This window comes from Sarcophilus harrisii, chromosome 4, assembly GCF_902635505.1.
Source record: "Sarcophilus harrisii chromosome 4, mSarHar1.11, whole genome shotgun sequence".
Lineage (NCBI taxonomy): Eukaryota > Metazoa > Chordata > Mammalia > Dasyuromorphia > Dasyuridae > Sarcophilus > Sarcophilus harrisii.
Window position 1 is genome coordinate 272553367 of NC_045429.1, and position 144179 is coordinate 272697545.

At 38.4% G+C, this 144179-nt stretch overlaps 1 protein-coding gene and 2 long non-coding RNA genes across 4 annotated transcripts; 2 read left to right on the forward strand and 1 right to left on the reverse strand.

Annotated features, from left to right (window-relative positions):
• Window positions 1-23668: 23668 nt before the first annotated feature.
• Window positions 23669-25850, reverse strand: LOC116423196. Its single transcript, XR_004233696.1, has 3 exons — window positions 25655-25850; window positions 24778-24889; window positions 23669-24217 (listed from the first exon to the last, which is right to left on the reverse strand). It is a non-coding gene; the product is annotated as an uncharacterized LOC116423196 (long non-coding RNA).
• Window positions 25851-25954: 104 nt separating this feature from the next.
• LOC116423197 lies at window positions 25955-115961 on the forward strand. 2 transcript variants are annotated; one of them, XR_004233697.1, is made up of 3 exons: window positions 25955-25989; window positions 38237-38318; window positions 115869-115961. It is a non-coding gene; the product is annotated as an uncharacterized LOC116423197 (long non-coding RNA). The 2 variants fall into 2 exon arrangements; XR_004233698.1 differs by lacking the exon at window positions 115869-115961 and adding an exon at window positions 50447-50940.
• Window positions 115962-129673: 13712 nt separating this feature from the next.
• On the forward strand, window positions 129674-132302 carry LOC100915099 (the record flags this gene model as incomplete). The annotated part of the gene is made up of 5 exons (XM_031968623.1): window positions 129674-129793; window positions 130928-130961; window positions 131105-131202; window positions 131558-131643; window positions 131844-132302. Coding segments are annotated over 5 exons (765 nt in total), but the record flags the coding sequence as incomplete, so codon positions are not given.
• Window positions 132303-144179: the final 11877 nt, after the last annotated feature.

Genomic DNA, 144179 nt, shown 5'->3' on the forward strand with positions numbered 1-144179 from the left:
CCACTCCAGTCTCCAATCCTCAGCCCAGACCTCTCCAGCGATAGTTACTTGCTGATAAGAACCCAGTTTTACCTGAGGCCTGGAACATTAACTTTGACACTGAAAAGGGGATATTTTATTACCCAGGAATATTTCTGCATCTCTTTAGATGGCTTCTCTCTCAACCTCCCCGCCTCTACCCCCAATCCCTTTTTGACAATTAAAACCAGTTCCTTTGTTAACCCTTCTAATCCTGCTCTTCCACAAGCTCTAAAGAAGAGATTGATTTTGGGACTAAGAGAGATCATTATCAGAGAAATATCCTGGTGTCTGGAGTCAGAAAAAATAGGTTCAAAACATAGATCTCACATTTGTTGACTATGTTCCTCTAGAAAATGCATACCTCTAAAATCTATGATTCTTTATCCAGTGGTTATGAGAAGGCAGGTAGGCAGGCCATAGCTAGGCATTGGAAGGTGATAAGATATATTAGATTGGGATGATTTTTCTGAAAACAGAGCTTGGGAAACTAATCCTAGAAAGTTAGAGCTCCCTTAGCTTAACACTTTCATTTTACAGAGGAGAAATTAAGGCCCAGTAGGCACAATGTCCAAGGTCATATATCACCAAGAGAAAAAATGCTTTCCTTTGAATTTTGCAAGTGTAAAAAAAAAACTTTGTACCTGTTAAATGAATACATGAACGAATCAAAAAGTATTTATTAAGCACTCTTCTGAAAAGTTTCAGCTTCAGTGATGATACTCAACTCCTAATCTCTGCAGGCTATCCTGCTCTGGGTTGTGGGTTTATTAGCTACACCTCCTGCACGTTAAGTTATTGAGAAAACTCCATCCTCCAGAAGCTGGAGCCTGGTGGGCTCTCCTTGAGACTTCTGCTGCTGGGAGGCCTCTCCTCTAGCCAACCCAGCTCCTGTTCGGCTGTAATCCTGTGCAGGGGTACTGATGGTACAATGCTTGTGGTTTATTCTGTTTCCAGAAACCCTTAGTGAAATTACAGCCTTAATTAAGTACAGCTGGATGTACGTTATACTCCGTATAATTATCGTGTTATTATTATTATCACTTAGACAAAAGTTCAAACAAAGTTTATTGTAAATACCACTTGTCGGAAATAACCAGGCAAACTGAGGGCTGTCAGCCCTCGGCTGAGTGATGGAGAAGTGGGGAAAGCTGTAGTCGGAACTGGTGAGGGACAGTGGATTTTGGGGGTATGTTGGAAGTATAGATGGAGGCCAAAGGCATCTGGGCAGGATCCAGCTTGGGCACGGAGAAGGAAGAGATCCCAGGTAGGGAGCTCAGAACCTCTGCCCACTGCCCCATGGGTAAGTGCCTAAGAAGGAACTCCTAATGCAAATTCTAGCCTTTTCTTGAGGGAACAGGTCAGAGACAAGAGCTCTGCTTGCTCAGTTCTCTAGGAGACACTGGAACTCTTAAGAAGAAATGCTGATTCTGTGAATCAGCCACTTTCCTAGTCCCCTGCCCAACCCATACACCCTCCTTCCCTAACACTAGTAGGCTCATTTGATTTGATGAAATGTTCTACACTTGTAAGGAGTCATTTGGACTTGTGATGGGAGAAGTTTACTGTCCTTGCTACTGTTGTTTGTTGCAAGTGCTCACAAACATGCAGAGAGGCTCACTAGAAAAATTATCTCCATATACAATTATCTACAATAGGGACATGGGTATCTGTCTATGTAGTCCTCCCCCCCCTCTTTTTCCTCTTCCTTTTCTCTCCTCTTCTACACTCCCTTTCTTTTCATTCCTTCCTTCCTTCTCCCTTCTTTCATTTCCCCTTCCTTCCTTCCCTCCCTCCTTCCCCTTCCTTCCTTCCTTCCTTTCCTTCCTTCCTTCCTTCCTTCATTAGGCCATGGTGCTTCCATTACTGAGGTGAGGACAGCTTCCAAAATCCATTTGTCCACTAATATGGTGAATGCTCAGCTCACTCTAACACTGAATACTTTGATAGGTGAAGGAAGAGGGTGAGGGCTGGGATAGATCTAGGCAAAAAGCCTATGGCCAAGAACCTTGGCATAAAGATTATGGATACATTGGGATTACCCAAGGGAAGGGTGTCAGGCAACAATTTGGTCCTCTCCCTGGATTTAGAAGCAGCATGCTGCCATGGAAAAGAACACGGACTGAAGAGTCTTTCTTTATCACTTGCTTACTAGACTTCTTAATTTTAGTGAGTCCCAGGCTCATCATCTGTAAAATGAGGATAAACATTTTTGCCTTTCTTGCCTCTCGAGGCTGTTTCAAGGATCAAATTTTTTCCTCATTAAAATGAGTTGGGTGTATTAACTGGCCTCTGAGGTGCCTTCCAGTTTCACAGCTGCAATCCTATTATATTTGTAAGGGTCACCATTATCATCATGATCTCCTTTTCTCTTTTTTTGATGTTCAAATAGAAATGATCCTGAGATAAATCACTATCCTGCTAGTATTCTTTTGGATTTAATGTTACTTATTAATAAATTATATATTGTAGTTACTATTTTGGGTAAGGGCAAAGACTGAAAACAAACTAAAAATCCTCCCAGTCTCTGGATGTGAAAGCTATCATGGAGAAGGTTGGCTAGACCAGCTGATCTTGGTGACCCTGGTAAGAAACAGGAACTCCCTGTATGCCAAGTTAATGGGTGCCTGGCAAGGTCGGGGAGGATGGGGAAGTACCATGAGTCTTTTTTGCCCAATCTATTTCTTTTTGCCTAAGGAAGGGGTGGGACACTGGGGCTTTCCTTTCCTCTGGGGAAACCAGCCCCTTGTTTCCGCTGCTCCGGGAGGGAGGCTGAGGAGGGAGAGTGGGGGTGATGGAGGTGACAGTCCTCTCCCCAGAGTCTGTACGCCACAGTTCCGCTTGAGACTTTTCTCCCACTCCCTCGGCCCGCAGCTTCACGGGGTGTCGGTCTCAGCCTATCACCTGGCTCCCCCAGCAGAGCAGATTGTTAACTTATGCTGACACTGGCGGGGGGAGCTGCTCCCAGGCTGATACCTCATGGCAGCAACACTTGCACAAATCTTTAATTGTTTAGTTTAAAGACTTGTGTTTTGACCGCGAGGGGATTTTGGCTGGAGCTCAAGAAGTGATAATGATATTTCGCTGCCAAGACGTCTCCTTGGCTCTCTGTGTGTTAATGTGCACTTTCAAGAAGCTCCAATTAACTGCATCAGCTCTCACAGAGAGAGAGAGAGAGAGAGAGAGAGAGAGAGAGAGAGAGAGGAGAGAGAGACAGAGAGATACAGACACACAAAGACAGAGGCAGAGACACAGAGACACAGGGACACAGACACACAGACACAGGGACACACAGACAGAGGCTGTCTTTCCTTTCCCTCCCCTTTTCACTTTTCCATCTTTCTTCTCTCTCCTCCCTTCCTTCCTTTTTTTTCTTTCCCTCCTTTTTTCTTTGCTCCCTCCTTTCTTTTTTTCCTCTCTCCCTCCCTTCCACCCTCCTTTCCTTCCGAAGACAGAACAATTCTGAAAGATAATTATTGACTCGGTCAACTTCCTGCTTTTCGAATAAGGAGACCCAGGGACCAAGATTCTTAAGGAGAGGGTTTGGAATCTCTCCTGAAGCATTAAAGCCCGTTGTCTGATAGGAAAACTAATTCAGAAGACTTCCTATATATGCCCTTTGATGCTCTTAGTGAATGAATCCCCTCCCTTTAACCACACTTGCCCACCAGCAATCCTAGTAGGAAGATGGACAGCCAGTAAGTACAGCTTTAGATTAACCTTCACCTTCACTCTGACTACATTTATCCCAAATCCATATTTTTACTTTTACCTTAGAATGTGAACTTCTTGAGGATTGGAATTGTATCACTTGCTTCTTTGTATCCCCAGGACTTAACAAACACAGTGCTTGTCTTCTATCAGGTCCTTACATGTTTGTTGATTAGTCACAGTTCTCAATTCCTTCCCTAACCTAAATTATCCTCACCCCCATCTCTAACTTTACCCGACTCTTAACCTCTCACATTTCTTTCACCCCTAACTGTCCTGGTACTATCACATAAAAGACCTTTAATTTTTACCCCAATTATGAATCTATTATAACTCATCCAAGCCTATTCCCACTTTTTCTCACCCTAATTCTATGTTTACCCTCATTTCCAATCCTAAATCTATATTCACACTCCCAGTCGTTAACCTTATCCCTGATTCAGTCCCGAACTTAAATCTATTCCCTATCTCTATCTTCATCTCCCAATCCTAATATTTCTTGCTTCATTCAGAAATATCTGTGACTCTTGTGAATTTGGTCCCTTTCAATCAAGTCCCTTGTAAAAGGAATGAATTTCTGAACCTGTCTGATTACCCCGTCCCCCATACCTATATACACCCAGGATGACAGGTACCTATAAATGCACACGTGTTACCACACATACATCTCGGTACAGGATAAACCCCGATTCCTTCACCCTAGTGGCCAAATTGGTGGCAAAAGTTGGCTTCCTTGGGGACGGAATGAAACAAAAAGTCCTTCCAACGGGTGGGTGGAAGATGTGGAGGGAAGGGGACAGCTGCATAATAGTAGGACTGCAAAGACTGGAGAGTTGAGGACTGGGCACTAAGAATCTATTTTTCCCCACCCCCTCTTTTCTCTCTCCCCTGCCTTGTCCCCTTCAGCCCTGGGAGAGAGGGTCAGCTCCCCAATGGCTCATGTTACAAGAACTTGAAGACAGGAAGATTTAGAGAGGGAGATGCCATACCAGTACAGTGCGCTGTTTGTCTGCCTTTGAAACCAAAGGCTGTGAGGGGTGGGGGGTGGGGAGAAGGCAGAAGGCAGCAAGACACTTCTGTGAATTATCGCTTCTCTTGGGTTCAGGCTTTCAAGATTTGGAGCGACCACCCTCCCCAGTTCTTCCCCCACCCCCAGCTCCTGTTTCTCCAGGTGCTGCGGTGTTTTCCTAGGAGTAAATTCCTTCCCCCTCCCGGTTTTTTTTTATGCTTCCGTCCTTGGCAATCTGCCCTCACCAGGGTACCTCTGCCACCCTCGGTGCTGGTCTCTTGGTCTGAGGCAACTCTCCATCATTCCCAGGGGTAATAGGGGAGGGGGAGAAGAGGGGAGGAGGGAGATCCGTAGTAATGAGACAGGAGCTGTGGAAGCTAGGGGAACTGGGGTGTATTAGCAGGTGGAGCAAAGACCACACAGTATTACCTCCGGACTTAACCTCCTCCTCACCCTCCCTTCACCCCAGAGCCCCCAGGGAACTGCCTATAGAGTGTGTACTCATAGTGACCTCTGCTGGCCCCATGCTGCCTGATTAGCTAAGTACCTAGCGACTCCAGGGAGTTGGCTGGGACTTCGTATTCCCCTGAAAAAGTAGGTGGGATAGGGAAATGAGGTAAATTTCGGGGGGGGGGGGTTACGGAGGGGGGAGGAAGACACTTAAGTCAATTTTCAATGCTTTGGAAATAGCAAAGTCCCTTTGCCAAATGTCCCTTGATCTCTCCCTGACCAGACTAAAGAGGTGATGGAGCTGGGCAAAGTAGCTCGAGGCCTGAGCCAGGTGACCCTCGGTTAGGGGAACCCCGCGCCTTCTCTCTCCCCCTGGACATTGCTCTGGGGTCTGCGGGGGAGGGGAATCCCTTTCAGCGGCCGGAGCCGGAGGTGGGCGGATTAGAGAGAGGCCAGTTCCGGCTGAAGAATCGCCGGGCACAAAGGATCTCCCTGAGGACGCGGCCCCTCCCGGGCCAACTTGGATGGCTCAGGCTGGAGGGGAGGAGCAAGCCTCAAGTCTGCTCCCGCACACCACCCCGGGAAATCCTTGTATACGCCGCTCGCCCTGTGTGCCTCTGTCTCTCTCTCATTTCCTCAGATTTCCCTAATTCCTATGCACTCCCCCTCGATGTTCTCTTCCGTAATGCACCCCGCATCCTTATCCGCATCCTAAATCATCATATTCTACTTTTTCTTTCTCAGTTTCTTCTCTCCTCCTTCCCATCTCCCCTCCTTCATAAACTCCCTCCGTGAGGCATATCTACTGGGGTGTTTCCACTCCTTAACAGACCCTTCCTCTTTTTTGACCTTATCCCAAGCATGGGCTCCACTTCTGCCGGGCGCTGGACTCCCTTTTACCTCCAGCTAACCAACTTCCAACTCCACTTCGACTCCACTGCCTCCTTTCTCTACACCCCTACTCCCCAGTCCACTTAAATTCTTTTGTTTTAAGTTTAATGCTAGGTTGGAGGAGAGAGGGGGAAGTGGGGGAGAGGGGGGGAAGAAGGTGAAGGGACAAAAGTCATAAGGTCAGGCTACTTCGGCCTCTGAATTTATGTCTTCTTCCCTACCCTGAAAGCCCAGGTCAGAGGTTAAAAGGCATGTATGTGTTTGTGTGTGTGGGTCTGTGTGTGTGTGTGTATACGAGCTAGAGACTAGGGGGAGGAGACTGAGAATTCAGCTAGAGATAAATCTTCCTAGCACATGTGTGAACCAGACTAAGAACTCCTGCCCCACTCCAAGGCTGGGGGAGGGAGGAGGTGCTCAGTAAGAGGGAAGAGTCTCCTTCCTCTGAAATTGTCCATCCTTTACACTTCTTGGCTCTTCAGCCCTTCTCATTAACTCTAGAAGGCCTTGCCTCAACATTTAGTGACGCTAACCATAGAAAGATGTCTAACATCCCTGCAGGCAAAGCTGACTCTAGTGGAACAGGGAAAGTGGATTGCATTTGGGAAATCACTGGATGTCTGGTTTGGTATATTAGTTCTTAGGTTCTTTGGCTATGTAGATGGGAGAATGTCTGTCCCTCTAGGGATAAGGAATTTCTATTGGTGGAGGGAGGTATCCATCTTCCCAGAGAATTAGGGAAGCCCCTGAAGGCCCTAAAAAAGGACCAGCTATTCAATGTCTGCCCCTCATACCCCTACCCAAGATCTGCTCTAACAGATAGACTCCCCCTGGTGGATAAAATGGCAATACTTGAATTGTTTGGAGAGTCTCCAGAATGGAGGAAATCCAGTAGGAATTCGGTGGTGGTGGTGGTGGTGGTGGTGGGGGTTGGGTCGGTAGCTACCTAAGTTAATGACTGTGTTCGTTGGGTTTAGAAGAATGTTGTTATTGGTTTGAGATAGGGGATTTTTCAGGGATATGAAGAGTGAATGTGAGCAGCCTTATATGGTACCCATGTTGGGAAGGAACTATGTCCAAGGATACCCTGGGTATAATGAAAGTAGGTTAGTCTGTGAATATAAAGAAATGAGGATTGTGATGCTGGCTATCCTTAATACCCTTTCTTAATTTTTATTCAATCACAGATTGAATTTCTTAATTGTTATTCAATCTGTGAATCTCTGGATATGTCTGAGCCCTGGCAGCTTTCACACTCTTGGTTTGAGGCAAATTAAACCTTCTTGAATTCCTCCAAGGTTGAAGTCATCCCTCCCTCCTCTATCTTTCATTGTTCTTGTTTTGACCTGTTCTGGGAATTTATTCCATTCTAACTTGTATTCAAATAGATCTTTGAGGTCAGCAATCTCTAATATGCCCTTCAATGAGGCAGATTATAATCCATCCAAAAGAAAAGAATGTCCATCTTGGAATTAGGAAGACCTGACTACTGATTTCTCTGGTTTCCTTCAAGTCCCAATCAAAATTTCACTTCTACAGGAAGTCTTTCTCACCCTTTAGTTCTAGTTGTATATAGCCTGTTTGTAGATAGTTATTTGCATGTTTTCTCTCCCATTAGATTATGATTTATTTAAGGGCAAGGCCTATATTTTACTTCTTTTTGTATCCCCAGTCTGCAGTTCTTAGTTCCATGCCTGATAGATAGGAAGTAGTGTTTGATTATTTATTTACTGTCTGAAAACATCCTTGATTTGAATTATTTTGTGTAATTCCTTATTTATCATAATTATAATTCACTTACAGATAAAATAGGCATTCTTTTTGAAAAAAATTAATTTCTAATTTTCCCATTACATGTAAAACAATTTTAAGTTTTAAAATTTGAATTTAAAATTCACTCTTTTACCTCTTTTCTCATTGAGAAGATAAGCAATTTGATATAGATTATATATATATATATGTTTAGTCATATAAAATATATCTCCATATTAGTCATGTTGAGAAAGATTCTTCTTCCTCCATAAAAACACTGAGGCAAAAAAGTATGCTTTAATCTGCACTCAGATTCCATTAGTTTTTCCTCTGGAGGTGAATAACAATTTTCTTTTTTTTTTTTTCTGGTTATACAGGTACATTGATTTTTTTTTTTACACATTTCCTTATGGATCGTGTTGGGAGAAAAATCAAAATAAAAGGGGAACACCATGAGAGAAAAAGAAAAGAAAAAAAATGAACATAGCAGGTGTTGATTTACATTGTTTCCATAGTTCTCTCTCTAGATGCAGATGGTGTTTTCCATCCAAAGTTTATTGGGATTGCCTCTGATCACTGAACTGCTGAGAAGTACCAAGTCTTTCATAGTTGATCGTTGAACAAACTTGCTGCTATTGTGTCCAATGTATTCTTGGTTCTGTTTGTTTTGTTCGGCATCAGTTCATGTAAATCTTTCCAGGCCTTTCTAAAATCAATTTGTTAACCATTTTTTATAAAACAATAATATTCCATTACTTTCATATACCAAAACTTATTCAACCACTCCCCAATTGATGGGCATCCACTCAATTTCCAATTCTTTGCCACCACATAAAGAGCTGCTATGAACATTTTTGCACATGTGGTTCCTTTTCCCTCCTTTATGATTTCCTTGGGATATAGAGCCAATAGTGGCCCTCCTGGATCAAAGGAAAATATAGGCTTTTGGGAACAGTTCCAAATTTCTGTCCAGAATGGCTGCATAATTTCACAAACTCCACCAACAATGCTTTAGTGTCCCAGTTTTCCCACACTCCCTCCAACATTTATCATTATCTTTTCCTGTCAATCTGAGAGGTGTGAAGTGGTATTGTTTTGATTTTCATTTCTCTAATCAATAGTGATCTAGAGCATTTTTTCCATTGACTATAGATGATTTTATTTTCTTCATCTGAAAGTTGTCTGTTCATGTCCTTTGACCCACAGATAGCATTTTTCACCAAGAATCTTAAGGAAACAATTCTTAGATTATTATATTGCTGAGAATTGTTAAAACATTCACAGTTTGATGATCATATGTTATTGTTGTTATTATATATGATATTCTTCTGGTTCTGCCTTATTTTGCATTGGTTCCTATAAGTCTTTCCAGGATTTTCTGAAAGCTTTCTGCTCATCTAAATAGGTATTTTTCATTCACTTGATTTTTCTTGGATGGTGTAGATGATTAAGCCAAACTCTTCTAAACAAGTGAAAAAGTATGTATTAAGTGCTTATTTTGTGGCAAGCATTATACTAAATATTGAGGATACAGATATGTTAGCAAAGAGTGCCCCTGTACTTCCCCTGAACTTTCATTCTAATAGGGGCATTTTGGTCTAGACATTGACAGAGTGGTTGAATATCCTTGGATTTCATGTTACGACAACTGTGTACATTGTTTAAACTTTTCAGTGAAATTAAAATTGGTGGCAGTGATAAAGAAGTACTATGAAGAACTAAACAAAATGCTATAATTGAATAACTTCAAACCAAAGGTGGAAATAGGTAAAAATAGTGAAAAACACATTGTGAATTATGGATTAGGAATAAGGAATAAAAAGGCCAAAGACCCTGTGGACTAACTATATTTGTAGACTAGAAGCTCATGCCTATCTGTCATGAATACTTTGTTAAAAGAAGCAGATTACTAGACATGGAAAACACCACAGATGAAATTTATTATTAAATAGCCGGTAGTAGATCATGTTTTATATCCCTTCCAGCCATTTAACATAAAACCAAGGCTTACTTGAGCATCTTTGAAATTTGCCTTATCCACAGGAATATAGTCTCTACCCCTATTCTCCTTCTTCCTCTCTCTCCACTTCACATTTTCTATTTCTTGTTCTGGTTCAAATTAATCCTACCATTGCTACTAGAAAAGATGGGGAAATAATCTGTCCTGTGGCTCTGCTCACAAGCTGGGAAGCTCTTTAGACTAAAACTCTCTTCCTTAGCCAACACTTCTTACCCCTACCCAATATATGTTGTTAAAATGTGAACTTCTTGAAGGCAGGAGTTGCTTCAATATTGTATTGTATGAGCAGCCTCAATATTGTGTTATATGAACAGCACCTAGCAAAATGCACGACACAAATTAATTTTTTATTCTTTTATTAACTAATTCATTCATTCAATAATTCATTCCATCATTCTATTTTAAGGTAGGGAACAATTCATTACTGAGTCATTCTTAAAACAGCTTTCTATGTAAGTCAGATCCCTGACTTGTAAGAACAAAGATAAAAATTAGTAGAAAACTATAAGATAGAATAAGAATGAGAAAAAGAAATTGTATGCTATTAAAATAATTCTAGCATGGCCTATTTAAACAAGTTATTGGTGCTGAAAATGGGATATGGACAGAAGAAATGACATAGAAATTCTAACTCTCATATTTATTTGTGTACATGCCTTCCTCTTACTGGATTATAAAATTAAAGCTGAAAGAGACCTCAGAGGGCATCTACTCTAACCCCCTCATTTTACAGATGAGGAAACTGAGGTCCAGGGAGATTAAGGGTTTAATTTGTCCGTGGTTGCAAAGGTAGTATCACCAGTAGAATTTAAATATAGATTTCTCTGACTCCAGAGCTAGTCTTCTTTCCCCAATACATCATGTTGTTTTTGTAGTTATCTTTGGCTCTCCCAGTATCAGGGGACTATTTATTTCTATTAACTGCCAACCAACTGCCATATAGGGCAGGCAAACCAGCCTAGCAATGAATTGTGAAGAAATATAGGAGGTAGAAAGTTCCAGACAAGTCAGACCATCACCACCACCTTTGCCCATATCTTCCATCAGATCCTTGAGGATCTCTCAGCTGGAGACAGGCTAGGACCCTAAAACTTAAGAGCCCTAGGAAGGGCAATGCTTCTAGCCCAACCCCCTCATCCATCATCATGGGAAGCAGCCCCTGTGAAGATGCAGTATAGCCACTGCTCTTACAGGAGCTGCAGTCATAGCTACCGAAGACCCAGGGAAAAAAGCTCTTGTCACCAAAATCTTTGGCACTGTCAAATGGTTCACTCTCAGAAACTGAATTTTTATCAGTGGACATAATAAATTCCCTCTCTCCCTCCCTTCTTTCCTTCCTTCCTTCCTTCCTTCCTTCCTTCCTTCCTTCCTTCCTTCCTTCCTTCCTTCCTTCCTTCCTTCCTTCCTTCCTTCCTTCCCTTTCCCCTTCTTTCCTTCTTTCCTTCCTTCTTCCCAGAAGTAATTGCAACTGCTTCCTGAACAAGATTAAAATATAGCTTAGAAATAGCAAAATAAAAAAATAGCATATTTTCTATAGCATTGCTATGTGCCGGGCACTGTACTCTACATATAGTATTTCACTTCTCCCAACAACTTTGGGATGTGGGTGCTGATATCACCCCCATTTTAGAGATGAAGAAACTGAGGAAAATAAATGTGAAGTGACTTGCTCAGGATCACACGTCTAGTAATTGTCTGAGGCTAAATTTGAACTGAACCCAGGCCTAGGACTCTATCCACTGCCCTAAGGAGCTGTAATAACAAAACACATCATCATGTGCAGCCTAATGACCCTAAGAATCTTTCCATCTGCCTTGCAGCTAAAACCTTTAGGTGTTAAACCCCATTAGAAAATGGATTCCTTGAGAGCAGGAACTACCTTAAAATTTTCTCATTGTATCTTCAGCCTTAATACAGTGCTTTGAAAATTAAAAGTGTTTAATAATTTTTTTCACTCAATTACTACCTAAGTTCAAGTGTACCTCTCATAGTAAGTTCTTGATACATCTTAAACAGAATTGGGGTGTGTTTGGGAAAGTGTTTCAGGTTATAAACTGATTTGAACCTAAGTTAGCTAACCTAATCCTCTACAGGAATCCAATTTGATGTTTTGTTGTTTTGGCAGAGGATGGAGTTTCTAGCTACCCAGGTGAAATTCATCTTTGTCCAAATCCCCAAGGGGTCCAGATTCAAGGAGGGAAAGGCCACTGTAGGAGAACTTTAAACCATTTTTTCGATATTCCCAGATTTTTTTTTTTTGATACATTGACTATTGGTCCACATTTCCCCAAAATTGAAGGTATTCACTCAGTCAACAAATATTAAGGACTGTGGCAGGTAGGATCAAGAAAATTGACAGTGCCTCCCTCTCTCTCTCCCTCCCTTCCTCCCTCCCTTCGTTCGTTCGTTCGTTCCTTCCCTCCCTCCTTCTTTCCCTCCTTCCCTCCTTCCTTCCCTCCTTCCCTCCCTCCCTCCTTCCTTCTCTCCTCACCTTCCTTCCTTCCTTCCTTCCTTCCTTCCTTCCTTCCTTCCTTCCTTCCTTCCTTCCTTCCTTCCTCTTCCCTCCTTCCTTCTCTCCCTTTTTTCTTCTTCCTTCTTCCCAGCAATAATTGCAACTGCTTCCTGAACAAGATTAAAATATATCTTGGAAATAGTTAGCAAAATAAATGAAAATATAATAGAACATAAATAATGTAATTATGGGATGTTCTAAATCAGGATGCAGCTGCAGGGATTCTCATGTACCATTCAGTGACCCTGATTCTATTTGAATTTGATGCCCCTGATCTAGTCCAACCTCCACAATTTGCAGATGAAACAACTGAGGGCTAGCGGGGTGTAATGAGTAGCTCCAGGGCACAAAGAGAGAAAGGTAGAAGATCTGCACCCAGGTTCTCTGATTCCAAACTCAGTTTTCATTGTGTACAGATTATTCAGTGCAGATTTATTTCCTTTTTTGTCTAAATATATAATTAGATGAACAAGTCGTCATGAAAAGAAACAAAAATTTAGATAGCAGCCAAATAAATCAGTGATATAAACACAAACGCAGTTGAATGTAGACTGAGAAAATTCCACAACGTACTGTAGAAAGAGATCTGAGTTTGGAATAGGGAGTGCTAGTTTTGACTGCTGGCTTTGGTGCTCATTAGATGTGTGATTGGCAGCAAAGGTGGAGAAAGGAAATCCCATTCCCTCCATGGATCTCAGTTTTCCTATATGTAAAGTGAGAATACACATACGTCTCTGTACATAAGTATGTGTGTATATATTTGTATCCATTGGTATCTATGTGTATATATTATCTACCTATTCATCCTCTGTCTGTCATGCATATATCTCATCTATCCTTCCATTTTCATTCAGCTATATACATGCATATACACTTTTCCATTCCTGAACCCTGTTGTATATTATGATTTAAGACCACTGGATGAGTCAGAAGGACTGGATTCTCCTCTAGCTCTGGCATTTATGTGATTTTGAATGCTCATCATTTACTGTCTTTTAATGACAGTTTCTTCATCAGTAAAATGAAGTAAATGAAGATAACGACATCTGTTTCCCTAGTGCTGCTGGGATGAATTAGCAGCTACCAAAACAGAGTTCCTGTGACAGGTCCTTCTGATTTTGGTCTTGAAGCTGAATAAGGCCAAGTGTTCCTGGGAAGCTCTCCTTGCCAATGAAACTGGGAATGTAAGGAGTGGGGATCTGGAGGGGAAAAGGGAGGGAGTCATGGATTTGGTCAAGGAAGGGATATTGGGAGGAGAGCAAGTCCGGGGGAACCCATACTTTTTTTGTCTGCAAAAGTCTTGCTGTTGGACTCAGTCTTGGAGAACAATGAAGAAAATGAAACCCTGAAAGAGAAAGGGAGGGAGAAGAAGTATTTCTTAAGTACCTACTATGTGCCAAGCACTGTACTAAGTGCTTTGAAAATATTAGTAAGTCGCCCAAGGCTGGAATAGACACTGCCCAGGACATCAACTTAAGAGTTCTTTTCACCATAGTAAGCCTCTTCTTAGATTCACCTGTGGTGTCTCTCCTCCCCTCTTCTTCCCCCTTTGTGTCATTTTTGTTGGACTAATTGATTTTTAGATTCAGATATAATTGAATGAAAAGAATTCTAGGTTTGGAATTGGAGTACCTGAATTTGATCCCAATTCTGCCCTGCCACAGACTGTGTATAACTTTGGGCACAGTCAACTAATCTCCCTCTGCCTCAGTTTCCTCAACTGTAAAATGGGGATAATAACAGTACACAGAGTTGTAAGGATTTAATGAGAGAATATTTGTTACGCACTTAGCATAGTGCTTGGCATATAGTAGATATTATAAATGCTCTATATGTTATTGCTATTATCATCTTTTACTGTTATTGTGGGTTTCAAATTAGATAGTGGACATTTAATTTGTAAAGTATAAAGCTGTGTACTATATATGGTGGCTTCTAAGATCTTTTCTCACTCTGACATTCTATTTTCTAAGATTTGATATCCTATATTCTAAGGTACAATTGAGTTTTGGCAGTCTATGTCATGTATCCTAACATTCTGTGTTTTGAGGTCTCCTTTGAACTCTAGAATTCTATGACTTATGACCCCATGGTTCTATGATCATCTCATTCTGCCAGAGTGAGATATAGGAAATAGATAAGAAGTTGCAAATTAGTGATTATTCCAGACACATCAAGGCAGGGAGCACTTAGAAGGTGACAGAAGACTTAAAAGTTCTGGGTTAGTGCAAAGTGAGTGACTGGGCAATGTAGGCTGTCAAAATGTAAATGGAGGAGTGTCAGGGTTGGACACAAACCCATTTCTTCACTTGTAACTTTCACTGCTCTTTATCTGTCCTCTCATTTGATATATATTTGTAGTTCTTCTATAACCTTCTACTAAGCAAACTTAGAAAAAATGTCCACACTTGATTCACAGATTTATAACCATCATAAACTTTAATATTTTTATTGTCTTTTAGTTATTTCTTCTTCCTCCCATACCACAAATAAGAAATTAATGCCAAATAATATTAAATGCCTTGTCTAAGTTCTTACAAACAGTAACAAAACTCCTGGGATTGATCCATGGAAAGACTAGATTGGGGGTAAAATGAAGGTGAGATTGATGAGGATGGAAGGGAAATTGTTGCTTTTGTTGTTTTCGTTAACTCTGAGGGATTTTTGGGGGGGAGCAAAGATACCGGAGCAATCTATCATTTCCTTCTCCAACTCATTTTACAGATGAGAAAACTGAGGGCAAATAGGGTTAAATGATTTGCTCAAAATCACACAGATGGTAAATTTCTGAGGCTGGATTTGAATTCAGGTCTTCTTGACGCCAAATCTTGCACACTACCCAATTAGGGAGCACCCAGAATCACTTTATGTCTTATGGGAGACACAGTTCTTAGAGTCTTTCAAGTACTTACCATCTAGATAAGATCATAGATTAGAAATGGAATCTTTAGATTTAGAATCATTCGGACAGAATTTTTAGAATTTGTAATGATTTAGAAACAGAACAACATATCTCCTCTCTTCAAGCTCATTTCTTTCATTTAGCTCAGTGAATAGAATAAACACTTAGTAAATGTTAATTGACTAGTTGGCTGAGTGACAAAGGTGGAAATTGAGGCTCAAAACAAGATTAAGTTTGACCTGTCACTTACTTGCCTTTACTTGCTCCTAACTTTGAATTTTAAATCTTTGACTATTTGAACCTCAGTTTTCCTCATCCGTAAAATAGTAATATTGGTGCTCAAGCCCCATGTAGCTCATAGTAGCTATCTCATTGTCCTTGTGAGGTCACATAGTTGACAAACAGATGACAGGGGCAAGGTGAACCCCAACTCCTCTGATTCCAAATGCAGTATGCTGTTTTTTGCTGCCCCCCCCCAATAGGTGGCTTAAGTATATCCATTTCCCTAGAAGCAGCATCTGATCAGTACTGAGTGAGTAGTACAGACTATTCTGATGTGGGAGTTGAGAGGAGGGCTCATTGGTGAGGGATGGCTTTAGGGAAAAGATAATAACTCATTCAAGCCAAGCCTGGAAGGATGAGTGGGGTTTGGGGCACAGGTCTTCTCTTCTGTCTGGTTCCTTCCCTCCCCTTTGTCCATAACTAACTGATTCTTAAGAAGCTAAAGTAATTGATGGTCCCTGGAATCTTTCTGAGACAAATGGAAAGGGTAATTCCCTATCTCCAAGACTACTGGTCTCAGGAAAGTCTTTAAGGAGAAATATATACCTCCTTTTCACTCCAATCCAAGAGATCTAAGAGAGACCAAGAGGTAGAAACAGAGACTGAGGCACAAAAGGAAAGGCAAATTAAATTAAGAGAATAAACATTGTGCCTATTCTGTACCAAGCACTGTGCTAAATGCCTTATAAATATTATCTCATTTGGAATAGAGAAATGTAAAGAGGCAGGAAATAAACAAATGTTAATGCAAGACACAGATGAATAAAAGAATCTAGAAATAGATTATAGATCAATTATAGAAATAGATTATAGATATATTATAATTACAACATAATAGATCTAATTATAGAAATAGATCTAGGAGAAATGGTCTGAAAAGGGGAAAGGGAGAGGAAATCCTTGTGGGAAAAAAGATTATGAAATTCAGCATGTACTATATGTAAGTGTCCAAGCACTAGGAATACAGATAGAAAACTGGGGCTGTTCCTGGTCTTAAAATTGAGTTTTAATTTTCACTTCCTGTCTCCTGATTATTTCCACTAGTCCTGTATTACAGATGAGGAAACTAATACTAACTAAAGTCAAATGATTTATCCAAGGTGACACAAACATCAATAAGCACTCCACAAAAATGTTAGGTGAGAGAGAGTTGGAGGTGGGTCTAATAAGGATGGGAGGGAAGTTAACATAAAAAAATTTTATAGTTTAGCACTGCTTTAGGCTTTGTGAGAGATAAATAAAAATGAGATATAGTCCTTAGACAATACTTGTAGGCTGCAGGGTGGATTTCAAGGCCCAGGAATCCTCTGGTTGCATCAGCAGGTCAGATGGCAATAGCCTGAGGGAGTCTGGATGGTGCCCAAAGCAAGGCAGATGGTGAGGCCGAGTGGCCCTCAGTCTTACCAAATGGATTGTAGTTGATGACTCCTTGCTCATCAAAGTGGTGTGAGTGGTAATAGCTGTGTATCAGAGCAGGGGGAAAAAGAGGAGAGGGATGAAGAACTTGGCTTAAGACTGTTAGGAAGAGGGGAGTGCAGTGGAGGGTTTGAATAGTGCAGAGGTCCCTAAATTCCTTACCTTAGTGGTGGGACTGGTAGGAGGAGGTCACCCTCAAATCTGGAGGGAGAAAATGGAAGGAAGAATCGACAGAAACATCAGAGGAAAGAGTTCCTGAAGATACTTATTTCATTGAGCCCTGTGGTACCCATTGGTAATTGGGGGGTGGGTGGACTAAGACAAGAGATAAAAGAGTAAGGAATTAGCATTCCTCCTCCCTAAAGTTATGAGAGCAAATCGCTATGCTTGCTTCTTCCCCACAAAAACAAAACAAACAACTTCACTGATTTTATCTTTATGTACTCAGCCAGTGCCTGGCACAGAGTAGGCACTTAAAATGTTATTAGAAGGAAGGGAAAAAATAATTGTCAAGTGTCCATATTATATATATTATATAGAGGACATCAATTTATAGATAACAACAGAAGGAAGGAAGGAAGGAAAGAAAGAAAGAAAGAAAGAAAGAAAGAAAGAAAGAAAGAAAGAAAGAAAGAAAGAAAGAAAGAAAAGATGAAGGAAGGAAGGAAGGAAGGAAAAAGGAAATGGAGAAATGAAGGAAAGAAAGGAAAGAAAGAGGGGAGGGAGGGGAGAGGAAGGATGGAGAGAGAAAAGAAGGGAAGGAAAGAAGAAAGAAGGGAGGGAGGAAAGAACTATTTTGACTGCTGGTTTTGGATAACTGTCAAAATGTTTCATTACCTGTCCCCTTTCTTCTCCAATTGACACCACCATTCTGGGCCTGTTTCTGGCACTCAATTCTCTTTTTTCTATCCAATCTAAAAAAGTATGTTTTTTAAATGGTTATTTTGCAAGGGAAAAGAGGACATACAAATTCAGAAATAATACACAAGAGTATATCCTACTTACAAGTCTGGAAAAAAGAATACTACTTAGCCTCATACTCAATGGCATTTATAGTCCCTGTTTATTCTATCGAGGGACACTTATTCAGACTTAAATTGACCCATGAGCTTTCTGTTTGTGGTCCCACCTGAGACTGGAGTCTGTTAAGTACCTTTTCTGTTTCAGGCTCTGTGCTTTGTCTCTGGGGGAAACAAATACATTCAAGAAAACAATTCGTGCTTTTCAAAGAACTTAACATTTTATTGGAGAAGACAATATACATCTCAATGAGTTTATGAAGAATTAATACAAATAATCAGAAAGAAATGGCATTAGCAGTTTGGGGGGGGGGGAATCAGGAAAGCCACTGCTTTGAAGGCAGCACTTTAGCTGTGTGTCAAAGAAAGAGAAAGAAGGGAAGAAGAAGGGGGTTTCAGGTACGAGGGACCACTGTACAAAGACTAAAGAAAGTAACACAATTCCAGGAAGAAGTCCAGTTTCTATGGATTGTAGAATGGGGAAGAATTAGATATAATGAAATTGTAAAGATATGTTGGGGGTGAGATGATAAGGAATATAAGCTTCATGGGGACAAGAGCTGTTATATTTTTGTCTTTATGTACTCATTGTCAAGTACAGTGGCTGGCACAGAGTAGGCACTTAAAATGTAATTTTGTTAAATATTTAAAAGGAATAGCAAGTTGTATCTAATAGATTTGTAGTTTCATGTGTACAGTTCATCACTCTTTTTAAAATTATACTATATTATGGAAATGCTTGTTTTATTCCATAAATTAAATAAAATGTTTACTGAAAATGGGATGCTGAGGGATCTGTCTATATTATTAAATAATTAGATAAGACTTATTAAATATTAGGGGCAGCTAGATGATACAATGATAGGGTGCTGTTTCTGGAGTCAGAAACTTTTCTTGAATTAAAATCTGGCCTTACAATTTAGGCCATTCGACCCTGAGCAAGTCATTTAACCCTGTTTGTCTTAGTTTCTTCATCTGTAAAAAGAGCTGGAGAAGGAAATGGCAAACCACTCCAGTCTCTTTGTCAAAAAAACCCTAAAGGAAGTAATAAAGAGTCTGAAATGACTGAATAACAATAATTACGATCCTATGGTGCAGCTACTATAAATTTTGTTGTCCACATTTTTCAGATGAGGAAACCAACTCATGGTAATGCATTTAGGATCAGAGAAAAGATTTGAACCTAGGACTTCTTTCAACAGAACATGTGCTACAATTAAATTTCATCTTATTAGCAATTTTCATCCTATCAGAGACAACCATGCGTGAAGATTCCTCTATGCACAGTTCCTTTCCTTCACCCCAATTTATCATTCCTCTTTATTCCATTATAATGGAGTGCCTACCCAGTGCCTGGCACACAGCAGGCACTTAATAAAGACTTGTTTCCTTTCTCCTCCCTCCCTTTATGATCATCACTGTCTATTAGTAGTTCTCTAGTCCTTTCCTCTGCCCTCTTTTATTTTTTTAATTTATTTTTTATTAAGCTTTTTATTTACAAAATATATGCATGGATAATTTTTCAGCATTGACAATTGCAAATCCTTTTGTTCCAATTTTTCCCCTCCTTCCCCCCCCCACCCCCTTCCCCAGATGGCAGGTTGACCAATACATGTGAAATGTGTTAAAGTATAAATTAAATACAATATATGTATACATGTCCATACAGTTATTTTGCTGTACAAAAAGAATCGGACTTTGAAATAATGTACAATTAACCTGTGAAGGAAATCAAACATGCAGGGGGACAAAAATAGAGGGATTGGGAATTCATAGTCATCTCCCAGAGTTCTTTCCCTGGGTGTAACTGGTTCAGTTCATTACTGCTCTATTCTCTGACCTCTTTTAAAACCATCACTGACTGGTTCAATAATCACATCTACTTTCTTATATTAGGGTGGGGTTCATTTAAGTATGGTGACTTGAGGTTACCTACAGCAGCTAGGTTATTTTCTTATTAGCTCTTTGCATACTTGAGACTTCAGCTCCCTATTATCCTTGTGGGGAAAAAAGATTATGAAATTGCGTTCTAGCCTTCCCAGTCCAAAGATCATTCTTACTGAGAGGTAGAAATAAAATGAGAGTTGAGCAGCTGTGCCTTCTTTTAGTGACTGTTACTATCTCCCCACACCCCGTCTAGCACCAGAAGCAGCCCTATCCTTTCTTTGATCGTACTCTCTTCTCCAATCTGTTTGTCTTCTAGATAGATAACACAGCACTTGATAGATATTTGACCTGGAGTCAGGAAGATATAAATTAAAATACAGTTCGGCTTTATGATAAATGTAAATTGTATGTTAAAGTAAACTCAATTGTAAAGTGGGCATGGTAAGAGTACCAGTTACCTTACAGGATTTCTTGTGAACTATTTATAAAGTACTTAGCACAGTACCTAGCACATAGTAGGTGCTTAATAAATGCTTGTTGGTCTTCTCTTTCTCTATTTTTTTTTCACTGTTAATTATTCTTAGTTTTCCTCTTGAGTCAAGAGTCGAGCACACTTTATGCTCTTCTTAAGAGGGCTATGTGCCATGCTTTTGTATTCATCTATCATTATTTATGCTTGCTGCTGTCTTCCATATATATGTCTTTTAAACATGAGTTTCTTATATATCCACATTGGTCTCTTAAGCCAATTCCTCTTTCTTTTCATCATCAGAATTGTTTCTTTTCTTGTAAAATTTTTATCCCTTTTGGGAACCCACTAATCTTTTTTTTTTTTTTCTGAATCCTTTGAAATTGACTCCCTCAAAATCTGAAGGACATGGCAGGCTATATTTTGGACTTTCCTTCTCTATCAGAAATTCTAAGATGAAGTGGTCACTCCCTTCCAAGGCTTTCATTAATTTTTTCCCCCTAGTCACAAATTCTTTCTTTTGAGTAAAAGTCATATCTAGATTAGTTTCCCCTCCTCCTCATTTGCATCTTTTGAAGGGTGAAATAATTCAGGTAATTCAAGAATTATTTAGTGGTTGTGCTTGAGCAGAAAGCAGAGGCTTTTGCAATTGGAATCCCCTCTTACTATGTGCCAGATTGTGATTTATTTCCTGAATTCCTCATCTATTTCCTTGTTCTGTCCAGGTGGTCTGGAGTTTATTCTGATGACAATCTCATTTCTATTTATGTCTCCATTAATTTTCACACAAGTGCATTCATTGGTTCCAGCATTTCCTCATGTGTCCATATCTTCTTAATAAAAGCAGTACTATTACTACTATTCTCTCCACGTCTCATTTTCTTTATCTATATTGTTCTTTTTCATTTTGTTATATATTACAGGACAATATTCTTGTGTCTCAGTGATACTGATAATTATGAGATCAAATTTACCTCCTTGCACTAAAAACTCTAGTTCAACTTGCTTATTAAACATATTTTGTGCATTTGTGTATAGATATCTGAGGTCATGAGCAACTAAATGGCTCAGTGGATAGAATGCAGTACTGGAATCTGGAAGATTCATATTTTTGAGTCCAAATCAGATGTCAGACACTAACTAGCTTTATGTCCTAGGAAAGTCACTTAACTTTGTTTACCTCAGTTTTCTCATCTGTTAAAATGAGCTGGAAAAGGACATGGCAAACTGTTCTAGTATCTTCATCAAGAAAACTCCAAAGTGTGGTCAACAGAGTTGGACACAATTGAAAAATAACTAAACAACCACAAAAATCTGTGGTATTTTTCTTGGTAGCTGCATGGCTATATCTTTGAATTGTAATTTAGCAACTGTCCATGATTATATAGCTTGATGGATAGACACACATGGAGTTTTCTCCTTTCTTTTCAGATTAAATCCCTTTTGAATAGATTTGCAAAATAACTAGTCAGACAAATACTCTCTTTACCAGCCCTTGGTAAAGGCACTCCATCTCAGATTGGGGGTTTCTTAGTCCGATATAAACTGTATTCCTTGCACACCTTTATTTTAACTAGATGTTCACACTTTTCAAAACTGCCTTTTTTTCTAAAATCTTTGCCATTGACTTGTAGAAATGATTAAAATACTGCCTCCGTAAGATTTTCAGGTTTTTTTTTTACATAAAATGTTATAATCTTTAGCAATATTATCTAGATTCCTTCTGACAATATTATTTATAGTTATAAAATCACTGTGAGTGGGGAGTAGGCATCTGCTGTAGTGTCCTAGGAGCTTCTCCGTCATATTTTGGATATATGTCCTCGAAAGAGCAGCCTTTTGTTGTTATCAGACCAACAAATAACTATATTAGTATCTCTATCAGTAGGGTTACCAATTACCACTGTTTACTCTGTCTTTTCCTGACCCTAACTGAATGATCTCTTATCTAACATTGCTCTGAGAGCTAGCATCATCATTGACTGAAGTGGAAACAGCTGCTTGTTCCTTATGGGGTCTAGCTTCATCTTCAGGAAGAGCCTCTTATTTGCTGCTAAGCTGCAATTTCAATGGCCTTCATTCTTCCCTTCTCTTCTCTACGATTTCTTTCTCCCTCCCTCCCCCACCTCCTATCTGTCTGTCTGATTCTCTTTTCCTCTCTCTTTCTCACCTGCCCCTTTCCTCCCACCACCTTCTTTAAAATAATTCTTTTTTCTTTCTGATAATCTGAGAATCCCTAACCCTTTTCTTTAACTTCTTTTCTAGGAAGAAGACCAGTTTATACTTTGTACAAAGATCAATTACTTGATTTTGACAGAAATATGAAATTTGCATTCAAATCACTGCAAATTCTAGTTGGAGGGCTAAGATTGAGGTTCCTCTGTTACTTATCACTCATGGTAGCCCCATCTATATTTTATTTACCTTACCAACTCCCTTTCTCTTTTTTTCCTTTTTCAGCTCTGCCTTTTTCTTCCTTTTCCTCTGAGTTTTTCTCTTTGAAGTCTTTTTCTCTGAAAAATGAAAGATGGGCTAGACCAGGGTTTCTTAAATTTGTAACACTCATCATTCCTTTTCACCTGAGAAATTTTTTGCTTTTCCCTGATTTGTTATATAAAATAGGTGTACAAATCAAACATTTTCTAATAAATAATTTTGGGACTCTCACATTCAGGTGCAGAATCCCATATGGGGTTGCCACCCATAATTTAAGAAGCTGGGGGCTAGACTACCACTTCACTCTTTTTGAGCTATCAATTTAGGATCCTTTATCTATGGTCCTTCAGTGCTAGATCCTACTTTTTCAACTTTGAAGAATCCTCCCAACCCTTGCTTCAATTTTTCCTCAAGTCCTGCCATAGTTTATCCTCTCCAAATTCAAACTCTGGCTTTCTTTGCAATTCTCAAACCTTTACTTTCTTCACAATTTCCTTTTCTTCAGCTCAAAGTCTTTTCCTGCTCCTTCTTCAGTCTAATCTTTTCCTCATCTAAATGGGAAGCAGAATATTTTCTTAGTTTCCACATCTGTAAAATAAGAGGACTTGATAATTTAAAACTTTTAATTATCACCCAATTTGAAATTCTGGGATTCTCAACTATGTGACCTTGCCAAAGTCACAACATCTCTCAATGTTTTCATTTGCAAATAACCTTAAATGCAAGCCACATGTAATACTTGGATGAAATGCTTATTCTATTGAACCACCTATGATGATCAAATAATATAATAATCACCAAGTATTAGACGCACATAAAGTGTTATTTTTTTAAATCATTTCTATACATGATGAATTCAATTATGCTCTTCTCAGTCACAAAAGAAAGACAACATTGTTGCATCAAATACTACACTTTATTTTAAGGGGATTGAAGATAGGAGAAGGAGAAGGCAAAGAGGACTGTTTTTTCTTTCTCCACCTCGGAAAGCTGGAACCTAGACATTCAATAGGAGGGTTGTGAACCCTTGGAGGATTGGTCTTAGGGATGGTAAAATGAAAGGGTTGGGGCCAAACAGGCAGTGGGACTAATTGTCGTATGGGTGGAGGGTTTCTCGGAGCTTGAGATCTCCTCCCAGAAGGAGGAGCTGGAGATCCAGTCTGGGTTGTTGTGTGAAAACCCGATGGAGTTGCAAACCTAGTTGGTGGTTGGACCATGGTAGGTCCTGATTCGGGGGTGGTGGCTCGGGAAGTGGCTGAAGAGGGGCGGGAGTTCAGCACAGACTTTGATCTCAGGACACATCCACAAAAACAGGGAGCAAAAATAGGTGGTAGAAAAGAGTCGACATCACGTCTTTGCCCACTTGGATCCAGTCCTGGTGGGTTACCTAAGGGAATGCCTAGTTCTGTGAGCTCTTGCTCCAAGTCTTCAAGTATCCATCCCCTCCTATGAAATATGAAATGGGGGAGCAGGGAGGAAGAAAGGTGAGATTTGTATCTTAGACACAGGGAGAGAGGTAAGAAAAAGATTAGATGATAAGGACTAGATCTGTGATTTTATTAGTATAGTTATCCCTTCCACATGGTGACTTTTCCTATATATCATGGGTTGGCATAATAAATTAAATGAGAATTTGGAGGGGTTGTAGAAGCTGAAATTGGCACAAAAGCCAGCAGATGACAGGAAAAAAGTTTAGAAACTCAGAAATGCATAATATATATGTATAATATTATATAATATCAATCCAAATTTTATAATAAGGTACTGTACTATAAACACCTCATAAAAGAAAAAAAAATTCAGACTTCTCTGGTACAAAGAGAGGGCCAAAAAATTTATGTGTTTTTTCCAGATGGTGGGGTGCTGTGCCCCTAACCCCCATGATATGGAAAGGAATAACTATATATGTAACTACATGTGGAAACTCTTTCTACCAGCAGACAGAAGGAAAGGAAGTTAGCTGGAGAATGAGCTGTCCATACCTACCTTGAACTGTTCATACATACCTTGAGCTCTTCCGGGATAGCGGGGCTTCTTCCTCCAGCAGTAGCCCATAGTCAAAAGGAGGCTGGTATCTTGCATGGTCCCCACTCATTTTCTTTTAAAGAGAGAAGTGAACTAAGAGAGGAATTCTAAAGGTTAGAAGAATGGAAGTGGAAAATAGAACTAAATAGGAGCTTCTGATCTACATTTCATCTCCCATTTCTGAACTTTGTTCAGGTTTCTCCATACTCTTCCTTCAAAATTTATCTCATTTTACAACCTTTTACATAAGGGAATTGCGCTTTTTTGTGTCATGAATCTCTTTGGAGACTTGTGAAATTCCTGTAATATCTTTATGGTTTTAAAACGCATAAAATAAAAAACACAGGATTACAAAGGAGTAAAATTTAAATATAGATGCATTTTTTCATCCAAGTTTATGCACCTAGTGACATCTGGGGGACTAGGGGGTTGTTCATAGACCTTAGGTTAAGAATTCAGTTTTACATGAAATTTTCCTGGATACTCCCACAATTGCTAGTGCCCTCCCTCTATAATTAATTACTTTGTTTTATAAATCATTTATTTATTTATTTATTATTTATATTTTCCACACATTGCACATATTTATATATATGTTCTTGTTAGAAAGTAAAGACTAGGTATTATTCCATCATTTATATTTGTATCCCTAGTGTCTAGCACATAATAAGTATTCAATAAATGCTTGTTGATTTATTAATTTTGAACTCTGGGAAAATAAGGAAAGGAGGACTCTTGATGGTCCAAAATCCTCTCCATCTTTCTAGCATAAGCATTTCACCACCCCCTTCCCCCTGAACCCACCATCTACCCTATGGCTTCTTGACCTTTATTCTCATATTCCATGGAACTACTCACCAAATGGATTAACTTTGTTCTTTTCTGGCTCAGTGTTTCTATTCATGCTGTCTTGAAGGCTTTTCTTCTACTTCTCTCTTTGTGAGAAGCTCTTTTAGGGCCTAGATCATACTACCCCCATGAAACCTTTCTGAATAGCCCATCAGAAAGGTTCTTCCTGACCCCTTGCATTCAGATAGTATTTATGTGTATCTTCCTTAGAGATCATATTTATGGTTTGCAAAATGATTGCCTCACAACAGCCCTATGAGGTAGGCACTGCAATGATTGTTATCCCAGCAGAGCAGACAGGGAGGACCACTGAGGCTGAGAGAAGTGAAGTGAAAGGGTTCAAGGTAAGTAAGTAAGTAAGTCTGGGGGTTTTTAACCATATATCCGACCAAATCCAACTCAGTATAATTCAATCCAACCCAACAAACATTTATTAGGTGCAGAACTACATGTGCCCATTTTATGTAAGATCTTGTTCTTGGTGCTGGGGATACAAAGACAATGAAAACCTTGCCACTGCTAGATATATTCACCTTTAAGGAAATCAGAGACTTCAAGGGTCTCATATATACCAAAATATTCATAATGGCACATTTTGTTGGACAAAGTACTTGGAAACAAAATAGATGCCTATCAGACGAGAAACGGATAAGCAAATTGTGGTACATAGATATAATGGAATGTTCTAAGATATATTATGATGTAAGAAAAGATGAACATAAAAAAAAAAAGAAAAAGAAAAGATGAACATGCTGGGGGCAGCTAGATGGCTCGATAGATAGAGAACTGTGTGACTCTGGGCACTAGAACCTAAATTGTTGTTGAATGTGATGATTCATCATAAATATGATGAAGGCAGAGAAGCATGGGAAGATTTTATGAACTAAAAAAAAATAAGTAGAATCAGGAAAATACCATATAAAATTACAATTAAAATTTGAATGAGATATTCTTAAACTGGGCAACTGAACTTTAAAAAAATTTTTTTTAATTATTTGATTTTTATATGATTGTTTTCCTTTGTGATTCTATATATTTTATTTTAGGCATTTAGAAACAATATTCTGGGCAAGAGGTTCAGAGGTTTCACAAATCTACCAAAGTGCAAGATATAAAAAAATGTTAGGAACCCCAGATGTAAATGGAGACCACAGCAACAACAAAGAAAATGAGCCCTGTGTAATTAGAGTGGCTAAGTCTGACTCTGGAAAAGAATTGAGAAAATTCACCTGCCTCCTTTCTTTCGAAGGTAGAAGGACTATGGGTGTGGAATATTTCTTATACATTCAGATTTCATGGATATGGACATATATAAATATAGATAGAAAGAAGCATATATAGGTACTGCTATTTACTTTCCTCTTTAAGTATGTGTGTGTGTGTGTGTGTGTGTGTGTGTGTATATATATATATATATATATGTAAAGAAAAAAAATATGTCTCCATTCCTTCCATACACACATATACATATGCAGCCAGGTGGCCCAGTGGATAGAGTTCTGGACCCGAAGTCAGGAAAACTCATCTTCCTGAGATAAAATCTGGCTTCAGACACAATAGTTGTATGACCCTATTTGGCTCAGGTTCTTCTTTTGTAAAATGAGCTAGGGAAGAAAATGGCAAAGTACTCCAGTATCTTTGTTTAAAAAAAAAAAAAAAGCCCAGGTGGGATCACAAAGATGTGGGCATGACTAAAATGATAGAACAAGAAAAATTATTTATATCTATATATACATACACCAAAATGACAAAACAAGAAAAAATGTTTACATATATCTATATACCTATCTTTCTATTTCTATATATCTATGTAGAAATGAAAGTGATGTAAAAACAAAAGATATCAATAAAAAACAGTCCTTACCTTCGAAGGAATCTATACAAACGTAGATGTGACATGTGAATAAATATATACCTGACAATTTAAGGAAGGAGATCACTAACAACCAGAGGATGAGAATAGGCTTCTAAAGCACTAGAGCTGTCTTTTCACCTAGATTGAAAACTTTCTCAGAACAGTGGAGACCTTTTTATTATACATCTCTGAATTTTCTACAGAGCTTAGCACTTATTATTGAGTCCACAGCAGATGTTTCTGCTGAGGCTGAATGAATGAATAGCAGATCCAGTCAACCCCATCCTACACATCTTTGGGGATGGGATGGGATGAAGGAGATCAAAGGGAGAAGGAAGCAAGAGGAGAGTAGGTACAGTAGAAAGGCGATGCATTTGGAATCATAGGATCCCTGTTCAAACTTCCTTGACTTCTTAATACATGTTCAAGAGCTTGAGAAAATCACCTAACTCAGTTCCAGTTTCTTCACTTATAGAATGAGGAGTTGGACAAGACATCTTTGAAGGTTTCTTCCAATTCAAAATCCATGAGACACACACACACACACACACACACACACACACACAGAGAAATAATTAATAAATGTTCCTTGAATTTCACTTAACTAGATTATTGATGACTCCCACACCACTTCCCTTTGTATAGATAACACAGAATACATATGGGGCAGCTAGGGGGCGCAGTGAATATAGAGCACTAGCCCTGAAGTCAGGAAGACCTGAGTTCAAATCCGACTTAATACTTCCTAGCTGTGTGAGTCTGGGCAAGTTACTTGACCCCAATTGCCTCAGGAAAAAAAAAATATATATAGGACCATAGATTTGGAGTTGAAGACAACCTAGTGTGAGCTAGGGTGGAAGCCAATTTACTTCTCATAGCCTCAGTTTCCTCCTGTGTAAATGGGACAATAATAGTACCTGCTTCACAGATTTGTTAAATGAGATGCAAAGCACTTCACAAGCTTTACTTAGGCTATCATCAAAATGAGAGAAATGGGCTAGAGCTCTTAAATATTCCCTTCCAGCTGAAAAATTCTATGAATCCTGCTACAGCTTTTCCTGCAAGCTCATCTTTCAGAAGTGTCTGGGTCTCACTAGCTTAAGCTTCCCATTATTGACCTGAGATCAACTGTTGTGTGGTGGAGAACAAAGAATTAATTTCTTTTTGCTCAGGATTTCCCACATCCCCCAGGATTGTCAGACATGTTAACTTAACCCTCCAGGCCTCTGAAGTCTTTTAGGAATGGGGCTATAATAAGGGGTGGAGGTAAGGATGAAGTTACAAACTTCTCAGTGTCCAGGCTTAATACTTGTAATGCCCCAACTCAATGAACAGAAGTCCTCTGCCTTTTCCATCACAAGCCCTACTGGAAATGGTTTGCCAAGATGAGCTCAGCACCACCCCATTACTTCTGCTGTGAGAAGTCAAATCAGCCGAAAGAAAAGAAATAGAAGAGTAGAGATGGGGGTGGGGGTTCAACCAGGATTGAACCTGAGAGGCAATTTGTTTTTAATGCTGTCCAAAGATCCTGGGTCTTTGAGTAGTCCATTAATTGCTACCCAGATTAAGTGGGCCCGGACAGGTCTATCGACCTCTCCCTTCAGTTTTCTTTATTGGTAAAATGGATGTGGGTAGTTTGCACTATATATACCTCACAAGGCTGTCTTGAGAACAGCGCCTTGTAAATTTTGAAGCGCTATAGAAATGGGAACTATTATCAAGAGTAATTCCAGCCGTGGTTGTATAGGTAATTGCAGCCCAGCAGACCAGTCTGCTTGTCTCATTGCCACTGTTAACACGCTCTTTCCCTCTCCCCTTCGCTCGTAGCTCTGTGTCCCAGCCCTTGGCCCCCTCCCGGGGACGCTTAACCCTGTTTACAGGAATGGGAATTTGCATGATGAAAATAACCCGGGCTCGGGCCGCTATTTTACTGCCTTTGGCACGGGGCTCGGAAAAAGCGGCTGCATAGTCAATTACTGGAATTTTTAAACACAAATAATATTTTATGGGATCAGCGGGCTGGCGCAGCTCCTCCGCCCACGAACAAGCCTCATTGTGCTCGCAGGCTCCGACGGCCGCCAAAGCTGGGCCCGGCCTGGGCAGGTGCAGCGGCGGGGCCTTAGCAGGGATCTGGGCGCCACCCACCCTTCATTGCAACCCCTGCCTAGGGAAGGGGCGAGGATTCAGTGGAAAAGCTAGGAGGTCCAGTAACAACTTACTGCTGTGGAGCGGACCTAAGATGGGTCTAGTGGCTAGAAAAGAATGGCTTTTTAAGACCAAGATTCTGCATCTTTCAGCGCTCCCCTCTATTCCTCCCCTCCCCATCTCTTGGGCTCACCTGCAGTAACTGGGCCCCAGCTCAGCCTGGAAGCTGTTAGCTGGTAAAGCGGGAACGCCCAGTCCGGCCTCTCCCTGACTCCCTCCCCACCGCTCCCCCTTTTCCCCCCGCCCGACTCTGGCGGGCTCCCCACCTCTCTGGCACTGGGGCCAGCCGCGCCGCGCCGCCTCCGGAAGGCCGGCTTCCCGGAACGGCCCGAGGGCGTCGGGGAATCCGCGCTGGGGCGCAAAGCCCAGGACTCTACCCTTCCCTCCCACTCCACCCCCTCTCTGGTGCCCTAGGGGACAGGATGCTGTCCCCCTTCTCGGGGAGATTGCTTTAGAGGTGAAAGGGAGGCCAGATTGGTCCACAAACTGGGGAGAAATTCCTACAAGGAGCTCAAGGCGCCCAGACAATCCTGGAGACTGGCCAAGGGAACCCCAGAAGCGACTTAATTAGGTGCTTACGCTTCCAATATTCAGGTTGACTGGACACTTGAGTTTTTGTCCTTTAGAATCACTGAATGTTAGGGCCTGAAGCGACCTTGGAACGAGTAAAGTCCCCAAACAATCTGTAAATTGTCGAAGCTGGAAGGAATTTTTAGAACATAGAATGTTGGAACACAGAAAATAGATATTATTGTCTACTACACGAAACTTTGGGATCTTAGGACATGGAACGTTGAAATTCGAAAGACACAATTTCAAGATCCGAAGGGACCTTAAAATATAAACCAGTTGGAGGACTTAGAACAAAAAATATCTCTGGTGGAAGGGGCCTCAGACCTTGCGAGTCACTGGCCTCGAGTTTTTTTTTTTTTTTTTTTTTTTTTTTCATTTGGAAAATGACGGTGTGAGACACTAGAATCCCTTCTCCTTCGAAATTCTGTAATTCCACGAAATGTCGAAACGTGGAATTTAGAAGCACGGAACAAGACCGTCAGAGCTCATTTTGCAAAAGAGGAACCTGAGGGGTAGAGTGAAGGAGGAGCCCAGGGTCATCCATCGAATTAGTAGCAGATCCTGGCAGGACCTAGTCCAAATATCTTTCCATCACAGAGTGCCTAAGACTCCGTTTCTCATTCTATCACCCACAACCCAGTTCCAGCGCCAAGATTCCTCTCGCACCCTCCCACTACTTCACTACCACCTCTCCCCCTTCCCCCCACCCTGCAAAACTCAGGGTTAAGCAGGAGCAGGTGTTCAGCCAGATGCCGATGACCACCCTCCTCCCACCACCTCCCAGTCTTGTCCGCCAGCCCGCCTCCTCCCCCGCCCACCAGCTCTATACCAAACAGACCCAAATAAAAGTGCTATTGTTGCTTGGGCTTTCCCCCACCCCCTTCTCTCCTCCACCACCTGGAGCAAAGCCTGTTTGCCTCTTCACCTGCCCCGGGGTGGGGCGGGGGTTAGGGGGAAGTGAAGCTGCCGGCTCTAGGAGTCACCCGGGAGGGGGACATCCGCTCGGCTCCTCCTCCCCTCTCCCACTCTAGTATATTAGGCTCCGTTCTAGGGACCAGAGAGAAACTCTTCACTCTCTCTGTCCCGCGGTGCAAGAGACTAGGACGAGAAGTTCTTCGTTATGTACACTGATCATTGAACTTCCCGGGCACCCGGCAGTACACTGTATAACTTCTCTCCCTCTGCTATTTGTCTTCGACTCCCTTCTCTTCTCCCCAAGCTAGTCGAGTTCATCCTCCGATATGCAGCTAATATGCAGCCAGGCAACAAAGTAATAGAACCCATAAGTGTAACTGTAAATCTCTTCCACCCGTACCCCACCTCGGTCCAAGTTTCCACCTTGTGCAATTCGTGTTTTGAAAGAGAGAAGATCCCTTAATCTTCTTTTGCTTCTCCCCAGTTCCACTAGTTCCCTTTCCTCTCCTCCACCGTCTTCCACCACCATCACTCCACCCCCCTTCCCCAAGCCGGCGGCTAAGCTGCAAGGTTAAATAAATATCTGACTGCAGCTTAAGGAAACGAGTCAAAAAGAGTTGCAAGAGAAGAAATCCAGATCTCCTTTGGGACCCTTTCCCTGCCCGCCCGCCCGCCCGCCTGCTTACCCACCCGCCACCGCTCCTCCCAGCCTCTGATTTACGAAGAGAGACGTCCCCACCCTAAATTCTGACAACCACTACTGCCCATTGCCTCGAGATTTCTCTACACTCCCGGCTCTAAGACCTTGAGGACTTGGAAAGACTGCTCTGCCTTAGATTTGGGACTACTTCCCTAACCACAGTTTGATGACCTTATTTCCCTCTTATTCATCTCTTATTTACTGCACAAGAGTAAACGTCTGTAAACTAGTGGAGGGATTCCACTGTACTCCTGAACTCTAGCCCTCCTAGTTCTACCTTTATTGGGGCGTGAAGGGGAAGGTGGGGAAAGAAGGGAGAAAGGAGCGGTGTGTGTTTCCCGAGTGTGGAGCATATACATGCAGATGAGCAACTTGGTGCAATAGAAACTACTAGTATTAAGCTCCTGTTATGTGCCAGGCACCGTGTTAAGTACTGAGGATACAAAGAGAGGCAAAGCAGTCACTACCTTCGAAGAGCTCACGATTTCAAGTGGGAGACAACAAAGATGTATCTATCCCCCATTCCCCCCAAATATATTCAGAATAAATAGAAAATAACAGAGAAGGAACCAGAGTTAAGACGGGTTGGAAAAAACTTCTTGTAGAAGATGGGATTTTAGTTGGGAAGGCAGGGAAGAGGAAGAACATCGGAGACAGGTAAAGAAAATACTCAAGCCCCCAGAGATGGAGTGTTTTGTGTATGAAACAGCAATGAAGCCAGTTTAATTGAATCACAGAAGCGGGGTAAGGCCAGGAAAGGCAGGAATTAGATTATGAAGGGTTTCAAAGGCCAAACAGAAGATTTTATATTTTATTCTGGAGATAGGGAACTATTGGAATTCATCGAATGGCATGGGAAAGGGGGTGTGTGTGACATGGTCAAATTTTCAAAGAGGAAAATCCCTTTTAATAGCTAAATGGAGGATGGATTGGAGAGGGGAGAGACTTGACCCAGATATATGAACCAGCAGGCTATTGTATTAGTCCAAACTTGAGGTGATAAGTGCCTGTATCAGAAAGGTGGCAGTATCAGAAGATAGAACAGGGCACATTAGAGAAATATTGCAAAAGTGAAATCTATAGACCTTAACAGATTGGATGTGGGGTGTGAGAGATAGTGGGGACTTGAGAAGGGTATATAGATTGCTAGTCTGGTGGTACCTTCAACAGTAATAGGGAAATTGAAAAAGGTGAGGATATAAGAAGACAGTGAGTTCAGTTTTAGACATATTGAATTTAACACAGAACATCCAGTTGAAGATGTATGAAAGACAACTGGAGATGTAAGACCAGAGGTCTGCAGGGAGTGGATATGTAGTTTTGAGATTGATCAGTATTGAGATGGTAATTAAATCTATGAGATTATCAAGTGAAGGGTAGTGTAAAAGAGGACCCCAAGACAAAGTAGGTGAAATACCCAAAGTCAGTGGGCTTGACTTGGATGAGTACCTACCTAGCAGAGGAGATTGAGAAATCAGGAGAGATGGGTATTCTGAAAACCTAGAAAAAAGAGATATCAAGGAGGAAATAGTGATCAGCATTGTGAAAAGCTGCAGAGAGGTCAAGCAAGAATAGCAAGGATTGAGAAAAGCCTGTTAGATTCAGAAATCAATAGATCATTAGTAACCGGAGAGAGAAATTTTGCTGAAATGATGAGGTTAAAAACAGGATTGCTGAAAAGAGAGTAAAAAGAAAAGACAAGGCACCTATTTTAGACAGCCTCCTCTCTTGAAGAGATATAGACCAATAGGGAAGATCAGAAGTTCAAGTTAGAGGTATCATTTTTTGCTTATTTTTGTTTTCATTGGTTTGGTGTAGGTTGTGTGTTTGTGTATGTGTTGTGGATAAAGGAGATAGGCATGTTTGTAAGGGAGTAGAGAGAAATTGAAGATAAGAGAGTGAGAATGACAAAGAGGACAGTTTATTGGAAGAGATGGAATAGAATGGGATTATTTGTATGGAAAATAATTTGCCTTGGCAAGGAGAAGAGCCACATCTTTGCATGAGACTAGAATGAAGGAGGAAATAGTGGCTAGCAGCAGAAGGCATTTGGGTGATATTAGATAAGGAGCAAGAGAGAAGAACTCATGGTGAAAGGCCTGGATTTTAAGGCAAGTTTCTCATCTCAGAGGGTGGAAGAGAGGGAGTCATGGGATATTTGAGGAGGAATGAAAAAATTTGGAAGAGCCACTGTGGTGTAGGCGTTAATGAGTTGATAAGGGAGCATCACTGAAGTTGTCTAACATAAATTTGTAAAAGACCTAATCAGAACAATTTCTTGACTAGCATGTCTCAAGAGACAAATGTCTTCATTGAAGTAATGTTGCTAACTAGCTATGGAATCTTGATCAGGTGACTTCCTATTTTGGAGCCTCAGTTGCCTTTTCTGTAGCATGATGAGGTTAGACTCATTATTTCTTCAGTCCCTCCCAGCTGTGACATTCTAGGTGTTCTACCATTTTCCATTCTAAGGTTCCTTTCAACCCTGTTATTCTTTGCTTCTCTTCTGTGATTCTAAGTATGGAATTGGATTGGAGGGCAAGGTGTCAGATTATGCCTTGAGTTGAATCCTGAGTAGTCCCTTCCTCTTGTCTTCTTTTCAAACCAAGGGCTAAGGGAGAACACCTTGTCACCTGAATCATAAACACCTGTGACTATTAAAGGCACTGGCCTGAAGGGAGATATTGAGGACAAAGTTCCTAAGGACAAACAACTGTTCTTTATAGAACTGAGTAATCCTGAGCAAATCATTGATCTCTTCCCAGGCTTCAGCCTTGACTATAAAATGAAAAGGTGGGATTTAATGACTTCTAAGTCTTGATCTATGGGGGTCCTTCCAACTTTGGAGCTATGGTCCATATCTGTGGAGCTTGGGATGGGAGCAAAAGATGATAGATGTCAATCAACAAAAATATATTAAGTTGGAGCAGCTAGATGGCACAGGGATAGAGCACTGGCCCTGTAGTCAGGAGGACCTGAGTTCAAATCTGGTCTCAAACACTTAATACTTTCTAGCTGTGTGACCCTGGGCAAGTCACTTACCCCCAATTGCCACAGCAAAAAAAATTATGTGTGTGTGTGTGTATATATATATATATATATATATATACACACACACACAAGTAGTTATTGTATGCTAGGCATTGTGCTAAGTGCGAGGAATAAGGAAAATTGATGAGGCAGGGGGTGAGACCACTGGGCAGTGGCTCAGACTCTGTAACCCCAGTAAAGGATTAAGTCTGATATTTTGGCTGTTTTTTGCCTGATGCCCTTAACTCTCCTTTATTGGGTAGTTCATGAAAAAGAGAGATATGAGCTGTTCCTGGATTTACTTTGAAATTCAAGAAGGGATTAGAACCAGAAGGAAATTCAGAGATCATTTAGTCTGGTCTCCTTTTCAAATGAGAAAGAAGTTGAGGTAGAAAGAATCAGGAATGTCCAAAGGCTTGTTCAAATCCACATACAGAATAAATCTTAAGAGGTAGAATTTTAGCATGTCTTCTACCTCCATAGGCTTTCTCTCTGTATGTGATGCACACATATATAATAACATTTTAAAATATAGCTTTATTTCATTAAATATTTAGCCAATACATACTTTGAAAAATATTTTTAAAAGTTGAATTCTAAATTCTCTCCCTCTCTTTTGCCTTTCCCCCACCCTTTGAGAAGGAAAAGAATATATTAATTATATGTATGAAATCATGCACAACATATTTCTATATTACTGTGTACAATGTCCTCTTGATTCTGCTCACTTAATTTTGCATTAATTTCTATAAGAATTCCCAAGTTTTCTAAAACAATTCTGCTCATAATTTCTTATAACAATAGTATTCCATCACAATCATATACCACAACGTGTTCAGCCATTACCCAATTGATAGGCATTCCCTTGATTTCCAATTCTTTGTCACCACAAACAGAACTGAATAGCTAACATTTGTTTCCATTTATTAAGGGGCAGCACTTTACTAAATACTTTACAATTATTTCATTTGATCATTACAATAACCCTGGAATTATAGTATCATTATTCCTTTTTTACAGTCGAGCAAACTGAAACAAATGGAAGTTAAGTAACAGGATCATACAGCTAGAAAATATATGAGGTCACATTTGTGTGTAGGTGTATATTGGTGTCTATCTATGTGTCTATATGTGTGCCTTAGTATCTAATGGGTTCATACATTTATTCAACTATTTCTCAAACTTTTATTTTGTGCTTAGCAAGCTACAAAGATAAGATGTTGCCTTGCCTCCTGGAGCATGTAATCTTAAAGAAGGGATGTGCCACCTGTATATTATGCAATACCAAGTAATAAATGCACAAAGACTACAATGCAAAATATAATAACATAAGACAAACAAAACAAGAAAAAAGGAATTGTCAACTTAGGAAACAGTTCATTTCTTTTCTGTGGATCTCAATTTCTTTTCTGAAAATGAGATAATTACACAAGGTGGTTTTTACTGCTCTTCCCAGCCCTAAATCCTCTGTTTCTTTATTAAAGAGAACTTCTAAGAAGAAAACATTTAAGGTAGGTCTTGAAAACTGAGTAAAATTTCCTGAAGTGGAGATGGAGATGGGGTACATCCTAAGCAAAGACAAGAGTAGTGTCTCTCTTTCTCTGAAAGGGTGTTGATGCCTTTCTCTCTTTGTGTCTCTGTCTATAAGTATGTTGTATTGGTGTCTAGTTGTGGCAGTGGATCTATTGTGTGTATAGCATTGGGTTATGATTTTGTGTATTCTGAATGCCCCATCTTTGTGTCTCTGGAAGTATGCTTCAGAATAGTTGTTTATATTTCTATGGGTAGAACAATGTTAATATAAGACTGTGCTGCTCTGTGTCTTTCTCTTCTTTTTCCTTCTCTACTGATTCTAAATCAGTTACTTAACATAGGGATCATGAATTTGTTTTTGTTTTTATTTTTGTTTTTTATGAATTTGTTTTTAAAAATATTTTCAACATAACCAATATGGACACATTTTCAATAGAACTGATTTCCTTTTTAATCTTATATATTTAACTTTGTGCATTTAAAAACAATATTGTGACAAGGAGCTCTTAAGTTGTTCCAAACTTTCAAAAGGAACCATGACTCAAAAAAATTTAAGAATTTATTTTATTTTTGCATGCAATAGGGATTAGATGACTTGCCCAAAGTCACACAACTAGTAAGTGTCTGAGGTCACATCTGAACTCAGGTCTTTCTGCCTTCAGGGCCAGTTCTCTATCCACTAGGCTTCCTAGGTGCCCCAGGAGTCTAAAAAAAACTGAAACCCAAATCACCCCAACTTCTCTTGCCCCATTTGACCTTCATCCCTTCTTAAATTTCTGAACTGTAGTTTCCCTGCCTACATGAAGCTTCTGCCTCTCTCCACTTATGATCTTTTTTGCAGACCTAGGATTGTTTTATTTGTGTTTGGTGGGTGAGGTGAAGGGAGGCAAACCCCAGAGTTCTCCACCTCTTCCCCCATATTTCTTTCAAACTCAGAAAGAACTTTAGGCAGAGGCATATCTGCTCCCCCTAGTGGTCCTGACCAGAAGAGTAGACCTTTCCATCTTGAGGACCATAACTAAGTAACAGAAGGTAAGAAAAGAACAGAAGGAAATAGGGAGGGATATAAGGAAGATGTATATGGCTTTAGACAACATGGTGAATTAGGCAAATCCTAGAATGATATATCATAACTAGATCTCTAGTTTAATGCACATATTTTTGTAGCTTAATAAACTAAGTCTCAGAGAAAGAAAATATTTTGCTCAAGATTGAGTGGCTGAGCTGGATCTGGAACCCATTTTCTATCTCCATTCCAGGGCTATGTAAGTGTTGCTATTTGAACTATTTTGAAAAAAAAACTTAATCTGTCGTATAATCCAATAAAAATTTGGTGATTACCTGTGTGATCTTGGGCAAGACTCTCAACCTGTTCAGTTAAGTGATTATAGTTTCCTGATGTGCAAAATGAGGGACCTGAAATAGATGTCCCTTCTGGCTCCATGGACAATCTAGGACAATCTGGCTATAAATTGAAGATGATCAGATTGGGGAAAAGGAGGTCAACTCTGTCAATCACACCCCCTCCTCCAACTCTCTAGCTGATCTCATTATTTAGTAATAATATGAAAAACTACGTTGGGTAAAGTCAAGCCAACAGATAATTATTAAGTACTTACAATATGCCAGAAACTATGCTACTCCCTGGGGATACAAATGCAAGGAAAATGAACTCATATTGCATAGGAGTGGTGTGAGAGTCATGGGAGAATCATGAGCAGAACTAAGAAAGTAATGAAAGAGTAAGCATAACTGGTTGGTTACTTCCTTAATATCACAGTTCTAGGAGGAACTCTCCACTTGGAGGAGAACTTTCCAGGATGAGAAGACTATATGGAATAGAGAAGTGAAAAGGGGAGTTGGTAAGGATTCATTCTTTTCCTTTTAGTATTAAAGAGTATATATAGAGTGGATAAAGTACTGAGCTTGGAATCAAAAAGATTTGGGTTTGAAATCTTAACTTGGATTACTTACTATCTAAATATTAAATCCTAATACCTACTAACTAGAGGATGGATTGTGGGTAAGTCATTTAAGCCTTACTTTTCTTATCTGTAAAAATGGGAATGAGGGAATGATAAAAACTACATTTTCCGGTCCTAAAAGAACAAGAAGATATGATTGTTGAGCTCTAGTCTATGATATTTGAAAGATTATGGAAAATAGAAAGGTTACTCAAAATTGGAGGACAAATGTTTAAATTTTCAAAAATGTAAAAACAAAATCTCCAAGCTGCAAGCCAATGAGTTTGTCTTCAGTTCTTTGGAAGATCCTAGGATGGGTCATTAATGAGTTGGTTGGTGAATGGGAAAGGGAAGCAGTGATGTTAAATTATCAACATGGAACTTTATCAAGGCCAGATTATTCCACACTAACTTTATTTCTTTTCTTGAGAGTGTAATAGGCTTTGTACATGCCCAAATCATCTAGCATGGAGGCACCCTAGTGTAAAATGTCAGGGAACTAATTTTGGGAGAAGACAATGCATTCCTCTGTGGGTGGGAGCCATCTTTTCTGTTGATTGGGTAACTAAAAAAGGCTGTATCTTTAAAATTATCATTTCTTTTCCAGTGGGTAACATGGTCAGGAGATCTTGATAGGCTAGAGAACTGAACTCAATCTCATAAGATGAAATATTCAGTAAGGATAAATGTAAAATCTTATAATTGAGTATTTAAAAATCAATTTAACAAGCATAATATGGAAGAAAGGCATGGTTACATAGCAATTTTCTGAAAAAGTTCTGGGGATTTTGGTAGACTATAAACTCAATATGAATTAGCAATGAGATGTGGTAGTTAAAAATCTTGCATTTAGAGGGGTACAGCTTTCAGGACAGAGAGCAAGTAATACCTACTTGCTATATATTGTCTTCATTAGAGTTCATCCTAGAGCATTGTGTTTAGTTTTAGTCATCATAACTTGAAAAGGACTGTTAAAATGGAGAACATCTGGAGGAAGATAATTAGGGCAATGAAAGTGCTTGAGTCTAGGAAATATGAAGATCCACTGAAGGGACTGAGAACTTTGGGATTGGAGAAAATTCAAAGTCAAGGAACAAGGATGGGAATGATAGCTGGCTTCACATATTTAAAGGATTGTCAAAGGAAGAAGGAAGGAGACTTGCTTTGTTTTGTCCCAGGGAGCAGAACCAGGAAATATGGATAGAAGTTTCAAAGAGGCCAATTTAAATTTGATATCAGGAAAAACTCGTCATAATTTAGGAGTCCAAAAGTGAAATGAAGGACATCTAGAAGTGGTTCCTTCCCCAACTTGAAAATTTTCCACCAGAGACTGAATGATGACTTGCATAGGTTATAGATGGATTCCATCTGTGTGTGGCTTGGATTAACTAATCCTGGCTCCCTTCCAACTCTCAGATTGTGTGAATCTAATAGCACAAATCTCACAGGGTAAATGAGATAATATATGTAAAGTATTTTGAAGGCTTGAATGCTATGTAGGATCAGCTATTATTATTATAAACTCATGATGAACTGGAAGAGACTAGTATTCATTATGCCATAATATAGATATAGATATAGAAATGACCCCAGTAAGCAAAGTTACTGGAATGGTTTGCCATTTCCTTCTCCATCGAATTTTACAGATTAAGCAACTGAGGCAACAGGGTTAAGTGACTTGTCTAGATTCACATGGCTAGTAAATGTCTGAAACTGAATTTGAACTCAAATCCTTCTGACTCCAGGGCTGATACTCTATCCAGTGTGCCACCTAACTGCCCTCATTAGCTAAATACTTCCTACCTAAAGTAATCTGTGGTCAGCTAGGTAATACAATGTAGAATGCCAGCTCTAGGGTCAGAAAGACTCATCTCCTTGAGTTCAAATTATCTGTAAAATGAACTGGAGAAGGAAATGGCAAGCTACTCCAGTATCTTTGCCAAGAAAAACCCAAAGGATCACAGACTCAGACATGACTGAAATGACATACAATAATGACAAACAACAAAGTGCCTTGAATTGAAAGATAAACGGCTTAAAGATTGACTAGGGTTCCTTATTTTAGAGATGAGAAGACATAAGTTCGGAAAGTTTATACAACTCACCTAAATTCACATACCTAAGTTCAGATGCAGCACAACTGTGATGCAAATCCAGGTCTTTTGACTCCAAATTAAATTACTTTTTCCACTATATAATGCCATCTCTCAATGAGGGGTGCCAATTTTGAAGGCAAGTGAGAAAAACCTGGGTTAAGGAAGTGTGTTGTAGTGGAAAGAATACTACACTTGGAAACTGAAGACCTATTTTTAAACCCTGACTATAACCAATTAGCTTTGTGATCTTGGCTGAAATACTTTTCTTTCTAGGACTGAGTTTCTTCATCTGTAATGTGAGGGAGGCTCTTATGGAATGCTCTAGTTCCTAAAGAATTGAATTTGAGGATCACTCAAAGATCAGTCAATGGATGTTTGTTGGATATTTTAAGTGCAAAACATTACAACTAAGAAATTAGACAAGAGAAACATTGTGAGAAATGTTGTCACTGAAACGGATGACTAGGAGAAAAATTTGGGCCAATCACATAGTAAAAGCTAGTAAGATGTCATGTCCCATTGGTATCACTGCAATGTATAAAGAACAAGACAAGGATGGGTGGTGATCTGCATTGTTGAGGGAGTTAACTGTCATCACTGAGACATTATAAAGAGCATACATTTATTGGAGCATAAAATGAGTGTTGGATTAAATGGTTTCTGAGATGCTGTTTTAACTCTAACATTGCATCATTCTGGTTCTATGCTAGGGGAAATCACTAGCTGCAACCCTTTTTACTGGGAGAACTAGAGCTGGCATATAAGGAGAGTTGTTTAGTCATTTTCAATCATATATGACTCTTCATGACCCATTTGGGCAAAGATATTGAAGTGGTTTGCTGTTTCTTTCTATAAGGAGAATAGATAATACTAATAGATGGAAGCAGGAATGGAATGGAGTAGGAGCCAAGTTAAACCCATAAGCTGATCCTGCCTCTGACTAGTTATATTAGGAAAAGAGAGAGTATTCTAATACTCAATTCTAGGTGATTTCAACTTTTCTCCTTGGTTGTTTTAGTAGCAGAATTTTGAAACTGATGACTCTACATGTAGGCTATGTGAAGTATGGATATCCTATTAGTTGACAACTACATCAAACCTCCATCCCCTCAATCTGATACTTGACAACCTTCTTATCCAGGTTCTAAGAAAGCCAAATTATATGTTCTGATATCACCTCACAAATTAATAAATATAGAATTAACTTCCTTCTCAGTTTATTAAATAAACTGAAAAGCTCTCTTTTCCATAAACTTTTAGTAATCTTTTTTCTTAAACCACTTAGACTCATAAACTTAATGATTATCTTTGTTACCAGATAGACAACTTATTAACAGTAACAAAAAATAAAACAGACATAAGTAATTATGTATCATATCTCGATACACTTCTAAACGTCTACTGCTTACTTCTCCTCAACTGTTGGAAATATAGTCCCACCACCGTTTTATTCTCTCAGAATGGCAGTCAAAAATCTCCCAAGAATTCTAGTTAGTATGGCTTCTCCACAGCATATTCAGTTCTCAGGAAATGCTGCTTCAAGTCTTTCTCGAAAATGACAGTTAACTCCCTTCTGTCAGTCTCTCAGGAAAGAAGTTGTTTTAGTTCTTTCTCTTTCTAACTCTCAGTTTCTTTCTAGTCATGACAGTTAATTCTCAAGATAACAATTAAGCTATCTTTCTCCCAAGATTCTATTCCCTCTTAAAGATACAGTAATAGTATCCACAGTATGTGTGGGAAGATGATATTGAAGCTGGCATTATACTAGTAAAATTATTAAAAAAAAATCTCAACAGGTGTCTTAATGGCTTGTGGCCACAGTCCAAACATAATATGGGAAGATTTAGTATCTTCAAAAATTGGAAATAGAATCGTAACTGTGAAAAGGAAAGATCTATCATTTTAGCAACTGTGGGATAAATTACTGAATGAAGTATCTGTAGGTGGGTGTTAGTGTCTGGTTGTATGTGTGGGGTGTATTGTTATTTGTGTCTTTCTATAACTATAGGCATGTGCTGATATTTGGTTATGTCTCTTTAACTGTTTCTGTTTGTATGTGTTAGTGTCTGGTTATATTTGTCTGGCAGTATTTGTTTTTGGATCGAGTTGTGTCTGTGTCTCTGTAAGGGATATATAAATGCCTAGTTGTATCTTTGTTACTAGAGATGCATTAGTATCTGGTTGTCTTTTTTTCTCAATCTACTTTCCTTTGTATTCCTACCTTTTAAAACAATTTTCCCCTTTTGCTCTCTCAAAAGTAATTGTGGTATTGATCTTTTCTAGGATGATAGTTTTTCACTTCTCTGGGCTTTTATCCTAGCCTGGAGATTGTCCCACTCTCTGTGGGACAAGTAGGACTGAGTCTGAGTTGGATATCAAATGCTATCCCTATTCTTGTTCATGGGTCTTTACAGAATATGCTCGTTAATGCCACTAAGTATTGTGTGGGTATGGTAAGAGTAGTAATACTTTTAGAGTTAGTATTAGGTGCGAAAGGAGTAAATATTTCTTTTTTTATTATAGTTTTTTATTTACAAGATATATGCATGGGTAATTTTACAGCATTGACCCTTGCAAAACCTTCTGTTCCAACTTTTCCCCTCCTTGCCCCCACCCTTCCCCCAGATGGCAGGTAGACCAATACATGTTAAATATGCTGAAGTATGTGTTAAATACAATATATGTATACGTGTCCATAAAGTTACTTTGCTGCACAAAAAGAATCAGACTTTGAAATAGTGTACAATTAGTCTGAAGGAAATAAAAATTCAGGAGGACAAAAATAGAGGGATTGGGAATTCTATGTAGTGGTTCACACTCATTTCCTAGAGTTCTTTCTCTGGGTGTAACTGGTTCAATTCATTACTGTTCTATTGGAGCTGATTTGTTTCATCTCATTGTTGAAGAGGGCCACGTCCATCAGAATTGATCATCATATAGTATTGTTGTTGAAGTATATAATGATCTCCTGGTCCTGCTTAGTAAATGTTTCTTTATGATTTGACTTTGTACACTTGGTAGTAAAGATCTAAGAATGGGATGGGAGGCAGAGGAAAGAGGAGAAAATTTTTCCTTTGTCCATTTTCCCCTTAATGAATGCCCTTGTCAGAGATCAAATAGTTAAGTATCATAACCAGGCTTCTGAAAAGTCAGGTCTTCCCACTTGACTCTTCCTACCCTATATCATGTCTATCTAATGGAAACAGATGTTTTATAGCTTGGTCAAGATAAGTAAAGCAAATAGCTATCTACCTACATGGTAAAAGCTAAATAGTACCATTAGTTTTAACCAACCTCCAAATTCGTCTGGAGATGTTACCTCTCTTTTTCCTTTCCTTGAAACTCTTATCTTTAGAGTCACCCAGGAAATTTGACAACAAAGACTTTACTTCAGTCTCCCAAATTCCCTTATGAAAATAAACTATGATAAGTGGGAAGGGGAAGAGGAATTTACAAATGCATCATGTAGAAGATTGATCACTGAATGGATCACTTATCCTAGTTTGGTAATATTATCATACCTTCTGAATAAAGTGCTGGACCTTGAAGCAGAAAAACCTGTGTGTAAATCCTTCCTTTGAAACATTCTAATTGTGTAACCATGCTGGGAGGTGGATGGCTCAGTGTAGAGAGCTCTGGAACTGGATTTAAGAAGATCTGAATTCAAATCTAGCCACAGATATTATCTGTGTGATCCTAGGCACTTTATTTATTTATTTTTTGTTTAATCTACTGGAGAAGAAAATAGCAAACCTTTGCCCCACAAAACCCATATGGGGTTTTGAAAGAATCAGATATAACTAAACAATAATGAACAAACCACGATCAAGTCATATAAACTCTTTAGTCTCAGTTTCCCTGTCTGTAAAATGAAGATAGTAATATTTATCTTTTCAAGGTCAAATGAGAGGGAAGGAACAAACATTTATTAAGTACCTATTATGTGCCAGGCAGTTTTACAATTATTATCTCATTTGACCCTCAGAACAATCTGTGAAGTAGATGCTATCATTATCTCCATCTTTCGGTTAAGGAAATGGAGGCAGAATAAGGTAAAGTGACTTGCCCATGGATACACACCATTGAAGAAAATATAAAGTATTGTAAGAGGAAAGTATGACAGGATGGTTAGGGGGATGATCTTGAGGTTCACACCTAGATTCAAGCTTTCCCTTTGACATATAATAGCTTCTCTGGTTCTTTTTACAGATGAGGAACTGAGGCAAATACTGTTAGTTTGCCCAGGGTCACCAAAGTCAACTGGTAAGTGTCTGGGACTAGATTTGAACTTAGAATCATGAATCTTCCTAACTCCCAAGTCCATCTATCGACTTTGCTACCAACCTGTCCATCTACTGGTATATCATCTGGTAATTTTGTTTTCATCCTTCCTTTAGTTACAAAGTGTCCTAGACTGTTTTCATAGTTACCAGAGGCCACAAAAAACTCTTTCCTTGTAATTTGGGGGCAATTAGCAGGATTTCTCCAGAGAGATTGGATTTTAATAGGGTCAAGTATTTAAGGATAGATTTTAAATACAACTCTTACTATCTGGGTTAGATTCATAGAATCACAGAGCTAAAAGGGGCCTCAGGGATTATCTAGTGCAAACCCTACCCAAAGTATCCATTTTATAAAAAAAGAAAAGTTATAAATATCATGATTATAGTAACTGTAGGACAGATTCTCCCATCTCACTTAAGGAGTCTTTGGAAAGAGGCTGGTGTATTCTTCGGGACTAATGGAAATGAAAAACTCACACATGCAATGTGGTACATTGGAAAGAGCACTAGTTTGGTGTCAGGGGATATAGGTTTAAATCTGTTAGAACCTAACAGATTTCCTGGACATAGGTTTAAATCTGTTAGAACCTAACAGATTTCCTATGTGATCTTAGGCAGTTCTGACTTTTTAAATTATTCTCTAGACCTAGGGGTTGTTTCTCTTGTGTAAAATGAGATTGCTTTCAGGTTCCTCCATCTCTAGATCCCATGTTCCTTCTATATGACTTCACATTAACCCAGGAAACACAATTTCTTCTTAGATATTCCTATAGGCAGGAGAGATATCTATTCTGAAGAAAGGTTGGTGTCAGGAAAGACATCTCTGGGTAATGGTATGTGAAGGTTAAAGGTAGAGGCAGGGCAAGGAGAAAGTTAAATGATGGCTCCCTAAGAGACCAATCTGGTTCTACTGAATAAAATTTCCTAGTCTCATTGTGGTATTATAGAAAGAAACCTAGATTAGCTATTGGATTCCTTGGTTTTTTCTTTTGTTCTTGAAGAGAACCAAAATGACATCACTATGTTAGAGTAAAATCACAGTGTATCCAACTATGGCTGATCAGACCAATACAAGCTTGGAATGCTCTGCCACCGGTTGGCCACAAATAGTCCTTATAAAGACTTAGGGTGAATTCTCTAGCTTTGCATATCTCAAGTTTCTTCTGAGCTAATTCAATTCTGCTTTGCTCATAGAGCACTGTATCTTCTCTGATGAAGGCACACTATGCTGGTTGGTCTGTGCCAGTGTCTCCCAAGTCATACAATCAGTTCTAAAGTTCTTAAGGGAGACCTTGAGAGTATCCTTGTATCAGTTTCCTGACCACCTTGTGAATGCTTGCCCTATGTGAGTTCTCTATAAAATAATCTCTTTGGTAAGCATACATTTGGCATTTGAACAATGTGACCAGCCCAACAGAGTTGTGTTCTCTGCAGGAGAATTGGAATGTATGACAATTTAGTTTGAGAAAGGACCTCAGTATCTGGTATCTTAACCTGCCAGGTATTCTTCAGAATCTTCCTAAGACAATTCAAAGGAAAGTGATTCAGTTTCCTGGTATGTTGTGAGGACTTATGGAAAATTATGTCAACATTTGATTACCCAAAGAAGTTCACTAATATACTGCATCAGTTACATGATGACATGCTTACCAGGGTATTCTGGACAGTGGACAATGCCCTGGAGCTTTCCCTGTCACCAATGGAACGAAACAAAGCTGTGTGTTTGCTCCCGTGCTTTTTAGTATCATGTTATCAGTCATGTTGTCAAATGCCTTTAGAGAAGATAGACATAGAATCAAAGTCAGTTATCATCCTGATGCTAAATTCTTCAACTCAAAAAGGGTTACAAGCCAAAACAAGTGGAAGGGGGTGTTAGTGCATAATTTTTAGTTTGTTTGTTTGCAGTCAATATTGTGCAGTCAATAAAGTTTAAATGCTCTTACCTTGGCAGTATACTTTCCAGGAATGTCCACAATGATGATGAGATTGCCACAAGCATTGCTAGAGCTAGCTCAGTGTTTGAGAGTCTCCAAAGGAAAATGTGGGAGAGTAGAGATATTAGACTGATTACCAAACTGAAGGTCTACAGAGCCATTAGACTGACCTCATTGTTGTATGCTTGTGAAATCTGAACAGTATGGGATTCCTAGCCCAATGCCTGGTGCATCATTAATACTTAGTAGGAGCTTGTTGATTGATTGGTATTGGAGAACAGATTTTAGGCTAAGTTCTGCCAAAAATAATAACAGATTTACATAATGCATTACAGTTTATAACTTTCCTCTGACAGCCTTGTAAAGTGCATTCTGTTGTTTTGTATTTATTGTATTTATATATATACGTATATATATATATTCTTTTATATATATATAAATTCTTAGGGCCATTTTCATTTTAAAAATCATTAATTTATTTATCCATTTATTTATTTGTTAATTTGTCTATGTGTCTATTTATCCATTCATTTATTCATGGGTATGGAGGAAAGTATGGATTTTATTGTGTGCTGTAACAGGTCTCCTTAAAGAAATTTCATTTCTAGGGTTTGTTTTTTTTTTCTTTACAGGTTAAAGTGCACTAAGAAATGCATCACAGTTTTAATATGTTCCTATAAGCTCAACTGAGGCAGAGTGGGAAAAAATGATCCCCAAATAAAAGAAAAAGATATAAATCTCCAAATGAAAAAATAATACAAATTCGTTTAAAATATATTATACAAAAATTAAACCAAAATTAAGAATTTTGGGACATATTATATATGTCTTTTTTTCCCTCTTCCCTGTTAGAATATAAGATTCTTGTGTGTATGGGTTGTTTCATTTATTGTCTTTGTATTCCCAGTGGATGACACTTAATAAATGCTTGCCGGTTGATCATTGATATTTCCATATTTAAAAATGGAGAAATTGAGGCTTAGAACTTGCCTAAGGACACACATCCAATAAGTATATTAGGTATCTTCCCAAACATGGCTCTTCTAAAAGGAAATTCCTTGCCCCCTTCCTTCCCCTTTGTCATTGCACCTTTAAGCAATAAGTTTTTATGACTTTGGGAACCTTACTTCCCCTCTCTCTTCAGTTTCTTCATCTGCAAAATGGGAACTCTGCACAGCCTTCCTCTTGGGTTGTTGTGAGGATGAAAAGCACTTGGGGAATTGTAAAACTGATACAAATGGGAGAAATCATTATCTAATGTACCCCATCTTTTGGAGGAATGGACTGCACTGCAAAAGATGGAGTATGACTGAGAAAGAGGAAGGAAGATAGGGAAAACTCCTTGCCCACCGTATTTACTGAACTGCGCTGAATTATGACTAAAAGCCAAGATCTGGCTTCAGGCAATTGCCTAAATCATTTATGGCCTGACAAGATGGGGAGGGGGGGAGAGGGTGGCAAGGCGATGGGGGGGAATGTTCTTGTAATTCTTCAGTCTGAGGTACATTAAGGAGCCATAAGCCATGTCGAGAGCTTGAATTACATTAGAGAGATTATCCTGTTACAGTTCATAATCCTGGATAATATACCGTCCTACAGCACACCTGCCCATGATAAATCTCACCTCTGTAATGGGGTAGTCATGACCCTGGGGACCCAGGGAGGCCTGGGCAGCTGGGCAGGGAAAAGAGGCCACGAGAGGATAGGGCTGCTTAGCAGAGCACCCCTGCCCCTACCTCACCCCCATTTCTCTCAGACTTACTTCTCTGACTACTGAGAAACTTCTTTTTACCCAGGAACATCTTGGACAAACCAGAAGAACTAGGGATTCTAAATTACGTTGCCTGGCAATCAGAGACCCCTGAGACACAGCCTCAATTTACCTTTTCATTTCACTGTCCACTATGAAACTTTTATTCCTGCAAGATTTGTGTATTTCTTGTCTCCAAAACTTCATTTAGAGATAGTTAAGAGCTTTCTTTAGTGGATAGCATGGTATTATAGGACTGGAAGACCTGAACTTCAGGCATTTAGTAGCAATGTAATCCTATGTAATCATTTCACTTATCTTAACCTCATTTCCCTCAGCTGTAAAATGGGAATATCCACAATATTTATTATGTACAACTTGCTATTCCATATATTATGTGCATCCAGAGAAAGAAATGATAAACAGAAGTATTTATAGAATGGATTTGTGTGTGTGAGTATATGTGTTGTGTGTGTGTATCTAATGGTAGTCATCTCTAGGTTCAGGAGTAGGGAAAAAAAGCGGGGGGGGGGGAAGAGAAAGTTACATAATTTTATTAGATATTTAATGGGAATAGCAAGTTGTATGTAATAGATTTGCATTTTCATATTAGAATCATATTTTTCCTTTTGTACTCTATTATGGAAATACTTGTTTTGTTTCTTAAGTTCTGAATAAAATTTAATTTAAAAAACTGTATATCTCACATTTTCTGTGAGATATATGCTACTAATTTCTGTTGAGGACTAAATGACATAACATATATAAGGTGTGCACCTTTCACACACCTTAAAATATAATAAAGGTTTGTTGTATCTGATATAAGGGAAAGAATATTGGCTCTAAAGTCAGAAGATATGGTTGCAATTGGATTCTGATGCTCCTAGCTGTGGGACCTTAGGTCAATCACTTTACCCCTATGAACTTCAGTATCCTCTTTTGTAAAAATGAAAAAATTGGACTATGTGGCTTCTGAAGTCCCTTGCAGCTCTGGATCTATGAGATTATCATTGTTGTTATTGTTACTAATTTCCATCTTGGAGCTTTTGCTAATATCTGTCCCCACATCAACTTTTTTCTTCTTGTCTGACTCTTCCGGCTACTATGTTTCAAGGCTACTAGAGGTATGAAAGCCCAGTTTAAAGCCCTCTTCTTTCATGAAGCCTTCTCTTACTTCTCTAGTCTACTGGAATCTCACTCCTCACTTTTCAAAAGGATTTAATGTAGGTATTATTAATTGGGCATCTAATATATTTTTATTATTGTTGTTGTTAAATTTTTCAGTTTGTTGTTCTTACCTGCCTCTCTGTGACCTCTTTTGGAGTTTTCTTGGCAGAGATACTGGAGTGGTTTGCCATTTCTTTCTCTAGTTCATTTTGCAGATGTGAAAACTGAGGCAAACATGATGAAGTGACTTGACCAGGATCACATAGATAGTTAACATGTGTCTAAGATCAAATTTGAACTCAGGTCCTTTGACTCCAGGTCCAGTGATTTATCTACTGTACCCTCTCATTACCCCTAATAGATATTACTTAATACTTTTATTTATTTTTTACATGTTTACATGTTATGTTTCCAAGAAAATTGCAAGCTCTTTGAGGGTAGGGATTTTGCCTTATAATTCTTTGAACTCCATGATGGTAGAGATCAATTGCAAAGGTGAATTTAGTGGTTCTTTAATGATTCCTTCATATTTCTCTAAGGATTACAGAATACCTGACTCAATACAGCCCCACTATGGGGAGTGTATATATTCCTATTTTATAGGTGAAGAAAACTCAGCAAAATATCATATAGCTGAGAATCAGAGATCTAGGGCTGTAAGGTATCTCAGAGGCCATTTAGATCAACCCTTTCATTTAACAAATGAATTAACTGAGGCCCAGGCAATTGTGTGACCATTGAGTCATTATATTGTTGAAAGAATTAGACCTCATCTGCCTCCGCTTTTACACTATAGATGAGAGCAAGATGCATAAGAAACTGTAACTAAATGGAGGCTACCTGATTCTTCATGGAGAAAAAAAAAATAAAGAAATTGGTCAAGTTAGTTTCATCATTTACTTGAAGGCATCAAGATACATCATTTCATGGTCTATTCAGTCATTTGCCTTGCATTGCTCATAATGAACATGAGCCAGAAGACTACCCTGAAAATAGCAACAGACAACATTTGTTGTAGAAGGTGAGGAGGTAGAGGAATTCTATAAGGAACTTGGCAAAAATCCTCCAAACCACGTTAAAATGCTTACACTGATATATAATGAATTGAGAGTGAAGATCAGTACAAGGAAGAACAGTGAAAGCTATGTTGGAAATTATGTTTCAAGATTAAAAACAAGAAGACAAATCATATACTTTATCTCTCTATATTAGTGGTTCTCAAACTTTTTGGTTTCAGAACATTTTAACATTCCTCAAAATTATTGTAGACCCCAAGGAGCTTTTGATTATGTGGATTATCAATATTAGAAATGAAAATTGACAAAAATTTCAAATATTAATTAAAATAATAATAAATTAATCACATTAATATATTTTTATGAATGTAACTATTTTCTAAAACAAAACAGAATAGTGAGAAAGGTAGCATTATTTAATGTATTTTTGTAAATCTCTTTAATGTCTGACAATAAAAGATAACTATATTCTTCTGTCTGCTTCTGCATTGAATCCACTTCCATATAATATCTGAACTGATAAATAGGAAGAAAATCTAGCTTCCTACAGATATGTAGCTGAGAAAGAGGGGAATATTTCATTGTCATTAATAGACAAATAATATCTTAGAGTTATTATGAAAATAGTTTTGACCTCTTAGAGTCCCTGAAAAAGTCCTGGGTGACTCCTTGAGATCCTTGGACCGAAGTTTGAGAACTGCTGCTCTATACCATGACTTCTTCCCTTAACAAACAAACAAATTGATAGATAGATAGATAAAAGAGTTGGGAGGCCCTAATCATGGTAATCATGAAACAGCACAAAAATATGAAATTGACTACATCTTTATAGACAGGAAATAACTAGTTAATATTGACTACTTCTTTATAGGCAGTAGTCAACAATATTTTTATGTGGTTTCATGCTTACCCTCCCAATTCTTTTATTAAAGATATATCAAAAGAGCAAAGAAAGAAGATGAAACCATAGGCAATTGCAGTTCCAACTTGAGTCATTCTTATAAACATTAAATGTCTGAGGTCCATAGCCATCACTCTATCTGTTGTACAATTGTAGATGGACAATGAATCTAAAAAGAATACAGATATATCATGTAGGGAGAATGAGAGTGGGAGTGTAAGGGAGTGTAAGATAACTTGATGGACGGTTTGAATGCTGCTCACTGAATTTTTTTTCTCTTTTAAAATAATTAGAAAAAACATTTTTATTTAAAGTTTTAAGTTCCAAATTCTATACCTCACTCTCTTTCCTCCCTCTCCCTGAGATAGCATGCAATCAGATATATTTTTTTTATCTGTACAATTGTATAAAACATTTCCAAATTAATCAAAACTCAAAAAAAAGGAAAGGAAGAAAGTGAAAATTGGCATACTTCAGTCTGTATTCAATCAATATCAGTTCTTTCTCTGGAGAGAGATAATATTCTTCATCATAAGTTTTCTGGGATTGGCTTGAATCATGGTATTGCTGAGAACAGCTTTTATAATTTATAATTCTTCTTTGAACAATATTGCAGTTATAATGTATAACATTCTCTTGGTTCTGTTCACTTTGTGTCAGTTCATGTAAATATTTTTAGCATTTTTTGAAACCATCTTGCTTGTTATTTGTTACAGCACAATAATATTTATTACAATTATGTAATACAGCTTATTTAGTTATTCTCCAGTTGCTGGGAATCCCTTTGATTTCTAATAACAAATCTAAGCTATCACAAAATGAACTTCTAGAAGTATTTGTGTATATATAGGTCCTTTCTCCCCCCTTTTTTTGAATGTCTTTGGGATATAGGCTTTGCAGTAGCCATTGTTTTATGGCTCTTTGGGCATAGTTCCAAATTGCTTTCTAGAGTGGTTGGATAAGTTCACAACTCCACCAAGAAAGTGTTGAGTGTCCCAGTTTTCCCACATCCTATATGCCCTCCCACATCCCCTCCTACATTCTCTCCTACATCCAACATTTTCCTTTTTGTCATATTAGTCACTCTGATAAATCTGCCAACTAAAATTTAAAGGATTTGGAAGAAGGACTGCTATATGTTAGGTAGGTATTCTATGAATGGTTAATTTAAGTATTTCTTTGATATTCTGATGTTTCTGTGAATCTGTGACTTACTAATGTCAGTAGACCATCCAGTGTTTTAAACAACAGTGTTTCTATGTCTTCACATATCTTTTAATTCCTATATAGGTATTTCTATAAATCCTTCTCAGGAAGTCTGTCTAACATTCTGGAGCTCTTCCTTTATAATTCTCAACTAATCAATAAACATTCATTTTTAAGAATACATATAAAGATAGTTTTCAACATTCTTTTCCCCCTTTTTTCTTTATTAAAGCTGTTTATTTTTCAAAACATATGCATGCACAATTCGTCAACATTTAGCCCTTGCAAAACCTTGTGTTCCAATTTTCTACCCCTTCCTCCACCCAATTAGTAAATAGTCCAATATATGTTAAACTTGGTAGAAATATATATTAAATCCAATATGTGTATATATATTTATACAATTACTTTGCTGCACAAGAAAAATCAAATTTTTAAGAAAAAAGGGAAGCAAAATAAAATGCAAGCAAACAACAACAAAAAGAGTGAAAATGTTATGTTGTAAACGACACTCAATAACATTCACTCTTGAAAAATCTTGTGTTGCATATTTTTCTACCTCTCTTCCTTCCTCTTTCCCTAGACAGCAAGTAATCCAGTATAGGTTAAACATGTTCAATTCTTCTAAACATATTTCTGTATTTTATCATGCTGCACATGAAAAATCAAATCAAAAGGAAAAAAAATGAGAAAAAAACAAGCAAACAACAACAACTACAAAGGTAAAAATTCTAGGTTGTGATCTACATGCAGTCCCCAAAGTACTTGCTTTGGACGCAGATGGCTCTTTCCATTGGAACTGGTTTGAATCACCTCACGATAAATATTTACTAAGTGCCTATGATTTACTAGGTACAGTGGTTAAGCAATGGGAATATAAAAAGAGGCAAAAGGCAGTCCCTGCCCTCAGGAGGAGTGTACAATCTAATGAAGGAAACAATATGCAAACAAATATATACAAAACAAGTTAAATACAGGATAAATAGGAAGCAATTATAAGAGAGAAATCACTAGAAGTAAGAAACATTAGGGAAGACTTCCTACAGAACAACGGATTTTAGTTGGAACTTAAAGGAAGTCAGGGAATGGAGAAGGGAAAGCATTTCAGACATGGGAGACAACTAGAGAAAATGCCCAGAACCAAGAGATAGTGTTTTATTTGTGTAATAGCAAAGAGACCAGTGTCACTACAGAAAAGTCTTTTGGAGAAAAAGGTATAAGAAGGTTACAAAGATAGAAAAAAACCCCAAACCTAAGTTATAAGTGATTTTGAATGCCAAAGCACTTTTTTATTTGCTCCTGAAGGTAATAGGGAATCACTGGACTTTATTGACAGACACAGATAGAGACAGAGAGAGACAGAGGCATTGTATTTGTGTGTGTGAAAGAGAAAAGTGTGTTTGTGGGTGGTTGTTTGAGAGAGGTGTATATGTTTGTGTGTGTGTGTGTGTGTGAGAGAGAGAGAGAGAGAGAGAGAGAGAGAGAGAGAGAGAGAGACAGAGATTGTGTGTATTTGTGTATGTATATGAGAAAGAAGTGTGTGTGTTTGTTGGGTATAGATGTGTGTGAGTGTGAGAGTGACAGTGAGTGTGTATTTGTGTGTGTGTGAGAGAGAAGTATGTGTATTTGTGTGTTAAAGTGAGAGTGTATTTGTATATATGTGTGTGAGAGAGAGAAGTGGTTGTATTTGTGGGTGTGGGGGTGTGAAAGATTGTGATTGTGAGAGAGAAAAGTGTGTGTGTGTGAGAGAGAGAAAGACGGGGAAGAGGGAGAGAAGGAGATGGAGAGAAAGAGAGTGAGATCGACAGGGAGAAGGAGAGGGAGGGAGGGAGAAAGAGAAAGAGAAGGAGAGGGAAAGATCATCAGATCTGTGTTTTAGGAAAATCACTTTAATTGCTGAATGGAGTGGGGAGAGACTTGAGACTGGCAGACCTATCAACAGGTAGATTATCATACTAATCCAGCTATGAGGTGAATAAGGACACTGTACCAGGGTGGTAGTATTAGAAGAGGAAAGGGGTGTGGAAGAGGAAAGATATTGAAAAGGTGAAACTGGCAGACATTGATTGTCAATACATTGGGGACAGGGTGGTGGTGAAAGAAAGATATCCAAGGTGACTCCTGTGTTGTGAGCCTGATGGATAAGGGGGGAGGGTAATATTGCCCTAGAGGGCAATAGGTAGAAACTGGGGAGAGTTTAGGGGGGGAAATCCTGTTTTGGACATATTTAGCTTAGGATATGTGCAATATGCAGCATGAAATGCCTGAATGGCAACTGGAGTTAAGAGATTGGAGGTCAGTAGAGTAATCAGAACAGGAATGATAGATTTAAGAATCATCAACCTAGAGATGGTAATTAAATCCATAGAAGATGATAAGATCACTGAGTGAAATAGTATAAAAAGGGTTTAAAACTGAACCTTGAGGGATGATCTGAAGAAGAAACCAACAAAAGAGCCAGAGAAGGATTAGTCAGAGAGATAGGAAAAGAACCAGGAAATAATGGTGTCCTGGAAACCTAGGGAATAATATTAAGGAGGAAAGAGTGATCATTGAAGGCTGCAACAAAGTGTCAGAGTCTACAGAGAGTTTAAGGAGAACATGGATTGAGAAAAGACCATTGAATTTGACAATTAAGGGATCATTAGTAACTCTGGAGAGAGTCCTTTACAATATATGAGCACCTATGGGGAACTGTCATCTAACTGTCAAACCTCTTTCTTGTTACATGACCAGCTAATGCTGCACCTTTTTCTGCTCAAGTATCTTTGATAGTATTTGTCACTTTTGTTGTTGTTCAGTGATTTCAGCTGTGTTTGTCTTTATGCTCCTCCCTGACAAAGATACTGGAGTGGTTTCTTATTTTCTTCTCCAGTTCATTTCACAGATGAGGAAACTGAAGCAAAAAGGATTAAGTGGTTTGCCCAGGATCACACAGCTAGTAAGTGTTTGAAACTGGATTTGAACTCAGGAAAATGAGTCTTCCTGACTCCAAACCTGGCACTCTATCCACTGTGGCACCTAGCTGCCATTCTAGTGTTTTAGTCTACAGTAAATTAGTCTCATTATATTTTAAGCTGATGAGAGAGAGTATGTAGCTATAATCCTGTTATATTTTGAACACCCCGTTTTATTTTATTATTATTATTATTTAAATTTTTAATAGGATTTGATTTTTCCAATTACATATAAAAATAGTTTTTAACATTTATTTTTGTAAGTTTTTAGGTTTCAATTTTTTTCCTCTTCCTTACCTAATCCCTCCTCAAGACGGCAAGCAATCTGATATAGGTAATACATATGCAGTCATTTAAAACATATCTCCATATAAGTCATGTTGTAAAAAAAAAATCCAGAACAAAAGGGGAAAACCACAAGAAATAAAAAGCAAAAAAAAAAAAAATGGTGAAAATAGAACGCTTCCATTCACATTCAATCTTCATAGTTCTTTCTATGGATATAGATGGCATTTTCCATCTCAAGTATGTTGTAATTATCACTGTATTGGTGAGAAGAGCTGTCTATCTTACTTGATCATCACATAGTCCTCCTTTTACTGTGTACAATGTCCTTCTGGTTCTGTTCACTTCATTCAGCATCAGTTCATGTAAATCTTTCCAGGATTTTCTGAAATCAGTCTGCTTATCATTTCTTATAGAACAATAATCTTCCATTATATTCATATGCCACAACTTATTCAGCTGTTTTTAAATTAATGAACATCCACTTAATTTCCAATTCCTCGCCCTCACAAAAAAGAACTGCTTCAACATTTTTGCACACATAGCTCCTTTCCTCTCTTTTATAATTTCTTTGGGACACAGCTGGATCAAAGGGTATCCACAGTTTGATAACTCTTTGGGCTATAGTTCTAGAATGGTTGGATCACTTTACAACTCCACCAACAAAATTTTGATGGATATAGGTTTTTTTTTTGAGATATGGCTAATATAATTTTGATATGATGTCCTAGTTCTGCTCACTTCACTTTGCCTTAGTTCATGTAAGTCTTCCCTTCTTTTTCTGAAACCACCCCCCTTTTTATTTCTCAGAAGACAATAGTATTTCATTACAATCATATGCCACAACTTGTTTAGTCATTTCCCAATTGATGAGCATCCCCTCAATTTCCAAATTTTTGCATCATAAAAAGAGATGCTATAAATATTTTTGCAATATAGGTCTTTCCCATATTATACCCAAATAGAAAAATAGAGCCAGAGATTCTAATTCCCCTTTTTATGATCTCTTTGAGATATAGACCTATTAGTAGTATTGTTGGGTCAAAGGGTATGCACAATTTTCTAGCTCTGTGATCATAGTCCCTTTTACTGAGGAGCTAGTGTTTCATTATATTCTAACCTCAAAATGCTGAACTGGGCCACACTGAGTTTTGAGGTATAGATAGGTAAAGGATGGATAGGTGTGACTAGTTCTGAAATTGCTGTGGGGGTAGTGGTTCAATGGACCAGAATCATGCATGCACCACTCTCTAGAGCCCTGCTTTTCTAGGGAACTTATCTGCCTCACTCCTTAGATATGTTTATGTTGAAGAGTGAAGAAAAGAGAAAGATTTTTTTCTCTGAGAAGGAAAAGGGAAACCACTGGGGGAGAGTGGGATAAAGCAGATCTGGGCCAATTCCGCATGAACTAATGAATCTTGCAATTCAGAGGTTCCTTTAGCATGAATCATTTTTATTCCCATTTTGCAGCTATTAGAATCAGACCTTGGAATCATGAGATTTTAGAATTGGAAGAAAAGAAGGACAGAGAAGAAAACTAGGGCTCAGAGACCCTGGTTTTAACCCCAAAAACCAGTGTATTTTCCACTATGTAGCAAGGTCTCTCTCTCTCTCTCTCTCCCCCCCCCCCTTTTTGTTTCTTTTTCTTTCTGTCTGTCACACACACACATACATCCATCCTTTGGGTAATATAGCTTTCTGTCACTTTAGAACCTTCCACAGCTACTAATCACATGTGAAAGAGCTCCTCCTGGATTCTAGGAGTTGCTGACCCAGGGAGCCCAGTTTTTTCTTTGAATGAATATAAGGGACCTTTGTCCTTTGGCCCCATGATTTTCACCTTTCCCCTACTTTCTAAACTTTCTTTAATTATTGGTTCAACTCCTAGCAACCAGCCATATGACTTTTCTAGCGGCTTGGCTCCCTGGGACTAGGCAAAGTTTGGTTTGATGGAAAGAGTTAAAGAAGGATGAGTTTAAAAGTGGAATCGTCTGAATTTGAATGACCACTTGTCAGGAAGGGTTTTTTCCGATATTGTCATTTCAGTTATATTGATAACTCCAGATGAAGAAATATTTTTACTAATACAAGTCAGTTCATATTCAGTAATGTCTGGATCTCTTCTTGGCAAAAGGGTACTGGAGTGGTTTCCCATTTCTTTTTCCAACTCATTTTACAGGTGAGGAAATTGAGGCAAGCAGGGTGAAGTGACTTGCCCAGAATCACACAGCTAGTAGGTGTCTGAGACCAGATTTGAATTCAGGAAAACTCCAGGCCTGACACTCTATCCATTGTGCTACCTGGATGCCCAATCCAGGTTGACATCTTTCCTGAAATTTAGAATTTTCTAAAGCACTGAAAAATTTAATGATTTGTTCTAGGAATTACACAGTCAGTATGAGTCAGACCCTGGGTCTGATTGAATAAAACTGGCTCTTTTATCCAATATCACAGTTCCTTTAGTATGAAAATTTTTTTAAATTGCATGTTTTAGAGTCAGAAAACCTGGATTCATAGCACAATTCCAAAATGTAGTCATTGTGTGAACTTTTCTTTGTACAGTGAGGATCATGATATTTCTATTGCCTACCTCATAGAATTGTATGACCAGGACTTTGCAAATCTTAAAATGTTACTGAAAAGGGAGTTATTTTTTAATGATGTCGAGGGGAATTTTATTTTGGTTGGGACTGGATTATACTTCTGAAGACCCTCCTAACCCCAAGATTCCATGATTCTATGATCAGCCACACTCATCTCTGAAGTAACTTTTCCCTCTTCTTGTGCTCTTTATTCAACATATCCCTGTTATCTAATAGGGAATAGAAGACCCTCACCCTCCTTAGACTCTAATTCTATTGTACACAGCAACAGTAAGATTATATGATAATCAGTTCTGATCAACATATCTCTTTTCATCAGTGAGGTGATTCAGGCTAATTCCAATGGACTTGTGATGGAGAGAGCCATCTGTACCCAGAGAAGATTGTGGGGACTGAGTGTGGATCACAGCATAGCATTTTCACCTTTTTTGTTGTTTGCTTTCTTTTTTATTTTCTTTCTTATTCTTTTTCCTTTTTGATATGATTTTTTTCTTGGGCAGTATGATAATTGTGGAAATATGTATAGAAGAATTACGCGGGTTTAATATATATTGGATTACTTTTGGTCTAAGGAAAGAGATGGAAGGAAGAAATGGAGAAAAAATTGGAACATGAGGTTTTTCAAGGGTGAAAGTTGAAAACTATGCATGTATTTTGAAAATAAAAAGCTAAAAAAAGACTCTAGTTTTCCCCCCTTTCTTTTCAATCTCACTAATTATTCTTGCTCAGCAGGTCCTAAACTAGTATCAAAAGAGATATTTGTAAAACACCACCATGCTTGCCACATAGCAGATGATTAATAAGTGCTTGTTCCCTTAATTGTTTCAACTTACAGAAAGTGCAGGCAAGTTGTTAGAGCCCTCTACATTTCAGCTGTTTAAATTGCCCATGTTATTTAATCTTGTATGACTCTTCATGACTCTGTGGACTATACTGTCCATAGGGTTTTCTTGGCAAAGATATTGGAATAGCTTACCATTTCCTTCTCCAGTGGATTAAAATTAAATGACTTATCCAAGATCACACAGATAGGAAGTGTGTGAGGTTGGATTTGAACTCAGGTCTTCCTGCTTCTAAGTCCAGTGCTCTAGCTGCCCCTCACCCCCAAACCTGGTAATAGTTTAATAGTTCAAATTCATGCTTTTCTATCTCCACCTCTGAGTTCCTCCATCCATGCAGTGATGGCCCTCAGAAGAAAATGGTATCTGTACTGGCTAAATCCCTTAACTTCTGGCCCCAGTCCTGATTTAGATTTTTTCCATGTAGGTAGATTGGAGGCGGCCCATTAGCCAATCCTATAGATCCTGATTCATTCTCCCCCAATCTGGAAGCCTCCGGATTCCTGGTAGGGTATTCTATCCATGGTTCTATCTAATCACTTATGTAATTAGATATTTCTCCCTCAACCCAAGTTTTCAGGACTTCAGAAATATAATATCCTATTATTTCAAAAATATTAGAGGACACAAGAAGAACCATTCTGTCATAGAGCTTTTATGGATCATCAAATCATAGATTCATAGCTCCAAAACTGAAAGGGACCTTCTAGTCTATCTAATCCAACTGCCTTAAAAGTCTACTATTTGTAATTTACCTTACTATCATCCATAAAGAGAAGTGATGGAGAAGAACTTAAATAAATCACCTTAACTTCCCTTGACCTTAGTTTCCTCATTTGTAAAATGGAGGAAAATAATGCTTGTTCTACCTGCCCCCAGGGAAGTAGTGATAGTCAAATGGAACAAAATAATTAAACTGTAAAACTTAAAATTTGTATGGATGCCAGGTATTTAGGTTATTAAGAGCTCTGGTCATTGGAACCACATGGAAGCAGAGGAGCTAGGCATAGATGCTATTCTAGGACAAAGAAATGAAGGTCAAACTTAAGAATGGAACCAGCTCTGACGACTGGTTAATAAATACATTTAAGGCAAATCTGATTGGTAAGAGAGAAAAAGAACATGGATAAAGACAGGATTTCTAAAGTCATATGACTGAGCTTTTGGAAGGGTCATTTAATCCAACCTTATTGCTTTATAAACCAAGGATATAGAGGCAAATTAACAAGCATTTATTTATTTTTTAAAAGATATTTTATTCCCTCCCCCCAAGTACATGTTAAATTTATAATTTTTTAAAAAGTTTTAAGTTCCAAATTCTATTCCTCAGTCTTTCCTCCCCCCTCCCTTACATAGTAAACAGTCTGATGGAGGGTTATACATGTGCAATCATGTAAAACATTTCTACATTGGTCATTTTCAGCAAACATTTCTAAAGTACCTACTATGTGCCAGTCACTGTGCTAAGTGTTGGGGATACAAAGAAAAATGCAAAAGATGGTCTCTATTCTCATGGTCCAATGGGGAGACAAAATGTAAACTACTGTGTACACAAAAGATATATACAGGATATTTTGAAAATTATCTCAGAGATAAGGCACTAGATTAAGTAGGAAGGGGAAAGTATTCTTGAAGAAGATGAGATTTTAGATGAAACTTGAAGTTAGAGAAGATAGAAAGAAGGTGAGGAGGGAGAGAATTCCAGACATGGGGAAAGCCAGTTAACATGCATGGAGTAGTTGTAGAGAGAGGAACAAGGTCAATGTCAGGAAAGCCTATTATTAGTCTGATCCACACTTGGCACAAATTCAACTGGAGAAGGAACAAAAAATAGTCCAGGGAATAGGGTGGGTGGGGAGGAGAAGGGAGGAAGGAAGCACCTGGAAGAACCACAAGGTGAAGTGTGAGAATGATGGATGAGATAGCGTATCCTCCCATATCACTGCTCTAGGGCAAAACTTCATTGTCCTGTGTTAGTTCTGTCTCTGATACCAAGAATCACTTGAAACTCAGGACCAGAAGCTTCTGGGACACAGAGGGAAGTGTCTTCTCACTTAAGATCCTTGGGACAGGACTGTGAGGAGCAAGAATGAGGGTCTGGTATCTTTGGAATCATACATGCAAAACCTATCTGTAGCTAGCTTATACTTACAGTAAGACAAAGACTCTTTGCTCTATAAACATGTCTGTTTTCACACTTTGTAATCTCCTTTAATTTGATTTTCCAATATTTTACCTAGTAAAGCTCTTGAAAATTTCCAAACCTGCCTGGGCCTGAGCTAAGGGGAAATGGTGTTTATAGGCTAAGAGATAGCTCAGGGGCTCAGTGCCTCCTGGAGGCCAGGTGTGATGGTGGCAATGGCTCAGATTCACTTTCCGGGATGAAACTGGGGGATTTGAGGTAAAATGGGAACTCAGCCCTGGACCTTATCAGGTCTTGACTGATATACCCATATTCATGCCTATAAACAGTCCTATAACAGTCCTATACACGAAACATGCACATACATAAAGGTTACTACATTGTTCAGGGGAATATCCTACTAGAAGCTCTCTCTGAACAGCAGAATGACTACTTTCCAGCTATCTAAACTCTGAGGATTTGAAGATTATGAGTAATCCTCATTATATTTTTCTATTGAACACTCCCATGGCTATCTGCCCAGTCCCACTGTCTCTCCTAAAGAAGACGAGAAAATATTCTGAGAAAATGTTTAGTTTTTAAGATTGAGAATAAGCAGAAAGAATTGAAATCTCATCTAGGGGAGGGCCTGATCAATCAGCCAATCAAGTAGCCAGGTGTGGTGCAATACACTGGAAATATAATTACAAAAGTGAGACAGTCCTTAAGGAACTTACATTTCTCTTGGGAAAACATAACAGGTTCACAAATAAGTGAATATGGGAGATACAAAAAATCGATATGGAATAATTCAGGAATGGTACACAGAGCCAAGTGTATTTAGAAAGACCTCTTTAAAAATGTAGCACTTCAGTTGAGCAGTGAAGGAAGCAAGGGGTTTTTTAAGAAAAGGCGATGGATAGAGAAGGATTCCATTCATAGAGATTATCCTTTGCAGAGTGACAGGGGTAGGAGGAGGAATGTCTTATTCAGGTTTTAGAAAGTAGACCAACTTGGCTGATTTATGGAGTACATGAGGGGAAGTGCTACTACTACAATCATCACCACCACTACTAGTACCATTAACCTTGTTGCTATTATTATTATCACCACCACCACTATTATTAGTATCACTATTATACTGCTGCTGCTTCTACTATCACTGCTACAACTACTACTACTACAACACATTTATATTGTACTTTGAGAATTGCAAAGTGTTTTACAAATATTATCTCATTGACCCTCACAACAACCTTGGGAGATAAATGTTTGTATTATTCCCATTTTCCTGAAGAGGAAACTGAAATAGTCAGAGGTTAGGTGACTGGTCCAGGGTCATACAACTACTATGTACCTGAAACTAGATTTGATATCAGGTCTTCCTGACCTCATCACTCTATCCACTAGCTATCCATAGTAACATGCATTGTAAAGACTTTTAACTGCCAAACAGAGAAGTTGGTATTTTATTCTGAAGGCAAAAAGAAATGATTAGAGCTTCTTGAGTAGTTGAGTAACATGGTAAGACTTGTGTAGATCACTGTGGCTGTTCTGTGGAAGATGCAATCAGAAAGTGGAGACTTGATGGAGGAAGGCCATTTAGAAGGGTATCATTTGAGTCCAGATAAGATGTCAAAGTAGAATAAACAGACTTAGCAATTGATTGAATGGAATGGGGGAGTGAGTGAGAGTGAAGGTTTAGAACTTGATGAGTAGAAGAATGGTAGCGCCCTTGATAGAAATTAGGAAGTTAAATGGTAGAAAAAGTTAATGAGTTCTCATCTAGAGATACTGAGTTCCAGATGACTCACAGACATCTAGATCACCAGTAGATATTTGGAGATGTGTAGACAACTCAAAATAGAGCTTCTGAAAGAAGTGAGGGCTGGATGTATAGATTTTTTTAGTCATCTTTGTAAGATGGTAACTGAATCCATGGGATCTGAGATTACCAAGAAAGAGTGTCAAAAGAGAAGAGAAGAAAATCTCGTAGAATCTTGGGAGTACACCTAACAAGACATTTTTGATGATTCTTCCAAAGAGACTGAGAAGGTTGTTCAGAAGGAGAAGTAGGAAATCATGACTGAGCAGTATCTCAAAAATCCAGAGAGGATCCAGACAGGATCCAGGAAGAAGGCAGTGTTCAATAGAGTCAATGCTATACAACATAGTCAAGAAGGATAAGAACCAAGAAAAAGTCATTGGATTTAGCCATTAAGAGATCATTGATAATTTTGGAGAGGGCAGTTTTAATATAGTGGTTAGGATAGATACTAGATCTCAAGAAGTTTAGAAGTAGTTTTGTGCCCCAACACCTTCTCTGTCTCTCTTTCTAGATATACTCAACTTTTCCTAAAATGTTGTCATAATGGTGGGTAGCACTCTTGAGAGAGTATCTCTGTATGTCTGTATCTCCCTTAAGATATGATATGTGATATCACTCCCAAATTCTTGTGTATCACTGTGGTACCCCTGTTCAAGGGTCACCTATCAAGAAAATCTCAACTCCCTTTGCCTGGTATGCAAGGACTTTCCTAAGCTGATTTTACCCAAACCTTTCCACCCTTATCTTATATGCCTCAGTCAAATTGGATGACTCTCTGTTCCCTGAGTACCACCTTCCCTTTCCAATATCCTCATTTTTGCTCTTGCTGTTCTGTGTCCGATATAGTTGGAACTGTGAGAGATCTTGACTAAGGAAGGTTTAAGCCTTATCTCCAGCATTTACTAGTTATATGATCATGAACAAGACATTAATCTTTTTAAGTGTCAGCTTCCTCATCTGTAAAAAGTGGGGTAATATTACTCCCATAGTACCTACCTCACAGATTGTTGTGAGGCTCAGATGAGACTATTCTTTTAAAGTACTTGGAAAATCTTAAAGTGCTATATAGATACCAGCAGTTACTATTATTCACTTGTTATTGTTTAAAGTCCAACTCAATAGTCCTCCTCCATGAAGCCTTCCTGGTAATTGCTCCCCTATCTTTCACCTTTCTAAGGCACATATCATGACCTATCTCATGGCTTGTGTAAATTTTCTACTTTCCCCAGATCCTAATACATATGACAAAAATTAGAAGGAATAACTTCATATTTAAATGATAAAATCAGGATCCCAAAAGATTTCAACAGATTGGAATGAAGGGCAATATCTAACATGATGAAAATTAATTGGAATAAATGTGTAAGCTCCACATATAGGTTCAAAAAAAAACCCACAAGTGCATAAGGGGGGAGAGAAATAGTGTGAAAAATGCTGCAAATACTACAGGAAGTCAACATTTGGCAATGTGATATGATGGCTAAAGAAGTTCATATTGTCCTAGATTGAATTCAGTGCAGCAGTGTCCAAACTAATGAAAGAGATGGTTTTTATTACTTGCTACTTGGTTCATGTGTGGAGTACTATGTCCAGTTTTAAGGATCACATTTTAGGAAAGATATTGACAAGCTAGAGAAGATCTAGAAAGGGAGATTGAGATGGTGAGTGGGACACAAAACCACATCATTTTAAAACTGGTTGAAATAATTGAGAATCTTTGTCCCAAAGAATAAGTTTGGATTTTTTCATTATAGTTGTCTTAAATACTTGAAGAGTCATGTAAAAAAAGGGGTTCCTTTTGTTTTGTTTCGCTCCAGAGGTATGTACTAGGGAGAACAAGTAAAAGTTATTTGGAAGCAAATTTCCATCAAAATAAACATTTCTTTTTTTTGTGAGGCAATTGGTCTTAAGTGACTTGCTCAAAGTCACACAGTTAGGAAGTGTTAAGTGTCTGAGGCTATATTTGAACTCCAGGACCAGTATGCTATCCACTGCACCATTTAGCTATCCCAAGAAACATTTCTTAAAAATTAGGGTCATAAATTTAGAACTGTCTAGGAGTTATCTGCATTTGACAAATTGAGACCTAAAGAGGTAAAATGATTTGCCACAAATCACAATTATAGTAAGTGACAGAGGTAGGATTTGAATCCAGGTCCTCTGACCCTTTCTATTGAAATAGAAGTTTCTATTTGAAAGGTTTCTATTGAAAGAAAGACACTTTCAATAGAAGAACCCCTTCCCTCTAGGAACTCAAATATTAATATAATAAGATAGGTATACAAATATTGATGACACAAGGCACTACATGCCAGGCTTTGGGCTAATAACAGGGGATAGATACAAAGAAAGGGGAAAAAAACAAAACAAAACAAAACAAAAAAACCCCAAGCTCTGCCTTCAAGGAGTTTACAATCCAGTAGATAAAGGTCACATAAGAGATAGCATGGCACAGTGGTTCAAGTGCTAAATTTAGCATCAGGAGCTCCTGAATTTGGATACCATCTCTGCCATTTACTTTCCATGTGATTAGTTAAATCTTAGCCTTTCTTAGACAACTTTTTCATCTGTATAATAGGAGTACTAATTCATGCTCTACCCACTTCACAGAGTTATTGTGAAGTTCAAAGGAGAAAGCATCATAAAGTGTTTTGCAGGCTTTAAGAATGTCATGTAAATGTCCATTATTGTTAATCTCTATGATAATAGGGAAAGCAGAAGGGTCCTTCCTACTGGAGTTAGCTCTGAGCTTAGCTCTATGAAATCAAATCAAGTTAACAAGCACTTGCTATGTATCAGGCACTCTACAGAGCTCTTGGAATACAAATACAAGTAGAAAGAAAGAGAATCCTTCCCTTACATTCTAGTGGAGGAAGACAACATATTAAAGGGAGGTGAAATTGGTGAGAATGAAAGAACCCTAAATGGCGGCATTGTAGAAAAAGTCTAGAAGATAAAAAGAGTCTAGCCTGAAGAGGATGGAAGACAAGGTTGGCTTGGGTCTTGTGCTTAAAATGGAGACTTCTAGGGGGAACAAATAAATGAGAGGGATAGCCCACAGTGTGTGAAATCCAGAGGAAGACCTGGGACAAAAGTGAGGAAGTTTGGGAGACTGAAGGACAGGTGGTCATTCAGGGAAAAGTCATGTTAAGCAGAAAAAAGTTCCAGAGGTAGAGCAGAGCTTTATGAACCATGAAAGAGCATAGGATATGTGCAGTGAAGTAGTAGGAGAGATGATGGTGGAAAGGTAGGTAGAGACCTAACGGTGGGATACTTTAAATGCTTAGGCTAAGGAATTTGGATTTTATATTAGGGGCAACAGGGAGCTATTGATAGTTTTTGAGCAGGGGAGTAATTCAATCAGGATTGGGGGTGGGTTTTGGTTGGGGTTTTTTGACAGCTTAATTTGGTGGTAGTTTGTAAGGTATTCAGGACAGGTTGGAATGGGGAAAAATTGGAGGCAGGTTCACTTTATCAGCTTTTGGAGATTATATGGAATATTCTCTCCTTTTCCCCCTGTTTTCCCTTCTTTTTTTCTCCCTCTCTCTCTTTCTTTTTCCCTCTCCCCTTCTCTCTCCCCCTGCGGCTTGCCAACTGCCAGCAGATGACATCTCCTTTCATGTTTGGGGCTGAGCACGGCTTTGAATGTTCGTTTGATTCCGTTAAGATAATAGCTGGTTCACTGTCAGATGCAGACTGATCAGTTAAAACCTTAATCACTGCCTGTCTCCTCACACGGCACTTAGTTTTTAAGAGATTAATCCCCTCAGCCCCGCTCTAGCTCACATTCAGCTTGGAAAAAGACAAGGTTTGTATTATCATTGTTTGTATTATCATTTTATTGTTATTATCTACATTATTTTACACATTTACTGTTTCTTTCATGATTTTCTTTTTCTCTTTCCTTTTCTCTTTAAATTGTGGAGCTCTGACCTTCATTTCAGTCTTCCCCCCCCCCTTTCTTTTTCTTCTCTCTCTGTCTTCCCCAGTTCTTTTATACACCCCCACCCCTTCACAACCACACCCATACAGAAACATATCTTAACCACATTAATGACATTCATGAACACATATAAATATGCACGTCATTAGCACACACATGTGTAGAAGATATTTGTATATGTATACAAATATATATGTACATACAAAGACTCTTGCATTCTGGGACCATCTTTGTCTCTGTAAGGGTAGATCTGGAAATCAAGGGAATTTCTTCTTCCCAACACCAGATGGTGGAGTAGAAAGAATTTTGGATTTGAAGCCGTCTCTGTAAGTCTCAGTTTCCTTCTCCTGTACAATGAAGGAATGGACTCTTAAAGTCATTTCCAACTCTCAGACTATAGTCCCCTGATCCTTCCTGTTCTAGGTTTGTGGTTCAGTGCAGGGGATGTCCTCCAAGTTTATCTTGATCCATCCTTTGGCCATGTACATTCCTGTCAATACTCTTCAGAGGATGGCTGTATATTCTTAACTGAGCCAAGACCCTAATCAAGACCACTCAACACCATGCTTTTTCTCTGTTAGCTGTGACTTCTTGTTTTCCAGATGGGGAAACTGAGGCTCAGAGAGAGAAAATGAGTTGCTCAAGGGCCACCAGCAAGTTAATGACAGAGCCAGCACTTGTCTGTGTCTCTACTCTTTCTACTAAACTGCTGAAGGGGATTTAATTAATCAAGCAAGGAGTAAACTCTATGGAGGTCTGCCATGTGACCGAGCACAGTTTTAGGCACTTTGGGAATATATGAGAAAAACAGAAGCAATCTTTACCCTCAAGGGCCTTTTACAGTCTAGTAGAGGAGGCTAGATTAACACATAGGAAGCAATTAGGGAGCAATATGAGACATATATAATTAGACACTAAATTGTTTGGTACAAACCATGAGTGTTAATAAAGATCAAAGCTAAGACAGATCAGTATGGGCTGGAATAATCTGGGAAGGCCAACTGATAGAGGGTGTAGTTTGAGCTGGGCCTTAATACTAGAAGGATCAAGTGTGTCCATTTTGTGCCAATTTACATAAGATTTTTTAAAATTAATTTTTATAATTCTAATTTCTCTTACCTATGCAAATGTTCTTTAAATACAAATAATAAGCAGATGTGATTTTATTTTGAAATATAAATTTTTCCCTACTATCTCTATTTTCTTTGCTTTACAAATTAAAAAAAAAAAAAAAAAAAGCAAAGCAAAACAAAACAAAACAAGGCAGATTGTTAATTGAAACAATTTGCTCCTTTGAAGTAGTTTTAAATTTATCTCCCTCCTTAAAGGATAGGTAGGATTTGGAAAAATAGAAAGAGATAGGGTTTCTGAGTGGGACAAGTTTGAAGAGGCAATGAACATATTTAGATGACTCTCTATACTGGGATTATTAAATGATTTTTACCAAAGCTGGAAATTGACTGCTCTTCATATGAGGAGGGGAGAGGGAATTTGTGGATGAGACTTAAATCAGGCATAATCAAGAACACCAAAGGGACAGAGGTCACAAGAGGAGATGCAGTTTGCTCAAGGTCACACAGATAGTTGTTAGCAGAATCAGAATTCAAACTCAAGTGACCTTAAGACAAGGAAATAGGTAACTAGGGGAGGCTGGCATTTCTCCCCCTTAGAGATTCTCAGGCTGTCGGTGAAGTTCATTTGTCTTGGCCCAGGGAGAGGCAGGAGCAATGGCCCTGGTGATTGGGGTAGCCTGAGCTGGGAAGGATATGGGCGAAAGAAAAGGGCTGAGAAGTGTCCTCTCTCCCCTCCTTCCACCTAGAGTCTTAGGGACTTGGGGTTAATGGCGTGACATCCCGGTGGCAGCTGGCCCGGCGGGTTTCTGATGCCTTTTCTAATTTGGTGAGCTGCTGAAGATTAGAAGGCGAGAAGAGAGTTTTCCTCCCACAGGTTATTATCCTGCCAACTCCCTGGGCACCCAAGGGAGTGAAACAGCGTGTTTCAGGAGAAAAGGAAGCTGGGCCTAGTGCTCAGGATTGGGCCCATGTTGTGGCTGGTGCCCCTTGGGGTAGGAAAGGGAGAAGGAGGAGGGAGGCTGCAAGGAATTGGGGAGGGAACAAAATTGATGCTATTAATGGATGTGATGCGAGGGAAAATGGGAGCAGCAGTAGAACTTGAGAGATCTTCCCCACAATCAGGGGTAGTAGCAAAGGCTGATAGCTGAAGTCCCTTTTTTTCCATCTTAGATTTTTTTTTCCTTCCAAAAAAGCAGAGATAAGCAGGTAGAAGGATCCTCCCCTCTCTCTCCTCAGGCAAATGGGCACCCCTGCCTCAAATGAGACTTGGTATTGTGTTCAGGCTGCTCCTGACCTTGCTTGTCCTTCCCCACTCCAGGGAAAGCACATAGACATAGATTAGTTTAACTCTCTCAGGGAGTTCTGCAGGTTAATTTCCCAGACACAAACCTTCACTCTACTAGAGAAAAAGGAAGAAAAGCAGGAGAAAGAAGACAAAAAAGTTAAACTAACAAGCATTTCTTAAGTACTTCCTATGTGCAAGGCACCATGCTAAACACAAAAAGAGATCCAAACAGTTCTTGATCTCAAGGAGCTCGCATTCTAATGGAGCAGACAGAATGGAAACAAGATATATAGGCTGTCCCAAAAGTCTTAGCGTAGTTAAAATCTTTAATAACTTTTAAAAAAAGCTTTGATAGTATTAAAGCTTAAAATTCCATCAAGACTTTTGGGACAATCTGTATAACATATAAATGGGAGGTAAACTTAGAAAGTTACTAGAAAAAGTCTCTTGCAGCAGGTAGGATTTAATCTATATTTTGAAGGGCGGCCAGGGAAAATCAGGAGATGGAGGAGGAGAAAGAGCATTCTGGGCAAGGGGGTAAAAGAATTTAAAAGGGCTGAAGTTACCTAGGAGTGGAGAAAAGGAAGGGGAAATTGGAACACAAGATTTTGCAAGGGTCAGTGCTGAAAAATTATCCAGGCATATGTTTTGAAAATAAAAAGATTTAATAAAAAATAAACAAATAAAAGGGCTGGAGTCTGGAGATATAGAATCTTTTGTGTTGGGGGACAGAAAAGAGGCCCAAATCACTGTTTAACAGAGGATTCAAATGGAAGGAAGTATGAAAAGATAGGAAGGGGAAATAATGGGGAGTCACTAGAATTTATTGAGTGATTATCGGTTGTGAGTTGGGGATGAGGTGACATAGCCAGACTTGGGCATTAGGAGGATCTCTCTGGCTCTGAGTGGAGGATGGGCCCCACTAGAGATCAATCCGGTCGTAGAGCTCAATCAGGTCGTAGAGCTCAATCAGGTAGCTACTGCTATAGTCCAGGCTGGTTGCGATTACTGCTAGTTGCTGTGTGAAAGATTGTGATAGTAGGAGTAAAGCTTGACAGCTTATTGGATATAAGAGATGAGATAGAGTGAAGAAGGAAAGAAGAAAGGATGGAAGGAAGGAGAGGGAGAGAGAGAAAGGGAAGGAAGAAAGAAGGAAGGAAGATGGGAAGAAAGGAGGAGGGAGGAAAAGAAGGAAGGGAGGAAGGAAGACAAGAAGGAAGAAAGGAGGGAAGGAAGAATTTATTAATAGTACTATTAAGTATTAAGGTACTATGTTAAATGCTTTGCAAATTTGATCTTCACAACAACTTTGAGAGGTACATACCATAAACATCTCCATTTTATAATTGGGGAAATAAAGGCAGACAGAGGTTAAGAAGTGACAACTTCACACAGCTAATAAACTATTAATTGTCTAAAGTCCCATTGGAACCCAAGTCTTTCTGACTCCAGACCCAGAATGCTATCTACTATACCATCTATATGCCTTCCAGGCTGTGTAATTAGAAGGATGGTGGTGCCCTTGACAGTAATAAGAAAATTCAGAAGAAGGGAAAGATAATGAGTTCTGATGTGAGTGTATATTTATATATACACATACAAAAGATATGTATATATAACACGTGTGTATATATACTGTGAAACATCTCATAAATAACTCATATACATGTATATTTTTGTACATATACACTTACATATATGTCAGTATATACATAGACATATATGTATGTGTGTGTATATTTAAATATACACACACATATACACATATATACATATATTTGATCCTGGCTTTCCCTATCTCACCCAGGCAGGAGCTCTCTGTTAGCAGGAAGCTTTGACATGTTCCACTTCTGACCCAGGCTCGTTGATCTCTCCTTAAACAGCCTGTTTTCCCAACTTACCCTTACCTCCTATGCTCAGGAACTCAACTTTTTTTGTACCAGACAACATCCATTTAGTCCTTTTTAAGCTTAGAACTTTCAAGCTCAAGTGACTCATCAGCCTCAGTTTCCCCAGATAGAGGGGATTACAGCTAAGCACTGGACATGTTGAAAGGGGCATAGTAAAAAAGTAAACTGAACTAGGAGACCTTGCTGGTGAAACTGGGCTAGTCACTTTCCTTCTTTCTGGGCTTGAACAGCCTCATTAGTAAAATTGGGATTTTTGACTAATTTCAGGGCCCCTCCAACTTCTGAGGTACTGCTATTAGGTGGAAATCATGTTATCTGAAGGACTGGACTTGGCTATTTGTTAGGTACCTGATCTTAATTTTTGAGCCTCAGAATTTTCATCTGTAAAAGGAGGCTAAAAAGAGCTATTACTTTGCTTGGGCTGTTGTGAGAAAAGTTCTCTGTAAACCTTAACTGTATGGTAAGTATTAAATGAGAGCTCAGTTCTTGTGATTATAAAAAATCAGCCAGGAAGCTGCTTTCATTCTAGGTCTTCCTTTACTGGGAATATTGGGACAGAAAAGTGTTGTCCAATAGAAGCAACATTATGCTTGGAGCTTGAAGGCCTCTGTCTGCTAATTCACTGGGCAATTCACAGCACCTCTGTATCTCAGTTTCCTTATTTGTATAATTGGGGAGGTGGGGGCGGGTCTTGATCTGTGATTTCATCAATGTAAGACATTTCAGGTGAGGGAGCAATGTAGACAACTTCATTATATCATAATCTGTCACATTCAAGAATGTCTTATTCTGCAACTTGAGTCCATCACCATTTTATCAGCAGGTGAGTGGTACACTTTACAATCAGTCTTTTGGACTCATTGCCATTGCACTGATCAGAGTTCCTAAATCATCCAAATCTTTACAATGTTGTTGATACCACATATCTCCTGAAATTGCTCATTTTATATCAGTTTATATAAATCTTCATGGCAAATTCTGGCCACACAGTATTCTCACTGGGTTGCTGAATCATAGGTTAACTGTCTCTCCATTTTCCCTAACCCTTCCCCATCTATATTCCACTACAATTTTACCTACCTCTTCCATTATGCTCTCCAGAAAGAAGGAAACTAGCATTCATTAAGGACTTAATAGATGCCAGACAAGTTAACTAAATGGTGCAGTGAATAGAGTACTCAGCTACTTACAAGTTGTATGATCCTGGGCAAATCACTTAACCCTCTTTACCTCAGTTTCCCCATCTGTAAAATGAGCCGGAGAAAGTAATGGCAAACCACTCCAGTATCTGTGCCAGGAAAATGACAAATGAGATCATGAAGAGTTGGACACAACTCAAAAACGACTGAACAACAACAAATGTATCAGACACTGTCCTAAATATTGGGGATGCAATTGAGTGTAAAAAGATAGTTCCTGACCTGAAAGAGCTTAGATTCTAACAGAAGATAGTACTGGAAAGGGGGTTGGAAAACGGACTGGGGGATGGAACTGGGAATAGAATGAAGTTCCCTGTTTTAGGGGTATGGTTGCAATGTCCAGAGAAGTTTAGGAACAGAGCCAGGAAGGGAATAAAGTCAGGTCAGGTTGGACCCCATCACAAAATGAAGACTCTGGGAGGAACACACGGATGGGAGAAGGTGGGAGGATCTTCCAAGTTCCAAGATTGGAGGGAGCCTGAGGTTATTTAGTCAAAAGTCTCAATTTTATTTATAAGGCAATTCAGGCTCCTCAAATAAGGAAAGTGATTAGTCCAAGGTCATACAGCAAGGTCTCCTGAGGCTTAGTTCAATATCGTTTTTTACTATTCCCCTTTCAATATATCCAGGACAGTCAGGTGTAGGGATGACCCACTTGTAATCTCCTTACCTGGGGCTGCTGAATGAAGCTCATGGATCATCTGAACTTGAGGGGTCTAAACTTCAGTATAGCTAAAGTGGGGGTTGGCCCCGTCTGGCACAAAAATGATGAGTTAACCATAAAACTAGTAAGGGATGGCAGATGAATTGGAATGTTCAGAGTCTTTGGGCTTTGGGGTCCCAAGGCATGGATCACTATATGCTTTTCTCAGTCTCTAAAGGAACTGACATTTTTAGTGTTGCTATTATAACTGATGCAAGAATTCAACCTTGAGCTTTGGACTTGACAGTCAGCTTCCCAGAACCCCCCCTCCAGCTCCCCTGCTTGGAGTACACGTCTTTGAGATGAGCTCGGGGTTTTCACTTTTCTTTCTTTACTAAGCTTCCCTGATCCCTGAAACACACAGGCTCCTCGATCTTCCTGCTCCGGGATCTGGCTTGGTTCTGTAGTTTGTGCCACCCAACCCCTGATTTTTGCCTAGATCTACAGCCCATGTCCCTTCCCAGCACACACTTCCCTCTTTCCTTTTTATCCCTGGAGTTCACATACAATAAACCGTGTGTGTGTGTGTGTGTGTGTGTGTGTGTGTTTACAGTTTATTCTCAAGTAAAGAGGCAGAATGTTGAAATGGACAAAGGGATAGTCTTGGCTTAGAGGCAGGAATACTAAGATTTTAAGTCCTGGGTAGTTCTGTGGCCAAGGGCAATTCACTTTCAGAACCTCTTATTACCCTAGTCTATAGACTTAGTTACTTGCTGATTTGTATTGATAAAGACTATTTCCAAGATGAAAGTCTCTATCGATGATATTATGGGTCAGATCCAATTCGCAAGGAGAAGAAAAAAGATATAAAAATTCTGGACTAATAAATCAGGATAAGATTAGTACCAGAGTAAATTAAAAAAAAAAAAAACAAAAACAAACCCATAATGTGCAGCATTAGCAGTGATCAGTTTTCTAAGCCCATTCTGGCCCATCAACCAACCATATTAGACTCCGAGTAATGGTCCAATCACCATAATTTTAGGCAAGAATTATTTTCACCATAACTCTAACGCTAGGCTAATAGTGGGATTCTCTCATATGGGTGGGGGGTGTCTATGGATCAAAGTTATTGATCCATTCTTTAAAAACAAAACAATTCTTCCCCTCCCCCCAATTCTGTTAATGTTTTTATTTCATAATTTTACATTGCTATTATGTCATTATACTTTCCTCCAACTGTAGAATCCATAGAACAGAAAAAAATTAAGTAGGCAAAGCAAACCAACACATTGGGGCATATCTGACAACATCATTTTCATTCATCACCTATAAAACATTATCTCTCTGAGGCAGGCTTTACTGCTAGTCTCCTAAATTATCACTGATCACTACATTGATTAGAATTCTGACTCCTTTCAATGTTTTCCTTTGCATTACTGTGGTCATTGTGTAATTTGTGCCACTAATGTCACTGTGGTCATTGTGTAATTTGTGCCACTAATGTTACTCTGTATCAATTTATAAAAATTTTGCCATGTTTTTCTGAATTTCTCTTATTTTTCCTTTCATCTGCCTTCCCTTCCTTCATTCCCCTCTCTCCCTCCCTCCTTCTCTTTGTTCTTCTTTCCTTCTTTCTTTCTCTGTCTCTCTCCCTCTTTTTTCTTTCTTTCTTGCTGAGGCAATTGGGGTTAAGTGACTTGCCCAGGGTCACACAGCTAGGAAGTGTTTAAATGTCTGAGACCAGATTTGAACGCAGATCCTCCTGACTTTAGGGCTGGTGCTATATCCACTGTGCCACTTAGCTGCCCCCTATTTCTCTTTCTTTATCTCTGTCTCCTTCCCTCCTTTTCTCTCTTTCTTTTTTTCCTCCCTTTCCTGAAACTGTGACTTCATATTGATATAGGAACTATCTGTAATACAAATCACCTAATTTAGAATGTTCATTAGAGCAGGTATTCTTAATCTTGGGTCAGTCCACAGACCTCATATGGATAGATTTCAGGGAATCCATGAACTTGGACAAAGAAGAAATTACATTTTTATTTTTTACTAACCTTTGATTTCCTTTATAACTTTATGCCTTTAAAAACATTATTCTGATAATACAAATGTAAACTTTACCTGACTCCCAAAAGTGTCGATGACTGAAAAAAAAAAGGCTAAGTATCCTTGTCTTAAAGGGTTGCTTGGGATATTGAGAACTTAAGTGATTTACCATAATTTTTGTCACATCCTGCTATATGTGAGATTCAGCTCCTTAACCCAAGTCTTCCTATCTCTGAAGCTAGCTCTCTATCCACTATTCCAAGCAGCCTTTCATCAATGTCTGCATTTCTTCCTGTGCAGTAAAAATCTCTCACATTCACATACCCAAATTTGTATAACTATTCCCCAAACAGTAGGTCCCCACCCTGACTCCAGTTGCTTGCTACCCAACAAAGTACTGCTATCAATAGTTTTTGAATACATGGGACTCTTGCTGTTTTTTTACCTTCTTGGGTTTAGGATTTCTGGGTCAAAGGGTATGTACAGTTTAGTGATTTTTTTTTTTAGTATTATTGACATTGGTCCATTCCTCCAGGTTCAGATTCCCTCACAGCAAGTTTTTGGCTGTAAGCATATTATTACATCATGCTTAGCCAAGTCATGTGCCCCACCAACTACCCTATTAGGAAGGGTAAAAACAAAATGTAGGAGAGCTTCAAACCAATGAGCATTTACAACAGAAATTCTAGGGAATTACATTCTCCTTCCAGACCCATTCCTGGCTTTGTCTAAACTTCAGCATCATGTCTCCTCAATTTCTGGCTCATCTTGGAACTCCACTCAGTGTCTGAGACCTTCTCACTCTGGAATAGCCCTATCACTGCCCTGGCCCATTCTCCATGAAATATTCCTCCACAAAGCCCATCCCTTTGTGCCCATCCCTTTGTCTTGTTGCTGTGTTCTTCCATCTTGTGGAGGGACCTAGGCTCAGCAGGCTTTGTAGTGTTATGGAAGAGCACCATTTTCATAAAATCATGGATTTAGACCCAAAAGGGACATTAGAGGTCATTTGACCTACCCCATTCGTTTTATAGAGTAACTGAGTTCTGAGTTCACTTCATAAGGTGATTTAAAGCCAGTTCAATTCTGATCCCAGACCCATCCCTTTCCCTGCATTGTGATTTTAAGGGATGACATCAGAAAGTTTCTACCTTGTTTCTACCCATTGTAGTGACCAGCAGCTACACCAACACTTTTGTCCAGGAAAATTTGTGCTCATAGATACACACAGGGTTTACTCTGTGAATAGGCAGAGAAAGCAGTTTTATTTTAGGGGCATCAACACTTGTGTATCTCCCTCCTCTCCCTATTTCCAGAACTTCCCATTGTCTATTTCACTATTAGAGATTCATTCCTTTAAGTCTTGTAGATTTACTAACAGTACACACCTGTCAGATTGTCTAAGATGACAGGAAAAGATAAAGACTAATGTTAGATAGGGGATGCAGGAAACTGGGACACTGATACATTGTAGGTGGAGTTGTGAATGGATCCAGCCATTCTGGAGAACAATTTGGAGCTATGCCCAAAAAGTTATCAAACTGTGCATACCCTTTGATCCAGCAGTGTTACTACTGGGCTTATATCCCAAAGAGATCTTAAAGGAGGAAAAGGGACCCCCATGTGCAAAAACGTTATGGCAGCTCTTTTTGTAGTGGCCAGAAACTGGAAACTGAGTGGATGCCCAACAGTTGGAGAATGGATGAATAAATTATGGTATATGAATGTTATGGAATATTATTGTTCTATAAGAAATGACAGGATGGTTTCAAATAGGGTTGGAGAGACTCACATGAACTGAGTGAAATGAGCAGAACCAGGAGATCATTACACATGACAACAATGAGATTATATGAAGATCAATTCAGATTGACATGGCTCTTTTCAACAATGAGATGATTGAGGCCAGTTCCAATGATCTTGTGATGAAGAGAGTCATCTATGCCCAGAGAGAGGACTGTGGAAAGTATATGTGGATCACAACATAGTATTTTTACTCTTTTTGTTGCTGTATGCTTGCATTTTGTTTTCTTTATTATTTTTTCCTTTTTTGATCTGATTTTCTTGTGTAGCAAGATAATTTGTATAAATATGTATACATATGTTGGATTTAACATATACTTTAACATATTTAACATATTTTGGATTACTTGCCATCTAGGGGAGGGGGTGGGAGGAAGGAGGGGAAAATTTGAAACACAAGGTTTTGTAAGGGTCAATGGTGAAAAATTATCCATGCATATGTTTTGAAAATAAAAAGCTTTAATTAAAAAAAGTAGGTTTTTGTCTTCAGAATGTCTGTCTAGATTCTAATACTCCTGGAGTGGATAACTAGACTCATCAAAAGTTAGAGGAGGAATAATAACATTAACTTTTTCAGGGTATTATATCATTGTCCATGTTTGATAGGTGAGGAAACTGGGACTCAGAAAATTTAAATGGCTGATCTATGGTCACATAATTGGTAAGCAAGGTTAGAATCAAGACTCAAACCCTGGCCATTGCCTCATTTTTCTCATCTGCAAAGTGATTTGGAGAAGGAAATGGCAAACCACTCTAGTATCTTTGCCAAGAAAACCCCAAATAGGATCATGAAGAGTCAGACTCCAGTCTACTAAACAACAAGATGCAGCTGGTGGGGATCCTTATATATGGATTAGAAGTCCCTATTTCTATTTGAATTTGACACCACTTATTTAGTATGACCCCACCTTTTTGTTTTTAAGATGAGGAAATTGAGTTCCAGAGAGATAAAATGATTTGTCCAATGTTATATTAATAGCTAGCATTTATATAGCACTTCAAAATTTACATATTTACTTAACATATATTGTCTTCTTTTATTCTCATAAACCCCCTGGTTAATGGGTGCTGTTATTATCCCCATTTTGCAAAAAAAGCAAACTGGTTAAATGACTGGTTAAAACTTTAAAAAAGCAACAGGTTATATGACTTGTACTTGCCCAGGATCATATAAATAAGTATTTGAGGGTGGATTTGAATGTGGGTCTTCCTGATTCCGATTCAAGTGCTCTAGCCCATGAACCATCTAGCTACCTAGCATTTCAACCCAAATCCTGTTACTGGAGAAAATCACTGAACCACATTTGCCCTCCACCAAGCTAGAAGATAAAAAAAAAAAATCTTGGTGATTTACTCTCATTTTACAGAGGAGGAACTTAAGACCCCAAGAAATTAGCTAATTTGCCCAATGTCATAGAGAAAGGACTCTTTCAGCTATGAACAAGTAAAATATATAGGGGATAAATTGGGAGCAGAGGGAAAGCATTATAATGTAGGAGTTCCAGCCCTAAATCTATGCTCCCATGCTATAGTTCCATAGATGTAGAGGTGCAAAGGATTTTAGAGGTTATCTGGTCTAATCAATGAATCTGCAATTTTGAATTGAACTTCAGAGTTCACTGGGTTCAGTTTGCACCTAATGAAACTCTTTTCTACAAAATCAAAAAATGGTCATCAAATCTTCCCTTGAATACTTCCAGGAACAGGGAGTCTCATTATCTCAAGGCAGACCATTGCATTTCTGGACCACTCTAATCCTTAAAGAAGTTGTTCCTTATCTTGAGCTGAAATACGTCTCTTTACTTAGGTAGGGAATGCCCGCATTTGACAGATAAACTAAGGAAATTGTTATAACTGAGAATTGCTAAGATTCTATAGTTAGTAAAGGTTAGAGCCCGATTCCAATTCAGACTTCCTGCCTCCACATTCAATATTCTTCCCTCTTGCACCAGATCCCCTCCAACCGCTCACTATCTTTGAGGTACTCAGCATTAGCCTGGAAGCTCTGAAATGCACTCCTACATTTTGGGGCATTCTGAAGCCTGGTCCCTCAGCCTGTTAGACTGTAAGCTCCATCAGCACATAGAGACCTTGTCTTAAATTTTGTATTTCAACATCCTCTCACCTATCCTCGTGTTCACCCACACCCATACCTGCATCCACACAATGCTCTCTCTATAGTAGACACTTAATACATGTCAATTGTATTATGTATGTATGTATAAATGCAAATGTAATTAAATACAATTAATTATAGTCTTAATGCTGGACACTGTGGAGGAATATTCCAAAACAGAAAATAAAAACTCCCCAAGTGTAGGTTTTTCTTCATAAGGATAATCCAGTTCCCCTCATTCCAACCCTTTTCCATCCCCACCCCCTGCCCCCCAGCCCACTCCCAACAGTTCAGTTTGGAATCTCAGGGTCTGCTGGGGTCAAGACTGAGTTCAGAAGGCCATGGATGGGTCAAGAAGGATCTGTGTGGGCCAGCCCGGGGCCCAGCTGCCACCAGCTCTGGGCCAGATCCTCAGGGGCCTGGATGTGGCTTCCCCAGACAGTAGCAATTATCGTAATCAAAGGCTTGACACCAATTACACTGCAGGGATTGTCGGAGAGTACTGCAGCGCCTAGAGCTTGGGATTTTGCATATCTTAATGTGGACTGACAGGCAGTGACCTCAGGGGCCGCTGACCCTGCCAGCCTTCAGATGTTTATGTGGCACCAATTTCCAGAGCCAGTCCAGGCTTGCTCTGAGGGGGCCTGGAGACTGAGCCAGTGGGGAGCCTCAGAGGCTGAAGCTCTCCCAGTTCTCCGTCCTATTAGCACCCGTCCCTTGATTTTGAGGCAGCTGACATTGGGAAGACATGATCAAATCCAGCCCCAGACACTTAGGTGTGACTGTTGCAAGCCACTTAAATTTTCAGCCTCAGTTTCCTCAACTGTAAAAGGGGGAATAGCCCCTATCTCTTAGGGACAGTGCCTGACACATAGTCAGTGCTTAATACTTGTTTCCTTCTTTAGGGTGTTGGGAAAAGACCTGAGTTTGTGTGGAAAGGGTTTCTGGGGAAACCCTAAATTTTCCCAGTGGTCACAGGGAATCTGGCAGCACCTAGATTCAAATACTGAGTTATTTACCACTAAATTGCTGTGTGACCACAGAGAAATCACTTTACTGCTCTCTGCCTTAGTTTTCTCATTTACAAAATGATAATAATAATAATAGCTACTAATAATACCTGATTCCCTGTCAGGTTTGTTGTGAGGATCAAATAAGATATTTATAAAGCACTTTGCAAACCTTAAATAAAATTAAACTGTAGAATTCAATTAATTATATAAATGTCAGCTATTCTTGCTATTATAAAAGGCAAAATGAAATAATTCTTCCCCTCAATAAGCTTACATTCTACCCTGAAAGTTTTCTCCACGGATGATTATTTGGGGATAAGCCAGATGGCATGAGTACTGGAACAGGGTTTTCAATCCTGACTCTAACTTGGTTAGGTAAAGCGATCTTGGATAAGTTACTTAGCTTTTCTGGGTCTCAGTTTCTTCATTTATAAAATTAGGGGGTTGTATTAGATAATAATCATAGCATGATAAAGCACATCAAAGTTCGCAGAGCACTTTAAGTATGTTATTTCAGTTGGTCTCTATCACAACCTTGTAACACAGATGCTATGATCCTGATTTTATAGACGAGGAAACAAAAATAGAGAGGCTGTGATTGGACAAAGATGTAGTGTCTTGAGTCAGCATTCAAACTTCATTCTTCCTGATTCCAAGCCCAGCTTTATATCCCTGCATCTCCTATTTGTCACTAATAAGATTGATTCTGGCTTTGAATCTATGGCTTTCCTTCCCTCCCTCTTACACTGCACCCATCCTGCCCACCTGTCCATCCCATCCTTGGTCCCTGCAGCCCTACTTTTCTTCTCATCAGAACTGATCTGGGAAAAGGACCAGTAGGCCTATTAATCAGGTCCAGGTTCCTGCATGGCCCTAAATGTTCCTAAGATTTATGACTTGGGACAAAGCACTCAACCTCTCTGAGGATCAGTTCTCTCATTTGTAAGATGGAGATAGTAATACTTGCTCTCTCTACTTCACAGGATTGTTAATGAGGAGAACGCTTTTAAGGTCCCTTAAAAGTCCATATAAAAAAGAGTCATTATATTAGTATTGACTGAAGTGGAAGGGAATCCCATATGATGTGTACAGAGGGCATGGGTGGGCAATTCTTTTAATTATTAGTAACCTTTACAAGATAGAGTAAGTGCTGTAACAAGCTTTTATAGTGCTTTGAATCCATGAACTCATTTTCACCTCACACGTATGCATGCAATGTAAAGTATTATACTCATTCTAAAGGGTAGGAAGATTGGAGAGCTTGTAAGGTCACAGAATTCAGAGCTGGAATGGACGTTAGAGGTCATTTAGTCCAATCTTTTCAGAGGATCATTTTGTGGAGGAAGAAACAAGGCAGATGGGGCAAGGAGGGTCATAGCACATAGAATTTAGAGCTGCAAATGACCTTTGAAATCATCTTTTGGCTCCACCCCCTTAAGCTTATACATGAGAATGCTGAGGTCTAGAATGAGAGAGTGATTTGTTCAGTTTCATATGGGGGGTAAGTAGCAAAGGTAGGATTTAAATTGGGGACCTCTGAACCCAAATCTTTGTACTTTCCATTACAGAATTAAATTGTAAACTCTTTGAGGGCAGGAACTATCTCTGAGTGAAAGGCATGAGATAAACACAATAAATTCTTGTTGACTTCTGACACCAGGAAAAGTGATTTGGGGCAGATAGGTGGTGCGAGTGGGTGGATAGAGTGCCAGTCTGATGTCAGGAAGATTCAGCTTCCTCAATTCAAATCAAACCTCATTTATTTACTAGCTGTGTGACCCTGAGCAAGTCCCTTAATTCTGTTTACCTCAGTTTTCTCATCTGTAAAATGAGCTGTTAAAGAAAATAGCAAGCCTCTCCAGTATCTTTGCCAAGAAAACTTTGGTCAAGGAGTCATAGAAATAGGTGAGGCCGTAAGGCCTGTGTAGTATAACTCCTTCATTTTCTAAAAGAGATAATGAAGCCCCAGAGGGATTAAAGTGACTCCAATGGTGACATTTGAACAGACTCCAACTCTGGAGCTCTTTTCTACATGGGAATGAAATCAGGTTCAGAGCCTGAATCCCCTTCTCCAGACTCAGATTCCTGGCTTTGAACTGCAGCACTTGATTTCTATGGCTTGCTAGAGGTGTTTGGGGAATCGTTGGGTACCTGGACGATCTGTTTAAGCTTTGGGATCACCACTTTTGATTTAGCTTCAAAAGAATCCAAGACTAAAGGAAATCATGCACATCAGGTTGCAAGCTTTATGTTGTCGGAGTACATTAGGAGGCCTCATAAACTGGGAAGTCATGATGCTGACATCATTCTTCTAGGAAGTGAACAACCTTTTCAATGACTGGCAACCTTTTCGCATCCCTTCAAACCCATCACCAGATAATCACATCCTTAAGGGTGGACTCTTTCTGTGTTGTTACTTTCTCCCGGGACATCTCTTGATGAGGGTTCATATGAAAAAGGGAAAAGAATCTTGTTGTTCTGAAGAGTTGCCATCATGGTGGATCCTACAAGTGATCCAGTAGATTCACAGATATGACATATGACATTGTGAGCATTATGTCTGTGAAGTCCAGAAAATTTAGCAGCAGCATTTTAAGGGCACATTCCTACAATCTATAACATAGTGAAGATAATAGTGGTTATAAATAATTTTGCCTCTCCATTCTGTCCTTAGTTAAAGAGCATTTAAAATTGTAAAATTTTTGACCATAAAAAGGCATGTGTCTGGGCCAAATTTTTATAGATCTCAGCCAATACTCCAGCTCCTCAGCCTCTCCCGATTGCTTTCTCCTGGAGTCTTGAGTACCTGCTTGGGCACATACTCTACCTGCAGATACATATGTGTGGTGGCCCTCCCATGGGCACTGCCATCATTCCCGCTCCAAAGTGGTTCTCTTCAAAGTTAGTGCATGGAGATGCTCTCTCGGGGTCTAAGGCCAGTAAAGCACAGAGTTATATGCATATATGTACACTCTGAGACATGTCTCAAGGCTTTCTGCCTCTCCTTAGCTCTCCCCCTCCTTCCCCGACAATGGGAGGAATGTGGTGGGGAGGGGAACCCTAGAGAGCAGGTAGACTAGCCATCTGTGCCCAGCTTGGTTCACTCCCTCCAATCCTTCCCCCCATTTCAGGAGGAGGTAGGGATCGCCTTACATGAGTACTTTACCAGATGAAGAGGTTCAAATTTCCCCAGCTTGGCCCCTCTCTCCCTCACACACACATACACAAACATAGCCCTCCACATACCCGCTGAGCTCCCACTGACCCCCACCCCCACCCCCCACTCCATCTCCAGCCTTCCTTCCACCTACTGTGTTTTCATCTTTCAGATTCAGGTCTTCCCCTCCAGCCCCCCTCCTGATTTTATTTGGAAAAAAAAAAAAAAAAAAAAAAAAGACGACGTGTTCCACGTGTTCAGCAACACACATCACTTCCCCAATTCTGCCATGAGGTAGCCTGTATAAACTCTTTGTGCTGGGGGTTGAGGACAAAAAGTAACCAGGGAGAGATAGTTTGGGTCTCCCCATTCCTCTGATGGAAAAGTTAAGGTCCTGTCAGGGGTGGGGGGGAACAATTTCAAAAAAACCTTAAAATAGCCATGGTAACTGGGAGCAGGGGGAGCCAAAAAGATCTGGGTATTCACAGATGAGATAAATCCTAAAACTGGTTTCAGATTCTCAATCTCCCAATCCTAGAGGTTGCCACCCTGGTAGATGAACAAAGAACTTTCCATCAGGAAGGGCCTTTGGACATCACCTAATAGGAAGGAGGGGGTAGGGGAAATGGCTTGATCAGGGTCATACAGATACAGAGTCCAATTTCCAATTAAGTCCTGGCTCTGGCTCTCCACCAGGGAGTAGGCCAGGCCAGGTCCTCGTCCTGGGCTAAAGGTAAGTCCCTAGTACTTGATTCTCATTCTGAGAATTGGTCCATTCTGCAGAAGGACAAGGCAGAAGTCTCACAAGAAGATCTTTTTTTTTTTTTTTTTTTTTGCCGATACCTAAGTAATTCAGGGCCAGACTTAGAGTAAGGAAAAACCTAAGTTCAAATCTGACTTCAGACACTTATAAGCTGAGTGACTCTGGACGGGTCACTTTGCCTTGTTTGCCAAAGAGCGGGTGAAAGAAATGGCAAACCGCTGTAGCATCTTTGCCAAGAAATCAGATCCAGAGGGATCTGAGACCCCCTGAGTGGGAGAGGAGGTGCCATTCCCGAATACATCCCTCCATTTACTTCCCTGCTCAGCTCTTGTGCAAAGCACTTCCACCTTGCCAAGTCAGTTGGGGAGTGTGGACCTCACCCAAATCCATTGAGGGTCTGCCTGCTTTTGCTCCAGGTGTGTGGGGGCACGGAGTTGGCAGACTGACCTCCTGCCTCGTAGGCCCGGCTTTCTCTCATTTCCCCGGCCTCCGGCTCGGGTCGGCCTTGTCCAAGTGCCGAGCTACCTCGAAGCTCCTCTCTGCCCCTCCTCCCTTCCTTTCCAGCCCTAGAGCCAGCGAGGGTGGTGGGTGTGATTTTAAACCAGGCATGTAACAATCCCCCGGAGCCCGATGCTCAGGCGATGCCTCAGATAACATACGAAGAATGTAAATCCTGTCAACAAGTGCCCAGCCCATAAAAGGCCTAGCGGGATTCCTGCGGATTAAGGATCAGACACTGGAAGCCCTGTTCTCTCTTTCTCCTTCTCCGCCCCTTTCCCCACCCCAGGAACAAGAAAAAGAAAAATCTTCTGTAAATGCTGTCTGTCTTCCTCTTCCCTCTATCCCCCTCCTTTATCTCTCTCCTCTTTTTCTCTTTCTCCCACTCAGGCTCCCTCTTTCTGACCTTCTCTCGCCCTTTCTGTCTCTCATTCTTTTTTTTTTTTTTTTCACCAATTTAAAAGAAAAATAAAATACAGTTCTATAACTAGGCTGTCTGCAGAGCAAACTGAAACCAGAAAACGCTTAAACATGTTTTAATGACTTAAACACAGGGGCCGGATTGTGTCTAAAAGTTTCCACATTTAAAAAAAGCAAATTCAATATTAAATGTCCACCTCCACCCTTCCCTCCTTTTCCCCTCCCTTCCCTGTTTCTCTTCTCTGTTCTTCCTTAACCCCCCTTTCCTTTCCCCTCCCAACCCCCTTTCTCTCCACCTCTGATTTCAGCTGTGGGTTATTAGCACCCGGTGTGAACAGAGACCAGGCCCCTTTCATAAAGTTTATATTCACATTCAAAAAAAAAAAGAAGAAAGAAAGAAAAGGAAAAAGATCCCCATCCCAGGTACAGAACCAACTGTTCCTGAAAACAGAGGGCTAACCAACACACCCCCTCCCCAAGTTCAGGGTCAGAGGAGCTGTTAACTAGCAGCTGACAGGTTTTTACAAGGAGAATTAGCCCCTCATTTAGTTCAGGATTAACCCAAATCTTCCAACTCATTACTGCTCTGCCATTTTGGAGTTCCTGCTATGGAGCTAGGAACTTTAAAAAGCTTTGGTTGGGGTATGGGGGTGAGGGAATTGGGGAGGAAGAGGCTAGATAACAGGGATCATTTGATTAGACTGGGTCTTGTCCAATTTAAGGGTAGAAAGAAGTCTTGTTTGCCCTTCTGGTCAATGTGCATCTCTGTACTGGGGGATTCGATTTTGCCTCCCCCAAAGGAGGGTCAGGATTGCCAAGGACAGGGACTGCTTCAGGCCAGTCTTCCCTGGTTAAAATATTTCTCTCCTGGAGCATCTAGGTGGATGCAGTGGATAGAGCACCAGCCCTGGAGTCAGAAGGATCTGAGTTCAAATTTGGCCTCAGACACTTAACATTTCCGTTGTGTGGCTCTGGGCAAGTCATTTAACCCCAATTTCTTCAACAACAACAACAAAAAAAAAAATTCTCTTCCTCTCATCTCAGATGTCACCTCCTCCCTGAAGCCCTTCTCAGACACTGTGCCACTTCTCTCCTCTGAGTTCTTTTTTTTTTTTTTCAAACATTATTTTGTCTGGATCTCTCCTTTGTCTCTATCCCACCCCACCATGTGTTATATTTTGTGGTGTGCACTGTATATACCCTTAGTATGGTAAGCTCTTTGAAGGCAATGGAAATGCTTTTTTTCCCTCTTTTTCTGCCTATTGCCTTAACCATAAATGATTGTTGAATTGAAATGAATTGCATGACATCTATATTAAATTCCCTGTCCTTTTCTGCCCAGTAACCCTGACTTCTTGAAAGTTCTCCTGAACTGTAGTGCTAAAGTTTAGGCTGATTTCTTCTTATTTTCTATGGATATGGATAACTCTTGTTTAGCTTCCAAATAATGTCCAAGCAGATGTTGTATGACCTCTGATCAAATTATATCAAAGGATTCTACGCTTTGGATTATAGTTGGACTGGATGCTCTCACACAGATCTCTTCCCAATCTTAAGATTCTGTGAGCCAAGTCCTTGAATTTATGTATTAATTTTTTTAAAAGCATGTTTAAAAGCATGTTTTAAAAGCATGGGAAATACAACAAATATTTCCCAACAACCTCCACTTCTCTTAAAAAAAAAAAAACCAATTTACTGAAAAGAGTTTACCAATTATCAACAAAAATAGGCATAGGTCCTTTATGGCAATAATCTTTATTGTTATACTTAATTGGAGTTTTGTTACCTCTTTTGTTGAGTTTAAGTCCTGTCTGACTCTCCATGACCCCATTTGGGATTTTCTTGGCAAAGATACTGGTGTGGTTTGCTATTTCCTTTTCCAACTCATTTTTACAGATGAGGAACTGAGGCAAAAAGAATTAAATGATTTGCCCCGAGTTACATAGCTAGTAAGTTCCTGAAATGAATTTGAATTCAGATCCTCTTGTCTCCAGGCCAATCATTCTATCCACTTTGCCACCCAGCTGCCCTTTTGTTGCCTCTAAATGATGAGGTTTTTTTAAAAAAATTTTTTAAATTTAACATTTTATTTTTTTTATTTACATGTAAAAATAAAATTTAACATTAATTTAAAAATTATTTTTCCTCATTCCCCATCTCTCTCCTTGAAAATTTTATACACATGTGCAGGTTTTCCATATTAGTGATGATATGGAAAAAAAACCACAATTAAAAATATGGGGAAAATGAAAGTAAAAAACAGTATGCCTTGATCTACATTTAGACTCCATCAGTTCTTTCTTTGGAAATGGATAGCATCTCTCTCTCTTTTTTTTTTTTTTCATCATAAGTCTTTTGGAATCATCTTAAATCTTTGTATTGCTGAGAACAGCTAAGTCATTCACAGTTGATCCTCTTACAATATTGTTGTTACTGTCTACAATCTACAATGTTCTGCTGGTTCTGATCACTTCACTTTGCATTAGTTCATGTAAATCTTTCCAGGTTTTTCTGAAAGCATCCTGCTCATCATTTCTTATATCACAGTAGTATTCCGTCACAATAATATACACAACTTGTCAGGTCATTTGCCAATTGATGGATATCCTTTCAATGTCCAGTTCTTTATCATTACAACAAGAGCTGCTATAAATTCATCCTTTTCCTTTTGCTTTGATCTCCTTGGGATGTAGACATAATAGATGAAAAGGTATGCACATTTTTTATTCCAAATTGCTTTCCAAAGTGATTGCATCAGTTCACAACTCCATCAATAGTATATTAGTGTTCCAATTTTCCCACATCATCTTCTCCAATATTGGTCATTTTCCTTTCCACCACTATTTCTTAACCAGTACCAGTTTTGATGGTTACCACTTTGTAATATGGTTTAAAATCTGCTACTGTGCTAGACTACCTTAATATTTTTTCCCATTAATTTCCCTGATGTTCTTCTTCTTCAAGATGAATTTTGTTACTTTTTCTAGCTCTATAAAACAATTTTTGGTAGTTTGGTTGGTATGGCACTGAATAAGGAAATTATTTTAAGTAAGTTGTCATTTTTTGTTATATTGGCTCATCTTACCCATGAGTAATATTTTTCCAATTGTTCAGATCCGACTTTATTAGTGTGAATAGTCTTTTTATTTGTGTTCATATAATTCCTGGGTTTGTCTTGGCAGGGAGACTCTACAGTTGTTTTAAATGGAATTTTTCTTTCGTCGTTTGCTGGTGGACTTTGTTAGTGATACATAGAAATGCTGATGATTTTTGTGGGATTTTTTTTTTTTTTTTTATGTCTTGCAACCTTGCTGAAGTTGTTAATTATTTCAACTAGTTTTTTGGTTGATTAGAGAATCTCTAAGGATTCTCCAAGTATACCATCTTATCATCTGCAATGAGTGATGGTTTTGTTTCCTTATTGCCTACTCTAAAATATTCAATTTTTCTTCTCTTATTGCTATAGCTAGATGATAATGAGCATCCTGACTTCGCCTCTGATCCTATTGGATCTCAATTCTAGTTTATCTCTATTACATGTTAATCTCCAAGCTTATTGACTTTAGATAAATTCTACTTATCATTTTAAAGAAAATACCATTGATTTCTATGTTTTCTAGTATTTTTTTAATAGGAATGCTTGTTATATTTTGTCAAAAGATTTAACTATATCTGTTGGGAGAATTATATGATTTTTTCTTGGTTTTGTTATTGCTGTAATCGATTATGCTGATAGTTTCTCTAATCTTGTACTAGTCATGCATTCCTGGTATAAATCCCACCTGGCATAGGGTATAATCTTTGTCACATATTTCTGTAATTTCATTACTAGTATTTTATTTAAACATTTTATATCAATATTCACTGACAAAATTGGTCTATGGTTTTCTTTGTTTTTATTCATTCTGGTTTAGATATCAGCACCATATTTGTGTTGTAAAAGAAATTTAGTAGGACTCTTTGCCTATTTTCCCAAATAGTTTATATAATATTGAATTGTTCTTTAAATGTTTGGTGGGCTTCATTTGTGAATTGATCTTATTCTGGGGATTTTTTTCTTAGGGAGCTCATTGATGGCTTGTTCAATTTCTCTTTCTAAATGGAATTATTTAAATTTTCTATTTCTTTTTCTGTTAATTTGGGTCTTTATTTCCATGGTGGCAGTTATTACTTACATTGTTCTTTTAGGTCTGTTTTCTTTAGTCAGTTACTCTTTCCATGTTTGTCTAAATTCATGAATTTTTCTCTCTTTCCTTTTTAAAATTTTTATTTTTTAAAAAAGCTTTTTTTTAAATCTTACCAAATACATACAGAGATAGTTTTTCACATTTATCTTTGTAAAAGTTTGTGTTCCAACTTTTTCTCTCTTCCCTCTTCCTGCAACTCCCATAGACAGTAAACAATCCAATATAGGTTAAATATGTGCATAGGGAATTCTTTAATTCTTGATAGAATGTAAATTCCTTGAGATCAGGATTAGTTTATTCTGTTTTTTGCATTCCTAGCATTTACTATTGGTTGGCACATAGAAATAAATTAATAAATGAATGTTGATTGATTCCTTATAATCATTATTTCATGTGGCACTGTAAGATTTGACTGCATTCATATACCATAATTTGTTCAACTATATTCACTGGACATATATTTTGTTTTTAGCTTGTTATCACTGATAATCCTGCTATGAATATTTTTACTCATATGGGTTTTTTTCTTGCTATCAGTAACCTCCTTGGGATATAGTGCTAGTAGTAAAATCTCTGGTCAAAAGGCACAAATTATTTAGTAAATACTCTTGTGCAATTCCAAAATTTTTTCCAGAACAACTAAGCAAACTAATAGTTTTACCAGTAAATTAGTGTATGTCTCTCCTTCCTCAGTTCCTCTAATAAGAATTTTCCTATCTCTTTATGTTTGCTATCTGGACAAATAAGGGGTTGCTTTTGTATAATTACTACTAATTTTCTTGTTGGAAATTTTGTATAATTTTCTCCCTTAATTCTCCTTTCCTGCCCTTCAACTAATTGAACAAAAAAAAACAAAAAAAGAAAACTGTTATTATAAACATGTATTGTTAAGCAACCCACATTGGCTATAGCAAAAAATGTATGTTTCCCTCTGCCTTTTATGTTTTATCACTTCTTAGGTAAAAGGTGGAATCTTTTAGTCTTCAGTCTTCTGGATTGTTGGTTCATCATTGCATTGCATTTTAAAGTCTTGCAAAGTTGTTTTCCCTCTATATTATTGTGTTATTAGTGGTTTTCAAAAAAGTTCAGGTGATTAATTATTAATTGTATTTCTTCTTTTGAAAATTCCTTACCATTTGACTGATTGTCTCTTTTGAGGGATGGATCATGATTCCAAATTTTCATATCAGTTTTCCATAGATTTTGAATATCTCATTTTTGTCAGAGATAATTGATACAAAGATTTTTTCCCCTGTTCTTTCTGATTTTAAGTGCACTGAGTTTGTTTTTGCAAAAACTTTTAAATTTTATTTAATTGAAATTGTCCATTTTGTTTTTTATGACATCCTCTATAGCATGTTTAAGCTATGAATTTTTCCTCCATTTAAAATTGTGAAAACTATAAACTTTCATTATCTTTTAATGTCTTTATGGTATGACTTTATATTTTTGATCATATACTTTTGAAGTTTATGGGAGTATATATGTTATTAAATGTTTTTTTTATCAGATTGTTCCCCCATTTTTCTCACTGTTCTTATCTAGTAAAAAAATATCCCTTACCTAATATTTTGTATTTTTGAGTTTGTCAAACACTACATTGCTGTTTCTAAGCTTTAATTATCTACTTTTTTGTATTTTTAGTCTACTACTTATTAATTTTTAATAATTAATGCTTTATAGTATATTTTGCTATCTACTAACACCAAGTGGCCCTTGTCCCATATGCATTTATGTATGTATATGTAAATATAATATAATATATATACATATTTCTTAACTTGTTTATTCATCCAGATAAATTTTGTTATTTTGTTCAAGTCTATAAAATATTTCTTTAGAAATTTAATTGGTTAGAAATTAAATTTATAGAACAATTCAGGCAGTACCCACCATTTTTATCATGTTGTTGAGGTCTAACAATGAACACAGAATTATTTATACCTTTTATTTCTGTAAAAACTGTTTGATGGTTACATTCATAGAAGACTTCTATTTGCCTGGCCTCCTAATCTTACAGATAAAGAAACCCAAGGGAGGAAGTGACTAAACCAATGGTACACAGAAAGTGAGCAGAGCTGTTTTCTGCCTCATTGTCTTCCCAAATTATCATCCCAGACACTTATAAGGGAACAATTTTGTCCAGGTAAACACTCATAAAAGACTACTAGTTATTTTCTCCACAACTTTGTGGGAAACCAGAAATTCTGCTATTTCTAGAAAAGACAGGAAGTTATTTGACCAATTAACAAACTCCCAGATGTTTAGCATCATAGTGGGGTCAGTATTGAGGAGGACAACACATTCTATCTTTCAACTATTTCATCCCTCTCTTCTCTAAAGGAGTGAGCAAAAAGAATTGTGAGAGATGGATCTATGTAGAATATCTGAATAGTGTTGTGTCTGAGTGCAGGGAATAGCCTTAGTTGCTGCAACTCTACATATAATGTATATTTTATGGGGCAGATTACCCTATGGTCTTAACTATGCCCAGGATTAGTCTAGAGATGGAATATTTCCAAAAACTATGAAATCATGTCAAAAACTCAGAAAACAAACCTGACCATGAAACTTTGGAAGTACACACTGTGGGAAGAAGGAAAGATCAGTAAAAAGTATTATCTCCCAAATTTGATCTTTTTGAAGGCTTCAGCTCTACATGCATCAAAAATAGTAATTTTTTTTACATTTATTTCTTTTTTTTAATTAAAGCTTTTTATTTTTAAAACATATATGTGGACAATTCTTTAACATTAGCCCTTGCAAAACCTTGTGTTCTAATTTCCTCCCTTCTCCCATGATCTCCCCAGATGGCAAGTAGTCCAATATATGTTAAATGTGGCAAAAATTAAATTCAATATATGTATATATATTTATCGTGCTGCACAAGAAAAATCAAATCAAACCAGTAAAGAAAAAGAAGCAAAATAAAATGCAAGCAAACAACAAAAAGAGTGAATGTTGTGAAACACATTCAGTTCCCAATGTCTTCTCTTTGGATGTAGATGGCTCTCTTCATCATTAAATAATTGAACTGCTTTGAATGATCTCATTGTTGAAGAGAGCCACATCCATCAGAATTGATCATCATATTGTCTTGTTATTGCTATGTATACTGATCTTCTCATGCTGCTCATTTCACTCAGCACCAGTTCATGTAAGTCTTTCCAGGCCTCTCTGAAATCATCCTGCTGATCATTTCTTATAGAACAATAATATTCCATAGAATTCATTTTTTATTATAGCTTTTTATTTTTAAGACATAAGCATGGGTAATTTTTCAGCATTGACCCTTGCAAAATCTTCAGCTCCAACTTTTCCCCTCCTTCCCCCCATCTCGGGGGGGGGGGGGATGGGCAGGTAGACCAATACATGTTAAAAATGTTAAAGTATATGTTAAATACAATATATGTTTACATATTTATACAGTTATCTCTCTGCACAAGAAAAATCGGATTTAGAATTAAGGTAAAATTAACCTGAGAAGGAAAACAGAAATGCAGGTAGACAAAAACAGAAGGAGTAGAAATGCTCTGTTGTGGTCCACACTAATTTCCCATAGTTCTTTCTTTGGGTGGTAGTTGGTTTTTTTCATTATTGAACAATTGAAACTGATTTGGTTCATCTCATTGTTGAAGAGGGCCACATCCATCAGAATTGATCATCATATAGTATTGTTGTTGAAGTATATAATGATCTCCTGGTTCTGCTCATTTCACTCAGCATCAGTAAATGTAAGTCTTTCCAGGCCTTTCTGAAATCATCCTGTTGGTCATTTCTTACAGAATAATAATATTCCATAATATTCATATACCACAGTTTACCTAGCCATTCTCCAATTACTGGGCATCCATTCAATTTCTAGTTTCTTGTCACTACAGAAAGAGCTGCCACAAATATTTTGGCACATGTGGGTCCCTTTCCCTCCTTTAAAGATCTCTTTGGGATGTAAGCCCAGCAGAAACACTGCTGGATCAAAGGACAGTTTGATAACTTTTTGAGCATAGTTCCAAATTGCTCCCCAGAATGGTTAGATCCATTCACAATTCCACCAATAATGTATCAATGTCCCAGTTTTCCCACATCCCCTCTAACATTCATCATTATTTTTTTCTGTCATCTTAGCCAATCTGAGAGGTGTGTAGTGGTATCTAAAAATTGTCTTAATCTGTCTCATCTAATTTACCAGAGAGCTCAATATTATAATTATTATTGTCCCCATTATATGCAGAAGGAAACAGACTCAGAGTAGGGTATTGATTCAATCATAGAGTCGGGGAACTAGGACTTGAACATAGATTCTCTCACTCACAGTCCAGGATTCATGTCACTCTCTTCCAGTCTGTTTAAATGTTCTTCATCCAACAAAATTACTTCAGTCACAAACTTTAGACCTGGAAGAGACCTTTAAGATAATGTCAGATCTTCTTAGACTCCAACATTTCATTAGACAGATGAAGAAACAGAATTGGAGTGAGGAGACTTGTCCAAAGTCACCCAGGCAGGAAGAAGATGATCCAGGATTCAAACCTAGCTTGTCTTATTCCCAATCCAGTACTCTTTCTGCAATACCACTCTAATGTATGTGTCTATGCCTATGTGGATGTGTTTGCAGGCAAGAGGCTTCCTCAAATCCTATATACAATGAACCTTTGGTAGGGGGGACAGATTAGCCCAAGAGTCTTATCCTATTTGCAGAATTATCTTAGAAATGAGATATTTTCAGAAATTGTGAGCCATGCCAAACACACACATACACATACAAATTTTGGGATATGTGTATATATACATTTACATGAATATATTATATTATACAAGTATATATACATTTTATTGTTATTTAGTCATTTCAGTTATATCCAAATCTTCCTGACTTCATTTAGGGATTTCTTTTCTTTTTCTTTTTTTTGGCTGAGACAATTGGGGTTAAGTGACTTGCCCAGGGTCACACAACTAGGATGTATTAAATGTTTGAGATCACATTTGAACTCAGACCTTCCTGACTTCAGGGCTGGTGCTCTATCCACTGAGCAACCTAGCTGCCCTATTTAGGGATTTCTTGAAAAAGATATTAGAGTGATTTGCTACTTCCTTCCCCAACTAATTTTACAGGTGAGAAATTGAGGCAGGTTAGGTGACTTGCCTAGAATCACACAGTAAGTGTCTAAGACTGATTTTGAACTCATGAAGATGAATTTTCTGAACAAATAAATACATACATTATATATATATATATATATAAAATAAACAGCATAAAATATATTCAAATATAAATAGTCATGCATATGCACACACATATATGAGTGTGTATGTATGCATGTGTACAAATCTTTAAAGGAGGGAAAGGGACCCACATGTGCCAAAATATTTGTGGCAGCTCTTTCTGTAGTGACAAGAAACTAGAAATTGAATGGATGCCCAGTAATTGGAGAATGGCTAGGTAAACTGTGGTATATGAATATTATGGAATATTATTATTCTGTAAGAAATGACCAACAGGATGATTTCAGAAAGGCCTGGAAAGACTTACATTTACTGATGCTGAGTGAAATGAGCAGAACCAGGAGATCATTATATACTTCAACAACAATACTATATGATGATCAATTCTGATGGATGTGGCCCTCTTCAACAATGAGATGAACCAAATCAGTTTCAATTGTTCAATAATGAAAAAAACCAACTACCACCCAAAGAAAGAACTATGGGAAATTAGTGTGGACCACAACAGAGCATTTCTACTCCTTCTGTTTTTGTCTACCTGCATTTCTGTTTTCCTTCTCAGGTTAATTTTACCTTAATTCTAAATCCGATTTTTCTTGTGCAGAGAGATAACTATATAAATATGTAAACATATATTGTATTTAACATATACTTTAACATTTTTAACATGTATTGGTCTACCTGCCCACCCCCGAGATGGGGGGAAGGAGGGGAAAAGTTGGAGCTGAAGATTTTGCAAGGGTCAATGCTGAAAAATTACCCATGCTTATGTCTTAAAAATAAAAAGCTATAATAAAAAATGAATTCTATGGAATATTATTGTTCTATAAGAAATGATCAGCAGGATGATTTCAGAGAGGCCTGGAAAGACTTACATGAACTGGTGCTGAGTGAAATGAGCAGCATGAGAAGATCAGTATACATAGCAATAACAAGACAATATGATGATCAATTCTGATGGATGTGGCTCTCTTCAACAATGAGATCATTCAAAGCAGTTCAATTATTTAATGATGAAGAGAGCCATCTACATCCAAAGAGAAGACATTGGGAACTGAATGTGTTTCACAACATTCACTCTTTTTGTTGTTTGCTTGCATTTATTTTGCTTCTTTTCTTTACTGGTTTGATTTGATTTTCTTGTCAGCACGATAAATATATATACATATTGAATTTAATTTTGCCACATTTAACATATATTGGACTACTTGCCATCTGGGGAGATCATGGGAGAAGGGAGGAAATTAGAACACAAGGTTTTGCAAGGGCTAATGTTAAAGAATTGTCCACATATATGTTTTAAAAATAAAAAGCTTTAATTAAAAAAAAGAAATAAATGTAAAAAAAATTACTATTTTTGATGCATGTAGAGCTGAAGCCTTCAAAAAGATCAAATTTGGGAGAGAATACTTTTTACTGATCTTTCCTTCTTCCCACAGTGTGTACTTCTCTGGATACACAACACATTCTATTTGCATTTTGGTTTTTGTGTAGGTGTCTCCAGATGTGCTCCTTGAGTAATTTGTCTAGTATTATCCCCGTGTCTCATGTTGTTGTTGAGTTGTTTTAGTACTATCCAACTCTAAATGAATCCATTTAGGGTTTTCTTGGCAAAGATACTGGAGTGGCTTGTCATTACCTTTTCCATCTCATTTCACAGATGAGGAAACAGGCAAATAGGATCAAGTGACTTCCCCAGTGTCATACAAAACTAGTAAGTGTCTGAGGTCAGATTTGAACTCAGGAAGAGGAGTCTTTCTCCACTGCACCACCCCGTTGTCCATAGTTGCCTAATACATATAAACTATCAGTTCTGGAAAGGATCTTCTAGATCCACTAATCATAGAATCTTAGATTCAAAATTGGAAGGGTCCTCAAAGACCATCTAGTCTAACCCCCTCATTTTATAGATGAACGAACTATGATACTGGAAGGTTAAGTAACTTATCTAGAATAATGTCACTGATAAATATCAGAAGCTAGATTTGAACCCAAATCTGACTCCACAGGACTCAGTTTATCTACATTATGGTGATAACTTCAGGTTTACAGATGAGGAAACTGAGGCCTGGAGGTATTGAGTGACTTAATATATCTAAAGAATCAATGGGAAATGAATCAGGTTTCTTGACTCCTCAGCTTAATGGTTGTTTTTTTTTCCCCCATCAGCAGCTTGCTGAATTGAATTAAATTTTTTAAAAAATTTCTTGGGTGGAAGAAGGAAGGAGATTGGTTTTTTAAAAATATGTTTTTTTTATTTTCAATTCATGAAACAAAACAAGCATTTCCATAAAAATACAATAAAAAGATGATCACATATGAAACTGCATTCTACCATGTACAACTTGCTATTCCCTCCAAATATATAATAGTTCTTCTTAAAAAAAAATCTGATATTTTTCAAAATAGTATTAGCTAAGCTTAGAATAGTGAATTAAGACAACCTCTTGTATAAAGACAGGGAATACTTGAGGAACAAAACATAATAATTGGTCCTGTTCAAAGATATCCTAAGAGGGTAGAGGGCTGAGTCAGTGATCAATCTTATAGAGATAGATTTTTAAAGCAGGATTGTGGAGGGGAGGGGAGGGATATGATTTGTTAGAAAGATTGGGTTTGATGTGCGACTGGGAAGGAATTTGGTTCTTATTATGGTCTCTCCTCCCTATCCCTACCCCACTGTTTTCCATCCATATGCTGCCCATTCGAGGCTTCCCTTCTAGATGAGATATTCCCCTCTCCCAGGGCCTTTATTCTTTTCTCATTTGCTCTAAAGCTGAAGTTCTGGCTCTTCTGTCCCCAGGCCACTGGAGGTCTCTAAGAGTCTCTTGTAGGTGTTCTGGAGGCTGGTCTTGTATAGTCTTGCTGTATATAATAGGACTGCATCTGTGCTTTCGTTTCTAACATGAATTAATAATTTGCCTTATGATATCACCCCCTGGGCCAGCCCTAGGCAAAACTGTGAAGTAGGCATAGTTTGCCCTTAGCCTCCCCCTCTGGCCCTTTCCCAGCTTTTGAGAACCTAGGGCCCCCTTTTCCTCTTCCCCTTCAGAGACTTTTCCCAGGGGTCTTAGAATTTTAAGCCTTATATCTAGCTGTGGGATGAAAGACTTTGTCCCTTGGCAGAGGAGTTTCAGGCTTCAGAGAACTGGTATAAGAGAAATTGGGGAGGTGGGGGGAAGAGGAGAGGAGACAGGATCTTTCAAAGCCTGCTGAAATCATACCAAAGAGACTATTTGGCCTAGTTATAAATTGGGCCTTGGTCCCTCAGAACCCTAGAATGCTAGAATATTAGGACAGAAAAGGACATGAAGGACAGCTTTGTCCAAGATGGTGTGATAAAAAGAGCAGTGGATTTGGAGTCAGAAAAACTAAGTTCTACTTGTGACAAATCACTATGTCTCTCTAACTCTTCTGTGTGAGAAGATTGAGGGCCCAGCTTTTAGAACATGCGCAGTTTGTCCCCCTTGATTCCAATCTAAGGCATAGTAGGCTGGCTGAATTTGAGTCTGGACATGAATAATAATGTCATATCCCCACTTCAGAGAATGCACAAGTATTCCCAAGATTGTTTCTTGTTGGCAAAATGTGGGATAACAAAATTCTTTAAGTGCCCACTTAGCAGATGTGAGCAGACAATCTCTAACTCTATTCCCTGGCAGTTTTTGAGAGTAAGGAAGATAGCTGTGATTGTTGTGAGCTTAGAAATGACTATGATCGTTGTCAACTAATAAAGGTTGCAAGAACCTTCAGAGATCTCTTCATCAACTGGAATTGATAATAGTGACCCACAAGGCTGAATAGAAGCAAGTTGAGTCTGATCAAGAGCTAACCTGATAAGAGTGAGCTGAGACTCATCAGCTGAGACACTGAGTCTTGGAAAGAGCAATTTGTCCATAATGAGACACACTTTGATCTTAAAGTGAACCTGAAGAAAACCTAATCTACCATAGACCACTCCCTTACTTAGGAGTCATGAGGATACTCCTTTGAACCCAAACATTCTCTACACATCAAATCTGACATGTATCTATTAAGCACTTACTTTATGCCAGATACCATGTTAGGTGCTTCAGATATAAATATAAGCAGAAAAAAAGACAGCCCCTGCCCTCAAGGAACTTATATTCAAATGAAGAAAATATATAAAACAGCTAAAAAACAGAAAGCAAGGGGAAAGTAGGGCAGCTAGGTCTTTCAGTGAATTGAGTACTGAGCCTGCAGTCAGAAAGACATCTTCCTGGATTCAAATCTGATCTCAGATACTGTGATCCTGGACAAGTCATTTAACCCTGTTTGCCTTGGTTTCCTAATCTGTAAAATGAGCTGGAGAAGGAAACGGCAAACCCCATCCAGTATCTTTGTCAAGAAAATCCTAAATGGAGTAACAGAGTTGAACATGACTGAAATGCCTAAACCAGCAAATTTAAATAGGATAGAGGCTAGGAGAAAGTGAGTGGTGGGAAGTTTGGGTGGCAGGATCATAGATTTAGAGTTAGAAATTATTTTAGAGGCCATTAAGTTCAATTTCCTCATTTTACAGATGAGGAAACTGAGGCACAAAGAAACTGACATGTCTATGTTTATGGACTTAGGAAGAGAAGCAAGATTTGAATTCCAACTTTCCTAACTCTAAGCCTGCTGTGTTGTACACACTACTGATACAAGGAAGACATTATATCTGTTTGTGACGTTCCCCAAATACTTGATTTGTAGTTAGAGATTGGCATTCCAGCCCAGCTACTTGTTAGCCACGTTATCTTGGGCAAGTCATTAAACCTTTCTAAGCTAGAGTTTTTTTATTTGTGTAATGGGGCACTAGTTAACGAGCCCAGTCTTTATGAGCATGCACAGCTGGCTCTGTCTAATGCAATTCCCAATGTGGACTTTGGAACATGCCCAGGCATTCTGTAACTATTTCTGGTATGCTAACCACATGGTGATGAGATGGAGTTTTGATTGGCTGATAAGCCAGAACTAGCTGTGCATTCAAAAGAGGAAAGCATCTCTCTGAGTGTTGGTTTGTCTCGTCTTTCTCTTTCCCTTTTTTTTTTTTTCTTGCCTTGAAGGTCCTTTTTCTGTGAATTTTTCTGAAGAGTTTCTGGAACCAACTAAATTAAGTCCCTTACAGCAGATGTTGCAACATTTCATTCATCATTCCTTCAGACAATCAAGTATCATGTCTCTCCATTAGGAATAGCAGGTTTCCCCTCTACAATATCTCAGCTGACATCCCTCCCTTGAGCCAAAACTTTTTGCAGTCCTTTGCAAAAAATCAATTGGGAAATTTAGAAACTTGTATCTATATAGCAAAACTACAAAATCAGCTGTTTAAAAACAATCAACTTAAAAAGGGGTAGTTTCCCTGGCTTTCCAGGTAACTAATCTACAATGTTTGGAAAAATGCAAATCAACAGCATATATGCAGATATGATACTATATCTTACCTGAATGTGATTACATGAAATACATTCTACAGGCGCTGCTCAAGAACGCCTGCATATCCTCAAAATAAAGCAATTACTGATAAGCAACAAAGTAAAACATGACTAATTAACAAAGCAAAGCCAGATTGCTGAAACAATAACACTAGAAAAATGTGGCTTATCTATAAGCATTAAAGTACTTGCATATAAACAATAAGCAAAGCAATTAACAAATATTCCTATAGCATAAGCATAACCCAAAACATAGCCAAATGAATTTAACAGCTCAATAATAGTCAGACTCAAATGTGTAGAAATTAACGTGTGTAGCAACAACAAACAATAACAAAAATGCAACAAAACAATACAAGGCACGCTTAACATCATCAGTCTCTAGTTTGTAGCACTCTCTAGCATTGCCCCCTTGCTACATGTGTAATAATTTCTTTAGATTTACCGGTAATGTCATGTTAGTCTGTGGTCTTTGGGGTCTAGTTCCTTTGTCATTTGATTGATTTTTCTGCTTCTATTGGCCCAACCATTAGGGTCATTATAGATAAGTTTGTTTACACTGGGTTGACATCGAGGATAGGTTGGCTAGCAATATGTTTTGCTCTATGGATGGTGTCTGCCCTAGACTGTCTGTGGTTAGTTGGCTCTGGCTTCCTATCCTATGTTGATATGTAGTCTTCACTAGAAACATTTTAGTGTCCATATCTAGTCCAATCTTTCTATAGCTGGTGGATGATCTCTTTTGCTCAGAACTCTCCAACATGAGTATCTACCATTTCTCTCCACCTGTACATTAGAAATTCTAACCAGCTCTCCTGTGGGCAATAGGTGATTTGGTTAAGTTAATACCTTTGGGGTCCCTTCCATTCTCCGGAGCTATTTTGTAAAAAAAAAAAAAAAAAAAAAAAAAAAAAAAAAAAAAAAAAAAAAGAAGAAGAAGGCAAGTTTTACAGTCTCTCAATAACTTTTTATGGATTGATCAGCTCATTTGTGAGTCTCTTTAAATTTCAAGATTTCCTCCCCCCCAAAAAAATCCCAAGATTTATTTTCTCCTTGTTGGAGGTTCTGAAATAATGCTCTAATAGCATAATGTTTTTTGTTTCTATCAGTTTTTGAGATCTGAAGCATTGACTTGTTGGAGATTTCTCTTATTTTTTCTCTCAAATGTGCAAACAGTTGTATCTCAAATTTATCTGAGGTACTGAAATAGAAGTCAATAGATAGGTGTGGTTCTCACCTAAAATAGGAGAATGTTTAGAATGTTTCTGCTGTAGGTACTCTGAATAGTAAGGAGTAGATTCAAACTTTCTGATACTTGCCAAAACCAACATTTTCTTGAGTAGCTGGTTCTCAATGTCTCAACTATGGTCACGATGGAGGAATCCATACATTGGAAGTACATTTCCCATAAAATTTGGTTAACAATAGATGCTTTTCTGATTTCTGCTTTGGAATGCTTATGTGTACCTGGTAAAATGGTCAGTCACTCCTAAGATAGTACTTATGTTTTTGTTATCATTTTGTAGCGATAGAAAACAAGTTCCAAAGGCTTGCTAGTCCTTACATTCTCCAAATATGCAGCACAATTTGATCATTCTTTTCTTTGTACACATCTGACACAAATTTCATTAATTCCCTTGAAATTCTTGACCTTCTGTTCTTCCAGATGAATTTTGTTATTTTTTCCAGGTCCGTAAAATAGTTTCTTGGGAATTTGATTGGCACAGCACTAAATAAATAGATTAGTTTAGGTAGTATTGTCATCTTTATTATATTTGCTTGACCTATCCAAAAGAACTTGATGTTTTTCCAGTTATTTAGATCTGACTTTATTTGTGTGGAAAGTGTTTTGTAGTTTTGCTTATATAGTTCCTGACTTTCTCTTGGCAGATAGATTCCCAAATATTTTACACTATCGACAGTTATTTTAAATGAAATTTCTCTTTGCATCTCTTGCTGTTGGATTTTGTTAGTGATGTATAAAAATTCTGATGACTTCTGTGGATTTATTTTGTATCCTGCAATTTTGCTAAAGTTGTGGATTATTTATTTTTAAAATTTTTTTATTAAAACTTTTTATTTACAAGATATTTGCATGGGTAATTTTTCAGCATTGACAATTGCAAAATCTTTTGTTCCAATTTTTCCCCTTCTTTCCCTCATCCCCTCCTCAAGATGGCAGGTGGACCAATACATATTAAATATATTAAAGTATATGTTAAATACAATATATGTATACATATCCATACAATTATTTTGCTACACAAGAAGAATTGGACTTTGAAATAATGTACAATTAACCTGTGAAGGAAATCAAAAATGCAAGTGGACTTAGAGGGATTGGAAATGCTAGTTTACATTCATTTCCCAGAGTTCTTTCACTGGGTGTAGCTGGTTTTATTCATTATTGAACAAATGGAACTGATTTGGTTCATCTCATTGTTGAAGAGAGCCACGTCCATTAGAATTGATCATCATATAGTATTGTTGTTGAAGTATATAATGATCTCCTGGTCCTGCTCATTTCACTCAGAATCAGTTCATGTAAGTTTCTCCAGGCTTTTCTGAAATTCTCCTGCTGGTCATTTCTTACAGAACAATAATATTCCATAACATCCATATGCCACAATTTATTCATCCATTCTCCAATTGATGGGCATCCACTCAGTTTCCAGTTTCTGGCTACTACAAAGAGGGCTGCCACAATTATTTTTGCACATACAGGTCCTTTTCCCTTTAAGATCTCTTTAGGATATAAGCCCAGTAATAACACTGCTGGATCAAAGGGTATGCACAGTTTGATAACTTTTTGAGCATAGTTCCAAATCGCTCTCCAGAATGGCTGGATGTATTCACAATTAGTTGTGGATTATTTCTAATAGTTTTTTAGTTGATTCTCTAGGGTTCTCTAAGTATACCATCATATCATTTGCAAAGAGTGATAATTTGGTTTCCTCGTTATCTACTCTAATTTCTTTCATCTCTTTTTCTTCTCTTATTGCCAAAGTTAGCATTTCTAATACAATATTGAATAGTAATGGTGATTGTGGGCAACCTTGTTTCACCTCTGATCTTATTGGGAATGATTCCAGTTTATCACCATTACATATGATTCTTGCTGATGGTTTTAAATAGATGCTACTGATTAGTTTAAGGAAAAGTCCATTTATTCCTATATTCTCTAGTAGTTTTTTTTTTTTTTAAATAGGAATGGATGTTAGATTTTTATCAAATGCCTTTTCTGCATCTATTGAGATAATCATATGTTTTTTGTTAATTTGGTTATTGATATACTGACACAAGTTTCACATATTTTAGTGGCCTGTATGTACAACTTGTGTCAGTAAGATTTGTTTATCAGCTTGAGACCTTTATGAAACCACATGTCCAAAGTCATTTGAAGATATTCATGGTCTTTGGATGTTATGTTCTAGGTAGTACCAACCACTTCCTGGTTCCATATTTGGGATCGATCACAGACAGATACAATGCTATTGGGCAGTTCCACCTTCTGTCATTGTCTCAGTAGTAACATGCTTTCTGCTGCCTGAAACTTAAGAATTTGAATCACTAAATTAGGTTTAGAATCATTATTTTGCTTTTTGACGTCTCTTAGTCCTTCATCAGCCATCTCTGTTCTGGCTCTCAGTAACCTACAGACAGTTGTGACAAAGAAGACTGGTTCAATAAAACAAGGTTCAGATACTCATTTAGCACCTATGAAAGAAGGGTTGGACATGATCAACATGGCTGCTATTTTCTTCTAAGTTCTAAATATATGAATTCAGTAGAGGAAAAACTCTTTGAATGCAGGAAGGCTGTTTTCTCTAAATTTTGCATCTCTCCCAGCGCCTATCTAGTCTAATATTCTATATAGAATGGGTGCATAATAAATGTTTCTTTTTCTGTGCACTCACATGTATATTCAGAAGCCCACAGGTCCATAGCATTTAAAGCTGGAGGGGAGTTAAAGGTTATTTAGTCTAACATCCTTATTTTTATAGATGGGGAAACAGACCCAGTGGAATTGCTTGCCCAAATCTGAGGAGGAAAAAAATTAGTTTGAGAGCCCTAGCCCTAAAAAAAAAAAAAAAAGAGAGAGAGAGAGAGAGAGAGAGAGAGAGAGAGAGAGACGGAAATTGAGACAAGGGGGAAGGATGGAAGGAAGGCAGGCGGCTGGAGCAGGAGGCTCTGGAGAATTTTTTGGGTGGTTAATAAACTAAAAGGCTGCCAAGTTTAAAATAGAAAGAGGTGGGTTGTGTGTTCAGTGTGAGGAGGGGGAAGGGGTCTCCAGGCCAGTTCTTTGATAAATGCTTGACATTCTAGCCATAATAAGAGGGGTGGCAGCAGCAGGAGGGGGATGTTGGAATTGGGGGTAGGATGGGCTAGGGCTTTAGCCCAGCAGGGTGGGCTTCAGAGCCCAAACATAGAGAGGTGAAGCAATAATACAGAGAGGCATTGGTGAATTGACAATGAAATCCGCAGTTATTTCACTGGCTTTTTTTATTAAATAAACACAGCCTGAAATGGACCCAGCGGCCCTGAGGTAGTTGTCTCGGCTTGGATTACTAACTCAACACCCAGATCTCTCTCGGCCTGACTCCCACCTCCTCATTCTCCCCCTTAACATTTCCCTCCTTCCCCCACACTCCTCTTTTCACCCCCAACCTTAGCACTCTCCAGGTCCAAGTCACCATTTCTGTTTCTCCTTGTCAATTTTTCCCTTTTTCTCTGACCCTGCTTTTATAGCCTTTGGCTGCCAACACTTCTAGTTTCCCAGTCCTTGCCTTACATTAGGCTTTTCTGGCAACCAGTTCCTTATCCTCCCCCCACCCCAACTCCCTGTTTCCTGTTCCTGCTGGGTCTCCCTAACTACCACCTGCCCCAGACTTTCCCCTCCAACTAGACCCTTCAGGAAATCCTTCTCCCAATTGCTTCTCTGCTCCAAGTTCTCTGTATACCCCCGAGAGCCTCCCAAATTGAATGACTAGAGCCTCCTTTTCTGAGACCAGCCAGATGTTAGCCTGGTGTCTAGTAAACTTTGGGGGCAAGCAAGATCACAAACACTTCAGGGGTGTGTGTGTGTGTGTGTGTGTGTGTGTAGGTGGGGGAAGGAAGTGTCCTGGAAACTCATCTGAGTAGCCCTTATGGAAACTTGCCACAGGAACTAGCCTGGCCTGTTCTATGAACATTGTTCAAGAATTGCCTTCTATACATCTATTCAAGTCCCCTCAACTCTGTGAAACACCCAGGAAATATAATTCTTTCATTGTGAACCCCAACTCTTAAACACAGAGTGTCACAGATTGAGATCTGGAAAAAACTTTAGAGATGCTTCTAGTCTATATTTCTCATTTCTCAGGAAAAAAACAACAACAACTCTGAATCCCAGAAAGGTTTTATGGCTTGCCCAAAGTCATACAGGTAGTAGACTTAATTAACTAGCCAAGTAAATGATTAAGTATAATAATTAATTAATAGTGACAATAATATAGTAAAGAAGATGGAAGTTTGGACTTAGAACCAGGAGGGTCTTTCAAGTCCTGCCTCTGACATGCACAAGCTGTATAACCTTGGGTTAAATCAATTACTTCTCTTAGCATTCTTTTTTAAAAAAGTTTTCAATATTTATTTTTATAAGATTTTGATTACCATTTTTTCCCTCCTTCCCTTGATTCCCCCTCCCCAACACAACAAGCAATCTGATAGAGGTTATACATGTACACTTATATTAAGCACATTTCCACATTAGTCATGTTATGAAAGAAGAATCAGAACAAAAAGGGAAAACCATGAGAAACAAAAAGCAAAAAAAAAAAAAAAAAAAAGTAAAAATATTACTCTTTAATCTGCATTCAAACTCCATTGTTTTTTCTCTGGATAGCATTTCCCATAATTTCTTTTGGAATTGTCTTAGATCATTGCATTGCTTAGACAAGTTAAGTCTATCAAAGTTGATTATTGCATAATGTTACTGTTATTATACACAACTTTTTTCACTCACTCAACTCACTTCACTCAACATTAGTTCATGTAACTCTTTCCAAGGTTTTTTGAAATCCATCTGCTCATCATTTCTTATAGAACAATAGTATGCCATTACTAACCTTTTAGTATACTAGACCAAAGGTAGAGAAGTAGCCCACTAGAGGCATGGAGCCTACAATACTCCTAAATGAGCCCAAACCAAATTAAAATATAATTGGGAAATATTTAACAAAAATAAATACAAATATAATAAAATATAGATTAATAATAAAATGTGGTTTTCTCTGTAAATAGGAGTCCTGTAGGAATCCTTATGTATAGTTTAATGTTTCCATTTTTATTTGCATTTAACACTATTACTCTAAATTTTCTAAGACTATAAATTGAAGAAGGGGTGGAGCTTTGGTAGAGGGATTTTCCTCACCTGGGAGCTCTCTATACCATGTAATTACAAGTCTAGTCACTAGCCCCATTTATTAATTATATAAATACTTGATCCCTTGTTATTCTACTTTATTTGAGTTTGGTTTCTCTTTCTCTCTTATTCAAAATCCATCTCATATTCTGCCTTTCTTAGGCATGAGAGTTCAATTCTCCCATTCTCTATCTGTCCTAGTCAAGGAAGGAAGGAAGGAATTAAGCCCAACTGTGGCAGACATAATCTTATGTTGCCACGGAAATCCTAAATGATCTCTGTATTGTGAGAAATCATGGCTGTCCTTCCAGACATCGATTTAAAGGTTAGGTATATTTTATATCATACTTTCCTCATACCCCTTTTTTAGATTAATTGCCTATTGAGATAAAAATATATTTCTTTTCTCCTTTTTTCTCCTTTTATATATGGTAGAAGTGACAAAATTTAGAGGCATTAAAAAACCATGAAACTAAAGAAGTGACTGATACAAGGTCATATTGCTAGTTAAATGGTAGAGGCTAGATTAGGACCTGAATCAATGTTTATTAGCAATCAATCAATGAATTTTAAATAAGTTTTAATAGATGGTAACTAGGTGGCACCATAATGTCATCTATGACTAAGAGAGTCATCTTTGTGAGTCTAGCCTCATTCACTTATTAGCCTTGTGATCCTACATAGGTCACTTAACTCTTCACTTTAGTTTCTTCATCTATAAAGTGAGCTGGAAAAGGAAATGGCAAACTACTCTAGTATCTTTTAATGACTGAACAACAATAACAAAAGCTTTAATATTCTCTCCTTTATCTTGGCTCTGAACCTCAGATTCCTCAAACTATAAAATAGGAATAATGATATTTATAGTATTTATATCACAGGATTATCATAAGAATCAAAAGAAATAATTGATATGACAGTATTTGGCTAATCCAGGACCAAACTAATAATTTGTTGTTGTTGTTGTTGACAGAGGTTTATGGCACAACAATTAATAAAAATGGGAACCATTGCTTCCATTCCTTTTGACTGAAAATCACCATCTCTTTAGTTATTTCCCTTTAACTTTGACCTACACTCAGACCAACTACTATCTGGAACTTGCCCCTTCCATTGTGCCCTTTGGAACTTTTCCTCTGCATCATTAATAAGTTGGCTTTTGTACTAGATATCTTCCTCGTGTATTTTGTCTCTTCTCGTTTCATAAAATCTGGCTTTCTCCAAAAAATGTAATTTTACCCCTTATCCCCTCTTCAGTCTTAGTTGTTTCTTTTCTTATGCCCTGAAAATCCTAAAAAGTTCAGCCCAAGTGCTACCCTTCCTATAAGAGGGACACTTTTCAGATTCCCTCAGATGCTAGGAGTCCTCCACTCCTCAAATTATTTTGTATATAATTATGTGTGTAACTGTTATTTCCTCCCAATAAATGTTAGCACCTTGAGGGCAAGAGATTTAATTTTTTTGTGTGTTTTTTTGTGTAGAGTTCTACATAATGTGTGACATATCCGATCCTTTTCCTCTCTTTCTTTTTGAGATTTTTGGAAAATTTATCCCTCAATGTTTTCAAAATGGTATGGTAAAAATATTGATTTCTTCTGTGCAGACTTGTTTTGGCTATAGTTTCCCTTCCTGTTGTCATTTTTAGTGGTATATCTACTTCCCTTAGAGATTAAGGTATTAATATCATTGAAGTGTTTATTGCCACTATCAAAATAGTTATAGAAATACTGAGACATCTATTCCATTTTTGAACTATTTGTTGTCTTTCTTCTGATTCCAACTGTACATATTCTTGAGATATTGTGGCTTTGTTGGGATTCATGCTAAACTTTCTGGAGAATTGTATTTCTCTCTACTTCTCACTAATGTGTTATGAGATGCTGCTGCTTGTTATCATCCTCCATTCTCTATGTAACAAAGAAACTAACAATTATCAAAATAATCTCCCTAAAGTCTGACCATGTAATTCCCCTACTTCAAAAAAGTTCAATAGTTCTTTTTTCAATAGAAACTTTCAATTACTATTTTTAGGGACCCTAGCAATTCTTTAGCCTAAACACCCCACAATTTAGCTTTATCTTGCTTAAGCCTGATTTCACACTAGTTCTCAATAGAAAATGAGCCAGCCTTCAGGAAAGTGCACCACCTCTGACACAAACTGGCTTTGTAATTCAGGACATCAAAGGTTGCAGAGAAGGTACTTACCAAAAAGTTCTTGTACCCTATACCAATGAAATATGTACTGTTTCCTATGTGCCAAACACTTTACTATTACTATCTTGTTTGATCCTCACAACAACTCTGAAAGATTGTTGATATTATTGTCCTTATTTTATAGATTAGGAATCTGAGGCAAATAGGAGTTAAAGGATGACTCAGAATAACTTAACTAGGAAATGTCTGAGACTAGATTTTAACCAAGCTCTCTAGCCCAGCATTCTAGCTATCTATGAAATCACAGGTCTAGTCTCCCTCTTGTTTGATCTATCTGATCCATACTGTATGATCTGTTCTACTCCAAGATGCTAGTGCTGGTTTTTATCCTTTAATTAATTAGTCTTACATTTATTCAGGTACAATATAATAATTTATTTTTTCCATTGTGTCCCTAGCACTTAATATTGTGTTTCAAAAGAGCAGATACTTAATAAATGTTTCTTGAATTGAATTTATTGAATTTCATCAACATTGTAAGATTCTACAGTTTGTTCTGCCTCTGACTTCAAGCTTCTTTAGAAGTATCAGAATTTTTTTTTTTTGTATCCTTAGAATCTAGCTTTTGACTTGCCATTTAAAAATTTACCATATAAGGTGAGAAGAATACAAAGGGGATTTTGCTTCCAATACCAAACCTTGGTCCTATGGAGTCAGTCATCTCTATTTTTTAAAAATCTTACTTGATTCTTATCACAATGGAAGGAATTCTATAATAAATATTTGCTTTACTGCATGTGACAGATAATTAATAAATTTTTTTTTGTTTAGTCTGGGGAACTTTCAATTAGGAAATTTCCTTTAGCAATATAGGTTAGCATCTCCTTTGCAATCTATAGTCTAATAGAATTGCATAGGACATTGAGAAGCTGTGACTTGCCCAGGGTCATACAGTCTGTATGTGTCACAGACCTGACTTGAACTGGGTTATTTCAGATTCCAAGGCTGTCTTTCTATTCACTATGTCAACTTATCTCTCAAGAAATATTTATTCAATTAAATTATCTGAGCTCAAGGTGATGTTCTCCTTTTTGGAGATAGTGAATTCTAAGTCAGATAGCCCAAGAGTAGCAACATAAAGCCCTAACCATTCCAATGAAGACAAAGAAAGAAGCCCTACCCTGATATCTAATTATCTCCTCAGCCTAAGGATGTTTGATCAGAAATATTTATTTTACTCCATAGAGTGTAAATCCCAGGGGTAGAGATAAGATCTGTATAGGAGAGAAGAAAAACAACTCAATACAAGAACAAGGAGGTTCCATCAAGATCTCTGGTGACTGGCTTAGGGCCACTTTCAATAGATATATACCCTAGCCTTGCCCAGAATTGGGAGAAAGGCCAGACTGATGTGCATTGCACCACAGGTAGCTATGTTTCCACCTGGATAATTCTGATTACAAGAAAAGAAAGTGAACTTTTAATAAGACTTTGTAAAAGGTTTTGTCAGTCAATGCACCAATTAATCAATCAATAAGCACTTATTAAGGATCTCTTATGTATTAGAAACCAACTCTGAATTGGGAAAATATATTAATCCTTCTCCTCAGTATCCAGCTTGGTGGCTAGTTAACTAAAATTAAATTAAATAAAGGAGTCTACAAAAGGCAACATCCGTGAGAAGCAGCAGAAACTATGATAAAATACTGGTCAAATTGGTCCAATGTCAGCTGATTGGCAACCTTATTGATAACTTATCCAACTCTATTGGACTGGTCACATTGTTTGAATGTCAAATGTACGCTTGCCAAAAAGATTATTTTATGGAGAACTCGCATAGGGTAAGTGCTTACAAGATGATCAGAAAAAAGTGATACGAGGACATTCTGAAGATCTCTCTTAAGAACTTATTGATGAAGCAGAACTAGAGATCATTACTGATCACAAAATAGAAAATTTCGATTATACCAAACTGAAAAGTTTTTGTACAAACAAAACTAATGCAGACAAGATTAGAAGGGAAGCAATAAACTGGGAAAATATTTTTACAGTCAAAGGTTCTGATAAAGGCCTCATTTCCAAAATATATAGAGAATTAACTCTAATTTATAAAAAATCAAGCCATTCTCCAATTGAAAAATGGTCAAAGGATATGAACAGACAATTCTCAGATGAAGAAATTGAAACTATTTCTAGTCATATGAAAAGATGCTCCAAGTCATTATTAATCAGAGAAATGCAAATTAAGACAACTCTAAGATACCACTACACACCTGTCAGATTGGCTAAGATGACAGGAAAAAATAATGATGATTGTTGGAGGGGATGCGGGAAAACTGGGACATTGATGCATTGTTGGTGGAGTTGTGAACGAATCCAACCATTTTGGAGAGTAGTTTGGAACTATGCTCAAAAAGTTATCAAACTGTGCATACCCTTTGATCCAGCAGTGTTACTACTGGGATTATATCCCAAAGAGATTATAAAGAAGGGAAAGGGACCTGTATGTGCACGAATGTTTGTGGCAGCCCTTTTTGTAGTGGCTAGAAACTGGAAACTGAATGGATGTCCATCAGTTGGAGAATGGCTGAATAAATTGTGGTATATGAAAATTATGGAATATTACTGTTCTGTAAGAAATGACCAACAGGATGATTTCAGAAAGGCCTGGAGAGACTTACACGAACTGATGCTGAGTGAAATGAGCAGGACCAGGAGATCATTATATACTTCAACAACAATACTATATGATGACCAGTTCTGATGGACCAGGCCATCCTCAGCAACGAGATCAACCAAATCATTTCTAATGGAGCAGTAATGAACTGAACTAGCTATGCCCAGAAAAAGAACTCTGGGAGATGACTAAAAACCTACATTGAATTCCCAATCCCTATATTTATGCACACCTGCATTTTTGATTTCCTTCACAAGCTAATTGTACAATAATTCAGAGTCTGATTCTTTTTGTACAGCAAAATAATGTTTTGGTCATGTATACTTATTGTGTATCTAAGTTATATTTTAATATATTTAACATCTACTGGTCATCCTGCCATCTAGGGGAGGGGGTGGGGGGGGTAAGAGGTGAAAAATTGGAACAAGAGGTTTGGCAATTGTTAATGCTGTAAAGTTACCCATGTATATATCCTGTAAATAAAAGGCTATTAAATTAAAAAAAAAAAAAAAGAACTTATTGATGTATGACACAGGAAACACTGACTGGTGTGCCCTCATCAAAGAAAGTTTTGGGCTGTATGAGCAAAGCAGAATTGAATTAGCTCAGAAGAAACTCAAGATAAGCAAAGCTAGAGTCCACCCCAAATGTTCATAGGGACCATTTGTGTCTGACCTGTGGCAGAGCACTCCGAGTTTGTTTTGGTCTGATCTGCTACAGCCAGACACCCTGTAACCCAACTTTAACATAGAGATGGCATTTTGATCCTCTTTGAGAACAACGGGTAACAACTATTCAATAATTCCATTGCCTATATTCACATGGCTCTTTTCAGTTTGCAAAATTTCAGAACTAAGTTATTTAACAGATATGGAAAGGAAAGCTATTTATTGATAGAGAAGAAGTGAGTCTTGGACTACAATTTTCTCACCTCCTAAACCAGAACCTCAGACAGGATTTGACAGACTTCCTGCCATTAGATACAAAGTCCTCATCTTTACAACCAGAACCTGGAGACCAAGTCCCTGCAGTACCAAAGTTCTAGACATCAGGCTTTTCACCTCCAGGATCAGGGCTTCAGATACCAGGCCTTAAATTTTCAACATCAGAACCTGGGACTCTTATGACCAGGCTTCTTGGGACTCCAGGTCTCTCACCTTCTGGAGGCAATTGTAGGATACTCTGGGACCAGAGTTTGAGATGATAGACCTCTAATATCCAGGGCTTGAGTTTGGGACACCCAGTCTTTTATTAGAACTGGAGACCAAGACCCCAGGTTCCTTACTTCCAAGACCAAAGCCCCAGATACCAGGTCCTTTGCCTCTAGGATTATTTGGGTTAGAACCTCCCACCTCTGGAACAAAACTTCAGAAACCAAGCCCTCAGTTCCAGGACCCTGCTTAGCCAGGGCCTCACATTATATCTCTTATTCTCAATACCTGATTTATAAGTAGAGTTTCTGTCACCAGGACCTATCTCCTTCTTCCTTAGTATTTCAGAGAGAATAAATGATGTCTCCTGCTATCATAGAACCTTTAAGAGTAGGGCTCCATTCAAATGATGTTCCATCCCCATCATGAATTGAATAAATTCCCTTATCTTCCTCTCCAAGATTAAAAAGAATGGCTAGATACCTAGGTAAAAACTCCCTTCCCTTATCACACTCTATTCTGTTGTCCCCAAATATGTTAATTCTATTCTTACCAAGTCCCTCTGTCCTTTCTTCCACTGTGGAAGCCCTATTAGAGAATTAATAAATTTCCTTTCATCTTAGACCTTTTCCTTTTTCAGTCCTTCAATTTTCTTGTACTTTGGGGAATCTGATTCCCTACAGAAGACACTTAAAGCTTGGCGATCCTCTCCAGTTCTGAACATGCTTTTTCTTGTGGTCTCCTTTGCATTGGCCCCAAAGGACAATTAGGCATATTCTTTGTTACTCATTACCACTTCTAGGTCTTCTGCTTCCATCACTTAGCAATCTCTTTGAGTTTCACACCAATCTGACCTATAATCTTATCTTGATCCTGAAGGCAGTTATCTTTGGGGCCCCAGGCCAATCAACCAACAAATATATTTTATAGAAGGTTTGCTATGTGCCAGGCATGTCTCTAGATGCTGAGGATAAAAAGATACTAAATGAAATAATCTCTGCTCTTGAGAAGCTTATAGTTTATTGAAAAATCTATACACACATATAGAAATATATATATATATATATACATATTGTCTCCTTTTAAAAAATTTGTATTTCTGCTACACATAAGTTTTACATAATTTTTTCATTATTCATTCAATCTTTTTTAAAGGGAATTATTTAAAAGGGGTTTCAAATTTGAATTTAAATACCCCAAATGATCATTTCCATATACATAGCAGAACACACAAAAAAATTGTATATGAAACTGTTTGCTTCAGTTTCCTCATTTGTAAAATGAGCTGGAGAGGGAAATGACAAACTATTCCACTATCCCTTATCAAGAAAACTCCAAATGGGGTCACAAAGAATCAAATATTATTAAACAACAAAAATATGAAACTGTGAATCTCTATTTTATACCACTTTATTTATTTATTTATTTTGGCAAGTATTTATTGTTTATTCTCTACCAGACATTTTGCTAAGTGCAGGGGATAACAAGGAAGGCAAAAATATGACCATTTCCATTGAGGAAGACACATTCTAACGAGAGACATACAAATAATCAAGGATATATAAGATACATATTATACCACTTTAAAAAATAAATTCCACATGCTATTTTCAAGAATGTTCTGCTTATCTACATTTTCTTCTAATCTTCCTTCTGTCCATTAAAAAAATTAATGGATCTCCTAATTTTTTTCCATCATAATTAGTACCTGTTATTATTTCTGGTTAGAGTTAGAAAATATTTTTTAATTCCAATAAAGTCTTATTTGTAGAGTTGAGTTTCTTTTCAAACCGTTTTGGAGGACTTGTTCCCAATAAACCAAAAAGTAGGGTGTAGGTCTGAAGCATTGTATTTTCTTTTAACTTACTGAGATCATCTAAGTATCCCATGCAAATGAATGAATGAAAGAAAGGGTAAAGCCACGAGCTGAAACACAGTGGTGTGGTGATTTAAGTCAATCAAGTCAGTTCCCCACAAAAGAGGAAAACACCTGATCAGAGCTCAAACTGACTTATGAGTCAGTAACTTCTCAATTACTGTCCTTGAACTCTGAGGGGCAAGTGTTGCCAACCTAAGAGAGAGCGAGAGTATTATACTAAGTGTTTATACACTTACACATATGCAGTAGTGAGTTCGAGAGACAGACTTTGTTCAATTGTACTTGGCTTTTTGTGACCCCATTTGGGGTCTTCTTGGCAAAGATACCAGAGTAGTTTGCCATTCTCCAGTTCATGTTACACATAAGGGAACTGAGGCAAATATGGTTAAGTGACTTACCTACCATCACAAAGCTAGGGAGTATCCAAGGCCAGATTTGAACTCAGAAAGAAGAGACTTCTATCCACCAAGCCAATTAGCTGCTTATCAAGAGACAGATTAGCTCTGAACTTTCAGCTCTAATTAGCTGATTGACTGGTCTGTGTTTCAGAAATGTTTTTCCTCCTTGGAACAAGACTATGGGAGCTAAGAAATCTCTTTTATTCATCAACATACATTAATTAAGTTCCTACTGTGAGCCATGAACTGATGCTAAGTGTTAAAGACAGAAAGGGAAAAAAATTAAGTCTCTGGTATTCTATAAGCTTACATTTTACTAATTAAGAAACAACATGTGCATAACAAATATGTATTTACATATATACACATATGTGTATACACATATATTTTAAAATAAATGCAATATCCATTCTTTTTTTATTATAGCTTTTTATTTACAAGATATATGCATGGGTAATTTTTCAGCATTGACAATTGCAAAAACCTTTTGTTCCAACTTTTTCCCTCCTTCCCCTCACCACTTCCCCCAGATGGCAGGTTGACCAATGCATGTTAAATATGTTAAAGTATAAGTTAAATACAATATATGTATACATGTCTATATAGTTATTTTGCTGTATAAAAAGAGTCGGAATTTGAAATAATGTACAATATTAACCTGTGAAGGAAAAAAAAATAGAGGGATTAGGAATTCTATGTAGTGGTTCATAGTCATCTCCCAGAGTTCTTTCGCTGGGTGTAGCTGGTTTAATTCATTACTGCTCTAATCGATATCCACTCTTAAGGATAGAGAAGTACTTTGGGGATGTGGGTACTTCAAGATGAGCTTTATAGGAAAGTAGAGATTCTAATAGGCTTAAATGAACCAGGAGAGTGTTCTAGACACAAGGACTTGGATTAAAAAAAAAAAAAAGATGGAATGTTGTATCTGAGGGAGAGTCAGTAGGCAAATATAAAAAGCACCTTTTTCACAGTGAGAAAATTTGTTTTTTTCTTTTTTTAAAATCTGCATTTTATTCTATGAACTATACATTAAAGAGGAGGAGTGGGACTAATTTAACTTGCTTCTTGTTGAATAGAAGTAGCATCTCTAATGAAAATTACATGAAGCTGAGGAGCAGCAGGTGGCAGTAGTGAGAATTGCCTAGCAGGAGAGAGCAGCTGAGATATAATGTCTGAACGGGGCAGCTCAACAGAGAGGAGGGCATTACCAGTAAACAAGCGTGTCCCTGCATCATTGGAGGTAATAGTTCTTCCACACATGTTCCCTATGCTTGTGACCTCATATAGAATCCCTATGCCTCTCCTCTCTTACAACTGTGTAAATTTGTGAAATAGTGAGCCCCTATAGGTATGATTTGATTGCAACTTTTTCACTATGCTATTGCATTAATGCCTTTTTTTGATTGCAACTTTTTCACTATGCTATTGCATTAATGCCTTTTTTGATATCAAAATGCTCTCTTATAAATGTGGAAACACCTGTTGGGGCTCATGGACTATGGTTTTAAGTAGATGCAAATCCACTGAGTACCTTGGATCTAAGATAGCTTTTTCCAGGCATCCCACATGTTTGAGAGAGCATGCATGTACTTGTTGCCATATGCATTCCTTTGAACATGTTAATAAATGTCAGACTGATTGGACTGGGAGGAGCAGTGAAAGGGAAGAGAATTTTAATTTTCACATTTATGGTCTGGGTCTAAAGAACTCCTCCTGAAGGCAGAATTGGGAAGAAGAACTAGTTCCTTCCTCCAGCCAGACAGTCTTGGAGATCAGACCTACTAACGATGAGCAGAGTGGTTTGTGTAGGTGGTTTAGTGGGAAGGAGACATTTGAATACTGAGAGCTCATCAGGTAGTATGAGGATGGGAATATGGGTATGTTCATGCATTCACCCAAGATTTCTTAGGAGGAATGTCAGAGAATTCAAGGAAGGAGAATTTCATTTTCTTGTCCTTCACAAAACTATTCTGGTAAATTTTGGAACCATGGATAAGTATTCTTTATCTCTCTGATTTTGCTGGCTTGTATGATAAAATCATTTGAAAGTGTGCTGACTATGTTATTGTTATGTTTATTACAAATGAAAGATGATATATAAGTCCTTGAAGGAAAAATGTTTTACTTGTTTAAGCAAGAGGAAAGTGAAAGGAGCCCTAGAAGGGGCTAACACATTATTAAGGCCTGTTCCTTTAAAATGATACTATAAAAATGGTCTTCCCAATCCCTTTTATAAATGAAGAAACTGGGGTTCAAAGAAATGAATAATGTGTTAGTCCATGGACACTAAAGTATTGGAGTAGCTTCTGACTTCAAGTCTCCTGTTTTCTACCCTTCATCCTACTGCTTCTTAAGGGTTGGTATTCCCTTGTCTTGATTTTAAAATATCAATAGTCTAGACTCATATAACCATAAAATTCATAGTTCAGTGTGCCTACTTTTTGGCAAAATAACACAAAAGTTCATAATCTCCTTTGGGCACTGGGTCTAGTGATCAATACTTTTGATGTTTCTTGAATTTTTTGAATGGCCCCAAATAAATCAGCCAGGGAATGAGATTTCTCCTCTGATGTGATAATGCTTTAATTTATCTTCACCAGAAGTCCATTTTCTGGTCTAAACAAATTGGTCACTAGCTATCCTTCAGAAATTTCTTGTGTTTTCCAATATATATGCTCTAGTTAACTGTTTCTTCATCATTTAGATTGGTCTTCCTTCTCTCTGCTAAAGAAGCAGTATTAATGGGGCTGAGCCAAAATGCTAAAGTAAAGGCAATGACTCTTTTGAGTTTCCTCAAGTTTCTCTCCAAACAACTTTAAAGTAATGCCTCAAAACAAATTCTGGAATTGCAGAACCAACAAAAGGACTGTGTGAAACAATTTTTCAGCCTGACAACTTAGAAGAATAAAAAAGGTATGTCTCACTGGGGTGAGAAAGTAGATTTTGATACAGGCCATACTGTGACTGAATTAGCAGCTATCCTTCTAGAACCACTGGTCAGAAGGAAATTACAGTGATCCTTTTGCTGGCATTGGCAAATGCCAGGACTCATTTGCATTGCCCATATGTGGTTCCTGGTGGTAATCCCAATGTGAAGAAAAGTAGGAATCTTAGCATACTAAAACATGTGACTACAAGGATAGAAAATCTACTTTCACAGTTCCAGGGAGGAGAATGCTTGTGGGTGCTCATATGTGGATCAGAGCATAGGTCAGAAAAGCAGTGACCATGCCTCTATTTAGATCATGGATGAACTGAAAACTTATAAATCTCCAGAACTAGAGCTGAGAAAAGCAGCACAAAAATCCTTAAGCTTAGGACAGTTCCTGTTCCATTCCAGGAGTAGAGTCCAATTTAATATAAAGTTAAAAGTCAAGGAACAGGCTGGGAAAAAGAGCAAATAACAAGACAAGAGTTTGATCATAAAAAGTTATTATGATGGCAGGGAAAATGAAAACACAAACTCAAAAAAACACAATAAATTCAGAATCCAAAGTGTCAAAGAAAATTTGGTTTCAAGCTCCAAAAGAATTAATGAAAGAGTGCAAAAAAAGATTTTAAAAATCAAATAAGGGACTAAGGAGAAAATTGGGAAAGCAAATGAGAGTGATGCAAAAAAATAATGAAAAAACAATCAACAGTTTGGTAAAGAATACACACACACACACAAACACATACAAACACAATTTAAAAAAACACCTTAAGAAACAGAATAGGCCAAATGGTAAAAGAGGCACAAACATCCACTGAAGAAAAAAAATGCCTTAAAAAGAAGAATTGACCAAATAGAAAAAGATATATAAAAATTCACTAAAAAGAACTCCTTAAAAAATTTAGCCAAATGGAAAAGAGGGTACCAAAGCTCCCTGAAGAAAATAATTATATTTTATTTTGCAAGGCAATTTGGATTAATTGACTTGTTCAGAATCACACAGTAAGAGTCAATTTTCTGAGGCCAAATTTGAATTTGTTCCTGACTCCAGGGCTGATGCTCTAACCATTAAACCATGAAACTGCCTTAAGAAAATAATAAGTTGGGGGGCGGAGCCAAGATGGCGGAGAAGTCTCACGCGATTTCCTAAGCTCTTCTCTTACCCTCTTTATCAATATTATATCGAGCCTCAAAAATAGTCTTGACTGCTACAATTCGTAAAGATAAGAAGTAGAACAACTCAGCGGCCGAAGAAAATCTGCAGTCTCGCCAAAAAAGGTTGGTTCCGGGGCCAGGGGGGAGATGGGCGAGACGGAGAGAAATTAGGTCCGAGAGAGTCTCAAACCGAAGGTGAAGGCACAGATCTAGCACAAGCACGCAGCCCCAACCCGCAGTACGGGCTTTCCTTGGGGCAGTTGTGATCCTGCACAGCAGGAGGACGCAGCCAGGTTAGCCTCCAATCTGTGCAGTGGGGAGCCTGGCTTGGGGCCATAGAGCTTTTCCAGGCGATTGCATTGGGCAGAGACACTGGGGCAGAGTCTGGTGGTCTGAGGTCCGCGGTCAGCTGCTACACTCAGTCCCACAAGAGGCTCCGCCTGGGCAGTGACACTTTCAACTCTTAGTCTCAGCCCAGGGCAATCGCAACCCACTCAGCCCTACTCAAGCAGTTTGATAGCTCGCCAGTGCTGAATCCACTTCCTGTTGGGGAAGGAAAACTCCACTCAGAGCACTCCATACCTCGAGCCGGAAATCGGTTTACATCTTTCCCTGCTCTGCAGAGGAAGCTGGTAACCCCCTTGCTCAGGAGACCACCCTAAAGGCTATTTAAAACATGAATAAAAAGATGAAAAGAACGATCAACAGCTTCTATGCAGAAAAAGAGCAGGTCAGCAAACCTGAAGAGACCTCAAACAGCAAAAATGCATCAGACTGTCCTCCTTTACATGATGCTCTCATAGAAGAGACACTAAGTTTTAAAGTCTCAAAAGAGAGTTAGAAGATAAATGGGGAAAGGAAGAGAAGCTCACAAGAGAGCAACAACTTCCTGAAATACGAATTGAAAAGTTAAAAAATCTCAGTGAAGTGCAAATTGGTGAATTGGAAAAAATAAAAATCACAGGAAAGTAAGAATTGTGAATTGGAAAAAATAAAGAATTCACTAGAAAGTAGGATCTGTGAATTGGAAAAAGAAAATAATTCACTAAAAAAAAAATTAGTGAAATGGAAAAAAATTAAAAAATCTCAGGAAAGTAAGAATTGTGAATTGGAAAAAATAAAGAATTCACTGGAAAGTAGGATTTGTGAATTGGAAAAGACAAAGAACTCGCAAGAAAATAGGATCCGTGAATTGGAAAGACAAAGAACAGCAAGAAAGTAGGATCTGTGAACTGAAAAAGAAAATAATTCACTAAAAAAAAATTAGTGAAATGGAAAAATTCCACAGACCAAAACAATACATTCAAAACCCAATTGACATATACAGAAAGTAAAAAAGCTAATGAAGAAAATAATTCTTTAAAATTAGAACTGAATAAATAGAAACTAATGATTCATTGAGACAGCAGAATCAGTCAAGCAAAACAAAAAAAATGACAAACTGAAAACCATGAATTATCTACTTCAAAACGACAGAGTTGGAAAATAGATCTAGGAGAGATAATATGAGGATTATTGGACTTTCTGAAAACTATGATGAAAAAAGAGCTCTAGATACTATTTTACAAGAAATCATCAAAGAGAACTGCCCAGATGTAATAGAATCAGAAGGTAAAATAGGCATTGAAAGAATTCATCGAACACCTTCTGAAAGAAACCCTAAAATAAAACCCCATGAATATTGTGGCAAAATTTCAGAACTATCAGATTAAGGAAAAATTTTACAAGCAGCCAAAAACCATTTAAATACTGAGGTGCCACAATAAGGATCACCAAGATCTGCCGTTCTACATTAAAGGAAGGAAGGGCCTGGAATATGATATTCGAAAGGCACAAGAACTTGAGATGCAGCCAAGAATAAACTACCAGCTAAGCTGAGCATTTTCTTCCAGGAAGAAGATGGACATTTAATGAAACAAATGAATTCCATTTGTTTCTGAAGAAAAAACAGAACTAAACAAAAAATTTGATTCCAAGCATAGAACCAAGAGATGCAGAAAAGGTAAAATAACTCTTGAGAATTGTATTTCTGTTGTGGATATACAAAAAGAATACATGTATAATTTGATTGTACTTGATATAACATAAAAAAAGGGAAGTAGATATGGAAAAGGGATGATGGCAGAATAAGGTGGGAAGGAGGGATAAAAGAGGGAAACCACATCCCACAAAGAGGCTAAGAAACTTCTACATATCTGAGGGAATTTAGAGAGGGGAGGAACATCAGTGAATCTTACCTCATCAGAGTTGGCTCAAAAAAAATAATTGACATTTGTTTTAGAGAAAATTCTCTCTCGCCCTCATTAAAAACGGGGAGAGGAAAAAGGAAAAGAAAAAGAGTAATAAGGGAAGGAAGGGGAAAGACCTCAAAGGGGGAGGGAGGGATTATGAAGAGGATAGGTATCGTGGATACAAGAGGGGTACATAAGGTTAAAGGGGAAGAGGGTTGGGGGAGGCAAGAATAAGTAAAGCACAATCTGGGGTTTATTAGGATGGCAGGAAATACAGATTTAGTAATTCTAACCGTAAATGTGAATGGGATGAACTCCCCCATAAAGAGGAGGCAGATAGCAGACTGGATCAAAAGTCAGAACCCTACAATATGTTGTTTACAAGAAACACATTTAAAGCAGGGGATACAATATAGAGTAAAGGTAAAAGGCTGGAGCAAAACTATAATGCTTCAGGTGAAGTCAAAAAAGCAGGGGTAGCCATCCTTATCTCAGATCAAGCAAAAGTAAAAATTGATCTAATTAAAAGAGATAGGAAGGAAACTACATCCTGCTAAAGGGCAGCATAAACAACGAAGCAATATCAATATTAAACATATATGCACCAAGTGGTATGGCACCCAACTTCCTAGAGAAGTTAAGAGAGTTGCAAGAAGAAATAGACAACAAAACTGTAATAGTAGGAGATCTCAACCCTTGCACTCTCAGAATTAGACAAATCAAAACACAAAACAAATAAGAAAGAAATTAAAGTAAGAAATAGAATATTAGAAAATTAGGTGTGTTGGATCTTTGGAGAAAATTGAATGGAGATAGAAGGGAATATACTTCTTTTCAGCAGTTCATGGAACCTATTCAAAAATTACTGCTATATTAGGACATAAAGACCTCAATTAAATGCAAGAAAGCAGAAATAGTAAATGCTTTCTTTTTCAGATCATGATGCAATAAAAACTACATTCAACAAAAAGTTAGGGAAATAGACCAAAAAGTAATTGAAACTAAACAATCTCATCTTAAAGAATGATTGGGTGAAGCAGCAAATTATAGATACAATTAATAATTTCACTCAAGATAATGACAATGATGAGACATCATACCAAATTGTGGATGCAGCAAAGGTAATAAGAGGGAATTTTATATCCTTAGAGGCTTACTTGAATAAAACAGAGAAAAAAGATTAATGAATTGGCTTGCAACTAAAAAACTAAAAAGACCAAATTAAAACCCCCAATCAAATACTAAATTGGAAATTCTAAAATTAAAAGGAGAAATTAAAAATTGAAAGTAAAAAACTATTGAACTAATTAATAAAACTAAGAGTTGGTTCTATGAAAAAGCCAATAAAATAGATAAGCCTTTGGTAAATCTGATTAGAAAAGGGAGGGAGGAAAATGAAATTAGTAGTCTTAAAAATGAAAAGGGAGAACTTTCCACCAACGAAGAGGAAATTAGAGAAACAATAAGGAGTTATTTTGCTCAACTTTGTGCCAATAAATTTGATAACCTAAGTGAAATGGATGACTACCTCCAAAAATACAGACTTCCCAGACTAACAGAGGAGGAAGTAAATTGCTTGAATAGTCCCATTTCAGAAAAAGAAATAGAACAGGCAATTAAACAACTCCCTAAGAAAAATCCCCAGGACCAGATGGATTTACATGTGAATTTTACCAAACATTTAAAGAACAATTGGCCCAAATGCTATATAAATTATTTGATAAAATAGGGAATGAAGGAGTCCTACCAAATTCCTTCTATGACACAGACATGGTACTGATACCTAAACCAGGTAGGCTTAAAACAGAGAAAGAAAATTATAGACCAATCTCCCTAATGAATATTGATGCTAAATCTTAAATAAGATATTAGCAAAAGATCACAGAAAATCATCTCCAAGATAATACACATGATCAAGTAGGATTTATACCAGAATGCAGGGCTGGTTCAATATTAGAAAATCCATCAATATAATTGGCCATGTTAATAACCAAATTAACAAAAACCATATAATCATCTCAATAGATGCAGAAGAAGCACTTGATAATATCTAACATCCATTCCTATTAAAAAATACTTGAGAGTATAGGAATAAATGGACTTTTCCTTAAAATAATTAGCAGCATCTATTTCAAACCATCAGTAAGCACCATATGTAATGGAGACAAACTGCAACCATTCCTCAATAAGATCTGAGTGAACAAGGTTGCCCACTATCACCATTACTATTTAATATGGTATTAGAAACTAGCTATAGCAATAAGAGCTGAGAAAGAGATTAAAGGAATAAGAATAGGCAATGAGGAAGCCAATTATCACCTTTGCCGATGACATGATGGTATACTTAGAGAACCCCAGAGATTCTGCTAAAAAGTTATTAGAAATAATCCACAACTTTAGCAAAGTTGTTAGTTATAAATAAACCCACATAAGTCATCAGCATTCTTATATATCACTAACAAAATCCAACATTCAGAGTTACAAAGAGAAATTCCATTTAAAGTAACTACTGATAATATAAAATATTTAGGAATCTATCTGCTAAGGAAAATCAGAAACTTTATGAGCAAAATTACAGACCACTTTTCACACAAATTAAGTCTGATCTAACCAATTGAAAATATTAAATGCTCTTGGATAGGGCGAGCAAATATAATAAAGATGAAATATTACTCTAAACTAATCTATTTATTTAGCGCTATACCAATCAGACTCCCAAAAACTATTTTAATGACCTAGAAAAATAATAACAAAGTTCATATGGAAAAACAAAAGGTCAAGAATTTCAAGGAATTAATGAAAAAAATCAAATGAAGGTGGCTTAGCTGTACCAGATCTAAAATTATATTATAGAGCAGCAGTTACCAAAACTATTTGGTATTGGCTAAGTGAATAGATTAGTTGATCAGTGGAATAGACTAGGTTCTGGATAAAACAGTCAACAAATATAGCAACCTAGTCTTCGATAAACCCAAAGATCCCAGCTTTTGGGATAAGAACTTACTGTTTGACAAAATTGCTGGAAAATTGGAAACTAATATGGCAGAAACTAGGCATTGATCCCTACTTAATGCCGTCAGCACCAAGATAAGGTCAAATGGGTTCATGACCTAGGTATAAAGAATGAAATTATTAATAATTAGAGGAACATAGGATAGTTTACCTCTCAGACCTGTGGAAGGGAAGGTCTTTATGACCAAAGCTAGAACCAGAGATCATTACTGATCACAAATAGAAAATTTTCGATTAACTAAACTGAAAAGTTTTGTACAAACAAAACTAATGCAGATAAGATTAGAAGGAAGCAATAAACTGGGAAAATATTTTACAGCCAAAGGTTCTGATAAGGCCTCATTTCAAAATATATAGAGAATTAACTCTAATTTATAAAAATCGCCATTCTCCAATTGAAAAATGGTCAAAGGATATGAACAGACAATTCTCAGATGAAGAAATTGAAACTCGTTTCTAGTCACATGAAAAGATGCTCCAAGTCATTAGTTAATCAGAGAAATGCAAATTAAGACAACTCTAAGATAATTACCATACACTGTCAGATTGGCTAAGATGACAGGAAAAATAATGATGATTGTTGAGGTGATGCGGAAAACTGGGACATTGATGCATTGTTGGTGGAGTTGTGAAACGAATCCAACCATTTTGGAGAGTAGTTTGAACTATGCTCAAAAAGTTATCAAACTGTGATACCCTTGATCCAGCAGTGTTACTACTGGGATTATATCCCAAAGAGATTATAAAGAAGGAAAGGGACCTCTTATGTGCACGAATGTTTGTGGCAGCCCTTTTGTAGTGACTAAAAACTGAAACTGAATGGATGTCCGTCAGTTGAGAATGGTTGAATAAATTGTGGTATATGAAAATTATGGGAATATTACTGTTCACTAAGAAATGACCAACAGGATAATTTCAGAAAGGCCTGAGAGACTTATAACGAACTGATGCTGAGTGAAATGAGCAGGACAGGAGATCATTATATACTTCAACAACAATATTATATGATGACCAGTTCTGATGGACCTGCCATCCTCAGCAATGATATCAAACCAAATCATTTCCAAAGGAGCAGTAATGAACTGAACAGCTATGCCAGAAAAAGAACTCTGGGAGATGACTAAAACCATTACATTGAATTTAATCCCTATATTTATGCACACTGCATTTTGATTTCCTTCACGTTAATTGTACAATATTTCAGATCTGATTCTTTGTAAAAATAACGTTTTATATTATATTTATTGTTCTAATTTATATTTTAATATATTTAACATCTACTGTTCATCCTGCCATCTAGGGAGGTGGGGTGGGTAAAAGGTGAAAATTGGAACAAGAGGTTTGCAATTGTTAATACTGTAAAGTTACCCATGTATATATCCTGTAAATAAAAGGCTATTAAAAAAAATCAAATGATGGTGGCTTAGCTACAGATCTAAAATTATATTATAGAGCAGTTACAAAACTCATTTGGTATTGGCTAAGGAATAGATTAGTTGATCAGTGGAATAGATTAGGTTCAAGGGATAAAACAGTCAACAAATATAGCAACCTAGTCTTTGACAAACCCAAAGATCCCAGCTTTGGGATAAGAACTTACTGTTTGACAAAATTGCTGGAAAATTGAAACTAATATGGCAGAAACTAGGCATTGATCCATACTTAATGCCGACACCAAGATAAGGTCAAAATGGGTTCATGACCTAGGCATAAAGAATGAAATTATTAATAAATTAGAGGAACATAGGATAGTTTACCTCTCAGACCTGTGGAAGGGAAGGCTTTATGACCAAAGCAGAACTAGAGATCATTACTGATCACAAAATAGAAATTTCTGATTATACTAAACTGAAAAGTTTTTGTACAAACAAAACTAATGCAGACAAGATTAGAAGGAAGCAATAAACTGGGAAAATATTTTTACAGTCAAAGGTTCTGATAAAGGCCTCATTTCCAAAATATATAGAGAATTAACTCTAATTATAAAAAATCAAGCCATTCTCCAAAATGGTCAAAGGATATGAACAGAAAATTCTCAGATGAAGAAATTGAAACTATTTCTAGTCATATGAAAAGATGCTCCAAGTCATTATTAATCATAGAAATGCAAATTAAGACAACTCTAAGATACCACTACACACCTGTCAGATTGTAAGATGACAGAAAAATAATGATGATTGTTGGAGGGATGCGAAAACTGGACATTGACGCATTGTTGGTGGAGTTGTGAAACAAATCCAAACATTTTGAGAGATTTTGAATTATGCTCAAAAAGTTATCAAACTGTGCATACCCTTTGATCCAGCAGTGTTACTACTGGATTATATCCCAAGAGATTATAAAGAAGGGAAAGGGACCTGTATGTGCATCGAATGTTTGTGGCAGCCCTTTTGTAGTGGTTAAAACTGGAAACTGAATGGATGTCCATCAGTTGGAGAATGGTTGAATAAATTGTGGTATATGAAAATTATGGAATATTACTGTTCTGTAAGAAATGACCAACAGGATAATTTCGAATGTCCTGAGAGACTTACATGAACTGATGCTGAGTGAAATGAGCAGACAGGAGATCATTATATACTTCAACAACAATACTATATGATGACCAGTTCTGATGGATCAGGCCATCCTCAGCAATGAGATCAACCAATCATTTCTAATGGAGCAGTAATGAACTGAACTAGCTATGCCCTTAGAAAAAGAACTCTGGAGATGACTAAAACCATTACATTGAATTCTAATCCCTATATTTATGCACACAAGCATTTTGATTTCCTTCAAGCTAATTGTACAATAATTCAGAGTCTGATTCTTTTTGTACAGCAAAATAATGTTTTGGTCATGTATACTTATTGTGTATCTAAGTTATATTTTAATATATTTAACATCTACTGGTCATCCTGCCATCTAGGGAGGTGGGGTGGGGTAAGAGGTGAAAAATTGAACAAGAGGTTTGGCAATTGTTAATGCTGTAAAGTTACCATGTATATATCCTGTAAATAAAAGGCTATTAAATTAAAAAAAAAAAAAAAAAAAAAAAACCATTACATTGAATTCCCAATCCCTATATTTATGCACACCTGCATTTTTGATTTCCTTCACAAGCTAATTGTACAATATTTCAGAGTCTGATTCTTTTTCTACAGCAAAATAACGTTTTGGTCAGGTATACTTATTGTGTATCTAATTTATATTTTAATATATTTAACATCTACTGGTCATCCTGCCATCTAGGGAGGGGGTGGGGGGGGTAAGAGGTGAAAAATTGGAACAAGAGGTTTGGCAATTGTTAATGCTGTAAAGTTACCCATGTATATATCCTGTAAATAAAGGGCTATTAAATAAAAAAAAAAAAGAAAATAATAAGTTAAAAGTTAGAATTGGGCAAGTGGAAGCTAATGACTCTATGAGGCATCAAGAAGAAATCAAACAAAAATATGAAATAGTTTATTGGAAAAACAACTGACTAGATCAAGGAGAAATAATTTAAGAATTATTGAACTATATGAAAGGAATAAAAAAGAACCTAGATCTCATCTTTCAAGAAATTATCAAGGAAAACTGGCTTGTCTTAGAATTAGAGAGTAAAATAAAAAATAGAATTCACCTATCACCTCTTTAAAGAGATGCCAAAATGAAAATTTCCAGGAATATTATATTATAGCCAAGATGAAAAATAAAATACTGCATAGCCAAGATGAAAAATAAAATACTGCAAGAAACCAGGAGGAAACAATTCAAATATCTTGGAGCAATAATCAGGATAACACAAGATTTAGCAGCTTCTGGTCTGGTCTGTGAGCACCAATAAGCATTCTTCTATTCTCCCTTCTGTCCTCTGTAAGTCACATCCTTTAGTGTGCTGGAACTGTTCCTCTTCCTCCTTACCCTGAGATTATCACCAGAAACTGGGCATAGTTAATGCAAGAGAGTCCTTCATTTAAAGAACTAGAGGACTAAGAATATGATATTTCAAAGGGCAAAGGATCTAGGTACACAATCAAGAATCACCTACACAGGAAAAGTGAGTTTAATTCATCAGGGAAAAAATGGATATTTAATGAAATAAAGGATTTTCAAGCATTCCTGAGATAAAGCCAAAGCTGAATAGAAAATTTGACTTTCAAATACAAAACTCAAGAGAAGTATAAAAAAGTAAAGAAGAAAGAAAAATCATAAGGAACTGAATAAGGTCAAGCTATTTATATTCTTACATGGGAAAAAAAACTTGCACCATCTAAAAACTTCCCTATTATTAGAGCAGTTAGAAGCTGTATACATACACAGAAAACACAGCTATGAGTTGATATGATGGGATGACATTTATTTTAAAAAACATTTCAATAATAGCTTTTTATTGAAAAAAAAAACATGCAGAGATAATTTTCAACATTCACCCTTGCAAAACCTTGTGTTCAAATTTTTTCTCCCTCCCTTCTCCCTACCCCCTCCCCTAGACAGCAAGTGATCCAAAATATATTAACTGTGCAATTCTCCTAAACATATTTCCACAATTATCATGCTGCACAAGAAAATACAGATCAAAAAGGAAAAAAAATTGGAGAAAAAAGACAAGCAAGCAAACAACAACAACAAAAAAGATAAAAATACAATGTTGTGATCTACATTCAGTCCCCACATTCCGCTTTCTGGATGCAGATGGCTCTCTCCACTACAAATCTATTGGAATTGCCTGAATCATCTCATTGTTGTAAAGAGTCAAGTGATGAAATGATTTTTTAAAAAATTAAGGGGTAAAAAAGAGAGATGGACTGGGAGAAGGGGGAATGGAATGGGGTAAATTATTTCACATTAAAGAAGGATAAAAGGGCTTTTACAGTACAAGAGAAAATGGGAGTTGAATAATGTTTGAACCTTATTATCATTGGCTCAAAAAGGAATCATATGCACATTTTGTAGGGTATAGAAATCTATTTTACCTTACAGGGAAGTAAGAGAAGAGGATAAGAGAAGAGAGGGTTCTGATAGAAAGGCAGGCAGATTATGAGAGGTGGTTCTCAGAAGCAAAACAGTTTTGAAGAGGGACAAAATGTAGAGTGGAAAGAGGGGGAAAAAGAGAGAATCAGGTAGACAGATATAGAAACAGTGACAGACAAAGAAGAATAAATGGGGAAAAGGATGGAGAGAAATGTATAATTAGTTATCATAAGTTTCTCTGATAAAGGTTTCATTTCTCAAATATAGAGAGAACTAAATCTAATTTATTTAAAAAAAAAGTCAATTTCTAAATGATAAATGGGCAAAGTATACAAACTGGCAATTTTCAGATGAAGAAATCAAAGCTCTCTATAGTCATATTTTTAAAATTTGACAAATCACTATTGATTAGAGAAATACAAATTAAACCAACTCTGAGGTACCACACCTAACGAGTTGACACCTATCAGATTGGCTAATAACACAGAAAAGGAAAAAAAGACAAATATGAGAAGGAATGTGGGAAAATTGGGACATTAATGCACTGTTGATAAAGTTGTGAATTGATCTAACCTTTCTGGAGGGCAATTTGGAACTATTCCCAAAAGGCTATATAAAACCATGCATACCCTTTAACTCAATAATACCACTGTTAAGTTTGTACCCCAAAGAAATTTTTCAAAAGGCGCAGGAGGAGGAGCAAAAGGAGAAAGAGAAGAAGAAGGAAGAGAAAAAGGAGGAAGAGAAGAAGATGAAGAGGAAAAGGAGGGAAGGGAGGAAGGAAGGAAAAGAAAAAGGACCTACATGTACAAAAACATTTTTAGCAACTTTTTGTCATGACAAAAAATTAGAAATCGAAGGGATGCCCATCAATTAGGGAATGGGGCTGAACAAATTGTGGTATATCATAATGGTGATGGAATACTATTGGGTTATTAGAAATAATGATCAGCCTGCTCTCAAAAAAATTTGGACTGACTTACATGTACTGATGAAAAGTGAAATGACTAGAACCAGGAGAAGAATATACATTGTAATAATAATATCTGATCAGCTGTGAATGATTTAACTATTTTGATAAATATAATCTGGACAATTCGGAATGACTTTTGATGAGAAATGCCATCCTACCTCCTATGTGTGTATGTTGTTGTTATTGTTTGGTATGTGTTTTCTTTTACAGCATAAACAATGTTTTGTATGACTGCACATGTATCACATTTTTTGCCTTCTCAATAAAAGGTAAGGAGAGGAGGGAGGAAGAAAGACAATTTGGAATTCAAAATAAAAATGAATGTTAAAAACATTTTTACATGTAATTGAGGAAACAATTAAAAATCTTTAAAGGAGTATTGCTCTTTTTGTCAAATAACCTGGATTCAATTTTCAGGTTCCATTTGTATTACACTGAACAAAGCACTTTACTTTCTGAACCTCAGATTTTTCCTTATTTGTAAATCTGTTGTTATTTAGGCATGCCTGACCCTTCATGACCCTATATGGGATTTTCTTGGCAAAGTTACTGGAATGGTTTGCCATTTCCTTTTCTAGCTCATTTTTCACCAGGGAATATACTGAAACCTACAGGGTTAAATGACTTGCCCAATGTCACAGAGCTAGTAAGTATCTGGGGCAAGATTTGAACTTAGGAAGATGAGCACTCTATTCACTGTGGTGAAATGGGGGTGAATAAATAATATACTACCTACCTCACTGGGTTGTGAGGAGAGAAAAAACACTTTATAAACCTGCATAATACAAAGAAAATATATGTATCATATGCATATATAATTTTTGTTGGAAGGAAGAGACTTCTAAGTGCCCATACTTCTAACTCCTGTTTTTACCTGCCCCTTTTCTCTTTCAGGAAAAAGCATCATTTGAGATGGGGAAATCTAGTGGTATTTCCTTGAGGGGTGGGGCTTAAGAATGAACCTCCAATAAATAAGTCAAACTTAAGGGCAAAAGACCCAGAGAAATCTATGATTATTATGGAAAATATCAATATCCTCATATTTGCAGCTGTGTTTGAACTCCCTCTGAGTTCTTCCCCATTTCCATTTTCCACTTCATGGCTGGGCTGATGCAGTGACATCACAATGGTTGTTAGGGACAGAATGGACTAAGGAAGGACCTGAGAAGGTGAAAGAAGATCTCTCCCTCCTAACTCCTCTTTCCATGTCTTTTTCCTGTCCTTCCTCCTCCTTTCATCACCTTTCCCTTTTATCCTTCCCACTATCCCAGCTAGGTAGAAGTTGTGTGGAATCATATTTGAAGTTTATGTGAGTTTCTAACTCCTATACCTCCAATTCCTTTCCCTTCTCCTTCTTTACTCTCTCCTATGTTTTCTAGTCTCTTTTTTTGCTTTTCTGTTATCTTTCATTCCTTAATTCCAGCCCCTCTAACTTGTTCTCGTTCTCTCTCTCTCTCTCTCTTTCTCCTCTTTCTCTCTCTCCCTCTCTCTCCCTTTCCCTCTATCTTTCTTTCCCTTTCTCAGAAAAAAATGAATGAAGATTTTAGTCAGAGCTCTGACCACAACTCCAGTCCAAACAAGAAAACCATCCAGAGTCTGAAAAATTCGGGGTATGTATGGCCAGTAATTCTTCAACAAAATCCCAATGTATCAATTTCCTCACTCTGCTTGAATTCTCTATCCAAAGGAATATCTCATAGTAGCTCAATGCCTTTGTGTTTGTTGAGGTCTGTCTTTTTCTTTTAAACTTACCTTTCTCTATCTGTCTCTCTTCTTCTTATTTAATTTCCTTTTCTCCCTCCATTCCCAGAAAGGAGCAAACCTTCAGGGACCGGAGGCAGAAGGAAAAATTGAGAGATAACTTCCTGTGGCAGAACGAATGGTGGGGGGAAAACAGGCTCTGCACATTTCTCCCCCCTGTGCTTGGGCCCTGTCTCTGTGGATGCAGCTTAAGAACGAAATTAGTGCTTCACCCTCGGCCCCCAACACTTCCCAGGCAGACTGCCCCAAAGCTTCCATATTTACTATCCAAGAGAGAGTCAACACCATCAATGGCCTGGTCTCAAACACGTCCTACTTCTCCTTCATCTTTACACCCAACCTCCCCGACTGGTCTCCAGCCTACCAGTCACCCTCTGCAACCCCGGCAACTGGTCCCTTTAGGTATTTGGCCCCAAGGTTTTATCATGGCTCCTCCCAAGAACAGGCCTCCCAGAAGCCATTCCCACTTTCCTTAGGGAGGTACCCCATTCCCTCAAGGAGAATGATAACTCCCTAATCCATTTATATTAATAATAAAATGTATATTAAAAATAAATATATATTTAATTTTAAAGTGGCTTACATCTCTCTTGTGCCTTATAAAGTTGTCCCTCATAGAAAGGCATCCATAGCACTTAAGGAGACAGTCCAGAAATAACTATCGCCTCTTTAAATTTAGACTCTTGGTACAGGGGAAAGAGAAATGGATTTGCAACCAGAAAACTTGGGTTTTGATCCCGGGCTTGTTATCGTCTAGATTGCTAACACTGGCCAAATCATTTAACATTTCTGAGTCTCAGGTTTCATCTCAAAAATGATACTTCGGAATCAGATTAGGAATTCTTAATCTTAAATCCATTGATTTTCCCAAGGAATATGTAGATTTCAGGTGGAGGGCTGTGAATTTAAAATTATATCTTTGAATTTAAATTTTTTAAATTACATTTCTATTTTTACAGATGTCTAACTCTAACTTAGCATTTTCTCCAATATGAATGAAAAAAAAATTATTCTGTGAAGGGATCCAGAGGTTTCTTTTTTTTTTAACCAGATCACCCACAATATAGAAAGATTAAGATGATCTAAACTCAGCTCTAAATCTACTTTCTTTCTCTTTATTGAATTCCTATGCTTACAGCTTTGTTTGAAGCTGATAAAAATTGACATTAGTGCCCACTAAAGCCATCAGATCATCTTGTTATCCTTCATGCCCCTCCATTCTATTCTAGAGCTTGTGTCTGGGGAGCTATATTTTGTTATTCAATTGTGGCTGCCTTTTTGTGACCCCATTTATGGTTTTCTTGGCAAAAATACTTGGCATTACTTTCTCCAGCTCATTTTACAGATGAGGAAACTGAAGTAAATAAGGTGAAGTGACTTGCTCAAGATAACACAGCTAGGAAGTATTTGAAGCCCAAATAGCCTTTAAAGACAACCAAAAGATCTTCCTGAGCATTCTATCTACTGAGCCATCTATTTGCATTACTATTTTATATTGTACATTTTGGGATTCTGCTGTGGTTTCTTAGGTATAGGGAACTATTCCCTAAAAGAGTGAAGATGCTCCTCCAGTTTGGATGGGCAATACAGACTTTGAGAATTGCTTGAGTGTATTGAGAAATTAAATTACATTTTTAGTGTAATGCTACAGAAGCAGTACTTGAATACAGCACCTCCTTGATTCTGAGGCCAACTTTCTATCCACTTCCTCCTCTGCTGCCTTTCATATCGAAATTGCTTTCTAATAAATCACCCTAATTGTGACAGACTCATTCTAACTTTAGTAATGTGTCTCTGCTGCCTAAGAAGAAAATGATTCTCATTTGAGTAATTTAGGACAAAGAAAAAAACTCTTTTCCCTTAAATTGGGGAATGGGATGTGGGAGAGGGGGAAGGAACCTAGATCACAATAGCAAAAAAATGCTTTTTTGGCCTTAGAATAGTTAGTGAGACACAGAGTGTATAAAAAGAACATGAAACTGGGAGGACACATGCATTGGTATTAGTCTTGGCTCTGTCAGAACTCAAAGTGTGACACTGGGAAAGTGACTTTCCCCTAGCCTCAGCTTCTTTCTCTGTAAAAGAAGAGAGTTGGATCAGATAACATTTAAGGTTTGAATTCTAAACTTCTCTGGTTTTATGAGAAGCCAAGCATATGTAAGAGTTGAGAAGGAGAAAGTGGTCAAAATTTCAAACCAGACCTTTTTTTTTTAAACAACAACAAAAAAATAACACAAAACAAAACAAAAACCCAAATTAAATTCCCTTTAGTCCCTTAGTAGTGAAAACATAGAGGAAAACTCCTCCTACCTCAAAGAAGGTTTGGGACTTTTCTGGAAGATGGCTGGAGAACCCTCTAAGGCCAAATTCTTTTTCTCCTAAAAGAGTTGGAAGTGGGCGGGGAGAAGTGTTGGGAGAGGGGATGGAAGTGGGGGTAGAGGTGGGGGGTGGGGGTGGAACAGAACCTGGAAGAGCCCTGTACCTTACCCTCGAGGGGCTCACAATCTTGAGTATAAACCAGACAGACCTTGAACTTGGAGCAAAACCCCATTTATTGCAAACTGAAATTCCATCTGCCAGAGAGCTTGGATTAGATGAGGGAGCCAACCTTTAGCGTGTGAGCCAACTTCGCCTTCCACAGCTCCACCCTCCGGTGTCCAGATCCCAATGCCCAGCCCCATTCCCTTGGTCCCCAAAATGGCCTCTTCTCTTTTTATTCCCACCTCTTCTTTCCCTGTTCCACGTCTTATTGCTTCCCAATCTTGCAGAAACTAACGTTTAATTTCTGTAAAAACAATTTTCATGGAGGAGTTTGGGAGAGGAGGGTCACCATCGCCACCTCCTCTAAAATTCTCAGATGTGATACCCCATTTTTTGCTTCTTTTCCCCTCCGGCTCTCTCACCTTTCCTGGCCTAGAAACCTTGACCCTAAAGAAAGGGAATTTGACCTGTGCTAGTCTCTGACACTCTCACCCCCCCCCCCCCAAACTCATCGGTCTTTGGGCCTGGGACTCTGAAGGAAAGCGATGAAAATGCAAGTGCTAGGTCGTTAAGGTATTTGAATTTTTTTTTAAGAGGGGGAAAAAAAAAACTCCGGAGAAAGAAAGTATTTGATGGCTAATAATCTCATTTCAATATAATGGGACTTTCTTCTGCAGAGAGCAAGACAGGTTAAGAGATATAATTATGACTTTGCAAACTCTCTCCCAAGTGCTGGAGACGCGCTGACAGGTCTGCGCCGGGCTGCGCTCGGCTCCGCTCGGCTCCGAGGGGAGACGGCTTTGTCTGGAGCGCCAGTTAAAGAGACAGGATCCCTTTCTCCCCCTCCCCCCACCCCCATCCTCTGCCTGCTTTGCAATTTAACTTGTCAGAATCATCCCCGCTCTCGGATCCTCGTTTGATTCCCTCACAGAGCTCCTGGGGGGGGGGGGGGGGGAAGGGGGAGAGGAGAGGGAAAAAGGAGGGAGGAGGGAGGGAGGGAGGGAGGAGGCCGGGATATATATGTATGTATGTATGTGTGTGTGTGTGTGTGTTGAGGGTCGGGCGCAGGGAGCAAGAGCAGAATGAAGTGGCCTGAGGTCTCCGAGGTTCCCCCAAGAGCAAAAAAGAAACGTGAACTCAAGATCTATCCAAGCTAAAAGGGAGAAGGGCCAAGTCTATATTGCTAAAGTGGGTGGACTGTGGAGCAATTATAGAACTCAAGCCATAAACGTGATTCTAATTCAGCGTCAGCCAAAAATGAAATTTAACCCCCCCCCAAAAAAAAACCCAAAACAAAACTAAAAACAAACAAACATACAATTCGGATAGTGTGGCTGCTTGCTTGGTCCAATCTGGTCCATATTCTCTGGATAACTGTCCATTTTTCTTCTCCTATAGACTCGTAGGTAGGAGCCGAACTTTAAGAAGGTTGCCCTTCCGCCCCTCTATTTTTCCTTCTAAAACCAAACTTTAAAACAGCAGCAACAAAACTATAGTGAAAAAAAAATCCACTTAAAACTGGATCCCTACGGAGGATTTCCCCAGCACCACAAGACCGCAGGCTGAGAAGAATCCCCCAGGAGATTAGATTAAATGGGACAGAGGATTCGAGATGAAGTGCGGATCGAGCCGAACCAGGAGTACAAACTGGATCTCTCCGAAGGGAAGAGATGCTTTTTTCAGGTTGAGAGGCTGCTGGGGAAAGTCCAAGGCTTTGAGAATGGGTGAGTGCTCATTAGTGCTTGAGCAGGTGGATGCACTCATAGAGAGATATCTCGGTGTTTATGGAAATGTGTAAATATTATAATTATATGGCCTCACCGTCGTCGTCTTCGTCATCCCTCATCCCACTCCCTTATGTGGGGGACTTGGCATCCTGCCCCCTACTAATTAAATCCCCCCAAATGTTAACGTAAATGAAGAGACATAGGGAGATAGACGCTAAATTAAAAGGCTGGAGGAAAAGAGGGATGGAGAAGAGAAGAAGGTAGAAAAGATAAGAAGAGGAAGAAATGAGAAGGAAAAGAAAAAGGCAAAAATTGACGAGGAGAAGATAGAGGATAGGGAAGGGGAAGTAGAAGAGAGGCATGCAAAACCGGAAAAAAAATGAATCGGAGGAAGAGAAATCAATGACTGGAGAACTCTTTGAAAGATCGTTCTAAGGCCCTATAACGTGGTTGCTACTTGCCTATTATTCTCTCTCTCTCTCTCTCTCTCTCTCTCTTTCTCTCTCTCTCTCTCTCTCTCCCTCCCTCCCTCCTCCTCCCTACTCCTTTCTCTCTCTTGCTTTTCCCCCTCTCTACTTCTTTTCTCTACCTCCCTCATAATGACTTACTCCACTTCGCACTATAAGGAATTAGTAAGGAATTCTTTAAAAAGCAGGGCAAGTCTCTACTAATTTCCCAGTAGCACCTCAGCGCCCTCCAGACCCGCACAGAAAATCCAGAAAGACTGAAAAATCCAGACTGATACTAGCCACGTGACTCACCCTGGGCAAGGGGAGGCCGAGGTTAGGAGACCTAAGGACCTCTTTTACGACAATGGAGGATGCCCAGACCCTGAATCCCACAGACAGAATGAACTAAATAGCCAGGGTCTGGAGCAGACTCGATTAGCAAACGACTCTAGGCTAAATTTAAAAGGTTTTATTGGGTTCATTCAATTGCAAACCTAGTCTAGTCTGAATTATTCCCTCCCAGCACCATTATCCCCATCTATCCTGTCTGCATATAAATCACACTTTCGTGTGCGCGGCACTTTCCCTGGTCGTACTTGTGCAATTCCACAAACTGGTCAAACCGGACATAATTTGGAGGTAACCCTGGTCTCGGTTTCAGAGAAGGGAAGAACTGCTAGAAATTATCTTTGGATGTGAGGATTTAAAACTGCACAGATTCACTTACGTTCTCCTATGGTGAGAGTAGTGGGGCTCCTCTCTTTCCATTCCCCTTCCCCCGCCTCCACCTTGTGATCTTCCACTCACCTAGTGGGGGCCAGTGGGCCTGGGTCACAGGTGCATTTCCGGGTCTAAGAACTAGGAGGAGATGAGTGGACTATTGGTGGCTTGGAGGCTTAGAACCTTTTGATCTGGTTCGAGTGACAGGACCAACCGCCACAGACTACACTAAATCTTAAATTTTCCTCATATCTGCATTCCTATTCTGATTCATATGTTTAATTCCTCTCCCTTCTCTTTCCATCCCCGAGGAAAACCGGTCAGGAAGCAAGTAGAAGCACTCCACCCCCACCCCCCAAATCTACTAGATAGTTGCTGGGAGGAGGATAGAGTCAGGAAACAAGTAGAAGCACCCGTCTACCCCCCCAAAAAAAAAATCTAATTGCGGGGAGGATAGGATTCGAGGAGCGCAGTTGTGAAAGTCTCAACCCGGAGAAGCAAGATCCCACATATTCCTCTTCCCTCACCCGAGCTTCGTCCCATTTGGGAATATTTTTTCTTGGGTGAAATATTTATTTCTTGGGTGAAAATTTATTCTTGGTGAGAGAAATAGGGGGTTTGGGCAAGTTTCTCTCTTGGTCCTGAGGTAGGTCGGTAAACAAAGACTAACTCAAAGTGGGTGAGGTGGGAATTAGGGGAAGGATGATGATGAAAGGCTGTGTGTGTTTGTGTGTATGTGTGTAAAATGCCTTGCGTAGCCAGGTCCACCAGTCCAGGGGAAGTGTGCGAATGATTTTAAGTCAAGCACTTGCTCATATGTGTGTATGCTTGCCCGTGAGTGTGTAATTCTAAGCTGCTACCTTGGTGTATATATGTTCGTGTATTCCCGCAGGGATGAAATATACAGGGTAGTAAAGGAAGATTTAAGTTAAAAAACAAAAGCGGGAGAGGAAAACACATAGGCAAAGACATAAATGAGAATTAAGACGCAGGAATTGGGGAGACAGAGACTGACACAGAAGAAGGTAGTATAAAGACAGTATGAGAACGAAGCCGCCAAGGTCAGGTTTTAGAGACATTGTACGCGTGGCCTCTCGAGTGCCCCGAGTGGGGGCCTCGTGGGTCCGAATCCCTGCGGGGAAGCGGGGGTCGTTGGGTGGAGTCAGGGAGGAGCCACAGGGCGCAGCCGGCGAGGTCAGGGGGGAAGGGGCACACAGAGGGCAGCGGCTCGGAAAGCCAGTTCGGCCGGCTCAGGTTACTGTGGGCCTTCCCGGGGAGCCGTAGCCGCCTCCCTCCCCCCAACCCCAGGGAAAGGGGCCGGGGATGGGCTACGGACTCGTCCCTACTCCCCACCCCCACCCCAGCCCCCACTGTTTGCATTTCTCTGGCAGGCTGCGGGGCTCAGGTTGAAAAGAATCGCCTTCATTTGGAACTCTGTTTATTTTTCTTAACTAACCGGCGCAGACAGACGACCCTGTAGAGCACCGGCGGCCGGCAGGGGCCGAACCCCAGCCAGGGGAAGGGGTTGAGGGGAGAGAGCGGCCAAACGGGAGTGGTGGGGAGGGGGTGCTGCTTCACCCTCCCCCAACGGCTAGAGAGGAGGGAGAAGTGACAAGTTTCTCCCAGTTCCTCAACCAGATTCTTCTTAGTCCCCTAACCCCATTACTTCATCTCTGGCCAGCTCGTGCCTGGCAAAGGCACTCGTTTCAGAGTTTCTAGTCTTCTAGTTCCATATCCTATCTTCCCAGCCTTTGGGACCTTGGGTTTCTCCTTCTCTGCTCCGGTTTCGGCAACTGTACACGCGTAAAGTGGGCCGTGATGAAGTCTCAACTCATTTTACCCGGCTGCGGTGGGGTGAAAGTGATGAAACTCGTAGGTGCCTGGGCTTTTAGAACCCAACCAAATGCCCGAGAGAATGGAGCTGGGGGGTAGGAGTTTCCTGTCTTAGTCAATTCAACCTGACACAGGCCGGGACCCCAGGGACATTTGGATGTAGGGAAAAGAAGGAGGAGAGGCATTTCTTGCATGTTTTGACACGAAATGAATACAATTCAAATGATATTCAAAGAAATAGGCAAATCATCAGTTATTAAGTAGCGGAGAGCTCAGCATTATGTGCAGTGGTGTGGCAAAACCAATGAGAATTCAGACCCAGTCCTTACTAGTCCACAGGCCTCGTGTGTGTATGTGTGTGTGTGCCTGTGCAAGCACTCGCTTGCTTTTGTGTATTCCAGGTGAGATTTGATCTCTCCTGAAATATACGTCTGGGTGAATGCTTCAGGAGAGTTTGTATATCTGTTTTTGAGAGCAATGTTTGTCTAGAATTGTCTGCCGTGTTTATATCTTTGTGAGTTTGTGAAAAATGTGCTTGTCTGAGTTTGTTTCCCAGCATTTGTGTGGGAACGGCTGTGTGAGAATGTGTGACTATGAGTGAGAAAGTGTGTGTGTATGTATGTGTGTGTCAGCGTGTGTGTCTCTGCTGGAATGTATGTACCCGGGCGGGTGTGCTCGCCTGTCATGAAAATGAGGTCAGGGAAGGTCGTTCCGCTCTACAGTATAAATCAAGGAGGAAAGGAGAATGGAAGTGAGAGACATTCCCAGGAGACCTGAGGGAGAGAGACAGAACAGGAGACACAGATTGGAGACAGGGAGGGGGAAGAGAGAGACAAAAAGAGGAGGAAGGGAGAGATGGAGGGAGAGAGTTTTGAGGACATTAGATGAAACTCAGTAGAAATACCTTAGTTTTTGCCTATTAAGTTCCATATCCTAGTTCCTTGGAATCATCCTGTTACCCCTTACCACTTTAAAGAAAATTAGGGAAAATAAGAGTCCTCAAACTGAAATATAACCCCTCAAAAAAAAAAAAACCCCACCAACACCCTTCAAAATACCACTCTATCTTAAGTATTTCTTTGGTTAATAATTTCTCATCACAGCCACCCTCTAAGAAGAATTTGTAATAGTTAACCCCCTTGACACATCCATCCTGGTTGTTGCCCCTCACCCCCCCCCCCAGTTACAAGCACATTCACAATCACACTTCTTACACACTTGAACACCTCTCTCCATCACTGTGAGCCAGGAGCTCCCCACTGGTGACCTGGATTATAGCACCCCATAATCTTTCCATCTTCTTTCTCCTTCCCTTTTTAGTGCCTCCACCTCATTCTGGAGCCTTCCTCCACCGTTCTTGTTTCTACCCACTATATTCCCCCTATATACCCCACATTCCGCCCCCCTCCACTTGTCCTCCTCCTTTTCTCCTTGCCTGCTGGCCTCATCCACATCACATCCATCTCCCTGACAGGGAACCTAGACTTCTGTCTTAACTCTCTGTGCTCTGGCACTCCTTCCCTCCCTCCCCCCCTCTTTCCAGTTTTCTCTCCTGTCTTCCCTATTATACTCTTCCCCTCCACCCCATCATTGTGGGCCCTTCAATCTCCTCGGGAGTCCCTCAAGTTGGACCCTGCTCTTTCTCATGGTGTAATTTGCAAATCTTACCAAAAGCAAACTGAGCTTCTGGCCCTTATCCCATCCCAGAATGAACAGTTGGGCAGAGATAGAAATTGCTTATTGTGGGGGCTGGTCTCAAAGACACTGAGATGAAAAGAAGGGAAGAGAGAATGAGGAGGAACAACCTTAAGGGATCAAGTCTTTTATGTCTTCCAAATGCTCTCTTGTATGAACATGAGGCAGGCTATCAGGGAAGGCATTTCATAGGTGAATTCTCTCTCCTCATGAGCATGGCCTCTGCCATCACTTGCTCTCTGTTTCTTCATTTGTAAAATGGAAGTTTCTTTCAGCTAAGGTCTCTTTCTAAGACCCAATTTATGATCCAATGATTCCCGTCTTTGTATTTTGAATGTCCCAGAGTCAATGGAAGGTGGTTGGAGTTTGGAGTTAAATCTTAGAAATCCAGAGAAGCCCTTTCTGCCTTCACTTGCTATGGGTCACCTCCTTGCTCTGACTAAAGTAGAGGTCAGGTTCTGCTGGGCCACAGCTTGGAGGCCCTTGGGTACACAGATAACAAATGGATAGGGTAGGGAAGGGAAAGTACTTCCCTGAGGCCCCAGTGCCTTGAGACTATCTTGACTCAGCTCCTGCAACAAGGCTCAGGTTTTGTTTGTTTGTTTGTTTTTTAGCTTTTTTTGGTTCCATAGATGCTATTGGCAGTCTATGAATCCTGTGAACTTCTCAGATTAATTTTTTAATTGTGTAAAATAAAATACATAAATTTATAAATGCAACTATTGGAGTTCAATTAATCTCAGACTCTAGGTTAAGAACAATTACTCTTGGTTTTATTGGGTTGGTTCCCTACTAACTTTAGAAAGTTGTGCCCTCAACATTGCACTGCTAAGGGCATTCCTCATGGAGGGCCAATTTTAATCGACTTCTTATTTTCCCCCTTAATTCCTACTCTGTGAGTTTTTAACACAAGGATTCAGAGCATCCTAGGCAAAGTTTTCAGGAATCTTCCTTTGGATTGATCCCAATTTGGTATTGAGAGGTAGGGAGAATTACTTGATTCAAGGCTGTGCAGAGAGGAGCAATAAGTAGAACCTCTGTCTTGTCTACCTCCGAATCTAGCCTGGGGGAAAATGCACCTGGAAGGGTTCAAGGTGAGGAAATAAGCTCATGACTTCCTTTTTCTTCCTGTATATGTACTTGCTGCCATGATTGTATGCCTTCCTCCATTGTCTCTGAGCCTAAAGAGTGTGTGTGTGTGTGTATGTGTGTGTATGTACTCCTGCTAGAAGTCCAACATCAAAGTCCCGGTCTTATTCCCATAACTGCTCCACAATGTGGTGGAAGTTGAGTTCCCAGCAGTCTGACAGGTCACTGTGATCCCATACCACCCCTATGTGGTCCATGATGGCACTACAGGTGGTTGGATTGAGGCAAATGACCAGAAGAGGCCAACAGGATTGGAATAACTAAATCTAAGGTTCTCAGTGACTTTTTACTCCAACCGCTAGATAAGATTTGCCATCCAGGCTCTTCCAGCTGTGACATTGAGTTTCAGAATCTGTTGCAGGTGAAAAAGCAAAACAAAACAAGTCTTTTTTGTCCCCTTTTCTCAAGCCCATTCAAATGTAACAAGCAGTGAGTGCAAGATAATAATTGGATTTCTAATTTGCCTAGCATATCATATGATCCCAGGAAATTAATGATTTCTTTCCCCTTTTCAAGTTTCAGTTCACGTCCCTATCCCCTAATAATAACTTACATTTATGTAGTGTTTTAATGTGATTTTTTAAAAATTGGCTTTGGAGTTAGAGATCTTGGGTTCAAAAAACAGTGCTGCCATTGATTACCTACACAATCTTGGGTTAGTCACCTTTGCGAACTTCCATTCCTCCTCTCTACATTAAGAGGGATGATTTCTTGGATCCTTTCCAATCTAAATTTGTGAGCATATTACTAGCAAAAGATAAGTTAAAGAATTTCATATTTTTCTTGAGAGAGTCAGCATCTCATGGTAGAAAAGGGTTAAACTTAGAATTAGGAAGACCAGCCTCCTATAGTAGAGAGAGGGCTAGCTTTAGAGTGAGGGAACCCAGCCTCCTATAGAAGAGAGAGGGCTAGCTTTAGGGTTCAAGTTTTGCCTCAGACACAAATAATGGATGTGTGACCATAGTCATATCACTTAACCTTTCTGTGCCAAGGCAGCTCTCTTTAACTATTAACTCTATGTTGGTGAAAGTTCTCGGATAAAATTTTCTATCTGAATGGATAAAAGTAAATAAATCTCAATAAAAAGCCCTGCCCTAACCACATTTAATTCTTACAGTAAATAACTGAACAAGACAACCAGGGAAGAAATTATTTCCGTTCTACAGAAACTAAAAGGAAAGTAGTCAAGAATTTTGTCCAAGTAAGGAAGCAGCTGAGGCAGGTTTTCAACTCAGTGGGCAGAGATGATAACAGAACTCTGTACCTGAATTAACTTCAGCTATCATTTCCACCATCACCTTCAACAGAAACACAAGGGGAAGCATCTTGGAAAGTTTTTCCAGGTTCTGAATGATGTTTATCAGTAGGGGCTCCAGGGATGACAAAAGTGACCTTGGACTTGCAGCAGCTTTGCTCAAGCTGGTGGTGAGATGAGGAGCCTCTGGTCTCATCCAGATGGAGCTGGAATCAGCAACAGAATGCTGATGATCTCTTAGAGCTTAGGTGTGTTCCTGGAAACCCAAAGTGCCAAAGATAGCAATTTCTGATACTCTGCTGCTCCCTAGTGTTGCTCAGAGCCCCTACATCCAAGTTCAGCTTTTGGTCGTGTAGTGATTGACTCCTTCCCTATTCCAAGGCTCTCATTCTCACCTAGCAATAGGATCTTTCTCTTGAATTACTACTCTCCTAATCCCAATCCTAGAAGAGAGCCTGGAAAAGTGGATGAGCATTTTATGGGGCTTTCTGGTTGCAGAATCTAATCCAATTCAATAAATGTATCAGGCGCTGTGCCTAGTCCTGGAGATACAATTAATAAAAAAGATAATTCCTCCCCATAAGAAGCCTATTTGGTTGCTTGTTGTCCATTGTACTTGAAGACCAAAATGATATTACTATGTATCAACTTGCAAACTAGTTGAAGAAATAAAATTACACATATATGAAAAAAATTGCCACAATGTAAAATTTAAATATTAAGTGATATAGATAGCAGATTATAAAGAATCTGAAAGAAGGGAAAGAAAATCATCAGGGAAAGTGACTTGGAGGAGGTAAGACAATGTGTGCCTTAAAGAATGACCAGGATTTGGAGACTGAGAGAAGGGTAAGGATGCTAGGGAGATGTGGTATAGAGAATGTTATGATTAATGATGAGTATATATAAAGAGTATTCAGGGGACAGAGAGAATCACAGTATCTCAGGATTGGAAGACCTTTTGTTCTGTATCTAGTACAATGTGTATTCAAACACAAATCCCTTCTGTACCACATCTAACAAGTAGTCATTCACTCTCTGACCGAGCCTACTTTCTCCTTGGGTAGCCCATTCCA